Source organism: Muntiacus reevesi, chromosome 3, assembly GCF_963930625.1.
Source record: "Muntiacus reevesi chromosome 3, mMunRee1.1, whole genome shotgun sequence".
In the NCBI taxonomy this organism is placed as follows: domain Eukaryota; kingdom Metazoa; phylum Chordata; class Mammalia; order Artiodactyla; family Cervidae; genus Muntiacus; species Muntiacus reevesi.
The window spans coordinates 188,455,275-188,582,290 of record NC_089251.1 but is presented as its reverse complement, the minus strand read 5'-3'; the positions used below and the strand labels follow the sequence as shown (position 1 = coordinate 188,582,290).

At 39.4% G+C, this 127,016-nt stretch overlaps 1 protein-coding gene across 1 annotated transcript; it reads left to right on the top strand.

Moving 5' to 3' along the window:
- The first annotated feature begins 48,212 nt into the window (after positions 1–48,212).
- On the top strand, positions 48,213–117,459 carry ENPP1 (ectonucleotide pyrophosphatase/phosphodiesterase 1). Its single transcript, XM_065931334.1, has 25 exons — positions 48,213–48,452; positions 80,285–80,357; positions 82,983–83,099; positions 84,186–84,311; positions 85,191–85,251; positions 86,300–86,397; positions 88,224–88,303; positions 89,180–89,299; positions 90,082–90,191; positions 92,480–92,545; positions 92,850–92,922; positions 95,088–95,196; positions 96,403–96,534; positions 98,034–98,065; positions 98,825–98,952; positions 99,903–99,972; positions 100,922–101,009; positions 103,166–103,335; positions 104,170–104,221; positions 105,502–105,653; positions 107,480–107,609; positions 108,663–108,743; positions 109,576–109,708; positions 111,788–111,950; positions 114,147–117,459. Exons 1-25 carry the CDS (start codon positions 48,213–48,215, stop codon positions 114,315–114,317), a joined length of 2,775 nt encoding a protein of 924 aa, XP_065787406.1. The 3' UTR covers positions 114,318–117,459.
- The last annotated feature ends 9,557 nt before the right edge of the window (positions 117,460–127,016 follow it).

The window sequence follows — 127,016 nt, the reverse complement described above, 5'->3', positions numbered from 1 at the left end:
GGCAGGCAGTTTCTTAACCACCCGATCCTCCAGGGGAGCCGTTAGGGAATCCACATGTAATTTTGTTCAAAGTGTATCTTCTGTAAAAATTTCTAGAAGTTGGCAAGCATATATATGGCAGCTTTATTATTATTTTTTAAATAGAAGTACTATATTGGCACAACTTTAATTCCTAATTTGGTACATCAAAATCTGAATTTAGAGATGTAGTTTTCCTCCACCAGAAAAGCAAAGATTTATTTTTTCTAAATCATAAAAAGTACATACTCATTGTGACACGATCCAAACTACATGCACATATATGTACTATTTAACTACATATAAAACAGTTTTATATGTAAACTATATTTACATATAAACTATATTATAAATATATTAAAATCACATATAGTCACATCAACCAATGATTATAACAAACTCTATTAATTCATGACACCTGGGCATAGCTTTCCTTTGAATGTAATATTTGAACATGGCATTTGAGGAAATGTCAATCCACATTACTTTGGTTCAGAGTCAGATGCTTTTTTTCTCAGGGGAATTTCAAAGTTTTCAGGTAAACAGTTACATTTTAAGGATTTGAAAACCTTCTATAGAAAGTTTAACTTATTGGAGTAAGTCAGGAAATGGCCACTTCGTATTTCAATAAATGCCTTGACATTTTACAAATTGATACCCATGATGTGTAGCTGAGAATTAATGGAACCTTAGTGTAGTCAGGATCCATGTTAGTATTCATGACCAATCATCACCCCAAGTCTTCCAGAGTTATTTTTTGACTTTTGCACAATAGAACTATATCATCTCCCAGGTGATGCGATTGTCTTTCCTTTTTATGCTACTGACATGGAAACATGTGAACAACTAAATTTTTGACAAGTCCTTTGTATATAATTGATAACTTAATACTACAGAATTGCTTGCTTTTAAATAGAGGAACCTCATATTACTGCTATTTTGGTAGACAGGCGTATAAGAGGGACCTTTCTGTGAGTTCCAATGTTACTGAATCAAGGAATGCAATTAATTCTTGTTTGCAGAAGAGAACATTCTAACTCAAGTGGGGTCAGCTAAGGTCTTGGGAGCAGACTTGGAAAAAGGGAAATTTTAAAGTTTGGCTTATTTTCCAGATTTAGTTAAGATTTTGGAAATTTATTTTCTCAATGACTTTCTCTCCTCTTTTTCTTTCTTTCTTCCTTCCTCTCTCTCTTTCTTTCCTTCTTCTTAACCTTTCCTTCTTTTTAACCTTTTTAATGACACAGCTTGAATTAAGGGAGCTCAGGGTCTATTCTTCCGTAAAGCATTAGAACCCCATGAGTTTTCTGGGCAAGTAGAATCCGAAGGGTGGAGATAAACAGGATGAGGTGGTGCACCTATGTATGTGCCAAGAATTCATCGTTAGCCATTAATTTAGCTGGAGTTTAGTATAAGAATATCCAGTGTTTGATCATTTAGAATAAATACATGAAGTTTCTTGCAGCCTATATTTACACTTACAGATTTGACTGATCTTGATTTTATAAATCCCATCTGGTTTTGGCACTTGAGGTTATTTCCCAACTACATTTAAACTACATTCCCAGCTTCCTTTAAAATCTTCTTGCCCTAGGGAAATCTCTTTCCTTCCGCCACCTCCATCCCCACCCCTGCATCCCCACCAGGGCTTGTCATCTGTTTACTTTGAGAGGGCTGGGCCTGGGAATGGAGACAGGACATAAACTGAAACAGTTTTCAAAAATACAAACAAGGCTGTTAGAAGAAATGACTTCCTTTTTACACAGGACTCTTGGCAAACCACAATCACTCCCTCAATCAGTGGGCTCATGCTCGCACAAACTTCCAGACAGGAATAAACCTCAGCCTTGCAGTGACAGAGGATCCATGTAATTCTGAATTGTCCCAAATCCACATTGTAAACGTAGCTGAATAACAACTAGTAAATGAATGACCACACCAGACTTAGACTTAGGCTGGTTCTGTTTTTCTAAGATACTATGTTTCCCAATGTGTAAATTAAAGATGCATAGGTGGAGAAGAAATCTGAAGAGGCCAGCTAGTCCATCTTATTGGCTCAGTCCACCGAAGAATGTGTGTGCTTTGTTAGTGGTGTCTGACTCTTTGTGACTCCATGGACTATAACCCACCAGGCTCCTCTGTCCATGGGGTTCTCCAGGCAAGAATACTGGAGTGGGTAGCCATTCCCTTCTCCAGGGATTGAACTTGAGTCTCCGGCATTGCAGGCAGATTCCTTATTGTCTGAACCACCAGGGACCCAATAAAAAATAATTTCTATATCTCTAAGAGATAAACAAAGACCTTAAACAACGTTTCCTATTTCTTAAAATTAAGATATTTTCCCTAGTGATTTGCACAGTGTCTTCTCTATTTAATGTGTTATTGCAAAGTTTGTTTATAATAGTCTTCCAAGGAATAATCTCTTCTCCGTTGTGTTATGAGGTGGTATCAGGTTGATAGGACCATGCATTAATTTGCAGACATCAAGGTTTAAATGTTGGTTTCCCAGCCGTGTGACCTGGAGCTGCTTTCTTAAACCTACAGCTTTCTTAAACTTAGACGCTTTCTCAGTTTGCTCTTCTGTAAAAGGGGAGTTTTTAGTACCTACCTCATGGAGTCGTTGTGGGGATTTAACATGTTACCAGATCTAGGATACATGCAACCGAGGCTCTTCCATGGTAGCATCACCCTCTCTTTTAATGAACCAGGCAATTGCTTCTGCTTCACTTGGGTTTAGGCACAATTTCAGCGACTCAGATTTGTGCATTGGCGTCCAGGCTGACCTTTGCCCTGTGATTTGGGGGGCTGACGCCTATACTTCCTGCCAGAATGAGTCAGTCACATTCATAGCATCTCCATCATGGTTTGTGGCTGTCCTGATCTTTAAGTTTGGTCTGCCTCTATTACAGTCCTTATTCACTGGTTAGGTCCAAGAATATTTTTATAAGTTATGGCCACATTAGCAATTTAAGGGCAAAAGAAAAGGAAGATGGCATGGTTAATCCTGTTACTCTGGGATACAGAAAAAACCGGAAATATTGTCCACAGTGATTCCAGTCAACTGACTTTGGCAATAGATTCATATAATACCTCCTGATCTGTCTGGATCTCATCTCAGAAAATGAGCTTATTCTGATGATATTGTCATCAATTATCCCCTCAGATTGTGACTTCAGTGTCTCATAGCATGTAAGCAGAGTTTTCCACAAATTAAGAACAAACATTTAAAATCAAATCTTTATTCAATGACTTTGATACTAAATGTCTTCCTCTCTTGTTGCCCCTTGATTCTGGAAACAACTACTTCTTCTTAGTCATTCAACAACATGTCTTGCCTATGTCGGGTCTTCTCATCAAACCTATTTATTCAACGAATGTTTATTGAGCTCCTGCTAGGTTCCAGACATTGTTCTACGGCTTTGGATAATCAGTAAACAAAATCGACAAATTCCTACTCTTGAGAAGCTTATAGAGGGGAAGATAAACAATAAAAAATAGATATAACAAATAAAATTAAATTACATGCATTAGATAAATGCTATAGATAAAAAGAAAAAAATAAAACAGAATAAAAAAGGAGCAGGACAATGTGTTGTGAAAATGTGGAGGATAGTTTGCTAAAAGTAATAAATAGGGTGGTTAGGTAAGTCTCCTTGAGAAAGTGAGATCTGATAGAAACTTGGGGGAGATGAGGCATTAGGCAGGCAGATAGATGGGGGAAGCTGTGTATGTTCCAAACACTTTCATATATCTTCTCATGTAATTTTAAAGAGTTATGATTACTCCCAGTTCACATCTAACAAGCCTGATGGGAGCAGAAGTTAAATTGTTTCCTCAAGACCACAGTTACTAGAATGCTGAGCCAGACTGGACTCTGTGTCTTTTGATACTAAACACAGTGTTCATTCTGTTTACCATAATTACAATCTTTTGCTATCAATTAATCAAGAACTTGAAGGATATAAAAATTTAAAGACCCCCGTCTTGCCTTTAAGGAGTTGATAATCCAGCCAGGACAATGTTGTCTAAAGGGACTTCTGTGGAATCCTAATCTGCAAGTGTGACAGTTTTACGCATTAGCTTTCCCGGGTCTATTCTGGGTATTTCTGTGAAGGTGTTTTTGACCCATTTTAAATGTACGGACTTTGAGAAAAGCAGACTACTCTTCATAATGTGGTGGGCCTCATCCAATCAGTTGATGGACTGATTAGTACAAAAGTCTGATGTCCTCAAGCAAGAGGGAATTGAGAAAACTGCCTTAAGACTTCATCCACAATATCAGCTCTTCAGACTTGAACTGTATATTGGCTCTTCCAAAGGTGTTGGCTCATTCTGCAGATTTTGGACTTGCCAGCCTCTATAATTGTGTGACCTGATTCCTTAAAATCAATAAATCTTATTATATATGTTATATATATATTATAGATATTATTTATATCTGATTAGTTCTATTTCTCTAGAGAAAACTAATAGACCTGGGAAGCTCCAGTATAACATGGTTTATATGTTTAGAAAGCAGTAAACACCGCTATGTCCATTGGAAATATATACAGTTCATATTAGTACACCAAAGCTCCAAGGATTTGTTTTATTTAAAACAGAAACTTTAACTGTAATTAAAATAAAAAGTACCAGCAGCCTATGCACATAGTTCTAGTGTTCTAAAGAACACACTTTGGTAAATGTGGAACAACGAAGACAGTTTGTATTAACTGGTACTACATAGAAGGACCTGCCAAGTGCTTTAGGAAAAGAACAGGGAAGAAAAAGTGCAGAAGAGTCGTTAAAGGTGGACTCTTGTATTGTATTGAGAGAACTCTGTGTGCTTCATTTTTATTGATAACATGGGGTAATTTAATGCCTGTGGTAAGGATTAAATGATATAGTACATGAAATATGCTTAGAAAAGTGATACTTTTATAGGTTGATATTTGCTCTGAAAGTTATAGCAAGCCTATGGATCCCAACGTGAAAGAATTTAGTCTTAAAAATGAGACTGTAGGAAAAAATGCATTTTAATGACCATGAAAAATAATGGCGAATTTTAAAATATAATTCTTTTAACCACTATAGATAGTAGTATTAGACACATTATTAAGATTCAGTTACATTGTCAGCTAGAGTCTTGGCAAAAGACTGGCTGAAGGATCTTTGTTTCAGTTCTGATGGATCTTAACTTCAAAACTTCTGTTGGCATCATCTTTAAAGCAGTTTTAGTGCATATATTTATCACAATGATTTACTTATATGCTTGTTAGCAATTTAAGAAAATGAATCTTACTCATCTTTGTACCAGCAACAACCAATGTGTTTGATTGATAAGGGCTCAATCAATGCTAAATTAAACTTCTCTGGCCCTTTTAAGCTTGTGCTAGAAAAATGCTAAGAGCTTTGGCTACACTAAACTATGCTTAGACTTTAGAAGTAAGAGTGTAATAATATATTTGTCCTGCCATATATTTGAATCTGAGAGAGAACAGATTCTGCTCACTTTTAGTCTTTCTTCTTTTCTCTAGCTGCCCAGGTACCCTGTAAAGTGTCTGTAGTTTACAAGACACATGGACAGTAGACTAAAAAAATTTAACTCACAACTAACCATATTATATTCAGGTGTGCAGACAAGCCATCATATGCTGGCTGATGGGGGAAAATAACTAACCCAAAGTCTAATCCTGTTTAAACCTGTGTGCTCAGTAGTGTCCAGCTCTTTGCAGTCCCATGGACTGAAACCTGCCAGACTCCTCTGTGCATGAAATTTTCTGGACAAATAGAATACTGGAGCGGGTTGCCCTTTCCTCCTCCAGGGGATCTTCCTACCGAGAGATCGAACTTATGTCCCTTGTGTCTCCTGCATTAGCAGGTGCTTTTACCACTAGGCCCACCTGGGAAGCCCAGTGTTCAGACACTCTAGGATGAAAATATTTAGCTCTCATATAGCATCTTCCCTCTTTTTCTCTCTAGGTTGATGTCCAGGTTTAAAAGAAGAAGGGGGGTTTGTGACCTTGTGGGAAGAGATTCCTGACCTTCCATTTCTGAAAGAGTGTGTTGGCTGGCATCTTCTGGCCTTGGCAGTAATTCCTTTCTGCCTTTCATGGAACTGACTTATTGGTCTCCAAACATGAAATCTACCAGTGGTGAACTCAAGGTCCATTCATTTGGCTTAGCCACCTCAGCCTCTGAGTCTCTCACCACATCCTCCTTCTATCTGGCTGGCCCTGAAATCTTCTTCCACTCCATTGTGGGATTTCCTCTCCCACATGGTTGGCCCCAAGCTCGGGATTCAGGCCACAGGGAAGTTGAGTAGCTCAGAAAAGCTAACTTCAGGGGTTCCATCTGCCTACACCTCTGCCTAGTGTCTATACTGAGCCCTGCATTGGCTCAGGACAGCTTCCTCCCCAAGTTCAAAATGCAAGACCATGCTCCTTTACCCCATGTTATTTCCTCATGAACCTAATATGTTCTGGGCTGCCAGAGATATAAAAACAGATACATCTGCTCCTTCTACTCTGTCTTTTTCTCTTCCTTTCTGCATTCCACTGAGACCAAGAAGGAGCGTCTTTTCTCCTTCTGGAACTTCCCCACTGAAAACCTCTATGTTTTGACAGTCAAGCCAATCCCTGAATGTGTTAAAGGGGAGATCAGGGAATTTAGATAATTGTTTCCTCAAATAATAACCTGTGGTAAAAGTCTAGTTGTCTTTGTACAAAGCCCTATTTTTGAATATCAAAACACCAGTCTTTCTTTTGGTATTTGATAAAAGAATGCAAAACATTAATTTCTCCACTTCATCTATATCCACATTTGGGCAAGTCAGGATAATGGCTTGTGCTCAAAATAAGCGAAAGAGAAAAATCAGATTAATGCTTGTTAAAAAAATTTGGGGGGGGGATTAAAGATATTTCTTGCTAAATTAGTTTTATGGGGGAGGGAGGAAATGGCAACCCACTCCAGTACTCTTGCCTGGAAAATCCCATGGATGGAGAAGCCTGGGAGGCTGCAGTCCATGGGGTCACAAAGAGTCAGACACGACTGAGCGACTTCACTCACTCAGTTATTACTTTAAAATGACGCACACAGCGATTAGGGCCATGAAAGATACTACAAACGAGACAAGTAAAAGTTAAATATTTCTTGAATATACTGTACCTTTCTAGGAAGACTTTAAAATCCTTTCTCACTTTTTTCACACACACACAAACTAATTTTGAGATAATTATAGACTCACAAGAAGTTCAAAAAATAGTACAAGAGTCCAGTGTATTCTTTACCCAGCTTCCCCCACTGGTAACATCTTATATGACTAGGGTGAAATATTAAAACCAGGAAATGCCATTGTATGATACAGTTAACTAGCCCACTGATCTTATTCAGATTTCACCAGTTCTCACATGCACCCATAGAACATTACTTATTTATATTTACACAATCCCATTCTTCTATTGAACCCTGAGAGAAGGCGCAGATGAAGCAAGTGAGGTTCAGAGCATTTAGAGTGCTGCCCTCAGTCCAGTGTGACGTCCCCTCTGAAGAGCAGATGGGAGCCAACAGGATGACACCAGTTGGTTTTAAGGGCCCTGCCCGGAAATGTTTTCCTTCTGGAATCTGAACTAGTCCAATCAGAGATTTGCTAAACTCACCTGAAATCTTTTGTGCCCCTTTTGAATTGTATGTATTCCTAAGAGATTAGCTCACTCAGTTCTTTAGTTTTTTCCTAGGATCTCAAGAAATGATAGGTGATTGAGACGTGGGTAAAGTTTGGAGGATAAAATGTTGATGATAACAGGGATTGGGGATGCGGGGGGACAAGCAAAGTGGGAGTTGGGGGCTATCCAGGGCTAAGATACTCTCCTCCTTCATAGATCTGTTACAGGAAAGTTGTCTTCATTAGGTATGTCTAGAGTAACCATGGACTGTGGCCACCACAGACAGGGTGGGTAACACAGATTTTGAGACTCAGCAGCAGATGATAAAGTCAGCTATTAAAACCTAAAATTGTAATTGTCTTTATTTGAAAATAAGAATAACTTACATAATAGGTGAGTATAAAACTTGAAACCACCCAGAACAGCAAGGATGAAAGTGGAAGAATTACAAGCTTATGTTTCAAAAAGCAATTAGGGAAAAACAGCACAGCACACCATAAGGATGGAAACCAGTGGTCTGGAGGTTTTAGTATTGCCAACGAGTAGAAAAAGTTTCCATAGAATTTCATTAACCAAGTAGAGTCAGAGTGACTCAAGACGTGTCTGGAGTTTAGACTTTGATGGAAACTTTGTAGGCTGCGTTTTCCTCTTTCCCCACTCTGACTTTACAAGCCAGAGCCCACATACTTGGAAACAGTAACTGGGCGATTACTAAATGGTTGCTGAGTGATGGTGTAAATAGTTGGGAAAAGTTTGAATTTGAATTTATGACAGCTATCAAGGTAAGTGGGCCTAGCTTCATGTTATATATAGCTTATGCACTAATAGGACACGTGAATGTCGAAGGAAAGTCAAAGTTTGCTGTGTGTTTCCAATTAAAAATACATCTTGATTAGCCAAGTGTGTTATACAAGTATAGACGAAAAACTTTTTTAGGTTTCTAAAAAAGTTTTCTTACAAAACACTTCACACTGGGAGACTCCATGTGTTCTCAGAAACCAGTGAAATGTGCTTTGTAAGAGGGTACACATAAGGCTCTCACCTAGAGGTGAATTAAGTCAAGGGCCCCAGTCCTGTCACCAAGGGCTCTGGGGTTGGCTGGCTCTTTTCTTGTCAGAAGCCAAAGCTTGGGACAAGGACAGGCTGAGAGCAGAATTGACTTTCATATTGTTTATTTATTCATGAATGTTTATGAATATATGAAGATTTTGTCTATTTATCCATCTGGTAGAAATAGTCTCTTAGCTACAAAATTTCACTACCTTCACGACCACTACACATACATACCTATTTATTGGGTGAATATTTTGATAAACTGCCTGAGATGGAACATAAAACACTCACAACCGGATTTAACTGGTGCTAAGTAGTTATTGCTCTGCTTTTTTATTGCAGTGGAAAGGACTGTTGGTGGAGGGTATTGCTTGGAACAACCCAAAAGCTGGATTTAAGACAGTAGAGTGGATTTTTTTGATTGACAGACAACCGAAGGGAGTATTGGGGGCAAACAGTGAAAATAAAGTTTTGAAAGTTTTTCTGGATGTAATTTCCTTTCTTCATTTCCCCTAGAAATCTTCAGTAAAATTAACATTACTTATAATTGAAATTTTGGAGAAGGCAATGGCAACCCACTCCAGTACTCTTACCTGGAAAATCCCACGGGTGGAGGAGCCTGGTAGGCTGCAGTCCATGGGGTCTGGAAGAGTTGGACACGACTGAGCGACTTCACTTTCACTTTTCACTTTCATGCACTGGAGAAGGAAATGGCAACCCACTCCAGTGTTCTTGCCTGGAGAATCCCAGGGACAGGGAAGCCTGGTGTGCTGCCATCTATGGGGTCGCACAGAGTCAGACATGACTAAAGTGACTTAGCAGCAGCAGCAGCATAATTGATATTTAGTGTTGAATTTTGGGGGGAAAGTGGTAAAGAGTTGAGTTTAGTTTCAGAGTAGGCCCAGGGTGAGGACAGAAGCCACCACAGAATTTGAGGCATATCTGGGTTACTTAGACTTTCAGGCAATGATTCATCTCTTTAGTGAAAATGCTGTTATGACTATTAGGTTATCTTCTATTAATACTTTTCCTCCAACTTAGAGTGTTGAAGCAAAGAAGGACTACTTTCTTAGGTGAGAAAGTGTTCTCTTTCATGTATACTTTATGAATCTATCTGCATGTCAGTAATAAAAATTTAAACACTGTTAAACTCCAAATGGAAAAATAGGAGCCATTTTGTAAATGGGTATTTTGGACCATCCAGTTAACAGGGAAACTTCAGGTGTAAAGAGAGCTGAATTAATAAACACTTTCACTGAATTTAAAATATTATCTTAAACACTAAAAATGACTTTAATTTTACTTGTTATAAATCTATAAATGCTCACTGGAAACATAGAAATATAGACAAGCAAAAGAAATAATGCATGATACACACTGCTATATTTAAAATAGATAACCAACAAGACCTACGAATAGCACAGGGAACTCAGCTCAGGGTTATGTGGCAGCTTGGATGGGAGGGAAGTTTGGGGAGAATGGACCCATGTGTGTGTGTGTGGCTGAGCCCCTTTGCTGCTGACCTGAGACGATCCCAACATTGGTAATCAGCTCTGCTGCTGCTAAGTCGCTTCAGTCGTGTCTGACTCTGTGCGACCCCATAGACGGCAGCCCACCAGGCTCCTCTGTCCCTGGGATTCTCCAGGCAAGAACACTGGAGTGGGTTGCCATTTCCTTCTCCCAGCTATACTCCAATACAAAATAAATACTGTAAAAGAGATAATACATGCAATTTTACCAAGCAGAGCAAACGGCTTCTAATATCTGGTTGCATATCCTTCTAGTGGTGCCTGTATTAGGCTATATTCTGTGTATTTATTATTATTTGTCTCCTATTGTATGTAAGCTGAGTTCTCTACATACAATGTTTTATTACATTTCTTTCTATACTATGAAATAAATGTGATTTTACACAAGTGGAAACATTTGACTCTTCTAAGGGGTAGAAAGCAGCCCCTTTGGAAGTTTTCCAAAGAGCAGTCTAATTATTTATGGCCTATGGCACATTAAATAGGTAAGCTTACTTGTCACTGGTGCTGTAGTGCCCACCATCACCCTCGCTCTCCAGAAACTGGCCTAAGTCAAAGAATTCCACTAGGAGATTTCAGGAATACAAAGAAATTCAGACAAAGCCAAACCTCCTAATTCACTGAGAATTCAGGAGTAGTCAACATACAAAGAGTTTTCTCTTTGTTAATTGGGACTGCAGTATACAATAATATCCTCATACTTGATTAATTTTCAAATGAAAGTGTTAGAATTTCCAAAGTAGGAGCTTAGCCATCCTAAATACTCAAGCCGGTGTGTTTGAACCTTGTATATATTTTGAGATATTTGTTAAAACAGTTTGCCATAATTAATGCAATAGTTATGGCTGAGTAGTTATGGTCAAGAAATGAATATAGAGACAACATGATGATGAATATAGAGACAACATGATAATGGGAAAGTATCTCATGCTACAAAAGATGTAGAACACTTTTTAGCTTTAGCAAGCAATGCATTCTTTTACCATGTTTAAATTTCATAACAGACAGTCTGTACATTAGGGAAACATGAAAACTTTTTTCCAAATGAAATTGTTAAAGCAAACTCATTGAAATATGAGTCACCTGCCAGACTTCCAAGAAACTAGCACTCCTGGGTTTCTGTACATGTGGTGATTCACTCTTCCAGGATGTTCAAGCATTTGTCCTAGAAGGTGGGTGGCAAAGAAGAGAAGCTAAGAGCAAGAATAAGAATTAAAGAGTAGAGTGTGTCTTATTTTACACATACGGGTTTCTCCTCTAAATGTATATTCTTGGTATTTTCACCCATTTCTTGAATCTTTTGCTTTTTTTCACTTCTGCTGTATGATCTGTGGTTATTCGCTTTGAGATGGAGGTTATCAAAAAGTAATGGGATCACTGAGGGGCTGAATCTTTTTATGTAGTTAATTTTTTCAAGTGCCTGGAAGTTTGCCTTTAAGAAGCAATATTTAAAACCACTTAACCATATCTGAAGGGCTCCCCTGGGGGCTCAGACAGTTAAGAATCTGCCTGCGATGCAGGAGACCTGAATTTGATCCCTGGGTCAAGAAGATCCCCTGGAGAAGAAGGGAATGGCTACTCACTCCAGAATTATGGCCTGGGGAATTCCATGGACAGAGGAGCCTGGCAGACTACAACCCATGGTGTGGCAAAGAGAATTGGACATTGTGTGTGCAACTAACACACACAACCATAATTGAAGCGTTTTTTTTTTTTTTATAAAATGTACATGGGACACAGAATTCTATGGATAGGGAAGCCTGGCATGCTGCAGTCCATGGGGTTGCAAAGAGTCGGCCATGACCGACTAAACAAAAACAAAATTGGGTATAAAGATCTGGAACTCAAGAAGAGAATTCTGGGTTCCTGATTTGTGAGTCATCAGCCCATTGTTGTCAGTTTTATCTGTGGAAATGGTCACACATTAGAGTCATAAAGGGGTCAGAATGTTTAAGGGGAAGAGGAGCAGCGAGGAAGACATACAATAGAATGTGGAGAATCGAAGAAAAGGGAAGTTGAGAGAGAAAAGATGTGACTTCTCCTTTTAGGCAATAAGAAGGACAAGCTAACCAGACATCATCCCTAAGTAACACCTAGATATGTTGAATAAGTTACAACAAACAAGCTTTGCTTTAGTCTGTTTTTTTTTTTTTTTGGCCATGCCGTTAAGCTTGTGGGTTCTTAGTTCCTTGACCAGTGATTGATCCTTGGCTCTCAGCAGTGAAAGCGTGGAATCCTAGCCACTGGACTGCCAGGAAATTCCCTAAACATACTTTAAATATGTAGCCAAACTTGCAAAAATTAAGAGATGTATCCCTAGGGCCCAAGCATAAGTGCCAATTCAACACCTGAGTGGTGAGGGTGTGAGCTGGCGCTGCAGCAGCCCTGGGGGAGTTTTCCCATCTTGGGGTGAGGGGCTTAGCTTTCCTGAAGGAGCAGGAGATGAGACCTTGTCATTAAAAATTTTTTAAATGACATAGATATTCATAAAAAGGCAAGTATAAACAAATAGTAACATGTGTGTACAATGCAACAGTATACCACTAAAATGCAATTATGGTGAGTTATGACTACATGAATCAGCATAGAAAAATCTCAAAAGCAATGTTGAAAGAACCAAGAAAGTTTCCAAATAATACTCCAGAATTCCATTTAAAGGAAATTTTAAGAATACAAAAGATTAAAGAGCATTGATATATGTATAAGTAATAAAAGCAGTAATCCGCATTTAATGTAGTCCTTGTTAGGGGTTACTTCTACTGAGGGAGAGAGAAAGGGTCAAGGAGAAATATGTGAGAGCTTCCATGGTATTTTTAGTGTTGTATTTCTTTAATAAAGTGAAAAAAATACAGTAAAGTTGTTAAAACTTGTCAAAGCTAGGTGGTTAGGGTATGGGGCCTGGGGTATGCTTGAGAAGTCTTAATATAATGTGTTAGTGAATAAGAGAAAGAATTGAGATATCATCTGTAAGCTGGAGAAGCCAGAGGGAATGAAAAAGATCTCAGGGTGCAGGGGTGAGCATGCATGCACACGGGCACCCTTGTATATGTGTGTGTTTCTGCTGAGAGATGGAGGGTGTTTTGCTAAGTCATGTAGAAGGCATCAAGCAGGTTCGCTTACATAGGTGAATATGCGTATAAATGAATGAAAGGTGGCCTTAGCTTTTGCTGTCAGCTACAGAGAGAAGCCAGAAGATGTGTGATGTGGTGAAATTCAAGAAACAGATCTGAGTGTCAGAGACCAAATAGATGGACAGATAGACGCATAGGGAGGCAGGTTTTGAGTTTCAAAGGTGAGTTCACCAGACGGTTGAATTCAAAACACATTAAATATTATGGTATGTGCCTGTGTTTGCGTGTGTCTAAATGTTTATCTATCTATATAACAATCTGTAACTTTTAACGCAGCAGCACACTCCCTTACATCTTCCTTAGATTCAGTGTCTGCTGCCAGTGTCTGGGGGCACATGGCTAGGATGGAGGAGGAAAGTAGAAGCCATGCCCTATGCCCTGGCTCTGCTGTTTATCTAGCTGAGGACCCACAAAAAGCCACTTAGCCTTTCTAAGCCTCAGCACCTTCCTAAGCGGTTATCTTGGGACTGTGAAGTGTGAAAGTGTTAGTCGCTTAGTCACATCTGACTGCGACTCCATGGACTGTAGCTCACCAGGCTCCTCTGTCCATAGGATTCTCTAGGCAAGAATGCTAGAGTATTTCCTCCTCTGGGGATTCTTCCCAACCCAGCGATCAAACCCGTGTCTCCTGAGTCTCTTGCACTGGCAGGCGGATTCTTTACCCCTGAGCCACCTGGGAAGTCTATTCAACTATATGGAGGACAGTAAAATAAGAGAAATTTTAATTTTTATATGAAATGATCTATTGCTGAGTTAAAAGCAAGTTACAAAACCATGTGCAGAATTTGACTCATTTTTCTTAAAAAGTTAATTTATATATGTCTATATTGAATAGAAAAGGCTTAGAAGAATCAGCACAAAATTATTAATGATAATTATCTCTAGATAGTGGTATTTTGAGTGACTTTACTTATTTTATTTTTGTTGACCTATATATCTAAATTTTCTTCAGTGATCATGAATAGAATGCATAAGGGCAAAAAAGGATAAAAAATACTTCAAAGAGGCATTTTATCACTTTGATTTGCTTATATCATCAAATTATTTGGGGGGGGGGGAAGTTTCCATGCATTCCATGAGGGCTATAGGGGAAGAAAAGCTTTATTCTATCATCCTAGAGTCTGTGGGCTGAAACTGATAAAAGACAGGAGAAAAGCAGAAAAATTTTATCTAATATTTTCATGTGTTCATGAGTGTCTTCAAAAGGAAAATGACAGGGACCTCCCTGGCAGTCTGGCAGTTAAGACTCTTCACTTCTACCACAGGGGTGCAGGTTCAATCCCTGATCAGGAAAGTAAGATGTCTCATGCTTTGGGGTGTGACCGAAAAAATAAATAAATAATGATAAATTGTGGGAATGCGATAAGACAAAGGGATTTGGGGGAGGGCATCAAATTTCGAGACTGCTAGAAAATACGAAAGTGAAAGTGTTATTCACACAGTTGTGCCTGACTCTTTGTGACCCTATGAGCCCACTAGGCTCTTCTGTCCATGGGATTCTCACAGGCAATAATATTGGAGTAAACTTGCCATTTCCTTCTCCAGGGGACCTTCCCGACCCAGGGGTCATACCCCGGTCTCCTGCACTGCAGGCAGGTTCTTTGCTGTCTCAGCTACCAAGGAAGCCTGTGATAGAAAATACATGGGGGAACTAATGGAAACCAAAGGTTAATTCAGTAGGTTTGGCTGTATACCAGTCTCTGATGATGAGCGTGTTCTCTTCCTGGGGCAGGGTGGGCATCTTCATCACTGGAAATTTTATGCCATGCTTTTAGACAGAAAGAGATCAGAGGGCCTCATCTGTACCTGCTCCTTCTCAAGTACTTTCAACTCAAAATCATCAGTATGTCAAAGAGGCACATCTTGAGATGGCATATTCTGAACCCCTTCAAGGCCGTCATTGGCCTTAGAAAGGCCATGTCTTTCCCCTGATGCGACTGTTGAGGGCCACATGCCTGTGGGTTATGTGAAGGCCGATGGGGAAAACACGAGAGCCAAGAAGTGGTACAATGGACTCGTACTTCTCGCCACCTCCCTCTCATTCCTCCCACAGTATTCTCAATGGGAACGATGATCTCTATTGCACAAGGTCAGAAGTGTCTTACCATCCAAGGTCTCAGGGGGGAAAAAGGAGAGAACAATCTTTATCTCAACCTATAATCAATGCTGAGCTCTCCAAGCCACAATGCCTCCCTTTTGCTAAGCTAATTATCTTGGTTGAAAGAGTATCTTTGAGCTACTCCCAATGGACAGGTCTCACTGATGAGGAGCGGGTTTGGAAACTTTTGGCTAACAACTCCCTGGGGGACTGCAAACAGGTCTCCTAAGGCTGTTCACAGGCTTTTTCTGGCAGATTCCCAAAGCCTAGAAACCTAAAAAAATAAGAATAAAAATAAGCAGAAGAGGACTCGATTCTTTTTCTCAGGGCTCAGGCAGCCAGCCTGGAACTCTTCTCCCAAGCCAAGGCTGGGGGTGAACCCACTGGAATAACTGATCATACATGTGATGTTCTCTGGTCCTGTTGCCAAGGGGTTCTTTTCGATTCTAATGGCCAGAGACTCCAGGCTCAGAGACGAACTCACTGCCTGGCTGGGATTTACCTTTTCATTAGAACCCTGCTGATTAGATTCAGGCATCCAAAGACCCAGTGGACATGGAAGAAACTAGGCAAAAAGAGGCATCTTAGGGTAACAGTCAAGGACTAGTGCTCTGAGCCTGTTACCACTGACCAGCCAGTTGTTTAAAGAGTTTCTAAGCCTCATTCTCTGTGAAATGGGAGTTAAAACAGAACTTATTTCAAGAGGTCACTATGCTGTGCTAGTCACTCAGTTGTGTCTGACTCTTTTCGACCCCATGCACTGTCGAACCCTCCAGACTCCTCTGTCCACGGGTGTTCTCCAGGCAAGGATACTGGAGTGAGTTGCTATGCCCTTCTCCAGGGGATCTTCCCAACCCAGGGATCGAACCCAGGTCTTCCGCATTGCGGGCAAATTCTTTACCATCTGAACCACCAGGGAAGCCCAAGAATACTGGAGTGGGTAGCCTATCCCTTCTTCAGGGGATCTTCCTGATCCAGGAATCCTACCAGGGTCTCCTGCAATACAGACAGATTCTTTACCATCTGAGCTATCAGGGATGACCAAGAGGGTTAAATTCATTTGTGTCCTTAAATGCCTGGCATATAATGAGGATTTAAGAAAACTCAGCATTAGCAAAGATGGGAGGAAACTCCCTCAGCTGTGAGGGAGTTCAGGATTGGCCTGATTCTGGTTTGAGAGGTGATAGGAGGTCAGACTGGAGTGAGTTTATGACCAGAATCCTTCCCACTGGGGAACGTGACCACCTCGCCTCCTTCAGTGGAGCCTTCTAGGCAGTTATTTCTTCAGGTAAAAGTACTTCTTTCTATTCCCAAACCCCAAACCATCCTCTTCCAAACAGCACTACTGTTGACTGGAGGTGATGTTTTGGATGTCTTTTTCTTGAGTAGTTCTTAAAATTTATGCTTATAAATCTATGTTCTTTAACCACGGAACATCAGAGGTGCAGAAATCTGCTGGGAACATTACCAGGGGAAAAGAATATTTCTGCTAATGCTGTCAATTTCCTGCTAAAGGGAATACCAGAGAGCTCAGAATATTTAGGTTGTTTGAAATAGTAGGAAAAAGTGAACTATTAAATACTAAAAATAAAGAAAAACCATTGAATCTACTCAAACTGATCGCTGCAGCTGGCAGCAGTTCATTGCAAGTCAGTTTCAAAATGTGATAGCTTTCAAAGAACCTTTTCATATATTTTCTGAGCTTTCCTTGAAAGGATTCCTTTCTCTGTGAACATTGCTATTTAGCAAGGTTTCTATAAACAAAAATGAATTTGAAGGTAAGCAAGGTTTTTAAAGGAATAGAAGCCTGATTCAGAAATAAATGTTGATTGAACTGGAGAAATTCAGCTGACTTTCCCATCCAGGCGTACTGATTTTTCTCATTTTCAAAATAGATTCCATGTTTTAAAGTCCCATTTAGGAAATCTGCCAACAGTTCCTTGGGCACAGGCTCATGGTTACCTGTCTATAGTTTTCTGTGAGATTGGGCTGCTACCCAATGGACTGTTATGTTTTAGGCTGCACACAAAACCTCTGTCCTTTCAGATTCCAAAGTCACTTCTGATGGCTGGAGTGGTTTCTCTACCTTTGTTGTTTTTGTTTAATAGCTCAGTCATGTCCAATTCTTTGCTACCCTGTGGACTGTAGCCCACCAAGCTCCTCTGTCCATGGGATTTCCCAGGCGAAAATCCTGGAGTGGGTTGCCATTTCCTACTCCAGGGGATATTCCCCATCTGGGGATCACACCTAGGTCTCCTGCATCGGCAAGCAGATTTTTTACCACTGAGCCACCAGGGAAGCTCTTCTCTTCTTGATTAAGCATTTGCCCTTCAGGCTAAAATGCTTTTTTTTTTCTTTTTTGTTCCCTGTTTATTATCTTCACTGACTCTAGCTGCTTGGAACTTTTACAGACGGTGAGAATCTGTTACTACAAAAGCAGTAACTCAAAGCCCTGGAAGATGAGACTGGATGTACAGAAGTGATGACTTTCAGTATTCCCAAGATGCTTGGGAAGAGATGCTAGTTGCATATGTGCCTCAGGGATCAGGCACTTTAATGCTAAATATGAAGATTAAGTGAATAAGGCCCCAGGGAAATGCCTGGCTCAGAGATGGGCCACAGATGTTCCGCTTTTCCCCTCCAATTCCGTTCACCCTGCAGCACCCTTTCTAAGATAGAAGCAGCTATTATGTGTGCCTACACACTCTTTTCTCTCAGGGCAAACACCTGGAATTTTCTTTTCAATTGATTCTACAGATATGAGTCGCTGTGCCCTGGTAGCTCAGCTGGTAGAGAATCCGCCTGCAAAGCAGGAGACCCTGGTTGGATTCCTGGGTCAGGAAGTTCCCCTGGAGAAGGGATAGGCTATGCACTCCAGTATTTTGGGGCTTTCCTGGTGGCTCAGACAGTAAAGGATCCGCCTGAAATGCAGGAAACCTGGGTTAGATCCCTGGCTTTGGAAGATCCCCTGGAGGAGGGCATGGTATAAAGAATACAGTGGTGTTTTTTATGAGGGTGGGGATTTTTCTTTTTTTCATTCAAAAGACATTTATTGAGTGCCCAGACCATGGTAAACACTCAGTAAGTGACTTTAGAATGAATGAATGAATGAATTTGTACTTCGTGAATTATTTTGGCTTCTGTTACTCCTTCAGACTGATTTTTAACATATATGTTTTCAAGTCAAACTTATGGAATTTACTTATGCAATTTACTCCCAGGTGGCACAGTGGTAAAGAATCTGCCTGCCAGTGCAGGAGACACAGGTTCAATTCCTGGATTGGGAAGATCCCCTGGAGAAGGAAATGGCAACCCGCACCAGTATTCTTGCCTGGAGAATCCCATGGACAGAGGAACCTGGCAGACTATAGTCCAAGGGGTCACAAATTCAGACACAAGAGAGCAACTGAGCATGCAGACAACTAAAGCAGCTCTATTGTCCTCTTCTATCTCTCAGAAAATATATTTCAACTTGCTTCTCAAACGTAATTGGAAGTGGCTCAGAAGTCTTAAAAGCAGTTTCCCTGGAGAAACTTTACTTTGGGAATAAACTGGCTCAGAGCACCATTCCTTTTTGTCTCACAATCTCACATGTCTTAGGCATCTATGTCTTCTCACTATTCTACAACTTGATCTGAAGTTTATTCTTTCAAAAAAAAAAAAAGCCAAAAAACAAAATCAAACAAATTTTTGTTCCTGTTTTCTCTCTATAATTCGTTACCATTTCACTATATGCCATGAGAAATGGGCGTGTTTTCTCTAGTTTTTTAACTTTGAATACTATTCATGAGACAATTATATTGTCCTTAGGTGTCTGCCGGGGTCCAGCCTCGGCAGGATCCAGGGGGTACCCTCAGGATGAACGGCGTCGGCAAGAGAGAGAGAGAGAGACGTGAGACTAGCCTTGATAGGGCCAAGTCTGCGAGGGAGAGAGAGAGAAGGAGAGAGAGAGAGAGAGAGAGAGAGAGAGAGAGAGAGAGAGAGAGAGAGAATGACCAGACAGGGGTGCAGAGAGTCTGGCAGAGTCTGGCAAGGCTTTATTTTTTACTATAGCTTTTATACCCTAAGTTAGTACATTTCTAAGGGGAAGATAGTTTAACATTACGTCAGCTTGTCCTTCACGAAACTAGGGTGTTTTCTGCATACTTCTTTGTTTATGAGGGTCTTGTACATTATCTTCTGGCCTTGAGGCTATTAACATTTTATGCAGGTCAGGTGATTGTAAACCTATTTTCTGTTTTTATGGTGACCTTAACTGAAAGGTAACAGGGTCATAGGGAAGTAGTACAGAGTAGAATTATATTCTTGTTAATACAAAAATTAATCTTTCTGCAAAAGTTGTCAGTTGTGTTTATCTAAGAAGTTTACCCCATACAGACTCTGCGGCTTCAGTGAGGCAGTTTCTGCCTAGTACTCCTGGCTGACAATTAACAACCATCTCATTGTTACCACACTAGGGCTAAGTTCTTATTTCCCTAGATCTTTAACTATATTAACAATGGTTTTTATAACACAACCTTAGCACATTAAAGGCAAAAATACAGCAAGCAAAACACAGCAAGCAAAACATAGCAAGCAAATCACAACCCAATAAACACCTATAGAATAATTTTCTTATGTTTTCTAATAGGACTCCTTTACCCCTTAAAAGGGCTCTATATCTATTAGGGCTATTATATAATCAGGTTCTTTATGCTATTTTATGATTAGGATGTTATAAGCAATCATGCATATTAGTACCAAGGGCATAAAGGCATTTGGCTAACAAACTACCAGCAAAGGAGTTTAAATTAAAACACTCTTTTCACCCTAAATAATTTCATAAAATACCACCACCTGGGAAACTTATTGATTAAAATTCTAAATTGATTCTTATTTGGGAAGAGATCGGGGAAGGCCTTCCTGCCTGTGTCAGAGAAATTAGGGAGTAGTCCATTGAGGCAGGCATCAGAAAGACAGATATCATCTTTAAGGTGAGAGCCGGGGGCAGCTTTCGAAAAACCCCTGAAAACCTGATTCGCCTTGCCCGTCAGGTTTTCTCCCCTATGGCCTTTTTAGGGGTAGGGTCTCGTGTGTTGGCTCCCGGCAGGTGTCTATGGCTTAAGAAACCCTGTGTGTATTTCTGCTGTTGTTACCTAGATTGGGATGGAAAAAACTTTTCTCTACCCTTCTAGTTTCTTCTGGCTGTTCTAAGAATTAAATTGATATGAGACAGATTAACAGGAGAAAATCAAACAAAAGTTTAATAACATGCATATTGGGAGAGACCCCCCCCACAAAAAAAAAAACAAAAAACACCCCACCAAATTTGTTTGCCAGAATGGTAAAGCCCTATAATAAATGTGTGTGTGTTAGTCACTCAGTTGTGTCCAACTCTTTGTGACCCCATGAACTGCAGCCCATCAGGCCCCTCTGTCCATGGAATTATCCAGGTAAGAATACTGGAGTGGGTTGCCACTTCCTTCTCCAAGGGATCTTCCCGACCCAGGGATTGAACCCAGGTCTTCTGCATTATAGGTAGTTTCTTTACCATCTGAGCCACCAGGAAAGCCTTCAGTTAAGGACAAAAGAGGATACTGGGACAGTATTGGGGCCTTAATGCGGGAAGAAGGAAATTCACTTGGAGATAGAGAAGTAAATGTTTGGTAAACAAATGTTTGCTGAGCCTGCAGAGACAGTGAGCCGCAGAGAGAGATTTAACAAACAGGCTTTGCTACATCTGCCCTGGTTCAGACTACAGTATGTGTGGTGACAGCCCCCTTCCCGGAATAGGTCTTCTAGCTTCATTAGGCAGTTGGGGGAAAGTTGGAGTTTTTTCCTAAGTCTTTTGGGCCTTGATTGTTTTCAGCTAGAAATTATTTGCATTCCAAAGAGACGTTTCGCATACCTTCCACTAACTAACTGAACTGCTGAGATTTTCATAGAGAAACGCAGAAGAATTTACACTATTGATGAGCTTTGCGTTTTGAGTGGTACCTACAGTGCCAAAATAAGCAAGTATTTTTAAGTATTCAAAATATCTTTTTGACTTGTAGAACATGTTTGAAAAACAAATACAGCATTAAGTCTTTCATTTATTTTTATTTCGAACAAAAATATTGTAATCAGTCATTCAGTCAGTCAGTCAGTTCAGTCACTCAGTTGTGTCTGACTCTTTGTAACCCCGTGGACTGCAGCACACCAGGCCTCCCTGTTCATCACCAACTCCCAGAGATTACTCAAACTCATGTCCATCGAGTCGGTGATGCCATCCAACCATCTCATCCTCTGGCATCCCCTTCTCCTCCTGCCCTCAATCTTTCCCAGCATCAGGGTCTTTTCAGATGAGTCAACTCTTCACATCAGGTGGCCAAAGTATTGGAATTTCAGCTTCAACATCAGTCCTTCCAGTGAATATTCAGGACTGATTTCGTTTAGGTTGGATGTGCTTGCAGTCCAAGGGACTCTCAAGAGTCTTCTCCAACACCACAGTTCAAAAGTATCAATTCTTTGGTGCTCTGCTTTTTTTATAGGCCAACTCTCACATCCATACATGACCACTGGAAAAACCATAGCTTTGACTAGACAGACCTTTGTTGGCAAAGTAATGTCTCTGCTTTTTAATGTACTGTCTAGGTTGATCATAAATTTTCTCCCAAGGAGCAAGTGTCTTTTAATTTTATGGCTGCAGTCACCATCTGCGGTGATTTTGAAGCCCCCCAAAATAAAGTCTGTCACTGTTTCCACTGTTTCCCCATCTATTTGCCATGAAGTGATGGGACTAGATGCCATGATCTTAGTTTTCTGAATGTTTAGTTTTAAGCCAACTTTTTCACTCTCCTCTTTCACTTTCATCAAGAGGCTCTCTAGTTCTTCTTCACTTTCTGCCATAAGGGTGGTGTCATCTGCATATCTGAGGTTATCGATATTTCTCCCAGCATTCTTGATTCCAGCTTGTGCTTCATCCATCTCAGTGTCCTCATGATGTACTCTGATAATAAGTTAAATAAGCAGGGTGACAATATACAGCCTTGACACACTCCTTTTCCTATTTGGAACCAGTCTGTTGTTCCATGTCCAGTTCTAACTGTTGCTTCCTGACCTGCATACAGGTTTCTCAAGAGGCAGGTCAGGTGGTCTGAAATTCTCATCTCTTTAAGAATTTTCCACAGTTTATTGTGATCCACACAGTCAAAGGCTTTGGCATAGTCAATAAAGCAGAAATATATTTTTTTCTGGAACTCTCTTGCTTTTTAGATGATCCAACAGATGTTGGAAATTTGATCTCTGGTTCCTCTGCCTTTTCCAAATCCAGCTTGAACATCTGGGTCATTACTACACCGGTAAAACCATGCCACACTGAGTGCTTCATGCATAATTTTTATATTGACACAATTTTTACATTACTATAGTAAGAGGAACTGAAACTTCAGAGTAAGTAGTAACTCATCTAACCAGGAAATGCAGTCAGCATTAGAACTCAGATTTGCTTCCTCAGTGCCTCCACTCTTCAACTACATGACCCTGCCTACTGACTTCCATTTATCTATTTGGAAAATATTTATTGAGTGTGTGTACCAGATGGCAGCACAGTGCTAAATGCTTAGGATATGTGTGCTCAGTCAGGAGCATCCAACTCTTTGCGACCCTTATGGACTGTAGCCCGCCAGGGTCCTCCGTCCATGGGATTCTCCAGGCAAGAATACTGGAGTGAGTTGCCATGCCCTCCTCCAGGGGATCTTCCTGACCCAGGATTGAACCCATGTCTCTTAAGTCTTTTTCATTGGAGGGTTCTTTACCACTGAGCTACCTGGGAAGCCCCACTCAGGATGTATCAGTAAATAAAGATAAAACTTCCTTCCCTTCTGAGTTTTAGATTCCAATGGGAGAGAGAGACAAAAGAAACAGTATAATTTCAAATAAAACTGTATACGTGTTAACAAGCGCTAAGTTCTGGGACAAAAAAAGGAAGCAGAGTCAGGGGAATCAGGAATTCCAGGCAGTGTGGGCCAGGGCAGATTGCCATGTGAAATAGAGAGTGAATAGAGAGTGAATCTCACTGGAAAGGTGGCATCTGAGCCAAGACTGAAAGGTGAGGGATGAGGGAGCCATGCAGCTCTCCAAGGAGAGGATTTCCAGGCAGGGGGAGTGGTGAGAGAAGAGGGGTGTGTCTGGCCATCTGAGGACTGGCGAGAGGGTCAGGATGTTCAAGTGCAGGGCGTGAGGAGCAGAGCTGCAAGAGGGTAGAGCAGAGGAAGACAAGGGTCCATATAGGGCTTGAATTTAATGGGTGAGGAGGAGGCACTGGAATGTTTTAAGCAGAAGCAGGGTACATTCTGCCTTAACTTAGATCAGGGTCATTACATCATCCATATTGAGAATAGACTGTTTATGGGGAAAATGTAGAAGGTAGGCCATTTAGGAGGTATTGCTGGATTTACTATCACTCGTATTCTGACAGTCCGGATGTCAGTGGGATCAGTTGAGGGAATAAGTGGCTGGATTCTGCATGTATTAATATTCTGAAAATAGAGGCACAGATCTGTTAAAGGGTTAGATACAAGGACTAAAGTAGAAAGAAAAGTCAAGACGACACCAAAGTATTTGTCCCAAGCAAATGAAAGGGTAAAGTTGACATTAACTAAAACAGAAAAGGTTAGAGAGAAGACAAGGAGCCTAGTTTTGACCTTGAGTTTCAGCTGTTGATCAGACAGTTAAATGCTGTAGTCGAGTAACCTGTTGGGTACTTTCAGTTACTTTATACCATCATAGCACAGTTCATTGATAAAAGTTATTTACCATATAAATGATTTGAATTGTTGGTGAACTCTGGACATCTTTCCCTTATAATCTTCATGTGTTTTTACTTATGCCATTGGTGTGATTAATTGATAATTAATTGATTAATTTTATTAGACTCTAAACTCCAGGAGGGCAGGGGTCACCTTTGTTGGTGCTCATTTAGTCATGCTATTTCCATAGCTTAGCCTAGTTCTTGGCAAGTGATATGTTTTGAGGCAAATTTCAACCACCCAGTAAGTATTTGAATTGATATTTGTTAAAAGAATGAATTTAGGAGAGGGATTTTGATCTGCAAATATTTGGAAATAAGAGAAAAAAAATTTTCAAAATTTTTCAAATCTTACTACTGTGCTATTTTACCAGCTGTATCCACAACTTTCACTCAAGGTTAAAAAAATAATCTTATCAGAAAATGTGCATGTCCTAAATGTGAGATTTCAAACGGTTTGAGGCATTAGGCTATGGGACTATTTGTATAGCTTATAAAATAATGCATGTATATTAAATGCTTACATATCTAAATATATAATTAAACAAATACATGTATATGATCAAGTTGTTCTCTTCAAGTGAGGTGACATGTCTGAAATGACAGAGTATTCCAAGGGAAAACATTAACAAGATTCACAGAAATTGCAAATAAGTAATCAGAACTAGTCTAGAATGTAAAAGCTTATAAAGATTCACTTTATGTAAATATGATGGATTCAAGTAGTTGGCAATGAAATAAGAAAATACATAGGGAAAGAGTGGGGGAGAAGTAGGTGGAGAATCTTTATGCAAAAACCATGGGAGTTTGGATACTTGGCCCTCTGGGTGCTCCTGAGGGACCAGCCGGGAGGAGAGTAAACAATGTGTCCTTGGATGCACCAGGGTCCTCAGGGGAGCTTTTTCGGGAACCTCAGAGCCACTCTTCTCTCTGTTGAGGTTGCAGAAAGGAATTTCTCCTAGTTGTTCCATCTCTTGGAGACCTTTCTGGATTTCTCATCCTGAGATGAGGAAGATGCAGTTTAATCCCAGGGGAGTCGGGTTGCATGAGCTCCGGCAGGACAACGGGGTACCTGGGAGTGTCCCAGTTCATTTTGTTTATTTCCATGATTTTTCCTGGAGCACACCATTCTGACATTCTTGGTTGAAACTGGACTCAGATATGGAAAAAGTGAGATAGCCTGTCTGTATCTATTTTTACAAGGGTTTCAGGCCAATCCGTGGGGCTGTAAAATCTGAACAGGCCAAGATTTTCTACAGTGTTCCTGACCTACACCCAGCTCTTAAAGGAGTATATCCCTCATCCATCAGAGATATCTATCAGTGAATAAACTAGATTATATGTCACAGATAGATCTAATGACACTAGTCTACTTATTGCTTCCTAAGATTTGAGTATATTTTACTAGTTCTCCATACTTTCCTCTGCAGTGAGTGAAAATGTGTGCCTTTGGCAGTGACACATAGCAACACAATGAGACTTTCTTAAACTTTCTGAGGATCAATTTTTTCATCTATAAAATGGCATAATACTAGATTATATCAGAAATTTTTAATAGAATAGCACATATAAGGAATAATACTTGTCACAGCATCTCATAAAGAATAAATATTCTAAATAGTTGCTTTTAACACAGAGAAATTGTATGAAATATTATTGTCATGTGATTCAGACACTGGGACACCTAGCAGAGGATGTGAGCCAACTGTGTCCTTTTAGAATTCACCATTGCCTTTCCCATATTCTGTGGGTCATTATCTCACTTCAGAATTCTTAGTGACATGGTGGAAAAATGCCTCTGCCTCTGATTGTGAGCCCTCCAGTATACTTCCTCTGATCTTGAATTAATTGACTAAAAACTCCACAGCAAACAAATCCCCACCAACTTCTGCAGCCGTGTTGTTTCCTGCAACAATCATCCTCAAGTATTCTTCCTCTCCTCCTTCAAGTCTTAACTCAATCGTCACCGTCTCTGTGAGGACCTTCCTGGCCACTATGGTTAAAACTGCAGCCACATCTCTCTCCTTGCTCATCTTTATCTATAGTTCTGACCACTTACTAATATACTAGATATTGTGTTTATTTTCTGCTGCCTGCCTCCCCCGTGAAACTGTAAGTGACAGGAAGGCAGGGATCTGTCTTCTTTCAGTCACTGTGACATCCCCAGTGCCAGCCATGTAGCAGGCCCCTAACATCTCTTTGTCTGATACATGGATCAGTGTCCATAAAAAAGGGTCTTGATGGTGGTGGTGGTGGTAAAAGTAGAGATTCGAAGGGATTCAAATAGGTAGCAAAGTAGGAAGATTGGCCATGAGGTGGGAAGCATAAGGGACTGAGATGGTCTGATGGGCCTGGTGAGATTAAACACATTTCTGATCTCCGAATTCTACATTAGAAGTAGATTAGATGTCCAGTGACAACTCCTGGGCCACCTTGTCACTGATACTAAGTAAGAGGACAGTTTTTGGAAAACAATCCAGGAACCCAAGGGTCATGGGGTTGGAGAATGTGACAGGCTGTCAGAGTGTGGACGTGGCAACCTAGGATGGTAGGAGCCCTGAGAGAACATTAAAAGGCAGCAGAAACCAGGGCAACCTTCTCACTCTGGCACTGTGATCGTCATTTTAAGCCAAGGCTGTGTGTGTTCCTCGAGCTTCTCCACGTGTGCACTCGCTAACACCTTCTCCAGATGCACCCGGCTACCTACACTGGAGTCTTTTGTTCCTGTTGACCAAGGGATGTTTGAAATTGCTCCACTTGCCTCATCAGATGCAGGAATTTGGTTTATCTAACTCACTAGTCTCTGGCTTTTCTTTTTAGCCAGAGAATATCTGGATATCTAGGATAACGCTATCCTGAAGGGAGAATGCTGGCAGGGATAGGTTCAATAGAATGAGGCTTGGAAATAAATATACAAACTGATTTCAGGGTCCACAGCGCCCTCTGCGTGCACCCTCATTTGCCACAGTCAAGTCATTGTGGATGCTCAGGGCCCTCATCTTCTTTTGCTTCCTTTTCTATCAGAACCAGTTCCTGAAGTGTCATAGATCTGTCTCCATTAAGATATAAAAGCTAGATAAAACATATTCTGTTATCCTTCTCAATCATATTTTCATTTTGATAAATGAAGTATAGGTATAGGTAAATAAGGACTTCCCTGGTGGCTCAGGGTAAAGAATCCGCCTGGAATGCAGCAGACACAGGAGGTGCAAGTTCGATCCCTGGGTCAGTAAGATCCCCTGGAGGAGGACATGGCAACACATTCCAGTATTCTTGCTTGGAAAATTCCATGGACAGAGGAGCTTGACAGGTTACCATTCATAGGGCCGCAAAGAGTTGGATATGACTTAAGCAACTATGCATGCATGCATGCACACACATAGGTAAATAAAAGCCAATCACAGGCATTCCTAACACAGTATGTAATTTCAGCATTTCTGGTTGGCAGTGGATACTGGCACCTGGGGGCTTTGGTTTCTGAAATCAGAGTCTTTGTCAGTGAACACAAAGATGAGATGCAGTCAGCCTTGCTTACACCTCCGGATCTTTGCTTCCTAGGGCTCAGGACCCTGAGGGTCCTGGAAAGATTGATCCATGTACAGTAAGTATTTTCCTTTTAATTAGAGAATATAGAGACCATACGATCTTGAGATTTCACTCTTCTGGAATCACCAATGATCAAGAAGAAATGTAAATATTCAGTAAATCTTAGGTATAGAAAGCTAGGCAATTCATCATTTTGGGGGCCAATTCCCATTGGTTACTCTGTATGGTAAACTGACTTTCATCTTTATTTCTCCATTTCTCCATAAGAAAAGGTCGAAAAAAAAAAAAAAGGAAAAGAAAAGATCAGCATCACAACTTGTATATGTTAACATTTCTTGATTGTTCCAGCACATGTGATTTCAACTTTGCTCATGAGTTTTCTGAGAACTACTAGTGCACTCTCCCCAGCAGAGCTGTATTCCAAGAGTTGGAGACCAACAGGCATTAATCATGAAAAATACTTTCCAGTTGTAGTAATGAAGTCTGGTTTCTTTGGTTACTTAGCGAAAAGCAATAAGCAAGCTTATACTGATAAATGTGGGCCAGGCTTCCCCTTCTCCTCTTACACCCTACTTCTCTCCAAAGAGATCGGTGTGGAGAAAATTGCTCTACCTGGGATAGCAACCTTCCCTGTGTTCAAACTCTCACCCAGAGCTCCATCAGCTCCCTCTCCAGGCATAGGACTCAAGCTTCATGTGTGATCCTTGGATATTGGGTTTACACTTTCTACAGGAACGCTGACTGAGGAAGGGGAGGCTGGGAACAGACACAGGCATTTGTGCCTTGGGCTAGGGCAGTGATGGAGGCTGGATTTCTCTTTTTTGCCCTCTGGGAAGCTAGTGGTCTCCTTGACACCTACTGTCATTACAAATCTTAGCTCTGGCATGAGAGGCAGGCAAATTTTCACAAAAAGCAGAAAAGAGGAAAATGTCTGGATAGCGTTCCAACATTTTAAAATTTGTGTTCCCCTTGAAAAACAAATGAACAAAGTTGTTGTTTAGTCGCTAAGTGGTCTGACTCTTTTGTGACCCCCATGGACTGTAGCCTGCCAGGTTTCTCTATCCATGGGATTTCCCAGTCAAGTATACTGGGGTGCATTGCCATTTCCTACTCCAGGGATCGAACCTGCGTCTCTTGCATTTAGTGGTAGGCAGATTCTTTACCACTGAAACACGAGGGAAACCCCTAAGTAAACAATTCTTATTGTTGTTCAGTCACTCAGTCATGTCTGACTCTTTGAGACCCCATGGACTATAGCACACCAGGCTTCCCTGTCCATCACCATCTTCTGGAATTTGCTCAAATTCATGTCCATTGAGTCAGTGATGCCATCCAACCAACTCATCCTCTATCATCCCCTTCTCCTCCTACCTTCAATCTTTCCCAGGGTCTTTTCCAATGAGTCTGTTCACATCATGTGGCCAAATTACTGGAGCTTCAGCTTCAGCATCAGTCCTTCCATTGAATAAAATGAACAAAACATAACTTAAAATTTCAGAATAATCATTTTTATTTGATTTTCCAAGTGTAAAATTATATCTAAGTAGTCTTATATAATCCAAGGAAGATTTCTGGTCTAAAGTATGGGTGATCTTGGCAGGGGTTAACCTGAGGCTTGGAGGTGGGGACTGGTGGGTAGAGACTTACTGGAATTATCCACTTTCCTGCTTTACAGAGGGTTCAACTTTATAAAACCTCCTGACATTTTGATTCTATTAGGAGTGTGGGATCCATCCAAGGGAATGAATTTGGCAGTTATCCCAATGAATTGATTAAGGGGAACAGTCAACTGGAATAATTCCATTTGATAAGCATATTTTCTCTCTTCCATTCTAGTTTGCCTGCTATTTATGGAATAAAGTGGGTGGTTTCCAAGTTTGAAGCTTGTGCATAGATCGGTTCTAAGACTGGTGGAAAATTTAGAAACACAGAACACTCTGCAAGCCACGTGATTATTTTTTAATGCGCTTTATTATTTCCCGTTGTAAGCTGATTATACATGTAGGAGAATCATTTCAAAATGCTGTTTCTTTAACTGGATGATAGCTTTCAGAGACTTCTTTCTACTACTTCTTTCAGCCAAAGAATAACTGAAAGTCAGCAAAATCTTTAGGTATTCATGATAAAAATATCTTTGTATTATTATGTCTAATTATATATATATCATAAAATAATAAAACATCCTTGGAAAGAAGGCAACAGGGGATTAAGTTAGGGGAAAGAGGATCAGGGAATATCCACAGTCTTCCTTATGAAAAGATATTTGCATGTTCCTTATTACCTGAAAACTGCTGTCATCTTGGAATCACAGGCTCAAGGGAGTAAGAATAGTCCACGATGGGTCAAAGAGAAGTAATACTAAGCAGCAAACAAGTCTTATGTGATTTCTTTAGAAGTGAAGGTCTTTATAGTTGGGGGAGAGCAGAGGAAAGGCAGGTCTATTTATCTCACCACAGACCTTTTTTTTTTTTTTTTTTCAAAAATCACAGTGACTTTTACATTTAAAATCAAATTTTACTTTGAAATAAAAGGACATTTTTCTTGCACAGAGTTCTATATATTTAGAAATTTACTTTGGATCCTCAAACATGTCTACAAATTTACACTTTATCACCTTGGGATAGAATGTCCTTTGAAACAATTAAGAAAAACCAGTTTGCCTTCTCTGGGGTTACAACCTATAGATACGTTTTCAGAATAAAAAAACCTGTTTTCAAACAGTCATGGTATGAAATTAGAAATGAATGTTAATTTAAAACATACAATATTTACAAGTTATGTTTCCCAATACTAATTTAGTTTGAAACTAAAAAAGTAAAATCCTAGGAATTTTAGAGGATACAAACTGCCAACCCCAAAGAGTCAAATTCACCCTTTAGGGATAAATAGTTCACCTTTGGTTTGTAACTACGCCATAGTAATTACAATAGGAACAGTATCACCAGCCCTAGAGGTCCCTTAAAATTTACAAAGTGTTTCAGGTTCAGAATCTTAATTAATATTTCAAACAGCATTTTTTGAGATTATCAGATAGTATTATTACCCTCATTCTTAAAATGTGGAAGCCAGAACAGATAGAAGTTAAACAACTTCGCTCAGGTCATTCAGTCATTAACTGGAGAAATGAGGACTTCAACAAAGGTATTCTGATTCCAAAGCCTTTTCTCACCACGAAATGATGTTAACCACCTTTAAAAACAGCTACAGACCCTTCAAAACTACCATATTTGAGTGCAGTCTGCTTGGGATCCATGGATACTGGGCACAACATATTCATACATGTCCCCTTCCCTCTCTCCAGACAAAAATCTTCTAATAAAATATCTGCAACTAACAGAGGAAGTTGTATGAGTAAATGTATTTAGGAAGCAGATTTTCCAAACAGGTTAAATCCTGAGAAACAACCATTTTTAATAACTTTTGTGACTACTCTGGGTCCCACATAAACAGATGGACACCTAAGTACTTAGCATGTCTTTAGCACATTGTAGAAATAGTATCGTGAAAAAGTATGTGAAATACTGAAGCAATAATACAGGCATGGGCTTCCCCGGGGACTCAGTGGTAAAGAATCTGCCTGCCAATGCAGGAGACCCGTGTTCAATCTCTGGGTCAGGAAGATCCCCTGGAGAAGGAAATGGCAACCCACTCCAGTATTCTTGCCTGGAAAACTCCATGGACAGAGGAGCCTGGTGGGCTGTCCATGGGGTTGCAAAATAGTTAGACAACAGCTAAGGAGACTTACCAATTAGACAACAGTACAAGCATCCTGACTCAGCAATGACTTTTCCTTCTGTCTCTTCAAAATGTGATAAGTGTAGCTTCATGCTCTTCCCAGAGATGATCAGAATGATTAAATAACAATTATTGGACATGCTATGTCTACATTCTGCTTTGGGTCCATGCCTGGCACTCCAAAAGAATTTATCTTTCTACCTTTCAAAACTACCTGTTCTCTGATGGATAAAAGGACTACGGAATGATCTCACTCTTCCTTTTTTTTTTTTTTTGCAAACCTTGGACTTTTTATTTTGTATTGGGGTATAGCCAGTTAACAAAGTTGTGATAGTTTCAGGTGAATAGGGAAGGGACTCAGCCATACATGTACATGAATCCATTCTCCCCCAAACATTACGTCCATCCAGGCCGGCACAAAACATTGAGTAGAGTTCCATGTGCTATCCAGTAGGTTCTCGTTAGTTATCCATTTTAAATATAGCAGTGTGCACATGACCTTCCCAAACTCCCTATCACTTTTGCCTTACTCTTCCTTTTTAAAGGCTAGTACTCCCTTGAGGATGATGCTGAAGCCATAAGAGAAAACACAAGTCCACCCCAGGAAGTCACTTCCTCTGCTATCCGCCTGCCAGATCAATAACTAGTCATGACTTGGAGACATGATATCCAGCTGGGGAGGTGCTGGACCTGCTAGGGAAGGACAGGGACTGAACAGATGAGATATAGAATCTAGTCAATGCATGCAGGCCGTCTCTAGGACAGAACTGTTGGGAGTGTGCCAGATCAAGTGGAATGGAATATAATGCATGATATTTGATATAATAAAATATAAGTTTATCGATACAGGGATCCCCCTCTCTTGACACAGGGTTTAACGCTGGTAGAGTCCACTGAGGATGATGCTAATATATTGCTGGATTGACTTCAGAAACTTTGGGGAAATAATGGCTCACTCTTATTGAAGTAGAAACTCCAAAACTCCCTGGTAAGTGGTTGAGCAGGGGGTCAAGAGGCTCACAGAAGAGGGGATCCCAGAATGGATATGCTACATAAGGCCAGAAAGCCTACCAGCTGTGGGAGAGCCCAGAAGAATGCAGTTTACCAAGCCCACAATAGGTGCATGAATGAGGGGGCACCAGTGTTATTGGGGGGCTCGGTGATGTCTTCTGGAGGCCAGGGCTGGAGGTTAGGAGTAGCTCTACAGAACTAGGCTCCCTGAAAGTCATGGAGATAACAGAAGCCAGGTGATGGAATTTAACCTTCCAAAGCGAAGGAGATGTGATTATCATAATAAAGAGCATTGTAGGAGTAGCAAGTAGAAGAGCCTGAACCACCAAGAGCTATGCAGAAGGTTAATGGAGCATGATGTTCCTAGGGCAAAATAGCTGGGCAGACAACAAGGGCATTGTCCGGTGTAACCTACAAAAAAAAATCAGGATAGATAATTAGGAGGGTGAGGGCCAACAGCCCAGTAAACGTCACAATCCTTAGCCTCATTTCCAGAACTGAGCCAGTTTTCAGACCTGTACCATACTGAGTCAAGGGCAGCTGTGTCCCCATGAGGATGGACCACTGCCATGCCACAGCAGGTGGAGGCATTGATGACTCTTCCCAGTTCTTTTCCAAAAGGGGTCTACGGCCATTTACTAGGTAATTATACTCTGGGAGAAAAGGATACACCCAGACTTTCTGAGAACTGTGGAATCTAATACCTGACTTGATATTGAAGTAAAAGACCTGTGGCCTCATGCTGATCTCTCTAGTTAGATTAGGGGCACGTGTTGGCCCGGCAGTAAACAGAGTTCTGGCTCATGTCTGGCTCGTGTGGGGCCCATGGATTGACAAAGTGCTTAGTTCCTCAGGCCCTGAAAGTATAACTGGAGTGGACAGATTTGGCATTTGTCCGAATGCTCCTTTGGATTCCTTGGCCGGCTGGTAAGAGCTATCACATAGTGGGAAGGCCAAGTTCAAGCCTCTAAAAGTGCCTCTGCTGGCCAAAACAGTGAACCTAAAACAATTTCACATTGCTAGAGAAATGGCAGAAATTTGTGTGACCCTTAAAGATGTAAAGGATTCCTAGGCAGTGGTCTCTATCCTGCCTACATTTAATTTACTGACCAATTAAAAGGATGGCTCCTACATAAGCCAGAAAGAGCCTGGCAGATGACATTGGGCAACTGCAAACATAAACAAGTCATAACTACATAACTGCAAATGTAGCTGCTGTTTATATATGGTAGTGAGCAGTGGGGGCTGCTTTAGGAGGTCGGCAGGGAGTTGATACACCAGAGATGTCTTCAAGTACATTGACTGATGTTAAGGATCCAGCTAAAGTTGAAGGTGGTGAATGAATGATTGCATCTATTCTCTGATATTGTGAGCTTTAATGCTCAGAAACCTAGATATAGGGTCTAAACGGCTGTGTTTGTTTCCTGGGCTGCCGTAAGAAAGTTCCATACATTAGATGGCTTGGGAGACTTCCCAGGTGGCACTGGTGGTAAAGAACACCACCTGCCAATGCTGGAGACATAAGAGATGTGGGTTCAATCCCTGGGTTGGAAGATCTGGAGAAGGGAATGGCAACCCACTCCAGTATTCTTTGCCTGGAGAATCCAATGGACAGAGGAGCCGGACAGGTTACAGTCCACGGGGTTTCAAAGAGTCGGACATGACTACTGAAGCTACTTGGCATGTAAAACCATAAGAATGTGCTCCCTTGCGGTTCTGGGAGGCTAGAAGTCTGCAATCAGTATCCATAAATCTATGCGCTCTTTGAAAGCTCTAGAGGAGGATGCTCCTTACCTCTTCCAAGTTTCTGGTGGCTCCTGGCAATCGTTTATATGTGTTATAGGTGTTATATGTGTTATAGGTATTTCCTGGCTTCCAGTTGTATAACCCCAACCTCCATCTTTACATGATGGTCTCCCCTCTCTGTCTTCTTCTCTGTTGTACGTTCATGTAGGAAAAGCCTACACTCATCCTCCTCGGTTTTTCCACTACACTCACACTACTACCGCACTCACAAGGCTTACGACACCAGTTGTATATGGGGTTTTCTTATATCATACAATTCTGTGACACCAGTTGGGTCTCCTACAATTTAACTCACTTTTGACATTATCTATTTGGAGACCATGTCAGGTCCCATAGGTTAAGGACTCAGTCCCACAAGACTCAATGCACCCCACTTTTGATGTCAATTGCAAGTGATAGGTCCCCAGGTTATCCACAAACTCTGTCTGACTTAGCCATGAACTGGAGATTCCACGGTCCCCTCCTCGGGTTAGATTAATTTGCTACATCAGTTCACAGAACTTGGGAAAACATTTATTTAGGTTTTTCAGTTAATCAAAAATAGGATAAAAGATACAGATAGCCAACCAGATGAAGTGATATATAAGGTGAGGTCTGAGAGGATCCTGAGCGCTTCTGTCCCCGTAGAGGTGGGGTGCCATCTGAAAAATGATGAGTTCACTAACCTAGAAGCTCCCTAAACTTTGTGGCAGCTTCCTCACATTAGGTATGATCAATTATTAACTTCATTTCTAGCTCTTCTCCCTTCTGAAGAAGTGAGGAGGGCAGGGCTGAAAATTTCAAGCTTCTAATCACTGTTTGGTCCTTCTGATGATAAGCCCCCATCCAGGAGCCCACTCAGAGTTAACTGTTTAGAATAAAAGATGCTCCTAGTATTCTTATCTCTTTGGAATTTACTAGGGTTTTAGGAACACTGTCTCTGGCCCAGGGTCAAAGACCAAATATTAGAACAAGAGATACTCTTAGTGTTCTTATCACTAGGAACTGGGAACAGTTATGTGTGTGTGTGTGTGTGTGTGTGTGTGTGTGTGTGTGTATAATGTGATTTTGACACCTTACTTCTGAGGTGGAGTCTGTGTTTCTGTTCCTTGAAACTATTTTTTCTTTTATTATTCATTAGATTTCATTCATTCTGCTTTTGAACACTGACAGTCTTACAAAGGTCTGTTTTTGCCACTCCCTGTTTCATTTGGGGGTTATTTCCTCTAGGAATACACCTTTTGTATTAGACAGAGGGGCAAGTTTGTATTGACTTCTTAGGCAGTACATGGAGTAGCCTTTGTGACTAATGTGGAAGTGACAGTACATGATTTAGAAGCCAGGTCATAAAATTCAGTAACTGCCGCCTAGCTTTTCCGGCAAGTTTGTTCTCAGAATTCAGCCACAAAATTCTGAAGAAGCCCAGGTCCACACATGGAGAGAGTACAAACAGGCATTTTGGCCAGTGGTTCAGCTGATGTCCCAGCTAATAGCCAGCTAATAACTGATATGTGAAAGTACTTTCAGATGATTCCAGGCCCCAGCTGTCTAGTTACCCCAGCTTTCCAGTCACCCTAGTCTTTCCAGCTGAGGCCCCAAACATTATGGAGCAAAGATTAGCCTTTCCTGCTCTGACATTTCTGAATTCCTAACTTAAAGAACCTGTGAGTACAATAAAGCAGCTTTTTAGTTAACGTTACTAATTTGGGGGTGGTTTATTAAGCAGCAATGGTACCTAGAATAGGCAGGGGGAAAATAGAGTATTCAATAAATGGTTCTGGAAAAAAAGTCGGTAGGCATTTGAAAAAATAGAATCCATATCTCATACCAAAATAAATTTCAGATGGGTCAAAAAGTGAAATGCAAAACCTTAAATGAAAACATTACTAGAACACCATTGGAGAATTTAAAAAAGAAAGCTTAGAAGGAAGATTTGTTGAAGTGTGATATAAAATTCTGAAATTATGAAAGATCAATAAATATAACTACATAAAATAACACATTGCTTGGGGAAAAAATCATAATCAAGAGTCATAAGTAAAGTCAAAAGATCTTGACTATATGATGGGTCAGTAAGAAAAATACCAACAACCCAGTAGAGAAGGGGACTAATGAAAAGAACAGTCAATTCTCAGAAAAAAAGAACTGCAAACTCTTATATAAAGAATGTCAATCTTACTCATTATCTGAGAAATGCAAACAAACAGTACAATGAGGTACCCTTTTTCACTCAACAGACAGGCATAAGTAAACCTGAATCATGAAACGTGGGAATTAAAAGTGTGGGTCCTGGAAATCAAAGCTGACTGACTGACCTTGGGCATATTTGTTAATTTTTGCCTGCCTCAGTTTCCTTATCTGTAAAATGGTGATGATAACAATCATATTTATCACTTATGGTTTTTGAGGATTAAGTGATTTAATGTATGTAAGCCATTTATAACAGTGTTCATAATTATAGTAGGCTATTTTAACTGTTAAATTGAGAAGTTAGGGTTGGGAACTGGAACACTTATGCACTGCTTAAGTCAGAGCAAATTCATTTACTCCAGGTAAAGGGCCATTTGCCAGGATCTTTAAAAACTAAAGAGCTTCCCTGGTGTCTGAGATGGTAAAGAATCTGCCTGCAATGCAGGAGACCTGGGTTTGATCCCTGGATTGGGAAGATCCTCTGGAGAAGGGGATGGCTACCCACTCTGGTATTCTTGCCTGGAGAATTCCATGGATAGAGGAACCTAGTGGGCTACAGTCCATGAGATCGCAAAGAGTCGGACACAACACTGAACTTGTATCAATGTCTATTAGAGATATCAGTGGCTTGAAGCTTTTGCTCAAAAAAAGCATCTCTCGATTCTTTGCCAGACAGGTCTGTTACCAGCAGCTGTTTCCCATCCAGTCCCAGTCATGGCTTACTGCCAGGGAGTGGGAGAGCATGCTTGAGTGAATCCTTAAAGTTCTTTTCATCTCTGCTCGCGAGTACTATCCCGTGTTTCCAGGACAACACCTGCTAGAGGGCAGGGCCACCCATTCTGCTCACACGGCAGCCTCTGCTCCAAGCTCCCCTGCGGACAGACAGACCACGGCTAACCTCGTGACCCACAGAGGCCCCGTACCCCATCTTGAAAGACACAACATTTATGGGCATAAAATTATGATACATTTTATAATTTGTGACTTACAAGGTTCAAATATCTCTACTCTGAAGAAAGTGTAAAAATAACCAGGATGAATTTTTTATGCAGTATTTTTTCATTTTGTCAACTTGCATTCTGACGAAATGTCTTTGCAAGTGTAACTGTATATGACTGAGGAGAAAAGACGTGAAATTCATAATCTATTATAGATCACTTGCTATTTACAGTGTCTCAGAAGTTAAAGCAAAAAATATCTTTACTGATTTCCTTCCTCAGCATCATTCTGCAATTTGCTTTCTTCTTGGCTCTCCTTTCAGATGTATTCCTTCATATATACTGGGATGTCCCTTATTTTCAAAAAATACATTTGAATCTATTTCCTAATTTACCATTTCCTATGTTCAAAATGTACATACCTGAATTACATTTCAAATGTATATTGTTGTTATTATCCCTTTTAAGCTTTTTTTTAAAAAAATCTTGTCAATTCCAATGCTTCCCAAAAAGTTTCTGGCAATATTGGGGGATTTTGGCTTATTCTCATGTATAGAAGGGAATCCACAAAACTGAATGTCCAAATAGTTTCCAGTTTATGACTCATAGTCAATCTATCTCATTTTTTCCTATGCACAGATCTTACACAACCAACAAAAGTCATGTTTCAGAGTCATCTGGATCTGTGGTATCCTTTCTATTAATACCTCTTCCTTATCATTCAAACCTTGGTGCAAGCATTTTTTCCTCAGGGAATCCTTTGCTGACCACATGCTACTACAGATTGATCCACTCCTACTACAGACTGAGTCAGCCATTCCAGTTATATATTCTGCTCTCTTATACTATTTTTCTTTACCGTAGTGTTTATTATCACTTTTTTCTTCCAGTTCTCAGTACTAACTTGATTAATATCTATCTCCCTTCTCTAGACTCAAATTCTTTGAGAAGACTGATAGTCTCTTCCCCATATACCCTGAGCCTAGAATAACTCTTGGCTCAAAGAGATTCAACAAATATTCTGTGAGCAAATAAATAAATAAAGAGGTAAAAAAGTGAATGAATGACTAAAGTCCCCAGAACCCTGACCAGTATATGACAGTATTTAATAAAATGATGGTTAACATTATTATTGCTGGTTTCTATTCCAGAGCAGATCTATTTGCTGATTATTTCCAGTTTGTTGAAAACTTGATTGTGACTTCAGAAACTAAAAGTTATGTGCTCCTTCAAATATGTTCCTTCTTATAGTTGAATTCTTGCCTATTGTGGTGCAATATACAAATATGTAGAGATATAAAGATACATGTATGTATGTATACATGTGAATGTGTATAAAGAAAGAATAAGTCAACAAATTTTCAGATGCAAAAATATATTAATAATCTTTCTAGTTAGTATTCATGCATATTAAACATATATTCACTTTGATTTCATTTCATTAATAAAATTTTAGTATAAATTTTACAAATTCTTATCAGGATTTCCAAAATCAAGAATATATGACTAGAAGTAAGCAAAGTTAATTATTCATAGATTTTTTGGGAAAAGTTTGATTTGTTCTTTTTAATTTGAGCACTTTAATAGAAATTACAAGTTCAAGGCTTTCATTTTTCTTTAGAATAAAGTATGATAATCTCAATAATATGGGGATCTCTGGATAATTAATTATTTTTCTGCTAGAGTAAAGTTGACTTCCATTTTGAGTCTCAATTTGGTAACAGCAAGGACTCAGAATTACTTGATATTAGATTCACATAGAAGGTTTGAGATTTGTGATTGAATACCATTCCATTGTTACATTTAATTTCTTAAAATGAATTTAGACAATGAAGATTTTGAAAGCACCTTTTCCCTGTTGAAATAATTTTCTAAACAGAATACTTACACACAGCAATACTTTTATAAATTTTTCTATTGGAACCATAACGTCACAGCTCATTCTGTCTTTTAATTGGCTTGCTGAACTTTTCAGTAAACTTATCTAGCTTTCTTTGAGTTGCAGAAATACGACTTGAAGATATGGCTGGACTCTTATTTCACCCCATCACTGTGTCTATTCAGCTCCTGGAAGCCAGTTGTAAATCCCTGGTCTCTCTCTCGCTGCCTTGGGCTTCACTGCAGACTCCAGAGCGTGCATCACAAGAACACTGCTTGTGCCTGTGGGTTTCATGTGGACGGACCCTTAATCCTGAAATATCATCCTTCTCATTCTCTGTCTGACTCTTTCCTTGGATGTTATAGACTAATAAAAGAAGTTTCCATGATCCCTGTTCTAGTCTTTACGTATGAAAGTAGAGGAACCCACTAAAATCAAATTATGGCCCAAATGAGGGGCATTCTTGAGAACAGAGCCACAGGGAAGATCCAAAGACAGCATGTAAAGTAAAGCTGGGTCACGGAGGTTGTGGGAGGGGGTGCTGAATGTAAGGAAGTCACGTCACCGTTTTCCCTGACTCTGCTTCTTTCCAAGTGCACACTCCATGCTTCCTTTTCTGTCCCTACCACAGGCCTCTGCTGACTCACCTTGCACAGTGTTCAGTGTGGTCACTGTCAGCATCATGACTTTTCAGCTCTGATTGCAAAATTCTGAAGTGATAACAAACCTCAGCGCTCAAGACAGAGAAAACCCCAGTCATGGCTGAGTGAATGGACAGGCTGGATTTCTGTGAGGCATCTGATCAAATCAGTTGTGACCACAAGAGCAAGGCCATGTTCCAGGATGTGTGGGGCTGTATTTTCTAGTGGCTTTCAAGTGAACAGGTTTTCTAAAGTGGACTCCAGGAGGTGTAAGTGATAAGAATCATTAGGACTATAACCTTCCAGTTTGGGATTGGCACCTTTCTATGGGCTCCCAACACATTGTGCCAGCCTTTGGTAGCTTTCAACATACCATATTACAGTTACAGTTAGTGAATATTTCTGGCTTCCACACTTGGCTAGGAGCTTCTCATGAGGATGAACCATTCTTGTTTTTCTTCTTTATCCAATGCTTCTAGTACAGTCCTTAGTATACAGTAAGTAATCAATAAATGTGTGTTCCAGGGGGTTGATGGATTAGCATTCAGTATGCACAGCTACTCCAGTATTTTGGCCACCTGATGGGAACAGCTGACTTACTGGAAAAGACCCTGATGCTGGGAAAGATTGAGAACAGGAGAAGGACACAACAGAGGATGAGATGGTTGGATGGCACCAACTGACTCAATGAAAATGAGTTTGAGCAAACTCCGGGAGATGGTGAAGGACAGGGAGGCCTGGGATGCTGCATTCCATGGGGTCGCAAAGAGTTGGACACGACTAAGCAAGTGAACAACAACAGCGATGCACAGTGGCGGTCTATCTTTCATACTAAATATATTTTTTGTGATTAGTAATTAACCAAATATGTTAATATGGTAATTTCATGCCTTTTTGCTCTGGAGTCCTAAAGTCCAAAGGCTGTGTTTTATTTTCTCCACAGAATAAACCTCCGGGTTTCTGCTGACAAAGTGGAAAGAGATAGTCACAATTGCCTGAACTGGGAAGAGGATCTGGCCCTCTAACTACTCCTCAAACAGACTTTGAACCAATTTGTCTGTTTTTTAGTCCTGACTTCACATTCTCTAACAGAAGTACCTGGTGTAGCCCATTTTACGTATATATCTGGTTACGTCTTGCTTTTCTTTACTTCTGGTTTAAATTTTCTTTGGTCTGTTAAAGCATTTATCAAGTGTCCATCTGTTTTTCCATCCAATTATTGTGTAATTATAGTCATGTCTTGCCAATTTTCTTTGCCCCTGAGGATTTATGCCTTAAAAACAAACAAACAAACAAAAATGCTCTTTTGGCTTAGTGTGGTTTTAGGAGAAAAGTGGAAGTAAATGTATATGTTTGACCAGTCATCTTTTTCCAGATGTCCCTGTTTGCATTATTTATTTTTTTAAAAAAATTTTAAATATCAGCTTTATTGAGGTACACTTCATACAGCAGAACTCTTTGATTTTAGGTCTGTTATTCCAAGAGTTTTGATAGATATTTGCAGTCATGTAGCCACAAAAATCACGATGCAGAGCACTTCTATCACTCCAGAGGGTCCCTGTGTGCCTGCTTACAGTCAGTTTCCTCCTCCCATCCTGGCAGACACAGGCCTGCTTTCTGTCACTACAGTTTAGCCCTTCTAGAATTTCCATAATACTGTTTATAATATTCTGTCATCATTTTGATGCTTGTAGAATCTGCAGTATTCGTGTCATCTGCTTCACAATATTGGGAATTTGTGACTTCTCTCTTTTTCTTTCTGAGAAGTCTAACTAGAGGCTTGTCAATTTTATTAAGCTTTTCAAAGAGACATCTTCTTGGTAACGATAACCCTATATGCAAAACAGAAAAAGAGACACAGAAGTACAGAACAGACTTTTGAACTCTGTGGGAGAAGGTGAGGGTGGGATGTTTCGAAAGAACAGCATGTATATTATCTATAATGAAACAGATCACCAGCCCAGGTGAGATGCATGAGACAAGTGCTCGGGCCTGGTGCACTGGGAAGACCCAGAGGAGTCGGGTGGAGAGGGAGGTGGGAGGGGGGATCGGGATGGGGAATACGTGTAACTCTATGGCTGATTCATATCAATGTATGACAAAACCCACTGAAATGTTGTGAAGTGATTAGCCTCCAACTAATAAAAAAAAAAAAAAGACATCTTCTGCTATCATTGAGATTCTTCATTTATTTCTGTTTTTGATTTCATTAATTTCTATTCTTCACTTTGTTTCTCTTACATATAACAGTTCTTAGCTGCCTGTTATTAATATGATGAAGAAACACTTTTAATATGTTTTGTCTAATATTATTATACTGGTAATATAAGATTCCTTTGATTGCCAATTCTCCTATTATTAGTTAGGGCATTGCTTTGAATGTTTTCTTGGTCATATGCTTTTCCGTTTCTGGTAAGTAGTTGGTAATTTTTTTTTTAATAGAATTGAGTTGTCATTTTTTTAACTGTCTGCTGTTTCAAAATATCATTAACTTTAAATGATTATAAAGTTTCTTACAAATTAAGAAAGATCATACTTATCTCTCATTTATTCAACCTTCTAAAAAATGTTTGTTTGAAAGACCAGGAGCTATGAGGTAATTTTCTACAATCACCTATATTTTTTCATATGCATTTATGAGGGTTTTTATACATGTGTGTATATTTACATTTTTATCTTTTAGAAATTTATACTGGAATAAAATTAATGCCCCCTTTTTATATAGTCTTTCCAATACTTTGGTTTCAGGTATCTTAAGGTGTAAAGAGGAAAAGATTTTCCCTCTCACTATTCTCCATGCTATGAGAGTTAACAGATCTTTCCTACATCGGGCCAGACCTAAGCATCTGACAAACTGGTTGATGTCACTGGCACAGTGAGGACGAGGACATTCTTATTCTTTGGGGCCCACAGTACAACATTCCTCCTGTCTCCCAGATTTTAGCCTATCCTGCAATGGTTGTATCTTTGTAGCAAATGTTCTCTCAGATGAAAGAGAAAGAAGGTTGAGTATTTGTCTCAGACTTAGTCCTCTGTTTTCCACGATCACACTTAAATAAGCAGCTTTGTTGACCACATCAACAGAAAAAATGAGACGCCCTATATTAATAAATCAAAAAAAAAAAGTCAGGATCTTTTCTATATACATGTTATATGTGATTACATGACTTGTAGGGGTTAAAATGGATAATAACTTTGAAAAGAATGGTGAATTAAGTGATTTTTTTTTCCTCTGTGAAGGATCGAATACCTGGCCACTAAAATTGTCCATCTGCCTCAGAGATGGCAGAGGAAGATACGGCAGGCAGCCTTGGCTTTATTATGCCTAATATACAAATATATACATATTTTATACAAGTAATATACAAATATAAAGGATTTTTTAATCAGTTTTCAACTGCAAAAATATAGTTATAATACCTACTTCAAAGATATATATTGTAAAACCTATTTTAAAGACAGATACTCTTAAGAAAGAAAACAATTTCTAAATTTCTTAAGCTCCCACAAACAAATTAAGAATGAGGCCTGAAAGAATTGAAAGTTCAGTGTACTGTAAACCAGGGGAATATAGAACTCAGGAGATGATGCATAAGAAGTCCCTGATACACTGTAATGAGAGAAAGTTGACTCAGATTCTGTGAAGTGTGGGAACAGAAGGGGGAGACTGAAGTGCGCGGGTAGACACCTTCATGACATTTTGACCTTTTGTGAGCTGAAATCCTGGATGGGAAGATAAGTATTAGGTAGGCTGAGTAGAATGCCTGAAGCAGAAATGCTCCCACCCTACTTTCTGATTGGGCCTCTGCTGGCAGAATGTTCCCCTCATCCACACGGAAAGGGCTTCTTCCAAATGAAAACCAGTTACACATTGTGGCCAGTCAGAATCTGAGGTAGCCCTGAGCAGGCACTGGCTCTCCTGTGGAAAAGGAGCAATACTGAACTTCCCACATGCCTTCTGGGGACGCCGAAGTTACCTCAGTGGAGAGCCAGGAGAGTTACCCAGCGGGTGATATAGTCAGAGATACTTACTAGTCACTTGTGATCAGACGTTCAGTTGTATCTGACTCTTTGCAACCTCATGGACTTTAGTCCACCAGGCTCCTCTGTTCATGAGATTTTTCAGGCAAGAATACTCCAGTGGGGTGCCATTTTCTTCTCTAGGGGATCTTCCCGACCCAGGGATTGAACCCGTGTCTTCTGTGTTGGCAGGTGGATTCATTACCACTGAGCCACCTGGGAAGCCCTAGTCAGAGATACGATGACCCTAACTCAGAGGGCCAACTGTTTAGGCCATGTTTCGATGGAAGATGTGGCTGTACTCAGAAGTGGTTGCAGCCCTACCATGAGCTGGGGTAGAATTTAATCAACTCTGAAGGATTCCTGGGCCTTGTTGGAGCAAGAAGAGGGGTCAGGCATTTACCAACCGCACTCTGAAGCAGCGCTCTATTATAACCACTAGAGCAACTGCGCATGCCTGCCTGCTCAGCCGCTTCAGTCAGTCATGGCCGACTCTGTGCGACCCCACGGACTGTAGCCCCCCAGGCCCCTCTGTCCATGGGATTCCCCAGGCAAGAAGACTGGAGTGGGTTGCCATGCCCTCCTCCAGGGGATCGAACCTGCGTCTCCTGCATTGCAGGCAGATTCTTTACCCACTGAGCCACCTGGGAAGCCCCCCTAGAGCAACTACCAAGAAAATAACTTTAGAAAAGCTAAAATTCAACAGATGGAATACCATGATACAAGAAAGCACATTTAAAACAGAAGTTTAAAGAAGTGAAGAAGAAACAGAAAGACAAAAAAAAGATACGGGGCATAGAGAAAACAAGTAGCAGAGTGGCAGGCGTGAATTCAGATGATTTGGCAACCCCAGGTTTTGTTCAAAATGAGGTACAAAAGAGACAGTGGGGTGGGGGACAGGGGTAGCAGAGATAGCAGACAACCAGAAAGTGAAGCCTGTACTGCCGTTCCCTTTAGGTGGGGTCTGCACTGGCCATTTTCCCACAGCTTCTATGATTTAATTGCATTCACTTTCAGATTTTGTTACATGACTGATGATGTGTTTTTCCTCCATCCCAGACGAGTCAGTATCTCTTCCCGATACCCTGGGTTCTCCCTTCGTATATGCAAATCCAAATATCCAGTGGGGGCTCTCAAATCTTCCCAGAAATTATGCTTAGATTATATTTAAATCATTTGTACTTAAGTAGTATTTAAATATTTTAACCATGCACAATTTATGTAAAAATTAAAGCATTTAGTTCTCTTATAGGAGTAGGGATTGGGTGATTTAAATATGGAAAGGATCCATTTAAATTTTTGTGTAAAATTAGAGAAATGTAAAAAATTTTATTGACATTTAGAGATAGTGTAATTTTATGTATTATTTGTAGCTCCAGTTTATAAATGAGGAAACCAAGGCACAGAGAGTTCTTATACTCTGTACAAGGTCATGTTGTTATCCAAGCTTCTTCCAGAGGGAATATTTTCACATTTACAAAAAAAGGAAGACAAACCAGGATGTCATACAAAGCTTTAAAAATGAATTAATGTCATGGAAAAAAATTCTTTCTACATCTCATAAAGATGAAAGAGACTTGTGGTTTTTTTTTCATTTTCGACTGGCCTAGATGTCTTCCGTGTTTCACTGGGGAACTGGAGGGATTTCAGCTGGAGAAGCTTTGGAGCAGCTGCTAAAATAATTACTCTATTGTATATTTCATTTTTTAAAAACTGAGAAAAGTTGTTTCTCAACTTTGAGAAGCCTTAGTTCCAAACACAGCAAGTTGGTTGCACTTGGTGTTCTGGTCTTAATCACATCCCAGAGTTCCAGGTACCCAGGGGAGTGTTCACATATTTTTGTACAATACAACCTAAGGAATCATCAGATCTTACCCTCTCATCCTTACTGCCATCCTAGATTACAGTCTTCATTCAAGGCAGAACGGTTTAGGACTAAGGATGACATATCGCTTGATCACTTTTACACTAACTGGAGACGTTTTGTTGCAGTTTTATGTCTCTTGACCTATTGCATTTTGGTGTGTGAGGCTATCCCTCAGATTATGTTGAATATAAACAAGATGGAGGCTAGACTTGTCTATCGCTCAGTTTGTGGCTAAACAACATGAGTGGCCTTCTCAATCCAGTTTTATTCTGATTTTAGAGCTTCAATTGGATTTTTTATAGTTACCCATAAAAGTCCCAGTTAGCATTAGGCGAGGCCTGAGCATAAGGCAAAGGCCACATCCTGGTGGCCTGTGTGCCAGGCCCACCCTGCAGATGTGTTACGTTTTGTTTGGCCTTGAAAGTGGTTTAAAGAAATTGTTTTTCTGAATTTCATAGACAAAATTTTGCAATCTGGAGAATTCACATAAACATCTAAATTTCCTGTTTCTCCTGAAAAATCTGACTATCTGGCCACAGAGGGCACAGCAGCCTGCTGAGTAAATGCCACCACCTTTGACAGGGCACAAACTCACATTCATTGTCTGCCTCACTCTTTTATGTTCCTGCTGGCCCTGGATGTTTGAGTCCATGACCATGCAGTCCCCTCCACCAATGGGCCGAATCTTTAAAATGATCTGTTGACTTGGGATGCAGACAATACACCTACTTCATTTGCTTTCCCAAGTTCAAAGCCATTGGGAATGTTTCTGTTGTGGTGCTTTTAGAAGATCTGACACTCATTTGACCAGTCTCCATGGCGTAAATCTTTGTCCTTGCATCTGACTTTTGGGAACACTCAAAGGAAAATTTAGAGCCAAGTTTGGGGTGAAAAATATGTGTGACCATGTAATAGTGAAACCTGTTTCTCTTGGGTGGTTTGGTTTGTAAGCTGACTCAAAGGTAATGAAGGGAAAAAAGGGCTCAATCATGCTCTGAGGCCTTTACTTCTTCCAGATGTCCATTACCCTTTCCACTGTCATAATATCCTATGTGTGTTTCTATTATGCATCTATGATTAGGGCTTTAGTTTTTTGTTTAGTGCCCTCTCTCCTCTTTGATCAGACTGGGAGCCGCTTGGGAAAGATCTTCTTTTGTTCATCTTTGATCTTGTTGGAGGCCATCAGCACTGTTGAAAGCCAAGAGACTGAATTGAAGGATTCATTATTGAATGAGTGAATGAATCAAAGGACCTAAATGGAAAGAGTCCCAAGATAATTATTTTAAAGGGGACAACAAACACTTTATATCATAGGCATACATTCTTAATAAAAATATATTTGTATATATTCCTGAAATCAAAATGAATTGAAAAATTAATCGATATTGGATTGTATAACTTTCCCTGTTCACTAACGTCAGCTCCGGTATTGAAAGTCACTCGTGACTGCACACGTGTGGTTTTGCTAACTGATGAGCAAGGAAGTATAAAAGCTGTAGAATCAAAGGTGAATAAAAATCCACCAAGAATTATAGCCTACAGCTCATGTCCTAGTTTGAAGCAAAGTATCAAAGTATTTCAGATGTTAAATTTTTCCGTAGCAGTAACCTCAGGATAGCTCAGCGCCGACACGTCGAAGCTTTCGATGTAGAAAGTCACTAATAAATATTTCACAAGAGCAGCAGCCCCACCCCCAACACTGAAAATCGCAGAAAATTAAACCTCATATATGTTGCTGCATTTGTAAAATCAGGTGTTTTAAGGTTGGGTAGTTCTAGCAGCGTGAAGTATTCAGGAAACTCTTGTCTGTTTCTACGTAGGAGAAAAACAAGGGTCGCTTCCCACCCCCGCGCTGTACCCTATAGCCTCTCTGCTCGTCCGTCCAGAAACAGAGAGGTCCATCCCGACTCCACTCTCCCGCCTTTGAGAAGCCGCACAGGCGGGCCGCATCCTCCCCGTCCACCCGCTCTATTTTGGGGCCCCATGATCTCATGCCCTCTGCAGACCACACGCTGCAGTTCCAGACCAGCCCGCGCCGCGAGGCCACGCAGGGCGATTCCTGCAAGTGTTCGGACGGTGCCCGAGGCGCGAGGTAGGCAAGGCTTGGAGGGGGAGGTTAAAGACACGCCCACGTGAAGGACCCAAAATAACCGACACGCTGAGTGCCCGAAATCAGACAGGAAGCCAAATAATCCGGGGCGTTGGGTTGCTTTCCCCTCACTCGCAGCGCCGGGCGGCGGGCGCCCAGCCAAGGGTCTGGCGGCGAGGGGCGGGCGCGGCGGCGGGCGGGCCGGGGCGGGGCCGGCGCGGAGCCTATTAAAGGCGCGGCGGGGCGGCGGGGCCCGAGCGCCCGGGGCCACGATGGAGCGGGACGGCTGCGCGGGGGGCGGGAGCCGCGGCGGCGAGGGCGGGCGCGGCCCCCGGGAGGGCCTGGCGGGGAACGGCCGCGACCCGGGCTCCGGCCGCGCCGCCGAAGCGTCCGGGGAGCCGCAGGCGGCCGCGTCGCTGCTGGCCCCCATGGACCTGGGGGAGGAGCCGCTGGAGAAGGCGGCGCGCGCCCGGCCGGCCAAGGACCCCAACACCTATAAAGTGCTCTCGCTGGTAGGTCCCCGTGGCCCGGCGCGCGGGAGGGCGGGGAGGGCGGCGCCCGCTCCTGCGCTGCGAGCGTGCGGTCAGCACCCGGGGCCCGGAGAGAGACAGCTGTGTGCCGCTCTTCGTCGCCTTTTGGCTCTCCTCTGCGGGTTTTTATCCGTGCTCATCACCACCGAGCCTTCTCTTCCTCTCGGGGAAATAGCTCACTCTCGCTGGTATTACTGATGCTCCGAAGGAACCTGTTTATGAAACCAGGCTGTTAAAGATCCTGATCTTTAGAAATCCCACCGCTTTCCCCCAGAGAGTACAAGGTCGTTCGTGGGGAAAAATGACCAACCTGAAAGTTGTCGGTTTTAGGATGATCGACAAGGTTTTTAAAAATTTTTTTTTATTTAAAATTTTAATGTAATTTTTTACCTCTTTGGGGATATCCCTTCTTTATATTAACCGATTCCACTTGAAAGATGTAATAGAACTCTTTAAGTTGTATCAGGAACTTTAGAAAGTACTTTTTCTCTTGACTCTGCTTAGGCATTTCCTTGCAGCTGTTCAGAAACTCCATCAATATTCATGTTACGTGAATGTGAAGAAGTGTTTATGATTCGTCGTCCATTCTTCCAAAAGTACCCACTGGTCCTCTGCCATTTCGGTGGTACAGTTGCAGGATCCACAATCAATTTCAGGAAATGTGGGGGTGGTTTTCCCTTCCACATCTATGGCAGGAAGTACTGGACCCAGAATCCTGGGTTCTTGCTTTCATGGCCTTTATTAATTGCTGGGGCCTCCTATAACTTTCCCCAAACCTCAGTTTCTTCAATGTTAAAATGAGGACATCATCTCCGTGTGCATCACATTGGGCTATTGTGAGGGTCTGGTGGAATAATTAATGTATGTAGGGAAGTAAATTTGAAAACCACAAGGAGATGTAATCATTTTATTGTATTATGTGGAAGTGACATTTCCATGTAAAGTGCACCTTAAACTATATTGTCACTTAAGGTTTTATGATTGGACAATGCAGTGTGGAGGACATCTTTTCTGATATTTGAAATCTTTCCTTTCATAAACTTTCCTTTTTCACTGTGTTTTGGGTGTCATGGAAATGATACAGTGCTTTGAGGAACCAACTTTCCTAAAGAGATGGTGTCATATAATTAGTACTTCAAAATAAGCCTAAGATTCAAAGAGTAAGTGTCTCAAACCACATAAATGTTTGTATCTCAAGATATATTTTGCATCATATCTCACTGTTTAAGAACACCTGATACTTAGGAGAACTTAGTCTTTTGAGTCACCATTTTTGTTTTTTTCAGAGGGAAACCTTAGCTTTTGCAACACTGTTACTTAATATTTTTCAATTTGGCTCAGGCATTCAATAATTGTACATTGAATCTGTATGTAACTCCCATGTGAAATCACTTCTACCTGCAGTCTTAAAAGTTTGCTAAATTTGCCAGTTGCTAAATTCAGTTTTAAAATCTTTCCTATTCATTTACCTATAAATCCACAGTAGGTATCAGCAGAGATCTACCTTTGGAGCATGAATTTCAGTCTTTGACACCTGCCATCAGCTGGTCAAATAGCATTTTGTTTTACTCTGTTGATACAACTCTGGGCTTTGACATGGAAATTTCTTTAATATTGCTACAAGTAGGACAGTCATGAGAATGTTTAACACCTTTAGGTGGGGTCTTTTGCTGTAACACATGTTGAATTGAAAAGAATTCTTACTTCATGTCTTTTGAGGAAATACAATGGGCCATTAATATATACCCAAACTCACTGCTGTGTTTTTGAAACTCTTAATTAATGGTTTCAGGTGAAAATGAAACCCTGTGACTGAGTGGTAAAGAATCCCCCTGCCAGTGCAGGAGATGGGTATTTGATTGCTGGGTCGGGAAGATCCCCTGGAGGAGGAAATGGCAACCCACTCCAGTATTCTTGCCTGGGAAATCCCACAGACAGAAGAGCCTGGAGGGCTACAGTTCTTAGAGTCGCAAAGAGTCAGACACGACTGAAGTGACTTGGCAGACGCGGATGCACGCATCCATTCTTTCCCTTCCGTGCTTCCGTATCCTTCTTCCTCTAGACTTTCCCAGGTGATGCACTTCTAACGGGAAAAGTCTCCAAAAGGAGCTTGACAGTTGTCACCCAAGAGCTCTGGGGCATGTCTTCTAGAGAGAAGCTGCAATTACAGCAAGTGGAACATCTGCACTGTTTTCATAAAGCTGAAGAAATAGGTTGACTAATTGCATCTGAAGTTGGGATTACGAGAGCCCAACCACTGAGGGTGTCTTCGGTTTTCATCTAGCAGGATTAACACAAGAGTTACCTTCCGGAGAGATAAGCAGGGGCCACGGGACTGTCTCATTTCTTCTGAAAGTGCTTCAGATACACTTGAATGCTGGAGGGAAGGGGGAGTGCACGCAGAAGGCACAGTCCTGCCCTGGCTTTTCCACGTATGACCCCTAAGCAGACCATAGGCTCTGCTCTGGAGACGTTGGCCCTGGTCTGTGGATGTACCCATGCCTAGGCACTGAGCCAGGCTGGGGGAAACTCCAGGAGGTCAAACAAATATATGCTTCAGTAGATACGTTAGATCGGAGTGCTTTTTCAGGTCCCACATTAAGTTCTGAACTGAAATGTCTGCTTCCACTAAGGTTGTGCCTGGACATTAATTTGAAATAGCTTTCCTGTTCCCTGGCAGGGTTTTCAACCACATTGCAATACCCTTTTCCATTCTTCAGTTCGCTCTTCAACAGCATCATCTTGTGTTTGTGACCTCTTGCTGTCCTTATGAATACATATACCTGTGTGTGCGCGTAGGTGGCCTTGTGTGTGGGTGGTGGTGAGTGAAGACAACTTTCACCTTTTGATGAAAGAGTTCTTTGTAAGTGGCACAAGTTGCCACTTGTTGATCAGAAATTTTAGTGTGAAAGTTATTAATTCTGTTAGCTTCTCTCTCCCTTCTTGTAACACAGCATCTTATTTCCAGACTACCACCTGGAGAATACTCAAGATAGAGCTCTGCTGGTAATCCAACTTGAAATTGACATTGCTTTTTGGTTTGTAAAATTTTATATCTGCCCAGCCATAGTTGAGCATTTTATTTCAAAAATGACCAGCACATCTTAGGGTCTAGAAATGTGTCCTGTTTCCCCTTTATGGTGTTTTGTTTCACATGTTCTAATAAAATGTACTCAAGGTTTCTAGGAACTCAGCAAGACTGTTGTGTTTACTGCTGGGCCTACGGTACCTCACTGTCAGTGTCAGCTTTTGGTTGAATGAATGTAGTACGTTTTTACTTAGACTGAGTAACACTTTGACTTGGAAGAGGGTAAGCTAGGAAGACTGAATACACAGCTGTGTACTCATATAGTCGATTGAAAGTCAGGAATCCAAATATAAATGCACTGATTGGGCTTCCCTGGTGGCTCAGATGGTGAACAGTCTGCCTGCAATACCGGAGACCTGGGTTTGATCTCTGGGTTGGAAACATCCCCTGGAGAAGGAAATAACTACCCACTCCAGTATTCTTGCCTGGAGAATCTCATGGACAGAGGAGCCTGGCGGGCTGCAGTCTGTGGGGTTACAAAGAGTTGGACACAACTGAGAGACTGCTGCTGTTGCTAAGTCACTTCAGTCGTGTCCGGCCCTGTGCGACCCCATAGACGGCAGCCCACCAGGCTCCTCCGTCCCTGGGATTCTCCAGGCAAGAACACTGGAGTGGGTTGCCATTTCCTTCTCCAATGCGTGAAAGTGAAAAGTGAAAGTGAAGTCGCTCAGTCGTGTCCGACTCTTAGCGACCCCATGGACTGCAGCCCACCAGGCTCCTCCATCCATGGGATTTTCCAGGCAAGAGTACTGGAGTGGGGTGCCATTGCCTTCTCCAGACTGAGTGACTAAGCGTGCAATAGAGATGACACTTGTATCAATTCAGGGATAGGATCAAAATGGGAATGTCATTTACTTAGCGCTTAGTGAGATAAAAGAGGCAGTGAATGAACGACAAACAAAAGTTCCCAACTAAGGTCAGCATACCTAAGAGGCCAGAGGGCCTTCATGATAACTTGGATTCAGCATCAAGATCTAGCCACTGGCCATGCCGTTAGAAAGAAACAGCCCAGGTATGGTGCTCCCGCGGGCACGAGTAAGGTCATCCCTCAGGTACAAATGAATCTCCTTTGCTTATGCCAAGGCCTCTTCTGTGACTTTGATGTCACATCCCAGCTTCCATTTGTATGTGGTTCTTTTAGGGATCTGTTATCTTCAGCGTTGCTTTCTATGACTTCCTTTCCTTCTGGTTTGAATCAGGTTCTAGTCTTCCTCTCTCTCACCATTGATATTTCAGCTGTTGCTACTTCATGTGGCCTCCTAGGAACACACAGGTGCCCTTTCAGCCTTTCTGTGTTTTTCCAGTCTATTCCCTCCGCTTTTTCGCTACCTCTAGGCTCTCAGTTTTGCCATCTCCTGCCACATCGCATCCTAATCATGACTCTGAAGAGACTCTCTGGAACCATATTGAGAGACCTCATACATTTTCTATAATAAAGAACTGGGACCAATAACCTTTTTATAACATTTATGGATTTTTTAAATCAGCTTCTTATCTTCCTCCAGGTAGTCCTTTTTTTTTTTCTTCTCAGATTTAAGTATTAAAGGCAAGTGAAAGTAGTTTTAAATTCAGTTTTGTTTTTGAGTCTGATAAATTTCATTGCCAACTATCTGTGTCACTGTTAAGACATAGAAAATGTATTTCATCTTTATAATGGACATTTTAGAGAAGCCAAAGAACTTAATCATGATTCATGGCTTTTTGGAGTGGAGGGAAGGGGGAAAGCCACTTCAACATTCAAACAACTTCGGGACAAAAACCTTTTGAAATACAACTTGTAATTAGAGATCTGCTTGTGGTTAACATAAACATGCCTCCATCAACCATGAAATACACCCCAAACAACAAAAAATAAACAAGAAACCTTTTAGCAAATGACACCAAGCAGAACATAGATTACCCTTGTTAGTCTAAGCTCTGTGCAACAATAACTGATATTCAGAAGGCTGACCCAGTATGAAAACCCTTTGACATCAAACAAGAGGTAAGTTATGTATTTACCAAGGGAAGAAAGTATCAGTTCAGTTCATTTGTTCAGTCGGGTCTGACTCTGCAACCCAATGGACTGCAGCACCCCATGCCTCCCTGTCCATCATCAACTCCCGGGGTTTACTCAAACTCATGTCCATTGAGTCAGTGATGCCATCCAACTATCTCATCCTCTGTCGTCCCCTTCTCCTCCTGCCCTCAATCTTTCCCAGTATCAGGGTCTTTTCCAATGAGTCAGTTCTTCGCATCAGGTAGCCGAAGTATTGGAGTTTCAGCTTGAACATCAGTCCTCCCAATGAATATTCAGGACTGATCTCCTTTAGGAAGGACTGGTTGGATCGCCTTGGAGTGCAAGGAACTCTCAAGAGTCTTCTCCAACACCACAGCTCAAAAGCATCCATTCTTATGCACTCAGCTTTCTTTAAAGTCCAACTCTCACATCCATACATGACTACTGGAAAAACCATAGCTTTGACTAGATGGATCTTTGTTGGCGAAGTAATATCTTTCCTTTTTAATATGCTGTCTAGGTTGGTCATAACTTTTCTTCCAAAGAGTAAGCGTCTTTTAATTTCATTGCTGCAATCACCATCTGCAGTGATTTTGGAGCCCAGAAAAATAAAGTCAGCCACTGTTTCCACTGTTTCCCCATCTATTTGCCATGAAGTGATGGGACCGGATGCCATGATCTTAGTTTTCTGAATGTTGAGTTTTAGGCCAACTTTTTCACTCTCCTCTTTCACTTTCATCACGAACCTATTTAGTTCTTCTTCTCTTCTGCCATAAGGGTGGTGTCATCTGCTTATCTGAGGTTATTGATATTTTTCCCAGCAATTTTGATTCCAGCTTGTGCTTCATCCAGCCCAATGTTTCTCATGATGTACTCTGCATTTAAGTTAAGTAAGCAGGGTGACAATATACAGCCTTGACATACTCCTTTTTCTATTTGGAACCAGTCTGTTGTTCCATGTCCATTTACAACCTGCTTCCTGACCTGCATCCAGATGTCTCAAGAGGCAGGTCAGGTGGTCTGGTATTCCCATCTCTTGAAGAATTTTCCACACTTTATTGTGATCCCCACAGTCAAAGACTTTGGCATAGTCAATAAAGCAGAAATAGATGTTTTTCTGGAACTCTCTTGCTTTTTAGATGATCCAACGGATGTTGGCAATTTGATCTCTGGTTCCTCTGCCTTTTCTAAATCCATATTTAACATCGGGATGTTCACGGTTCATGTACTGTTGAAGCCTGGCTTGAAGAATTTTGAGCATTACTTTACTAGCATGTGAGATGAGTGCAATTGTGTGGTAGTTTGAGCATTCTTTGACATTGCCTTCCTTTGGGACTGGAATGAAAACTGACCTTTTCCAGTTCTGTGGCCACTGCTGGGTTTTCCAATTTGCTGGCATGTTGAGTGCAGCACTTTCACAGCATCATCTTTTAGGATTTTAAATAGCTCAACTGGAATTCCATCACCTCCACTAGCTTTGTTTGTAATGATGCTTCCTAAGGCCCACTTGACTTTGCATTCCAGGATATCTGGCTGTAGGTGAGTGATCATACCATCGTGATTATCTGGGTCGTGAAGATCTTTTTTGTATAGTTCTTCTGTGTATTCTTGCCACCTCTTCTTAATATCTTCTGCTTCTGTTAGGTCCATACCATTTCTGTCCTTTATTGAGCCCATCTTTGCAGGAAATGTTCCCTTGGTATCTCTAATTTTCTTGAAGAGATCTTTCCGATTCTATTGTTTTCCTCTATTTCTTTGCACTGATCACTGCGGAATGCTTTCTTATCTCTCCTTGCTATTCTTTGGAACTCTGCATTCAAATGGGTGTATCTTTCCTTTTCTCCTTTGTCTTTCGCTTCTCTTCTTCTCACAGTTATTTGTAAGGCCTCCTTAGACAACCATTTTGCTTTTTTTCCTTTTTTTTCCTTGGGGATGGTCTTGATCTCTGCTTCCTGTACAATGTCATGAACCTCCACCCATAGTTCTTCAGGCACTCCATCAGATCTACCTCTTGATTCTATTTGTCACTTCCACTGTATAATCATAAGGAATTTGACTTAGGTCATGCCTGAATGGTCTAATGGTTTTCCCTAGTTTCTTCAATTTAAGTCTGAATTTGGCAATAAGGAGTTCATGATCTGAGCCACCATCAGCTCCCAGTCTTGTTTTTGCTGACTGTATAAATCTTCTCCATATTTTATAATAATATATTTAAAAGAGCTTTTCAAAAGAATGACCAGAATGTTCTGATAAATTTTAACTAGAACATTCTGGTTCCTGGGTATTTTAGTTATTTCAGATTTGATGACAAGAATTCAGATAGCATCAGTAGTACTTTTCATTTTATCTTCCCACTTTGGGAATAATGTTTGGTGGAAGAGTAGGTGGTAAAAGTTCAGATGATTATGTTCATATAGCACCTTGCACTTTCAGAAGCATTTTCTCATTTCTTTTTAATTGACCCTTGTCATATCAGCCCCTCTGAAATAGGAAAGTATGGTTACAGAAAAGGGAAACTGAGGCTTGCAGAAGTGAATGAGTTCTTCATTAGGGTGCATAGGTTCCAGCCGGGAGGTGTTAAGACCATAGACTCCTGGGCTCCAATCCCAGACATTATGATTTAGAAGATATGAAATTGTTGTGGAGTGGAGGTTTTTGTCTCATCCAGATTCATATGTTGAAGTGCCCACCCAGCCACGTGTGTTTATGGAAGTGGGGCCTTTCAGAGGGAATTAGATTTACATGAGGTCATGAGGATGAATCTCTGATGATGGGATTCATGTCCTTGTTAAAAGAGGGAGAGAGAGAGGAGATCTGAGCAAACATGCCCATCTGTAGAGGAAAGACGGTGTGAAGACAGTGAGAAGGCAGCCATCTGCAAGCCAGGAACGTAGCCCCACCAGGAAACACATCTGTCAGTTCCTTAATCGTGGACTTCTGAGCCTCTACAGCTGCGAGAAGTACATTTCTGTTACTTAAGGCACCCAATCAGTGGTACTTTGTTTTAGCAATTTGAGCAGGTTAAGATAGGAAGGGACCCAAGAAATCTTTTATACAAGTACCTCAATTTATTCAGATATAGTTGGTTCATTTACTCCACTTATAGAAACAGTGGGTTAAATTTACAGGCAAAAGTCACATCATTTGTGAGTAGAGGACTATGATAACTCAAAGGACGTTTAACTACAGATTTTTATTCTGGACTAATGACACACCCCCTCTCCCCCATTCATTTTCCTCTTATCAGTGGGAAGTCAATAATCATGTGAGCTTCCAATGTATACCAATTTTGGGGAAAGTGACTTTCCTCTTCTTAATTTGAATTTCCTTCTTGGTACATCTTTAGATGCACTGGAACAGGAAAATAGAGTCGTGGTAGTCATTTTGGGGTGAGTCAATTTTCGCTAGCATATCTCATTTGTGGGTCAGTCATTTCTCACCATTTCTTAGGACTTGACATAGATTTAGGTGCAAATATCCTACCGCCATGGTTTGAGTCCTTTAAAGATCTTTCTGTCTTGGTTTTCAGGAAGTAGTCCTCAGAAAGTAGCTTGTTCTCAGAGCCGGTATCTTCCTTTGATACACTTCTCGGCATTAACAAGCATCTGGAGCCTTTTGTCTCTCTGAAGAGAGAGGGAGAACTGAAAAAACTCAACAGTTTTTTAAATGATGCTGTGATACAATAAAATAAATTTAACCATTATTATGAGACTTTTTTTTCCAAATAGTTTCTTATTATTCCAGGTTACCTGTAAGTGATTTTGGATAAATATATTTCAAGGCAAAAGGCAACACAGGTAGCAGAGTTTCAGCCAAAATATTTCAAGCAACAGTTCTCAAACTGTGGTCTGTAGATCTCTGACGGGTCCCTGAGAGCCTTTCAGAGGGACTATGTGTCTAAACCATTGGAACAATGATAGACATTATTTGGGCTTCCCCGGTGGCTCAAATGGTAAGAAATCCGCTTGCGATGTGGGAGACCTGGGTTTGATCCCTGGGTCGGGAAGATCCTCTGGAGGAGGGCTTGGCAACCCAAGTACTATTGTCCGGAGAATTCCCATGGACAGAGGAGCCTGGCAGGCTACAGTCCATGGGGTTGCAGAGAGTCGGAGGCGACTGAGCGACCAAGCGTGAAAACTGCTTGCACCTCAGTGGGAATGGGGGCAGTGGTACCAACTGTACATGTCCTCCTGCATTTGCAACTGAAACCAGAAAAGCCAGTTTCATGTACTGAAGCAGTAAAAATGTCCTCGATAGAGCAGATTTCATTATATCAACCTAAATTACCTGCCTTGTTGGTATTCTGTGTGACACAATTGGAAGTCTGCCATTAGCACATCTGCTGCAGACTGAAGTATTGTTGTTTCTGGAGGAAAAGCAGTCGTGTTGTTATTTGAGTTGTGAGCTGAACCAGCTGCCTTTTTTTGGCGGGAGGGAAATATCATTTTTATTTGAAAGAGCAGTTGACAAACTGCTTATTCAGACTTGGGTGTTTGGCCCACATTTTCTCAAAAATGAATAGTGTCAGCTTGTCACTTCCAGGGAAACAAAGTAAGGTACCTGCTACCTGTAATAAAATCCAACCTTTTAGGTAAAAATTAAAATTTTGGAGAATTTGATTCTGCCATTGTAAGTTTGATAGCATCCCAATCCTTAAAGATTTTTTGATGAACTCGATGGAGATAATAAGGGATATGACTTTTTCATAGGCTGTAATGATATGTGTCAATGTTTGGAAGAATACATAGCTCAGTGGACCAATATTTTCCAAAGGACCAATGAATAGATTTACAAAAATATGTATGGGTATAAGTTCTAATCAATGTACAAGAAAGAATAATGGGTTTTAATGTAACAATTAATATTGTTTCAAGTTTGAGGTTGCATTTTTCCTTTAAGAAATTACAGCCCATCAATAGATGAACGGATACAGAAATTGTCTTACGTATATAAAATGGAATATTACTCAGCTATAAAAAAGAACACATTTGAGTCAGTCCTAATGAGGTGAATGAACCTAGAGCCTATTATACCGAGTGTAGTAAGTCAGAAAGAGAAAGACAAATATTGTATATTAATACATGCATATGGAATCTAGAAGCTAGAAAGATGGTACTAATGAACCTGTTTTAGGGCCGTAGTGGAGACACAAACATGTAGGATAGACTGTGGACACTGTGGGGGTAGGGGGGTGAGACGAGCTGAGAGAATAGCATGGAAATGCGCATTACCACGTGTAAAGTAGACAGGAGGTGGGGTTTGATGTGTGACTTGGGGTGCTCAGCTCAGCGCTCTGTGACAGCCTCGATGGGAAAGGGGCTCAGGAGGGAGGGGGCATATGTGTGTCTGTGGCTGATTCATGCCAATGTGTGCCAGCAACAAACACTGTATTGTAAAGCAGTTATCCTCCAATAAAAACAAGTACATTCAAGAACGAGAAATTACAGCACATAAAATTTTGGTGTCATTTTAAAGAAGAATGTGCACAATTATCTGAGAAGGGTTTTTAGGGTCCTCAGTAATTTGTAAGAGTATAAAGTGATTCTGAGATCAAAAGTTTTGAGAATATGTACTTTAAGGAAAGGTGTACGTTCAGTACTATTTTAAGAACTAGGGAAAGAGGGAAAGGAAATTAAGACATATAAAAAGGATCAGCTATTTACAACAATTTTATCTTTATTTAGGTAAGGTCCTTTATTGATTTCAAAATATTGATACTTTTCATCTACTACCCGGTTTGGTCCAAACCACAGCTCTGTCATTATCTTCATATTAGAGATGAAAAAGAACATACTTAGAGAAAGTTGGGGAGCTTTCCAAGATCACTAAACTAATAATTCTGTTAATGTCATTGCTGTAGCTTATTGACAAATGAAGTTAGACAAAATTGGATTTAAAGTATTGTTATCAGCTGTTTGAAGGTAGGGAAATAACTTAAATTTCCTGAATATCAGCTTCAATAATAATTCATAAAACTCTGTTAGGTGTTAGAATTAAGTTAGATACAGTTTACAAAGTGGCACATAGTATGACTTGAATAAATAGTCATTTTTCTTGTTATTACTGAAAGCTGCAGTAGTACTGAATTTTTTATTTTATTTTTTCTTACTCAGAAGATACTTACATCTTTGCAACCCAAAGTGTGGTCTGCAGACTAGCATATCAGAGTCATCTCCTTGGAACTTGTACAAAATGCAGAATCTTGGGCCCCACCCTAGACCTACCATACCAGAATCTGCATTTTCTCAACCCCCAGGGGTCTCTCTGCATCCTGAAGTCTGAGGGGCTGCACTCCATAGGTATACCAACCTGAATTTCTTTAGCTGGGGGTTCCAATCAACCCTTGTCCTGCCACTGACTTCACACATAATGTTCTGATTAAAAAACAACAAAATGTTCCTTAGTGACCTCAACTGTGTTGGCATTGGGTGGAAGGGGTGCTGCTGCTGGTCCCGTTTGTCACTCTCCTTTTAGAAGTTAAGAGGCACGCTGGTTAGCGGTGCCCCGGCGCCTGTCACGCTTATAGAAAGCTGCACGCACAGCCTCTTACTCCTTCCTGTCCGTTTTCCCTCTCCTAGGAGTCTGCCTTTGCTCCCTCGGCTTTCTTCAATTGACTTGCCTTACTATACCCCGGGCTTGTCCTTTAATTGTTCCTTTTTTTCCATTTATTTTTATTAGTTGGAGGCTAATGACTTTACAATATTGTAGTGGGTTTTGCCATACAACTACCAGTCTTCTGTCTTTGCTATGATCTGATAACATGCCCATGTTCTTTCCAGTTCAGCCATTCCATCTATCAGAATATCAAGTGGATTTCACTTTACATTGCTCCATCAATAGAACTTTTCAACTCAAAGTTTCCACTGCAGCGCCTTCTCAACAATTCACCATATACTTGACACAATACCCAAACAAAGGGATCTTAGATCAGGGCTTTTTCAGGTGGTGTTGAGTCAGGTTCAACATCCTTGGCACAGAGTTTATTCCATAATACTTCATCTTTCAAACACATATGCTTTTTGTAAACTGCCACCCAACACCATTTAGATTAGAATCTTTTGGAGACCAGGAGAAACATGTGAATGAAGTGTATTCAGGTGGGAAGGTGGAAAGGGTGTGGTTTAGGAGCATTGTAAATAGACAATGTTGGTCTTATCTGTTTTTGGATTAACTAGAGAAATAAGTACAGAACAACTCTGCTTGTACGGTATGTATTTAAATACCTTCCTGATTGGCTCACAGGAAGTAAATGTGAAGAATGTTGAGAGAGGAAAGTGTAATTGTGCCTGAAAGTTTCAAAGAAACTTTCAAAGTTAAGAGAACATTGATTTTTGTGGGAAGACAGTCAAAGATCTTGAGAGACAGGGGTCATGTAAAGAGTCCTAGACTTGGAGTCACAAGAATAATTTGCTCTGTGACCTTTGAGCAGTTTTTTTTTTTTGCTTTCTCTGACCATAGCCTGAGTGTTTTGGATTAGGTGGGTTTCTTCTAGGTCTAAAAATCTTTGTATGGACAGCTTATAATATTTTTCCTTTGCTATAAGGATACTACATATTGCAGAAAGTACAAAAAAATATAAAGGAGAAAATAAGAATTGTGTATGTGCTATTATCTGGTGTTAATATTTTTTTTCCCTCGGAACTTTTCCGTGTAGGTATTATTTTTTTTAAAGAAAAAATGGAATCATGCTGCTGCATATACTGTTCTGTACGCTTTTTAAGCTTGTATTTCCCTTATGAGATTTTCCCATTGCTAGACAGCTTTTTACTGCACCTTTCATGAATGGAATTTTGAGAATTTTATCAACTTTAGTTCATGGGGTAATCTTTGAAAGCATCTCTGCTCATACCTCAGACATAATCATTCCACAAGAATTTAAATATTTTTTAGGACACAGTTTTTTCTTTTTAATTGGAGGCTAATTACTTTACAATATTGTGGTCATTTTTGCCATACATGGACATGAATCAGCCACGGGTGTACATGTGTTCCCCATCCCGAACCCCCCTCCCACCTCCCTCCCCATCCCATCCCTCTGGGTTGTCCCAGTGCGCTGGCTTTGAGTGCCCTGTTTCATGCATCGAACTTGGACTGGTCATCTGTTTCACATATGGTAATATACATGTTTCAATGCTATTCTCTCAAATCATCCTACCCTTGCTTTCTCCCGCAGAGTCCAAAAGTCTGTTCTTTATATCTGTGTCTCTTTTGCTGTCTCGCATATAGGGTTATTGTTACCATCCTTCTAAATTTCATATATATGCATTAATATACTGTATTGGTGTTTTTTTTCTGACTTACTTTGCTCTGTATAATAGGCTCCAGTTTCATCCACATTAGAACTGATTCAAATGCATTCCTTTTAATAGTTGAGTAATATTCCATGGTGTATATGTACCACAGCTTTCTTACCCATTCGTCTGCTGGTGGACATCTAGGTTGCTTCCATGTCCTGGCTATTATAAACAGTGCTGCGATGAACACTGGAGTACACGAGGACACAGTTGTTTAATTTATCCCTCAACTCCATCTCCATTGTCTTTGTTTCTTCTTACAGTTTGATTATTAGTTTTCTGAAAATAACGACTTCCTTGAATTGTATTTCCACTCTGAATTTCCCAGGTACCGCCACAGCACATGTGGGAAAATGTGTGCTCCTAGATGCAGTGGTCTTTTTAGCCTTATTTTTCATTATTCCAGTGTTACCACTCGAGGGTTTAGCACTTATACCTTCATGCATTCAGAGCAGTCCTACAGACCTGGGACAAATGTATGTAGCCATTTATCAGTCAGTATTTGTCAAGCATGCAGATCAGACTCATGACATGGTAAGTGGTATGTGCTTGTTGAATTCCTGCATGACTTTCTTGAGTTTACTCTTTGTCCGACCCTAGGTTCAGTCCTTTATTTCCTTACTTGGCATAGTTATGTAAGGCGGGAGGGAGCAAATGTGTTGGCTGGTGAGTGAGCCTAGTCTGGGATCCACATCTCAAGGGACTCTGTGTCCCATATGTTTTAGGGGACTCGCACATCTTATATGCATAACTTGGATTTAGAGGTTCAAAGGGTTCAGGTTATTTTTCAGCTTCTGCTCTGGTGGTATTTTACCAATTTTAAAGAATCATAAAGGGCCTCAAGATGCCTATCTCACAAATGTCCAGCTCTGTTGAAAAAAAACAACAACAACAAAACCCAGAAACCTACATTACAGCTCAGACTTGTACTGTTCTCCAGATACACTTTGTAGAGATCATTTCTGTTTTTCACACGAGGAGTGGCCTTTCAACCTGTTTTTTCTCATCCAATACCAGGCACCCCCCGGAATCCAACTCAATTCACCTTCCCAAAGGAAACACTCCTTTACTGCTCTTCGGCCTGCGTCCCTTGTCCCTGAATGACTCAGTTTCCACTTAATCGTTCAGAGGGGAGACAGCTTGGTGGTTAAGGCCCCGACTGCTGGAGTTGGATTGTTTCTCTGTCCATAACTGCTGTTTCCTTTTGGGCAGAGGGCTTCCCAGGTGGCGCTAGTGGTAAAGAACCTGCCTGACAGTGCAGGAGACGTAAGAAACACGGGTTCAGTCTCTGGGTTGGGAAGGTCCCCTGGAGGAGGAAATGGCACCCCACTCCACTCTTCTTGCCTGGAGAATCCCATGGTTAGAGGATCCTGGAGGGCCACAGTCCTTAGGGTCGCAAAGAGTCAGACGTGATTGAAATGACTTAGCACAGACACACGCATCCTTGGGCACAGTCCCTTAACTTCTCTGTGCTTAAGTCACCTCACCTGTAAACTGGGGATACTAGAAGGAAATGGCAGCCCACTCCAGTGTTCTTGCCTGGAGAATCCCAGGGACAGGGGAGCCTGGTGGGCTGCCGTCTATGGGGTCTCACAGAGTCAGACACGACTGAAGCGACTTAGCAGCAGTAGCAATGGTAGTTACCTTGCAGATTTGTCTTGAGGATGAAATGAATTAACCTATGTAAACTAGTTAGAAAATTGCCTGAAAGGTAGTAGATGCTAGATTAGGGGTTATGATTATTATGGTGATAGCTAGTAACTTACTCAACAAATATTTAGAGTTCCTGTTGTGTGAGCAGTAATGGTTAAGAGGCGAGGAGCTAGTTGGCAGTGAGGGGAGAGGAGAGAGACTTGTGCTCATGGTCCATCCCCGTAGGGCTGGATGTTTACCGAAGAATCCTCCAGGACTGTTTCTCACCGCACCTGTGACTGGTGCTGCCTAGAATATGCAGGCCTGTGCGAAGAGCTAGTGAGAGGGAGTCAGTGTAGTCGGAGAGATGTAAGAAGGTGTCCAGGAGGAAGTGATGGGCAAACAGCAAAGGATTCTGAGGGGCAGCGGCAGCATGTACAGAGGGCCTGGGGTAGCAAGGATGTGGTGTGACCCAGAAGCAGGAGCTGACCAGGTTGCTGGTGGGCAGAAAGATATGTGGTGGGTAGAGACAGGAAGGGTAGTCCGGGGCCAGGTCCAGGCAGGGCCTTGCAAACCATCCCAGGGCTTTGGAGTTTTGCTTTTAGGAGCAATTGGGAATCACCAAAATGTTTTTTTCTGTTTAGTTTTGTTTCTATTTTTGCTCATAGTAACAAAGTTTCACTTACCTTTTGGAAAGGTCATTTTAGCTTTAGTGGCAGGAACAAATGAGAGTGTGTTGTAGGTAGAAAGAGCACTATCTTCTTTTTTTACTTGGCTATTTCATAACTATTTACTTTCTCTTTCCTACTGGATTTTTAAGTTTTACATGTGGCTATGCAAGTTAAAATTTGCACTAATTAAAGTTAAGTAGCATAAAAAAATAATTCAATTCCTCATCACACTGGCCACTTTTCAAGTGCTGGCAGTGATGTGCGGGCACCACCCTGAAGGTCAGCACAGACAAAGGGAACACTGTATCATCTTTAAAAACTGTGCATAATGCTGACGATTGTAATATCATAAGGTGGTTTTTTTTTTTTTCACTTTTATGGTCTTTTCCCAGAAAGTAATAGTGAAAATGTACATAGAACAAATGTTCTTTGCTGAAGAAATAGTTGCTAGAACAAAATTAATTGCTTAAGAGGGGTAAGTTGTCAGTGTTCTTACAAGTATAATTTTAAGATTCCTTATCCAATGAATGTGTGTAATTGAGTTGACTTAAGCCAGGATATACATATTAAAAGGTGACCTTTCTGAAATTATGGTTGCCTCCTAAATTATAAGCCTGTGTATCCATTATCATATTTTAAGTTCTGTGTTTAATTTGTCACTGTAATTGTGATTGAGAATAATTGTGATAGAGTGTTATTGTGATTTTATTGGGTCTTTACAGAAAGTAAGGGGTCACTTTTAAGCTCCCTGTTAATCCCATTCTCTGTCTTCAGGAAGAATGACCAAAAATCTTCTGGAAGTTATCATTTTGTTGTCTGTTTCCACTGCTCATTTTTCAAGAATGAATGCAGGGAATGCTAGTCATTATGTTCCAAAAAATAGTTCTGAAAAAAAAAAAAAAAAAACTAGAAATAAATCACATAAACTGAACATGATGTTCTGTCTGCTTTTTTTTGGTTTCTTTGTCTCTGACCCACCACCTGAATAGGCAGGTTCCTGCGGAGGCAAGAAAAGCTGTGTCATTTGTGTAAAGCCCACAGCACTTCACCTTAGCCCGTCTGTTCCATCCTCTACCTGAGGGCGGGAGGGGCTGTCCTGTACCATTAATAAGCGAGTTTGCTCTCTCTCCTGTCTCATGAACTTAACAACACTGAAATCACTTAATACTACTCTTATTTAGTGACTCATGTCTTTCTTGATTGTAGGTTCTAAAGAAACAAATCATTTTCAGGATTATTTTGACAATGCTTTCCCCCACCCCCCACCTCCTTGAATCCAGCTGAAGCAAGATCTAATTAAAATATGTTCTGCATCTAGGAGACTGAGAATTAAAAACAAGTGAACTCTCAAAATGGAAAGTTCTTTGCCTGTATTAACTGTAACTTCATTTATGCCTTGGGGTGTGTGTATGTGTGTAACTGTTGTCTAATTATTTGCTATGCAGCCAGGGTCCAATTAGAAAAATAAAATCTATTCCTGGTAAATGAATCTAGAGAATTTAGTATAAGAAACCAGTTACAGAGGTTTTGGAAGAGCTGAAAGTCAAATGTTGGAAGAACTGAAAGCCAAGCGGGATGGTGTGGCAATGAGGCGACCCATGGAAGAGTAACAGAAGGAAGCTTATACTACCTTGAAGGCAGGAAAGACAAAGGGAAAATCTGAAGAACGTGGAGCTGGCAGCCAGGAGAGAAGCTGAAACCCTGGAGAGGTGAAGCCTCTGCCGAGGGGTCCTGTCTGAGGCAAGGAGGACAGGGAAGATGTATGCTGACTGTTTTTCCAGCCATCCCCTCTCCCCACATCCCACATCTTCTGCAGCCTTTCCCTGGGGTGATGCTGGCGTCAGGGAGCCCCGGTAATGTAATTAGTTAAGAGGTCCTTTCTCTGGGCTAGAAGCACAGGAAAAAGGCAGTGTCGGAGCTTGGGTTTCTCAGGAAACAGACTCAGAGATGGAGGCTGGCACGCCAGGGGTTTCATCAGGTTCGCTCTTGAGATCGGCTCCCGGGGAAGGGACTGTGGGGAAGGTGAGGTGAGCTGTGATGCGGTCTGTCCATGGAGACAGTTCTTTCTGGCCTGAACCCTTAGAGCCTTTGAAGAGGGCCAGTCTTTCCTGGGCCAGGAGTGTGGCCTTGGGTAAATGCTCTCTTTAGCGGGGACAGTTCTTGTCCAGTGGCGCCCCCAGCACCCGGAGGAGTAATTCCTTCTGTTTTGGAGGGGAATCCACGCAGCTTATTGCAGTGTCCGCTACTGATGGGGCAGCTACAAAACCATGTCTGCACATGGTTTATTTTTGTTAATCATATGGTACTGAAATCATATGAAGTGTAAGTCCAGCTTTCTCACTTAACAATATCATTTATTGTTAAAATATTTCCATGTCCCAACCTATCACTCTGTTAAAAAATATATACTTTAAAGATTTATTGATAAAATAAGAAGTGCTTATCAAATAGTATTACATGTGAAAAGAAACAAAATTGTATATAAAGTAATTTTTTAATTGAAAAAATTATAGAATAATTTCTCAAGTATGTAAATATATACATTTGTGTGTGTGTATATATATAATATATGCATATATATACATGCATATGTAAAAATGAATGTATATATATGTGCATTTTTTAAGAAGTAAAGGAAAATAGACCAACATTTTTAAGTAGTGGAAATTGTGTAGTGGAATAATATGGATTCTTGCCTATTTCTTTTTTCAATAAACTTTATTTTTAGAATACTTTTGGATTTACCGAAAAGTTGCAAAGCTAGTACAGAGTTTTCATATGTCACACACCAGTTTCCCTGTCTTTAATATCTTATATTAGTATAGTACATTTGTCACAATTACTGAACTAGTGTAGATATGACCCTGTTAACTAAAGTACAAGCTTTGTTCATATGTTGTTAGTTTTTTTGTGATGTCCTTGTTTGTCGTTCCGGTGTCCTATCCAGGAATACCAGGTTATGTTTTGATGTTATGTCTAGTTGGGTTCCTTCTGGCTAGGTTTCTCAGACATTCTCAGACTTTCTTTGTTTTTGATGACCTGGACAGTTTCAAGGAGAACTGGTTGTGTTTTGTGGAATGTCTGATGTTTTTCTCATGATGAGACTGGGATTATGTGCTTTTGGGAGGCAGACCACAGGGATGAAGTGTCATTCTCAACACATCATATCAAGATTCTGTGCTGTTAATATGACCTCATCGTTGATGATGTTAACTTTGATTACCTGGCTGAGGTAGTGTCTATGAGGGCTCCCACCTCAAAAATACTCTCTTCTGCCTTTCCATTTTGTACTCTTTGGAAGGAAGTCACTGTGTCCAGCCCACACTTAAAGAGTAGAGTTAGATTTCACTCTCAGGGTGGAGTATATGCATAAATTGTTTGGAATTCTTCTGTACTGGAGATTTGTTTTTTCTTCACCACTTATTTATCTATTCAATCATTTATTTGCATCAGTATGAACTCATTAATGTTTAGTTTATACTTTGTATCGTAACCTGATAATACAGTGTTTATAGTTTTGCTCAAATTGTTGCAGCTTTGGCCTTTGAGAACTGGCTTCCTGTTCCTTTGACACACCCACATGGTTGTGTGTGTGTGTCTTTAGTATGCTCTTACTTTCTGGTGCTAAAAGATGAGTCTAAAAGTCTGTAACTTCATCACACATAGTTGCAGTTCTTTTTCTTATGATGAGAATTTTCAGGACTGACTCTCTTAGCAACTTTCAAATATACATTTTAGGATTATCAGTTATGGTCATGATACTGTCCTTTCCAGCACTTATTACTTATTTTGGAAGTGGAAGTTTGTACCTTTTGTCATAGCCAGTGATTGTGTGTTTGTGTGTATGTATGTAGCCTTCCCTTACTTTCTGGTACAAGATTCTCAGAGTTTTAGGCTCCTCTCTTCCTGTTTTTTCCCCCTAAATGTTTACTAGTCTCTTGATACTCTAAAACTAGTGAATATAACCAATGAGTCCACTTCTTCACCTGAAACTTAGAAGTGGACTTGTGTAAATGTGCATACCTGAGCTCTCTGTGCATTTACCAAAGGAAGAAAAGTATATGTCACACTACTCACATCTTATCACTCTGGGGAGTAGTTTTTAGACATTTCTCTTCCTCTGCAAAATGATGAAGACCCAGGTCATTACTTCTGAATGAAGCTGGCCAGTTGTGTACTTTTGGCAGAGTCAGATTTTAGATTGCTTCACTGGCCATTTTATTGTGGGAATTTAGGCATAAAACCTGGGAGGAAGAAAAGCAAGCATGTTCCTTCATATGGTCAGGAAACCGTATTGGTTATACTACCAACTTTGATTAATTTGTCTCTGTTAAGATGTCTCTGGTCATCAGCTATGATAGACTCAAAAGCACCTCATGGTTTTTGATGGGTCAAGGATTCAGGAAAGGCTTGACTCGGGTGGTGTGGCTCATGGGCATGCATTTGCTGTCAGTTGCAACAGTAAGGAATGGAGCTCCTTGATGTTGACCAGGCATCTGTCTCCCACTTCAGGTAGTTTCAGAACCTCCCAACTGGTCTCTGCTGAGATAGTCTGGGCTTACTGCGTGATAATCTCAGAGTAGAATGCTTGCATTGGGGCTGATGGCTTTAAGAGTAAGTATTTCAGAAATAAATTTACATAATTTTAAAGTAATTGGATAGTGTTTTATATTGTTTGGATTTCAGTTCAGTTCAGTTGCTCAGTTGTGTCCGACTCTTGTGACCCCATGGACTGCAGCACGTCAGGCTTCCCTGTCCATCACCAACTCCTGGAGCTTGCTCAAACTCCTGTCCATCAAGTCGGTGATGCCATCCAACCATCTCATCCTCTGTCGTCCCCTTCTCCTCCTGCCTTCAATCTTCATCAGGGTCTTTTCAAATGAGTCAGTTCTTCGCATGAGGTGGCCAAAGTATTGAAGTTTCAGCTAATGTACTTATATTAACTCAATTGTTTATTAACAGAAATTTATGTTGTTTGCATATCTTTGCTGTTACAAATAATGCTACAGTCAATAAATATCTATGCATATCCTTATCTGCTAATGTGCACCTTTCTATCAGATAAATTAAGAGATTTGGAATTGCAGGAGTCAGTCAGTCAGTTCAGTTGTTTAGTGGTGTCTGACTCTTTGCGATCCCATGGAATGTATAGTCCATGGAATTCTCTAGGCCAGGATACTGGAGTGGGTAGCCTTTCCCTTCTCCAGGGATCTTCCCTACCCAGGGATCAAACCCAGGATTCCTGCATAGCAGGTGGATTCTTTACTAGTTGAACCACAAGGGAAGCCGAAGAGTACTGGAGTGGGTAACCTATCCCTTTTCCAGCAGATCTTCCCGACCCAAGAATCGAACTGGGGTCTCCTGCATTGCAAGCAGATTCTTTACCAGCTGAGCTATCAGGGAAGCCACTTTTCTTAAGAAGCTGCAGTAATTCTGAAGATTAAAGAGAGGCCACAAAAGTGTATTTTTCAATATTGAAAGCAGAAGACAGTTAAATAAGCCATAGACCAAAATCAGTGTTGATATTTAATAGTTTTGTGATTCCATGTGGGCATTACCCACTCTTGGATGTAAATAGAAACTCTGGTTACCTGCCAGGTTTTAAGAGGATCCTGCTTTGTGTTGAGGTGTTTCCTGTTACTAATCTTCTTGGTTAGGTGTGTCTCAGGATTCAGTGAGGGTATAGCAGTCATGGAGCAAAGGTGGCCACCAAAGCTGAATCTCTGCTGAGACCGTTATTTTATACACCAGATGGACATTTTACGCTTTGACCTTTAACTTCAGAGGGAAATAGTCTGTGAAAACTCTCCCTGAAATCTGGGAGAAGTGATTTGCTCACTCAGGCAGAAGTTTAAAAAGTAGGGGATGTTGTTTTCCTTCGAAAATGCTTGGTACTTTTGGAAACAAAAATAAATAATCATGTTTTTCTTTGTATTATATCTATATGAAAGAATGGATGTTAGCTGAGCCTATCGTGGTAACCATTTCACTGTGTATGTCAATCAAACCATCATACTGTATGCCTGAAACATATATAGTGATGTATGTCAATTATTTGTTAATAAAACTGGGGAAAGAAACCAGTGAACATGATAGGAAAGGAGAATTACCAGCCTAGATAAATCGGTTCTCTGGAGACCTTGCAGGGTCCCAGGAAAAATTTCCAAAATGAAGAATATGGCTCAGGTGAGTGTCTGACTTGTCTTCTGCTTCACCTGGGGAAGTAAGGCTTCAGGGCTGCTGTTTCAGGTTCTTCTCATGACAGGCCTAGGAGTTTATCCCAATGGTCTGCATTCAGGAAGAAATCTTATATATGTATGGATTTGGAGTAGCAGTCCATAAGAGAGGAGGGTGCAGGATGGGGTTGGGGTGATCCAAATAAAAATAAGATCAAATGTCAAGGGAAAGTAGACTCATAGATATTATATATTTATTAGGGAGCATAGAAAATATCCAATCCATACCAGTAAAGGGACTGTAGATGACGTGGTTTTCTCAATGTCACAAAACTCCCAAAGTAATACACAACTTAATTTGAATATAAAGGCATGAGAGTTACTGATCTCTTTGAGATTAGGGCTGCAGCTTTCTTATAGTTATATAGTTAATTGAAAATGGATAGTTTTAAAAATAATTTCCCTACAGTTTATGGTATGGTAATATTCTAACCTTGTTTCTGTTTCTTTAAGCTAGGATTCTCATTTGATAGTTCTTCTTAACATGTTCTCCTAAAAAAATTTTTTTTTTCAATTATCATGACTAGCTCTTGTGGGCTACTGATTTGAACTTTCCTTGAAACATTTCTTCAAATGCTTATTTTACAGGCATAATTTGTTGAAAATTAGAAAAATGATTAAATTTGTTTAAATAGCAAAGGTATAAAACCCTTTTTTAGACTATTATAATTTAGACAAGACTCTCACATTTTTATCTGCCCAAGAGACTAGTGAAACCAACTGTATGCTGTGCTTATTTAAAAATAATTGTTTTGAAGTGTGCTTTCTGTTATCAGTAACTCCTAACAGACTGTGGGTATCATCTTCTCTTTCATGTATATAGTGTCATATCTGAATGTTAAAACATATTTGTCTGCTATTATCTTTCTTTCTCACTTAAGAAAACAGTTAAAAGCTCAGGGTAAACATGGAGGGGGTAGCCATTGAGTCGGTATTTCATAATAATATAAATATTACATAAATATTTAATTATTAATTTAATATTTAATTAAATAAATATCTAATATTTAATTAAATATCTATCACCTTCTGACTTTATTTTTCCTTTATTATTTTTTAAAGGGGTATGAGAAAAAAGAATCCCAAAGAAGAGTGTGTAGTTTTTTAATGTGAATACTATTTCTTTTTACTCGTGACTAGAATTCACTTTGGTAAAATCTGTTATACTCAGCATGCTACTGATTTCCCTTATTCACTAAATATTAAAAGTAGTTGGTATTTTAAGAAATGTACCAGATTTCATGGTAATATTTCTGAATAAATTAGAAGTGAGTGCTGTTGGGAATCATGGTATACATCCAGCGATTCTATTAAGCATTATTGTAAAAAAAAAGTGCATTGATGGTAGATTCTTGGAAAGTCAACCAAAAATCTCTGTGATATGTCATTGAAGCTTGTTTTTGTGAACTCCTATCTTAGCATCTCTCATTTTAAAGGCAATATTTTCCCTTCTATGTTTGTGGAAACTGCTGGTATCCACAGAGCAGAGATTCTTTCTGTCCATAAAAGTAAGAGTCTCTGTGAGGGAGGTGCTATGGCTGGTGATCTTAGATCGCTTGTAACTCATACAGAGGTCTTACTGTGCTTTAGCAGCTGGGTTTGGGAAGGTAATGACGTATCCTATCCACATTCTGGGCTTGAGCAGGTGGTTACCCCACATGCAAGGATCTGTGCAGAGTCAAAGGAGCCTACCGTGGTGTTCCTTTCTGTTATACTCCCATTAGCCTTCTGATTTGTCCTTCTGGTTATTCTTATAAGCAGTTGTTTGGTCGCCTTGATCACCAAGATATGTTTGGGGTTTTGCTGTCATTTTTGTGTGTGTGTGTATTATAGTTTAAGAAATTGCATGTTATTGCTTGAAACGTCATTAAATGAGTCTTCATTATACTTTTATTTTAGCACCTCTTCTCTGCCATTGTAATCTTCAACCTATGCTAGTCATAAGCTGATAGATTTGTGATAATGACTTCCGTGACTTCTGATTGAGACTCGTCAATGAGAGAGTAAATACTGTCCTTGTTTCCATAATTGTCAATGCTGGCATAATCGTGAGGGTAAAGGACATTCAGTTTAATACAGTTATCATATGAGATGTTCCCTTGTATAGTACTGGCAGACACTAATATTTCTTAAATTGATTTTGATTAGGTTGAACATGGGTCAGAGAGACAGAGATAAAAAAGATATGTTTCTGGAAGCTATCAGAAATTGAAATACAATTTTGAAGTCATGAACTTAGTTTTATAAAGAAATTCTGCCTGCTTATATATCTTATATGCTGTGTATTATATTATAAATATATTATGTTGTATTAAAGTTAGAACATCCTCTGAAGGACCATAGCTATTGTGTAATTTGTGGTGTATTTCCCATATGTAAAGATACATACAAGTTAATCTCACTTGGGCTTCCCTTGTGGCTCAGCTGGTGAAGAATCCGCCTGCAATGAGGGTGACCTGGGTTCAATCCCTGGGTTGGGAAGATCCCCTTGAGAAGGGAATAGCTACCCACTCCAGTATTTTGGCCTGGAGAATTCCATGGACTGTATAGTCCATGGGGTCACAAAGAGTCGGATTTGACTGAGTAACTTTCACTTCACTTAATCTCACTTTATCCACCTTAAGTTGTGAAGATGATCTCAAACTTGATGATTCTCCGATGTTTTTGGCAGAAGCAAACATAAGTGCTTTCTTGAGGGAAACACCTTCATCCTAGGCTTCAAAGAATCCTGGAAATTTTTAGCATAAGTGAACAGAATACATTTAGAAACGATCAAGCACACACTGGGAGCAAAAACCAGCAGAAACATCCCACAGCAGAAGAAGACGAGCAACAACTTCAGATGATGGTATTATCAGACTCGGATTAAAAATTCTTGACCATTTTTTAAAGAAAATACGGGAAAAATAATAAGGAATTGATTTAGGAGAAGAATTTCTTGTGATCTTTCTTTGAGATACATACTAGTTAATGTCTTCTGAACTGCCTTTCGGCTCACAAATTCTGTCTTCCACCACTCTTCCTCTCTTCTAATGTGAAGCCTAAGCCCTTAATTTTGTTCATTTTATTTTTCATTTTATTCCTAGAAATTTTATTTGGTTCTTTAAAAAAACTTTGTAGGTTTATTGATTTCTGATAATATTATCCATTTTCCTTTCAGTTTGGACACTATTTGAAGAAATGATAATTTTCTCAAACTAATGAAAGACCCAATCCATAAAAGAGCTATATACCAAAAAAAAAAAAAGAATAACATGGCAGAATATAATGGTAAAAATTAAAATCACTGAAGGTATAGAAGAAAAATATCACATTTTTTTCAGTGTGACAGGCAACTGAACTCTCAATAGCAATGATTAAAAGCATGAAATAATACAAAGAGATGAGCTCTTCACTGTGCCAAAAGAAAACAGTTGCCAGGCTAGAATTGTATACCTGTCCAGAAATATCTTTTAAGAATCAGAACAAAATAAAAACATGCTTATGCAAAAATTACTGAGAGGCTGTGCCATCAGGAAAATTTTAAAAGATTTTTTTAAGCAGAAGGTAACTGATTTCCCAGATGGAAGGTGTAAAGGAAAAAAATGTATTAAAATGCATGAAGTTGTAAATATTTGGGTATGCCTGAATGAACTTATAAAATAACAAGGTCTTAGGGGCTTAAAAGTTAGAATAAAAGTTATATTAAAAGAGAAGGAAGTCTAAAAAGCTATAACCTAAACATCCATATCAACAACTTAGTAAAAGAAAATCCACTAATACATAAGAAAAGAAAACTCCAGAAAATTAGACCTGGGATATGGAAGAAAAAAAATAAGGATAAGACCAGAAGTCAGTAAAATAAAAAAATAAACATAGTAAAGAGACCAACAAAGTGAAAGACAAGAACCTGCTTAAGCAAAAAGAAGGCAGCACAAATTATATCAGGAATGAAAAGAACACAAATCCAATGCTAGATACTGAAAAGATAAAAGTTTGTTATTGTAAATCATTTATATCAATATATTTGAAAATGTAGATGAAATGAAAAATTCCAAGAAAAAAAGGCACCTTATCAAAACTGAGTCAAGAAAAATTAGAAAATCTAAATAATTCTGTAACCCATGGAGAGATTGAACTAGAAATCAATAAACTTACACAGATCTTTCTAGGTGCAGACCTCTCCATTAGTTCTATCCTCCAAGGAAGAACTAACTCTGATCTTACACATCTTTACTGCTTATTTTACGAAGTTGGCATGGCCTTTTACTTTAGGATCTTTTTATTGTTATTGTCCTGGTATCTTACAGTGATGTGATTAAATACGAGCCTTCGATTTATTATTCTGGATGCTTGATATTAGGACGTTTTGATTTCAGGATTTGTTCATATCTTCTTAAATGCCATTAACAATACTGTTTAGATGGGTTTGTTTAAAATATATTTTTCCTCTCCCTTTTTTTCCTTTGTTGTTTATCTTAGATCTTTTCTTTTTGTTCATTTTGTATTCTAAGTTTACCTCAAATGATGGGTGAATCATGGTGGTTCATTGATGTTTAGCATTGAGGGATTAGGTAGGTTGAATGGAGGCAGAATTTGTTGATTAGAGTTTACTTAGAGTAAGTCCGCAGGGAGGAGCTTCCTGTTATGCTGAAAATCCCTAAAATGCCAGAATGAGGTAAACTTTACTGTGGATCACTAATATCCATGCTAGCTTCTGGGTTCTCCAGTATACTGATCCTAAACGTATACGGGCTTGTTGTGGAAGCTTTGAGCCCTTGCCATTTTGAAACCAAACCCCTTTCTGCCAGGCAGATGTCAGCTTCTTCAGAGCTTTAGGTTTCACTGAGAGGTCGGGTGTGAGGCTTGCCCCTAAGTGATGTGCTTGCCCAGGGTTACGGTCTTCTTTCCCCATTTTCATCTGACCCGTTCTGAAGATCTCATTGCCATTTGGGGGAATCTTCATTGAGGTCAAATGTAACTAAGATGATGCTGTGTGTAAGAGGCTGTACAAGAGTTAGAACTGTGTCTTTAGAAAGCTCCTCCATCCACTCAAGCAGTTGTTCTAACTTTTGTACTGAACTTTGTAACACTCCAGAGTTCTTCAAGAACAAGACGTTATCTTTGGGCCTCTCATATCTTTGCGTCTCCAGTGGATATCTCTCGGCACCAGACTTTTTGCATTAAGATCTAATCCTCGTCCTCTAGGAAAGGAAATCCCTGAAGACTCCAGCAGTGTCTTGGTCTGAGTTCTTTCAGAGTGGTTTCCAGAAGTATGCAGCTTTGGTCAAAGGTCAGAAGACTGATAGTCAATGTGGTCAGATAATTAATTCATCTTCAAGTTGGAGGCGGGGTCTGTCACATTTGAATACCAAATCCAGCCATCTTCCATCTCCTTAAAAAAATTGCTTTTTGCCTTTATTCATTATAGGCGCCCTTTATATAAAGCAGACACAAAGGCACTTAACAAACTGATTGACTTTGTCAACTCACATGAAGAAAAGGGGGGAGGTTTATAGTTTTCCTCCAAGTTGTGTTTAATTAGTTTACTGATTTTTCAGGTCAGCAGTTACTGAACGCCTGTGTGTTAGGCCCTGTGCTTGGCCCGGAAAATACCAAGATGAGTAAATAAATCCATGCCTCCCTGGAGCTCACAGTCCAGTCAGAGGCAGACAAATAAACAGATCTCTCAGAGCACGGTCAGGCTGCAGGAACTGGGAGTGAGGAAGGAACCGGAGGAGGACTCCTGAGAGTCCTGAGAGAAAGCAGGAGTGACTTACCGCAGACTTCCACAGTGTCGCCAGAAGATCTTTCTAGAATTTATAAATCCAGTCCATGTTCAGACACCTCAACAGCTTCTCAGTGACTGCCCTGAAGGCCACCTTTCAGCCACTCCACTGGTCCCCCCCCCACCACCGGCGGCCCACTCCCTTCACAGCCTGACCGCTTAAGTCCCAATCTCGCCCCGTCACTTATGAACTGTGATCCTTGGCAAGTTGCTAACCTCCCTGCAGCTATTTCTTTAAACTCGGTAAACACAATCATCTGTGATTCAGTGTTAGTGTCAGGATTAAGTGATTTGATATAAAACTCATAGAATAGTGCCTAGCACGTGGTAAGTACCACCGAAGGGATGTTTACTACTGTTCTGTACAAGTGATGGCTCTTACTGCCATCATTGTTGTTTTCCTCTTTCCCAGACCGGTATGATTTCCTTCCCTGGCATCGCACAAAGCGCCCTTGCGTAGATCTGTTCCCGAGTTAGACACCAGGCCCCTCTGTTGGGGCCCTAGCTGAACCAAAGCTCGCCCCAACCCCCGACTGCTTGAGGAGCTCTTTCCCACTCAGGTGTGTGCTGCTAATAACGAATCTGAGTTTGGTGCAGGCAAGTCAGGCTTCTACTCAATGACCAGAGAATGGAGAAGGGTTGTTCATGCTCCCAAGGTACATTCTCCCCGAAGGGAGGGGAGTGAGGGAATTTTAAGGGTCAGGAGGCAGACAGGACATCAGGGCTCTAGGAAAGGGGTGGAGACTTCTGGGGAGCAGGGGCATACACAGCCCTCCCTGCCCCTTTGCACGTGGCAGCAGTTGTGCCTAGCAGAGTACAAACCCCCCTCTTCCCCCAGGTAGAGGTGAAGCATGGTGATGAAGCAAAGGTAACTCTTGGACATCTCTGGGTTTCATCTGCACAGGCGAGATCCTGTGGTCAAGTCAGGGCCAGTTCAGAGCGGTTGACCGCTGTGTGTCTGTCAAAGCACATATCTCTCTCAGTAAAACCTCAATCATCTGCCCAACACCAGGTGCTTTTGAAACATGGAGATGAGTCAGGGCCAGTGTCCAGCTCTTAAGGGTTGGTATGGAAACACAAAGAGAAATCAAGGCATGGAAAGTGGTGACATTTATCCTACTTTATCTGCAGTCTTGGAGCTGGCTGGTTCAGTCTAGTTTTGCTGCAGACTTTGTGGCATCATGTTTATGAGTCACAATTAGCCTGTGCAGTTAAAAAACCGTTTCTGCACCTTTGCATGGGTGACACATTGGCACTATCTATGTTAATTCTTAGGTTGCTTCTCACTATCTCATATCTTTATCATCAACAAATTCTAGAGTTGTTGTCCTGAGTAGATTATCAACTCAGATTAGAGATTTCACCACAAATTCTTTTTTGCTTTAATTTTGTACTTCTCCACAGAATTGAAATCCCATGCATATTGCAGGCACTCAGACCTTGTTTATTGATTGAAGGGGAAATCCTTTTTTGTCCAGCTGTGTCATTGTGGTGTCTTTTTATAACCGTTCTCTCCCTTTCTTTCTCCACTGTACTGTTAGCATGTTAAGACGTTTTTACATATTTCTACTGTAGCTCTCGTCCAGTTCTGTTGTAATCATTCATTTTAATGTCCACATGCTTTGTTTCTCTGGCAGGATAGGAATTGCCTTCATTTGCATCTCTGGCCTTTAGCAAAAGGGTTTCACACAATAGCCACATATTTAGATGAGTACTTGATAAAGAGAATAATATGCATTATGTTAGTGAAGTGAAGTCGCTCAGTCATGTCTGACTCTTTGCGACCCCACGGACTGTAGCCTACCAGGCTCCTCCGTCCATGGGATTTTCCAGGCAAGAGTACTGGAGTGGGTTGCCATTTCCTTTTGAGGGAATTGGTGAGAACAAAAAAAAAGATTGAGTGATTTCTTTGTACCTATTTTGTTTCAATAAATATCCAAGAAATAATTCAGATCATCTAAACAAGCAGGAAACTCCAAGTAAATGTTCTTCTAACATAGAGGCAAAACATGCCAACAACTTTTCTTATATGCCTCCAAGCTTCATGATTTTTAGGGTAAAATGTAGATAGAGCATTGTTCAAACTATTCTTGACAGGTTTATTACAAAGAAAAAAACTTTAATTTTCATGGTTTAAGTTGCTGTTATTGTTTAGTCGCTAAGTTATGTCTGACTCTTTTGCAACCCCGTGAACTATAGCCCTCCAGGCTCTTCTGTCCATGGGATTTTATTACAGAATGCTAAATACAGATTAGTTTGACTATTTTTTCATTTCCCTATATATTTACAGTTGACAATAAGAGAGTTTTTGTTGTTTTTATTAGATCCTTTAGAATCACCCTTCTATAAGTTTATGTCACTTTATACCATCAAGGCTTAAGAAAACTTGCTAGTATTCTCTTTTGATACCTTGTTCTGCTTGCTATTCTTTACTTGTTTGTTCAGGCTCTTCTGATGGCTGTTTATTTTAATGGACATATATACATGTAGGTTTTTGATTTCCCAAAAAGGAAACTGACCTAGACCCTGTTGCATTTTAGGCCTGCTATTCTTTTACTCTTCTTTCCTTTCCCCTCATTTTCCTTTGAGATGAGCTAGACCTGCTTCCTTAGTTTTCTTGCCCCTCCGTTTCTCTTTAGTTCTGCAGGCCCTTGACAGTAGGCATCCTGAGGACAGAGGTCATGTCTCCTTTTTACCAAGTACCCAGTACTTAGTCCGCAGACCAGCATATGGTCAATACGCAATATATTTTATTTGAGGGAATGAGTTCAGAAAACATAAAAGCCTACCCACCGTCCACCCTGCGCCATTCACCCAATCCTCCTGGCTCTGTTAATCTCTTCATTTTGGTTTTCAGGAAATGCCACACCACCTTCCTATACTACATCTCTTCCCCTTTTCATATTCTTGTTCCTGCAAAAGGAGGCTACTCATTACTCATCTGCTGCCTCCCATATCCCTTCCATCCTGAAGGCCTTGCTTTATGCTGGGTTTCCTCTACTCTGCCCTCTCTTCCCTTCCGTCAGCTCTGCCTGGCAGTAACACACCATCATGTCTCCCTTTCAGAGCCCAGCTGAGAGGCTTCTTTGGTGAAACCTTTTCTGATCTTCTCACTAAACACTTTAACCTTTCTTCTTTAAACACTAGAATTCTGCAACCAAATATGCGCCATTTGTGACTTTGCTTTTTCCCAAAAATCAAAGCTCCCTGGGGTATCTCTTACTGTCTGTTTCAGTGCATGATGTAATCTTTACACGTAGTTGATGCTCAGTGCAGATTTTGCTGGATTGTCCGGAAATGTGACATTCCAGAGAACTGCCGTGGGAGCTCCATTCCACTGAGAAATATTGAAGACAATTTTGTAGATTTTTCTGCTCATTTTTTTCTAACTCACAAGCTTCTGTCATTGTTCTTGGGAGTTATATGGTGTAACCACTTATATTAGAATGTCAAAGTCCAGCGTATTGGAGAATGAGAAGGTGGCAAAATATTAGAACTGGAAAGATTTTTAGGGATCCCGGGAGTCCAGCCCTTTAATTTTATAAGAGAATAAATTGGTGTCTGGAATGTTAAAGTGACCTGCCCCAAATCTATACATAGTTAGTTTATGGTAAGGTTTGGGTCTTGGGTGTAATCTTTCAGCCCTGTCTGTTGCTCATTCCCACAAGCTGTCACAGTATACATGAGGACACTGTTTAGGTTTGTGTAACAAAACTGTTAAAAGAGGCCTCTGGTATTATCATATTACCTTTTATGGACTAAAAAGTAGAAAATTGAGTCTCTTATTAGGTTTTCCTTTCCTCTTCTTTAATTATAAGTTTTTGGACTGGATTCACTCGCATCAACTGGGAAATTTCTGACTATATTAACCTAGGAGGGCATTGATTTGTTTGCTAATCAGTAAGTTAGATCTTCAGTCTTTTGGTTGAAGTCGAACATATATACAGATAAGTACATGAAACGTAAATGTGCAGTTTCAGTTTTTACAAAATGTACATGTCGTGTGACCAGCACCCAGATCAGGAAACAGAGCACCACGGACGTGTTTGGGAGCATTCAAAGAAATAAAACATTTGAAGAAATAAAAGGGCTTTGAAACGACATCATTTTCTTTTTTCTCCTGGCAGGTATTGTCAGTCTGTGTGTTAACAACAATCCTTGGTTGTATATTTGGGTTGAAACCAAGCTGCGCCAAAGAAAGTAAGTAGTATACGAATTCATGTGTGCTTGGGTGTGCGTGTGCGCCCCGCGAGGGTGCGGGTGATAGCCTTCTTGAGAATGTGATTGAGACAGTAGTTATGTCCTCATCCCTTGAGTACTCCATGCATATGTGTGCATACTCAGTTGTGTCCAACTCTTTGGTGATCCCATGGACTGTAGCCCACCAGGCTCCTCTGTCCGTGGGATTTTCCTGGCGAGAATACTAGAGTGGGTTGCCATTTCCACCTCTAGAGGTGAGTACTCTATAGATACTGCAAATTTGATGCTAGTTTGAGCATTCTTCTTGAAGATCTTTTATTATTTTAGCTGTATGCTATTTACTTGCAAAACTTCATCCCAAAACAACAAAGAGGGGTTATGACCACCCGCCTCCCCTGCAAAAAAAAAACAGTGAAAGGCCTCAAAACAACAACAAAGAACAAAGATAGAAACAAGCAGACATGGATGACAGGTTCTCTTGCAGGGCTCTGTGAGCCTCTCTCCCTGACTTCCTCCAGGGACTCCCACTTTTACTCTCTAAGGGTTAGGTGTTGGAGCAGCCCTGAGTTTACTAGGTAAACAGCATGCCTGGGCAGCTGGAAGCATCCTCACATGCTTGTAAGTCTTTCAGAAGTGCAGTCATTTCAAAACAATAGTGATATTTTTAAGCTGTTACTTACATTTTTCTTTTTATGAAGTTTGGTAATCATGCCAACATGAAAAGATCACTATAAATAATAAAACTTTGAATCACAGTACACTGTAGCAGTCATTATTTTAGATTTGAAGTAGTTTTTTATTTTTACTCCTTTTAAATCATTGATGAATTCCTAAGGAATTCAGTTTTGAAAACTGAACAAATCCTTCTATTCAACTATTCCATAATTGTACTATTAGTCATTAAAAAAAAAATAGTGATTGTTAAGGTGTCATTTATTTTTGAAATGAATGAAATGTAGTAGTTTTACATATTTAGTCAGCAACAATTCAGAGCAAACATATCAACATTTAGTAAAATTAAGAAACTATATATTTTAGTGTTCACCTATGTAGCCTTTAAGCACTAAGTAATTCACCTTGAGTTTAGTTGAGCACATAAAAATAGAACTGAGTGATTGAAATCACAAATTTTAGTCTAAACTCAAGGTGAAATACATATTATTTTTTAAGTTAATGGAAGCATACTGATGATCTGCAAGTAATAGCTATTATTATGATAGTTTTCCCCCTTGGATCAGGAAAGTTAGTATTTTTGACCCTAGAAATTATTATTGTCTTTTCATGTCCTCAAAATTGCCTCATTTCCTGGTATCAAATGAGAGTTAAATTCCGTGACCGTGTCTTCTTGGGTCAGAGGACCATGACAACCATGAGCAAGGATTTTTCCTTTTTTTTCCTTTTGGACTTCCATTATTCTACAAGTGGGTTGTTTTTCTTACCACCCTGATTTATTTTTCATTAAATCTAGATCGTTGCTGATACCTAGTAAAGAGTCACAGTGTGGATGTTTTAGATTAGTTGTTATTGGAGTGCAGTTGCTTTGCAGCGCTGTGTTAGTTTCACCCGTAGAGCAAAGCGAGTCAGCTCTGCACACGCCCCCTCTTGTTTGGATTTCCTTTCCACTGAGTCACCCCAGAGCACTCAGCAGCGTTCTCTGGGCTGTGCAGTGGGTTCTCATTAGTTATCTCTTTTATTCATGGCGTCAATCGTGTATATATGTCCATCCCAATCTTCCAGTTCACCTCACCCCTCCTCCCATCTTGGTGTCCATCCATTTGTTCTCCTTGTCTTGTAAAGTTGTTTTTAATGCAAAGTGTTTTCCTTCCACGTCTGGCATTTGTCCAATTAACAACAACTCACTATTACCAACTGTAGTCACGGCTCTTGCTGGATTCCCCGGGTACAGTGAGCTGGGCAGCGTCCAGATGTGGTCCTCGTCCCTAAGAAGTTTGTGGTCCAGGTTGAGACGGGGTTATTCACCAAATGATCTAGTTACAAATGAAATTCAGTGACTGAAAGGGAGGATAAGGTTTCATATAAACTTGAAAAATTGGAAAAAGCATCTAGACAGGGGAGTTTGGGAAAGCTTCTCAGAGGGAGCCAGGCTGGATCTGAAGGTGCATTGGACGCATCAGGTGTGGTGGGAGATGAGTCCAACAGAACATGGTCTGCACAAACACATTACTTCTTTACACCAGACTGAGGGTGTCGTAAGTCAGGTACTCTTTGTCTTCATGAAGTTTTCAGAGATTATCAGTTTTTAGAGAACCCTACATAAAATATTCAGAACAAGCTCTTCTTATTTTTCCTTTATTTAATATTCTATATGTATTTAAGTTTCATTAGCCCCTTAGGGTTTATACTATATAAAACAAAATAATTATCTTTTGTTTCTATGGCAAGAGATAAAATTGCAAACTTGATACATAAGGTTATTGCCTTCTGTCTGTGTCCCTTTCTATAGGTATTTGTGAAAAGATTCTTGGTTAGCTTTTTGCCCATCCCATCTGTGTTTTCTAAAAGAGTATTTAAACCAACTCAATACCGAACTTAGGGTACATTAGTTGATATTTGCTTTGTATCTATGTAATGATTAGAAACATCTAACTCATTCGATATTTTCAGTTAAGAGTTGCAAGGGTCGCTGTTTTGAGAGAACGTTTGGAAACTGCCGCTGTGACGTTGCTTGTGTTGACCTTGGAAACTGCTGTCTAGATTACCAGGAGACATGTATAGAACCAGGTAAGAATGTGCAGGGGAAAAGATGGGGTAAAAGAGCAAAGGAGAGTTCTGCATCTTTTAAGTATGTGATTTACCTAAGCCATTTGAGATTTTAAAAAATTTGTCCTTATATTTCCTGACACAAACAAAATTTGCATATCTTGCCTTTGTTAGAAATTTTATGGATGGCAGCACTGTGCTGGTTTTCGGTGTTTGCTGACAGCCTATATAGTCTAATTGGCATTTTACCTAAGTTCAAAAAAGCTGATTAAAAATATATGACTCTTTCTGTTATGGGCTTATTAAAGCAAGAGTTCTTAAGACATCCACCTAAACTTTAAAATAAAGCTATCAGACTGTGAAAAGTTTGATTTGATCTTCTTTACCTATGAAAGTAAAAGTATTCATCACTCAGTCATGTCCAATTCTTTGCGACCCCGTGGACTTTAACCTGCCAGGCTTCTCAGTTCATGGAATTTTCCAGGCAAGAATACTGGAGTGGGTTGCCATTCCCTTCTCCAGGGGATCTTCCTGACCCAGGGGTTGAACCCAGGTTTCCTGCATTGCAGGCAGATTCTTTACTGTCTGAACCACCAGGGAAGCCCATAGAATAATAACATTTAAATGATAGCTAGATTTAGAGAAATTTGGAGAACTCTGGCAATGACTGGTGGAATAAGCCAAGATTGACATGGGAGTTGTATAATAAAAGTTACATCTGTTTACATTTTATTTTTTATTTTCTTAATTAATTTTTATTGGAGTATAGTTGCTTTACAATGTTTTGTTAGTTCCTACCTTACAGCAGAATGATCAGCCATACGTATATTAATGCGTATATTCCCTCTCTTTTGGACTTGCTTCTCATTCAGCGTTTGCATTTTAAAATGATGAGATTCTGGATTTTTAGTGAAATGATAATATTGTTGCCTGCGTATTTTCTGTTGGTTCAGATTGACCACTGTGGTGAAAAGTTCTGTGAGTCACTGAGGGTGGAGAAATGGTCCATCATCTCTCATAGATCACGTTCTAGAAGACAGTTCTGTGCTCATTTTGGACATGTTGAATTTGGACCATAAAATGTGTTGTGTTGACATTTGTTTCTAGAGCGGATATGGACTTGCAGCAAATTCAGGTGTGGTGAGAAAAGGTTGTCCCGAAGCCTCTGCTCCTGTTCAGACGACTGCAGGGACAAGGGAGACTGTTGTGTCAACCATGGATCCGTGTGCCGAGGTCAGGAGGCTGTACCTCACCAGGCTCAGACACAGGCTGACACCTTCCTAGGTCTCAGAGGGGGTTGGCATGGGTGTGCTGTTTACAGTCGAAGTCTTAGTTATTGACGAACCATATTGGCTGAAAAAATATCTTAAAAGCATTTTTTGAAAGAAAGTTTCAAACATATATACCTGAATAGAGAGAATATGTAACAAAGCTTGCATCACCCAGCCTAATAATCATGATTGTCTACACACGGCTAGTCTTTTTTATCTATAGTCATACACTCTGCTGCTGCTCCACCCTCAGGCTATTTTGATATTAGCTGCATGTTTAATGCTGTATTTGTGGAACAATCACTTCACCGTCTTGGCTGACTATGTAACAGGTTCTTTCATCGTAAACGAGGACAGTGTCTGCCTGACGTTGAGAGAAGGTAGTGCCTAAGATTCTGTGTAAGCTGGTGTTACTCTGATATCTTGCTTAGGTGTTGCAGGGTTCCTTGAAATTCTTTGACAGAACTTGACTCTGTATTAGAGGAACTAAGGGAGAACATTCTGTTGGGTGGATAGAAGTAGGGTTATAAATTTTGGCTGAAAATATTATTAATGACAATTTGAAAATGGAAAAGGTGCCTTCAAGTTCTCACAAATACAGCAATATGGTTTAGTCTTGCAATTATAAATTTATTCTTTAATTCCTGATATCAACTAACTCTTACTTTGAAATAGAATAACTCTCTATTTGTCCTATTCCCTGAGAATCACACCCCACATGATCTATGTATCTCTTAATTTTTCTTTTTTTTGGAATGTGTCCTAATGTGTCTCACAAACATCACGACCATTGTTTCTCTTGAATGTGTTCCACTCACTGTACTTCTTGAAAATATTTTAGGGGAGAAAAGCTGGGCAGAAGAAGAATGTGACAGCATTGAGGAGCCACAGTGTCCAGCAGGGTAAGATTATACTCTGAGATACTAATGTTTTCTTTTATAGAAGTACCATTCTTTCTCTTTCCAAGTTGAAAACATAAAAATAATAATGATTATTCATTGGGTCAATAAATATTATTTTTAGTTAGGCCTTCTTTTGGCATTGGTGGTATAGATGTGATTATGGCATGACCCTCTCCCCCATCCCCCCAACCCTCATCCCCCACTTCCCACTCCTGGTCTGGAAACTGGAGAAAAAAAAAGAGAGGTTATGAATATTTAATGTTCATGAGTGCTGGGTGGAAGAATTTGTGTCTTCCTTCTTAGGAAAAAAGGATCTTTACTTTCATTTGAAGTTTTTCAAGTTGAACTTATAACAAATTACTTTATAACTTTAAAAAAAAAACTTTTGATTCACTTATATATTTTCAGGATAACATGTCTATGAGAAGATGTTACATAATTTTTATAATTTGTATTTTCCATTTTTTGTCTCAAGTATTTTATACAATACCTTATGTTTATAAGGTCATCAGGAAAGGTTGTGTTAAAATTTGAAAAGTGGAAATTTGGTGACAGTGTTAAACATGTTTATCTTTGTTCCACTTGAGATCTATATAATTTGAATTATTAATCTTCAGAAATATATTATGTGTTTAAAATAATGATTTTTCCAAACTGTTAAACATTATAAAGCTGCCCTAATAGAAACAAGAACACAATTTAGAATATGCTGTTTGTTAATATTTATTCTCCTGCAAATTGGAGAAATATTATTGCATTTTGGTTGCATTTCGTCTGTCTTTTAGAATAGCAGGAACCATAAATGATGGTCTCTGTATGGTGCCTCAATATGGGATGAGTGCTCAATCAGTAATATTTGATAATGTACATGATGAAATACAAAATCATATATATGAATATAGACACTTCTAAAATATTCTTTATAAAGATGCTTGTTGAGCTTGTTAGTTTACCTTAGATTACATCCCGACCTCAGTGGAAAATGTTCACTGGATCTGTGTCTTCTTTCTTCTTTACACATTTTTTTTCTTTCTTTCTCATTACCCAGGTTTGAAACACCTCCAACCCTCTTATTTTCTTTGGATGGTTTCAGGGCAGAATATTTACACACTTGGGGCGGACTTCTTCCTGTTATTAGCAAGCTGAGTGAGTAACAGAGTATACTATTGGAGTGCCACAGTGTCAGTAGAATGAGGAGGCAGTCTTTTTGGAAAAATACGGCAGAATCTGTGTTACTAAACTTCTCCGTTGTAAAAGAGTTAAACCCTAGTGATAAGGACCTAGTCTTTAATATTATAATTGTTCTAAAACTGCCTTTTAAACAACTCTAAGATAATAATGATTATCTCGGGGTTTTTATTCCTTGGTTACAGATGTTAAGGATAAGACATGCTTTTTTTTTTCCTTAGACTTTTGGATTCATTTTGTGGGCCAACTATTTATATATTTATTTATCTAATATGACTACATCTTAAAGTAGAATTTCAAAAACTGAAGGTATTTCTTATATGAATCTAGTAGTGCAGACATAGAATATTTACTTATTTATCCTTTAGTATCATGAGGCATCCTTCCAGTTTCTTAATTAAATGGTTATTATATAAGTTAGTAATGCAGTAGTAGAATAGTCTTTTCTTAGTATGAATGCAAAAGTTTTAAATCACATTAGCCACCAGTAATATGGATATCACTCGTATCATTGTTATTGAAAAAATAAAAAATTAAATATGGGTATAAAAGCTGAAGAACATTACTTGTTATCAGTGATCAGTATTTAAATAGCCACAGTGTAATACTGGACTGAAATGGAAGTAAGTAAATTCACTATTTTGGTGTTCTTCTGGAGTTCTGAGACATTATTTACTGGACTTGAATATTTAAATGTCAAAATCACTCTCCATAGTCACATAGGTGTATTTATTGTACTTCTTTTGTAAGAAACTAATATTTGGAGAACTAAAAATTTCAGTTTTTAATTTCTACTGGGAAGAAAGTAGTTTTTATAAATAATCATTTGACATAAAAGTCTTTAGGAAAGAGCTTACATGGACGAGAAAGACTGTTTTATCAGCCAGGCTCACGGGCTTTGAGGCTTGCATCTGGCCCTTTGTTATCATCGGGAGGAAAGTTTGTTTCCATAGCATCAAATACAATATCCTGAGTTCAGAAGTGAGGAGCCATAGGTACCTATATGTGAAGTTGGAAGGAACTCAATACATAGTTAACTAAAGTCCTTGCTTTGGGTAATTAGGAAGTGTAGCCTATAATTCTGAACTGTTTGGAATGCAAGGAGATAGATAGACATGTACCAGCCTGAGGAACATTTTGAGGAATGAGGTATTGAAATGCTATAATCATTAGTGATGTGTTCCCTGCTCAGTGGTAGAGGCAGAAGAGGAATGTGACTCTAGGGCTAAATCAGGAACAGTTTGACTTCTGTCCTTCCCGTATTAATACTTGAAGCCAGAAGATGCCTTTTATCATTAAAGCAGTGTTGAATTTGTCTAGAGTTAACTGGTTTGGACTTTGGGGTGGGACACTGTCCTCCTAGCTACTGCTTCATTCCTGTTTTCATTTTGCTAAGTTAGCAACTAGGGAAGTTTGTAGTTTTGTTTTGGCTGTTTTTTTTAAAACTACATCTTGTATTTAGATCTGTTACCACCAAGTAATAGCAAAGATCTAGCAAGCATCATTATGGTCCATCTGGAATTTAATGTTATTAGTAAGTATGGGATAAATATTTCATTGGCTTAATTATTTTAATTTTTTTTTTAACTAAGAGGAAAAACTAACTCTCAACATCGAGTTTGAATCCACAGTGTTGCTTTGTAATTCACCCTGAATTTTTAAATGGTTGTTAATCTCTTCTGGATTCATGTTTTAGTACTACTCAGAAGTCTGTGGTACCAACGCTAAATGAAGAAAGCAGATTGTCAGTTGTATTTAATAACAATCTTTTTTTCCCCTTGTAGAAACCTGTGGGACATATACTAAAAACATGAGACCAGTATATCCAACAAAAACTTTCCCCAATCACTACAGCATTGTCACAGTAAGCTCTGGATTTCAATTTTTATATGTTCACAAAAGTGAGATGTAAATATAACATTTTGCAAGAGAATAATCAGATTTCAGATCAGAAAAAAATAACTTCTTTTTCATTGTGTAGTTAAGCAGGGAAACTGAGGTTCTGGTCCTTGCTCTTCTACTAACCTGTTGTGACCTTGGGAAAGTCACTTTACCTTCTGGGTCTCCATTTCCCATCTGTGAAAAGAGGTGATTGAAGACCCCAAGAAATGATTTCTTAATTCCCTTTCAGTTTAAGGTTCTTAGGTTCTGTTCTTTCTGATTAGCTTTTAGCTTACTTTATTTGAGCCCCAGATTGTCTGCACTCACAGGTCCTCAGCCGTCTTTCCAATCATTTCAATGTGTGAGTCTAAGCAAACCACTTTGCTTGACTCTAGATGTGATTACAGCCCTCTTTTCGTTTCACTTTCAGATTTAATTTGGATCCAGAAAAAAAAATGTAGAATTCATTAGGCCTCAGGGTTGAAGCCAGAGAATTAATACTTTGACTTATATTGGTACAAGCTATTCTTGGACCCCAATCGAAAAGGATTTTGTTATGCAGAAATTTTTAACTCAGCAATCCAAAAGGACATCTCAGTAATTGTTTCAAAATTAAGAGGCTGCTACCATTCCTAATTTATTTTCTCCTATTACATAAATTAAAACACAAGTACTACATAAAACCTTAAGCGGTTGGTTGTATTTTGATAATACGCAGTGTTTTGTTCTTCTCTCCTTAATTAAGCTAGGTTAAGTTCCTTGTAGCTTCAGTTGTGTATTTCTCTCTGATGATTTTGTTCTGTAACCTTAACATTAAAAACTCATAATGTGCATAAAACTTGTATTTTATGTTTTTTAGGGACTTTATCCAGAATCCCATGGCATCATTGACAATAAAATGTATGATCCCCAAATGAATGCTCACTTTGCACTTAAAAGCAAAGAGAAATTTAACCCTGAGTGGTACAAAGGAGAACCAGTGAGTGATTTATTTAATTTAGCTATTAAAATTATTTTTTATTATTCTCATCTGTTTCTAGCAGAGTAAAATAACAGATCCCCTGGAGTTTTTAAGAACCTACTTAATCTGCTGTGTTTGTGCAATCCTTATGCAAATAGAGATAAATGCAGATAACTCTAAATATAGCTTATATCTTTGTATATTTTATTTCAGAGTAGGGTTCAGGTTATTCTGAGCCAGTTTTCTTTTCTGCTTAATGCTACCTTTTTGTCCTAGTAGCAAGAGCAGTAATCTGGCGGTAATATTTTGATTTACACAAAGCTAATTGTTTCTACAGGAGTAAACTATGACTTTGTTTGCATTTGCTGACTTAGAAGATTCTCTCTGACTGTGATTTACATGTGTTCTCTTTTTTAATTTTTAAAAATTGCCACAACAATTCTATAAGGTCTATTTGAATAGTCTTGATATCCCTCTTAGAAGGAAAAGAGCATGATGTTAATTTGCAAATTATAATTTCAGATTTTTAGCTCTGATATTTAAAACTGTGATTTTTGGGCAAATTTTTCTTTCTGTGCCCCAGTTTTCTGTACTGTAAATAATTCTGTTAACTACCTCATAGAGTTATTGTGATGATTATTTAAATTAATAATCTAAGTTGCTTATAGTCTAACTGCTGGAGCTTATTGACATCAAAAGTTTCTAGCATTTGAGAGGAAAACATTGGCAGTTGCATGAACAGTTTCCCAAGAAATCGATGCTTCCATAATTTCCTAATTTTCCTTCCCCGTCTTCTCCAGATTTGGCTCACAGCTAAACATCAAGGCCTGAAGACAGGCACATTTTTTTGGCCAGGATCAGATGTGAAAATTAATGGAATTTTCCCAGACATCTATAAAATCTATAATGGGTATGTATAACTGTACTTTTTCTAGGACCTATAACATAGAACAGTTTATTTTCTTATCACAGCCTGAGTTCTAGCATTTGAATGATATGTTATCTGAAAAATGAGACCAAAATAAGAACTCTATTTCAAAGAGTTTTAAATGGATGGTAAATAGATAGTAAAACTAGGTGAGTTTTTTTTTTTTTTTTTTCTCCTGGAGGTTTTCTAGAAAGCACAGGTGGTAACATGTTGGAGTTTGCGTTCAGATCTTTGGATAGGATTAAGAATTGAAGTCCTGGTGAAAGTAGGGGTCCTGAACATTTTCACTCCAGGAAGAAAGAACTAGGAGAAGGAGATGAAAGTGTTAAAGGGACACAGGTAGGAGTGACCCTCTGGTGTCCAAAAATACTATTTGAAAGAAGATGTTAATGGCACCTCTAGATTTGCATTTTCAAATTACTTTTTAAAATATTCCATCTATAGTGGAACTGATTAGAGTAACCTCCCTTTGATATTCAAAATCCATGAGGTATTATGGGAAAAAAAAACAAAAACAAAAACACGCAGCTTTTTTTCTGGAAGACTCCCTTTGGATCATTTTAGTGAGACTAGCAAAATAATTTGGCTTATACTTGGGGAATTTATGTCATAAAACCAATACAATAGTGTATTTGAGGGACGAAGGGAAATTTCATAAATTCCAAATAAGAAATGCATATTTTCTTTGGTAACCTTATGCTCCTGTTTATTCTTTGTGGTTCATGTAAGCACCTTGTTATTTGCCATTAATTTCATTCCGAGGATGGTAATTGAGATTCTATGCACCAAGCACTGTCTTAGACTTGGAGAATTTTGCAGAGTAGTGATACATGTTGTCTGGCCTCTCGAGTTCTGATAGAGACCTTCTCAAGGAACAGCCTAGTGTACTTGGGGTTGGGCAAGCACTCTGATGGAGATCTAGAAACAAAATTCTTTGCCCAGAGGGAGATGTCATTCATTCTGCCCAGAAACTGTTGCCTGGAGAACTGTCTGCCCACCAAGTGTCCGTTTCCCAATTTTACTGAGAGTCATCAGTGAGTGGGTTCATCTTCATGAAGTCTTCATGAGCAAAGAGTGTGTTGACACATGGGTTATTCATGACATGGCAGTTCCTACTCTCAGATACAGGAATAAAATGCGAAGCAAATTTTTAGACCCGACTACAACTTTCATTTTTTTACTTTCTGTTTGTTTAACCTATAGTCCGAGCATATCATGAGAAATGCAAGGCTAGATGAGTTACAAGCCGGAATCAAGATATGTGGGGAAAACAACAACATCAGATATGCAGTGGCAGAAAGTGAACAGGAACTGAAGAGCCTCATGATGAGGGTGAAGGAGAAGAGTGAAAGAGTCAGCTTAAAACTAAATATTAAAAAAAAAAAACAACTAACATCATGGCATCAAGCCCCATTACTTCATGGCAAATAGAAGGAGTGATGGGGGGGAAATAGTGACAAATTTCCTCTTCTTGGGCTCTAAAAATCACTGCAGATGGTGACTGCAGCCATGAAATCAGAACATGATTGCTTCTTGGCAGGAAAGCTGTGACAAATCTAGACAGTGTGTTAAAAAGCAGAGACATCACTCTGCTGAAAGAAGGTCCAATATAGTCAAGGCTATGGTCTTCCCAGTGGTCATGTATGGTTGTGAGACCGTAAAGAAGGCAGAATGCCAAAGAATTGATGCCTTCAAACTGTGGTACTGGAAAAGACTCCTGAGAGTCCCTTGAACTGCAAGGAGATCAAACCAGTCAATCTTAAGAGAAATCAACCCTAAATACTCATTGGAAGGATTGATGCTGAAGCTGAAGCTCCAGTATTTTGGTCATCTGATGCAAACAGCTGACTTATTGAAGTCCTTGATGCTGGGGAAAATTGAGGGCAGAAGGAGAAGAGGACATCAGAGGATGAGGTGGCTGGATGGCATCACTGATGCAGTGGACATGAACTTGGGCAAATTTTGGGAGATGGTGAGGGGCAGGGAGGCTTGGCGTGCTGTAGTCCACGGTGTTGCAAAGAGTCAGAAATGACTGGGTAACTGAATAATAATGAACAACAACAACTTTCAAATGTGTAAAAGCTTAATGTTTGTTCCTAGGTCGGGAAAACAATTTTAAGTTTTCAGATGAAACTCTTACATTGCTTCAAACACATTTGATGTCTTGAATTGTTTTAATCTCTCTGAATGCAGTTTTCAGTAAGACACGCATTGATATTTTAAACCCTAACACTTGTCACATATTTGTTTCATTTTATCTTTCATTTTAGTTCAGTACCATTTGAAGAAAGAATTTTAGCCGTTCTTAAGTGGCTACAGCTTCCTAAAGATGAAAGGTATGTAGATGATTAATTTCCACTATAAAATACTGCTTTGTTTTATAAAAATGTCTGAATATTTTAAATAGATGACAGAAAACTTTGCTATTGGCTATGATGTTTTATATCCAAATGAACTTTTTAGTGACTATTACAGCCGCATTTCGAAGAATTCTAAACATGTAAATTATTTCTCAACACTTTTAGAAATGTTACTCCAGTGCTGTATAGCTTTTATTCACTATCATTTGTTGAATTATTCTTTCTATTCTGTTTTACAATGTGTTCGTAAAATATTACATTTTGATACTGTTTGATTTAGACCACACTTTTACACTCTGTATTTAGAAGAACCAGATTCTTCGGGTCACTCTTATGGACCAGTCAGCAGTGAAGTAAGTACATTTTTATCCCTGGTTATTTCATTAAACTGGTGGCATCTCACTGAACCTTCCTTTGAAGCAGATTTCTTGATCATTCTATAAAAATCCATGATTTCTAGAAAGAGTATTAAGGACATTTCTGTTAAACTAAAAAGATGCACTTTAATCAAAAGGAACTGGGAGCATTGTTTGATTTTACACTATCTACAGTGCTGAACTGAACAAATGATGAGTTAAATTCTGTATTTTTAATTTCAAATGAGACCTGTCACTCTCCACCCTCTGTCCTCTTCCTAGCAAAACCTATCTCCACTGATTTCAGTGTGGTTAATGACCCTATGTGCTCTTGCTCTGATTCTGTCCATCAGCTCAGCAGAGATGCTCTTTCTTAGAGGTGGGAGACGCGTGGCTGACAGCGCGGTCATGTCATCACTAGACTGAGGAAGGTTTCCCGTACCTCTTACGTTAGTTTAAACAATTGGCCAGATGCTAATATAATTTTTATTCTTTCACTATCAAGATCCATCTCTAGGTCAGTTTTGGCTACAAGTAAGTCTAAGGGTCATTTTGTAAAGGATTATCAGATCATATAAATTTTAAGACCAAAAAAAAATTTTTTTTTAAGACCAATATTACTTTTGTGTTCACTAAAGATTTCCCTCTTGAGAAACCTGTATGCAGGTCAGGAAGCAACAGTTAGAACTGGATGTGGAACAACAGGCTGGTTCCAAATAGGAAAAGGAGTACGTCAAGGCTGTATATTGTCACCCTGCTTATTTAACTCATATGCAGAGTACATCATGAGAAATGCTGGGCTGGAAGAAGCACAAGCTGGAATCAAGATTGCCAGGAGAATATCAATAACCTCAGATATGCAGGTGACACCACCCATATGGCAGAAAGTGAAGAAGAACTAATGATGAAAGTGATGAAAGTGAAAGAGGAGAGTGAAAAAGTTGGCTTAAAGCTCCACATTCAGAAAACTAAGATCATGGCATCCAGTCCCATCATTCATGGCAAATAGATGGCGAAACAGTGGCAACAGTGGCTGACTTTATTTTTTGCGGCTCCAAAACCACTGCAGATGGTGATTGCATCCATAAAATTAAAAGATGCTTACTCCTTGGAAGAAAAGTTATGACCAACCTAGACATCATATTAAAAAGTAGAGATATTACTTTGCCAACAAAGGTCCATCTAGTCAAGGCTATGGTTTTTCCAGTAGTCATGTATGGATGTGAGATTTGGACTATAAAGAAAGCTGAGCGCAGACGAATTGATGCTTTTGAACTGTGGTGTTGGAGGAGACTCTTGAGAGTCTCTTGGACTGCAAGGAGATCCAAACCAGTCCATCCTAAAGGAAATTAGTCCCAGGTGTTCATTGGAAGGACTAATGTTGAAGCTGAAACTCCAATAACTTTGGCCACCTGATGCGAAGAGCTGACTCATTGGAAAAGACCCTGATGCTGGGAAAGATTGAGGACAGGAGGAGAAGGGGATGACAGAGGATGAGATGTTTGGATGGCATCACCAACTCAATGGACATGAGTTTGGATGAACTGCTGGAGTTGGTGATGGACAGGGAGGCCTGGCATGCTCCAATTCATGGGGTCGCATGGAGTCGGATACGACTGAACGACTAAACTGAACTGAATAGAAAGATTTCCCAACATAACTGCTTTTCTGATTCATCTTCATTCAGTGTCCAGTTCATTGCTTTTCAAATCACATTCATCAATTTATAAACTCGGTTAAATGTTAGTATTATTGTCTCATCAAAACCTACTTTATCTTAATACTTAAAAATTCCAGTCCATGTTACTTGGTTATCTTTCAGTCAATGAGAGATCATGTTGAAAGAGCGTGTTTCATAATACAGTAAAATACACAGACTATAAGTAAAGATTAGACTGGTTTGCTATAGGCAAAGATGCACAAGAATTTCCCTTGGGGGATTTTGCTGCAAGAGAGGAGCTGAGCAATACCAAAGGCAGTTTGCCAAAACTATATGCCATTCTGCGTCCTTGTGATAGTCATGCAAAATAACGCAGTTTGTTTGGAAATAATGGGTTTTGTTCCTAGAAGTTCTAGTTTTTAAAAATTAAGTACACAGAACTCTAAGAAACATTCCTTGAACACTTTTAACTGCATGACATGAGATTGTCTCCCTTTCTTAGGTCATCAGAGCTTTGCAGAGGGTTGACAACATGGTTGGCATGCTGATGGACGGTCTGAAGGAGCTGAACTTGCATAGATGCTTGAACCTCATCCTCATTTCAGATCATGGTAACCTGAGTTTACATTATTTATCCTTCAGGTTAAATGGAGCTTCCAGAAGTTTACTTGATTGATTACTGTTTTATTATTTCCTCTGACTTTTATAGCCAATGATTTCTTGAGGAGAAGCTTTAGAAAATACTACATTAAATATAACGTACAAGTGAAACAGAGAACTCACAGACACCTAAGAGCTTATTAACCATGATGCATTCATCTCCTGATTTGGGGAAGGCTTATGTCAGGAACTTGGAGAGTTAAAACAATTTTTTTTTCAATATTAAATTTTGGTAAATCTACTCTAAACATTTTAGGCATACTTTGAACAGATTATTATGTGCTTCTTCTATTTTCTCTAGAATGATAAATCTGACTTTTAAAAGGAGTACGTGTTAATTTTGGCAGTATTTTGATCTAACTCTTACTTACTGTGACCTTTGGAACATGTTTGTATGCAGACTTGGGACTGTAAAAGTGATGTGTGTACAGGAAAATCAGAAAAATCTTCTTTTTGTTTGTTCTTGTTGTTATTATTGTTTGCTTCAGAAATAATTATTGAAAACTATATTCTAGAAACAGTCCTAAGAAGATGTATTCTAAAGAAGCCTCCAGTCTGAAAATGAGATGAGTGTTTTATACTCCTAGTTAATATGCTAGTTGATTCTGAGAAAATAACTGTGCTTTCATATTCAGGCTAAAACTGTGATATTCTTCCCCATTCACATAAAAATATTGTAATACATAAATAAGAAACACTGAACTAATTTTGGATGAAGAGAAGGGAAAATATTTTTTTTTAAGTGAAGTGGTAAATGTATGGGAAACTCTGTCTTACCTGTTAGATGGTCAACTATCACAAGTGCTGCATGCGTGTGTGCTAAGTCACTTTGGTCGTGTCTGCTCTTTGTGACCCTGTGGACTGTAGCCCACCAGGCTCCTCTGTCCATGGGATTCTCCAAGCAGGAATACTAGAGCGACTTGCCATGCCCTCCTCCAGGGAATCTTCCTGACCCAGGGATCGAACCCTCATCTTTTAAGTCTTCTGTACTGGCAGGCAGGTTCTTTACCATTAGCGCCACCTAGGAAGCCCATCGTGAATGCTGACCTCATGTTTATTGATTTTAATTCTGGAAGTGAAAGAAATTCTGTCCTACATGTTAACGGTTTTTTATTAAAGTTGCAACATGTGTGGGGATTTTTTTTTTTTGCTCCTAGGCATGGAACAAGGCAGTTGTAAGAAATATGTGTATTTGAATAAATACTTGGGAGATATTAAAGATGTTAAAGTTGTATATGGACCTGCAGCTCGACTGAGACCCTCTGATGTTCCAGATAAATACTATTCATGTAAGTGTATCTCTGTGCTAATTTTGAATATGATTATATTTACAATTAATGTGCATGTGCACAGTCGTGTCTGACTCTTTGTAGCCCCATGGACTGTAGCCTGCCAGGCTGCTCTGTCCATAGGATTCTTCAGGCAGGAATACTGGAGTGGGTTGCCATTTCTTACTGTAGGGGATCTTCCTGCAGGTGATCCCCAGTGGGGGATCCCTGGCCCAGGTATCGAACCTGGATCTCTTAGTCTCCTGCATTAGCAGATGAATTCTTTACCACTGCACCACCTGGGAAGGCTCTATGTTTACAATACACTCCTCTGAATTGTATCTTTAAATTAAAGGTGATCAATTAATTTCTTTTTCATGATTAAATATCCAGGACTGGCCTTCTGCACCCAAAGGGATTTTATGGGACTGGATGTGAGGGTACAAGTCTAACCGCTAATCTGTTATTCATGACTAAGAATGTTATTTGATGAGCTTGGTACAGTTTTATGTTATCATGTGTATTTTTCTGGGGCTTCCCTGGTGGCTCAGATGGTAAAGCATCTGCCTGCAATGCAGGAGACCTGAGTTCGATTCCTGGGTTGGGAAGATCTCCTGCAGAAGGGAATGGCAACTCACTCCAGTATTCTTGCCTGGAAAATTCCATGGACAGAGGAGCCTGGCGGGCTACAGTCCATGGATGGTATCGCAAAGAGTCTCAGAGACACGACTGAGCAAGTAACACTTTCATTTTCATATTTTGCTTGTGTTGGATTCAAGATTATTTATAGGGAGAAAAGCTCAAAATTTCAGCTACATTTATTCAACTTTAATTAACATTATTTCATTAAAATTACTTACAGATGTTATAGGATAATATTCCATTATGAGGAAGAATCCTGTCTGAAATGATTAATTCTATAAGCAATTAATTTCTCTTCCCAGAAATGACTTTCTTAAACTATTCCGAAAAGCAATGAGAATGTGTTTTGTGAGCAGAGAAGAAGAAATTTCACATTCTCTCTTGACCACATGTTATACCCAAACTGCCAGGAAATTTTAAACATTCATTCTTTTGAAAATCAAGCCTGTTTAAGAACTGATTGTTATACCCTTCTTTTCTATTACCATTCTTGGTAATTGTAAAATACTAAGAGTAGTTTTGTTTATCATTCTGTTACAATTACCTTTGAAATGGAAAGAGACAAGAGATTTTTCTGACAGTCATCAGCATTGGATTAGGTTTGGGTATATGCAGTGCTATATGTTTCAGTAGATATGGTTGAATATTCATGAGATGTGGATTTCCCTCCAGGAAAATTGTTATGCAAGTATATTGACATAGTAACCCAAAGCATAGACTCTAACTTGTACAATAACAAGTTTTAATTAGTACTTAAGAAAAATTATTAAAGTAGTATGTGATTGTTTTAAATGGATTTGTGTCTGACGTGCTGTATTTTTGTATTATTTTTAATGGTAGCATACCATTCAACTATTCTTGCCTTTATCTCTCTTCAGTTGATTACGAAGGCATTGCCAAAAATCTTTCTGTGAGTATCTTTTTTCGCCCCATTACCATTTTGTTGCTAGTTTTGTATAAAATATATTTAGAAGAAAGTTTTGGTATTTGATTGGGAGATTGTAGGACTTTAACCTTAATCTATTTTTTGTTTTTTTGAGTATCTGGGCCAACATTTAAATGCCCTGTAGTTTTTAAAGGCCTTTAGGGACATATCTCAATAATGTAGGTTTTTAAAATTTTAAGAATTTATTTATTGACATTATTAAATTTATATGACAGTACAAGAAATAATTGAAAACAATAGGAGGGGAAACCCTGTAGCCATACTACCATAAACACTTAGCATTATGATATATTTCCTACAAGTTTTTCTTGTGTTGATTTCTTAAACTTTTGTCCTAGTGCTAATTTACCTATATTCCATTTTTTTACTTGATGAAAATTCTTACAATTTTAAAGAAAGTTCTTAAAATTACTATAAGAGTATTTGAAAATAGATTATCAGTAGTAGCACAAATATAAACTGGTGGCTCAATCTAAACATCCTAGGGCTCTTATGCAATAATTAGAATTTCCTATAAAATAATATATGATAGTTGGGAATATGCAACTTGTACATTATATAAGTAGTGAAAACTCAGTTATTTTTGCATCTATGACTTATTGGGCATACTGATTAAACGTTTGGGAGAAAAAAATTCATATGGACTTAGGAAGCAATTTCAAGAGCAGTTTACATTAAGAAAATATGGAAATAATGGTTTTTCTTTGCCTCTTACAATTTCAGTGCCAGGAACCAAACCAGCACTTCAAACCTTACCTGAAACAATTCTTACCCAAGCGTTTGCATTTTGCCAAAAGTGACAGAATTGAGCCCTTGACATTCTATTTGGATCCTCAGTGGCAACTTGCATTGTAAGTTCTGACAGTCTCCCAGGCAAACCTAGTCATCCAAGGTAACCATTGGGTCCTTTCCAATGATGTTGTAATATGAAGACTTCAAATATGATTCTCTTTTTGTCCCAGTTTCTCTCAGCCTTGGACTATTGACATTTGGGATCAGATAATTCTTTGTGGTGGGGAGCTGTCCTGTGTGTTGTGGGATATTTGAAAACATCCCTGGCTTCTACTCACTGGATAAAAAAGTACTTTCGATAGTTGTGACAACAAAAAAATATCTGCAGACATTGCTGCAAATTCCCTGGTGAGAGGGGTCGCTTCCACCTGCTCTGTCCCCTCACATCCATCTTGATTATTTCTTACGTTCCACTTGCCATTGTATCTCTTCTATATGTTATAGTTATGCCTAATAATACCTTCAAAGTTTAACAAATGATTGGCAAAAGCTCTTTACTTTATAATAATGAGCAATTACCATCTTCATTAGATAGAGATTTTTTTTCATTCTTGTTACACTAAATCTATCAATAAACCTCAGTTTATTGGTATGTTCAGCAAATTATTTGTATCGTGCTTATTGTTAATATCTCAAACTTGATCATTAACTTTTGGAAACCAGGAAGCCAGAGATGATAAATACATACCCTGTCCAGCAAAACCTAAGCAGTAAACCAGAATTCAGTGAACAGAATTACACTGTCTCTCCCTTATTAGAGAACTGTGTTTTCAGTGTTTAGAAAAAGAATATGAAGGAAGAGAAGGTCCTTATTCTCATGACAGAACTAATACTTAGTGAACATCTATTATTTCCAAGCATTTCTTTAGGCTAAATGGTATAATTTTTACAAATAAATTGTTAAATATCAAAGAATAGTTACTCTTTATTAATGGCAATAATGTCATGAGTGTCGATTTTGCTTTATGAGTGGACTTTGCATTATTAATTTGTATTATGTGACAATTAGGAATCCTTCAGAAAGGAAATATTGTGGAAGTGGATTCCATGGCTCTGATAATGCATTTTCAAATATGCAAGTGAGTAAACCTATTCTACTTTAAAAATTATAGTTTATATCTAAAGAAAAAACTGATATATAAATTTTTAGACTTAGAGACATAGACTGTCATTATGTGTCTTTAAAGAGAATTAATGAGGCACATACTTTCATATAGCTGTTTTACTTTGAACATTAATAGAATTTAAAAAAAATTATGTTTCATGAATGTGTGACTTACACGTTGTGTGTGTGTATATGTGTGTGTGCGCGCGTGCGCACGCTCAGTTGTGTCCAACTCTTTGTGACCCTATGGACTGTAGCCCACTAGGCTCCTCTCTCCATGGGATTTTCCAGGCAAGAACTCTGGAGTGGGCTGCCATTTCCTGCTCCAGGAGATCTTCCCAACCCAGGGATCAAACCTGTGTCTGCTGCATTGGCAAGCAAATTCTTTCCCACTGAGCCACCTGGAAATATGGAAGCCCATATTTCATACTATATTTCTAATAATTATTTTTTCATCTATTTGTACTTCATTGAGAATGTTGCTTCACAGTAAATGAAAGGCAGTAATTAATAGGTGGAAAGATAACATACTTATGTTTTAAATAAAGATAATCCCCTCCATTTGCCTAGAACTTTAAGAATTTCAAAATACACTCATATCATTATCTAATTTGATCCTACAGCATGGTGTATGATGGGCAGAGTAAGATTTAGATCCCATTTCACAGTTGAAAAAAGATTTCATCATCATTTTGTTCTGGTTGTCAGGTTAGGAATTGTAATAAAGTTAAGAAAGATATCCTAGATGTCTTTAGATTAAATGTGCAACAGGGATTAAAATAATATCCTAGAAGGTCCACTGGGCACAGTATTTTTCCACTTATCTTAATATAACCAGTTTGTGTATGTACAATGGGCAAAGATATAAAATACCTTTTAGTGACCAACTCTTTAGTGACCAGTTTCTTTTCTGGCCAGCGTAGGCTCTCTTTATTGGCTACGGACCTGGATTCAAGCGCAGCACTGAAGTTGACTCCTTTGAAAATATTGAAGTCTATAACTTAATGTGTGGTAAGTGTGAACGGGTAGCTTTTCTCCTTTCTGAACACAGAGCTGGAATAGATAATCGAAAGTAGGTCACATGCCGGGCACCTTTCAGGAAATGATAAGGCAAGATCCTCATATTTCCACCTTTCTTCCTCGTGACCCAGAGTCATTGAAAAAATATGCAAAACATAGCTATCTGTTTCCACGAGGCTGCACAGTGGTGAGATATAACAGTCAGAGCAGACGATCTATAAATGCCAAGTGCCTGGGACTTTGCTAGGCCCTAGACTTAATGAGATGACAGCTGAACCAGATCAGGTGGAAGCCAGAGAAAAGAGTTTGGAGGTTGTGAAAGGTAGAAAAAACAGGTGGATCCTCTAGTAGCAATAATAGTTGAATAGATGGCAGTGTCAAGGTTGCAGAAATGGAGGAGAACACTCTGGCTATATTCTTAGTTTACTCCATACCTTCTCAGCTAGAGCTTTTATGGTTGAGTATTGCATTTAAAATATTGCTTCCTTTTTCTGATAACAGTACTGGAATTTATAAAACCTTAAATGTGTCCTAAGTGTTGACATAATTCTTTTAGTGGGAGCCTGAATACTTAAGTGAGTTAATATATCCTAAAGCATCTAAACAGTGCCTGGCATATAATAAGTGCTTTACTGTGTCAGTGTTTGCTGTTGTTATTATTAACAGCATGAGTCGTAGACTTGGACTGAGCTGATTTTGAATCCTAGGTCTACTATATTAGTAGCTTGAGGCCTTTAGCTAAGTAAGCATGCTGATTCCTGGCGTACGTGTGTACCAAGTCGCTTCAGTCAAGTCCAGCTCTTTGCGACACTGCAGACTGAAGCCCAACAGGCCCCTCTGTCCATGGGATTTTCCAGGCAAGAATACTGGAGTGGGTTGCCATTTCCTCCTCCAGGAGATCTTCCTGACCCAGGGATCGAACCCACATCTCCTAATTCTCCTGCATTGGCAGGTAGGTTCTTTACCATTAGCGCCACCTGGGAAGCCCACCTTGGAGAAATTGAAATTCAGTTCTAGACTATTGCAATAAAGTGAATAATAAAGCAAGTACATGAGTTTTTTTTTTTATTTTCAGTGCATATGAAAGCTATTTTTACACAATGGCATAGTCTACTAAGTGTGCAATAGCTTATGTTTAGAAAAATGTACAGACTTTAATTAAAAAGTACTTTATCGCTAAACATGCTAAGCTTCATCTCACAATGTGGGACTGTCACACACCTTCAACTATAAAGAAATCTCTGGAGTGTAAGAAAATGAAGTACAATGAAATGCTTGCTCCTCAGATGAAAAGCTATGGCAAACCTAGACAGCGTATTGAAAAGCAGAGACATCACTTTGCCAACAAAGTTCCGTCAAGTCAAAGCTATGGTTTTTCCAGTAGTCATGTACAGATGTGAGAGTTAGACCATAAAGAAGGTTGAGTGCTGAACAATTGATTCTTTCAAACTGTGGTGTTATAGAAGACTCTTGAGAATCCCTTGGATAGCAAGCAGATCAAACTAGTCAATCCTAAAGGAAATCAACCCTGAATATTCACTGGAAGGACTGATGCTAAAGCTCCAATACTTTGGCCACCTGATGCAAAGAGCTAACTCGTTGGAAAAGATCCTGATGCTGGGAAAGATTGAGGGCAAGAGGAGAAGGGATGACAGGATGAAATGGTTGGATGGCATCATCGACTCAATGGACATGAGTTTGAGCAAACTGGGAGATAGTGAAGGGTAGGGAAGCCTGGCGTTTTGCAGTCCATGGGGTTGTGAAGAGTCAGACATGACTTGATGACTGAATAACAATGAAATGATGTCTGCCTATATTCACCTACCAAATATTGACAACTTAAATATATTTAGCACAATTGGCATATAATAAGCATTCAATAGGGGATAACTATAGTTATTGTTTACACTAAAATTTGGAAATTTTTATAGAGAAGCACAGCATGCATATCAATATTTCCATCAAGAATAGCCTGATCATAAATATTCTACAACATGAGAGAGAGAGATTTTTAGTTTTATTTTAGGTAAAGAGTTAAGGACTCATATAGATTTGGATTTAAAAAATAAAATTCATAGTGCAAAACTACTATTTAGTTTTGAAATTTCTTAAGTAAATCTTTATTTGCCATTCTTGGAATTGTGCAGATTTACTGAATTTGACCCCAGCTCCTAATAATGGGACTCATGGAAGCCTTAATCACCTTCTAAGCAATCCTGTCTACACTCCAAAGCATCCCAAAGAAGTCCGCTCCCTGGTCCAGTGCCCCTTTGCAAGAGCGCCCAGGGAGAGCCTTGACTGCTCGTGTGATCCCTCAGTAAGTATTCCGAAGATATTTAGCCCAGTGGCTACGGCTTTATAGCACCTTCTGCATAGCGTACGCTGCAGAAATATATGATGATTGAATTAAAATCTGTGAGTGGGAGCAAATGTACATATTTTCAACTCTAGTGACATATGCCGACCTTTTTATTTTTTATTTTTCTCCCTCTTAGTTTTTACACTCTTGCTGTATTTTTAATCCCCTGGTATTGAGACTTGATTTGGCTGCAGGCTGCAAGGAGGATAGCTGAATTCTGAAATATACTCAATCCCAGAATCCAGGCTGCCTTCCTAAGTAGTGAGGTCTTTTATGAACCAATCTCAGTATTCCCTCTCTAAAAATACATCCCAACCTATTTTAAATTTAGAAGGAAAATATTTTGGGGGATGAAATGAATTTATGACACTTCATTTTTACTCCTATCTTAATATGTAATTGTTGTAAGGAGATGACAACATATGACAAATTTAAACAAAATTGATCGTGTCCATAAAAGCAGACATTTGAGTAGCTCATCTTATGCTCTGTCTTTTGTTTTAGGCTTAATTTATGCTTGTAAAAGACCATAAGAGTAGAGATAAGAATTATAAACAGTAGTTATATTCTTATTTTTAATGACTTGTGTTCTGCTGTGCTAATAATTTTGTCTTTTTGCAACTATTATCCCTATGTTTTTATCCTCTTCTTCAAAAAAATAATTTCACTTGTACAGAATGGTTATAATTTTATCTTTGGTTCTATGGTGGAATACTTAAGTTGTAAAAGTCATTTGTTACAAAATTAAAGCACATTTTTCAATCCTCAAAAATTGTATCATTAATTTTTTAGATTTTGCCAATTGTGGATTTTCAGACACAGTTGAATCTGACCATGGCAGAAGGTAAGCAGGCTTTTCCTCAACAATGTGAAGCTCAGAATTAGTTTGGGGTCATTGTTTGAGAATAACCAATAAAATAAGGTAGTAGTGGAGAAACAGCTGATGAACTGGGTGAACTTCTTAGCTTGACAATCTGAACTGTTAGTCATAAGGAAGGAAGGGGTGTTTACAGTGGAAGCGGTATGTAATGTAATTAGTGGAAGCTGAATCACTCTGTATGGACTCAGTGGAGTATTTTGAGATTTTGAAGATATTTATAGGTTTATATTATAATAATAGGTCCTCAGATTCCATTTAAAATACCTAAATTTCTGTTTCACTTAGTTCTTAATTATAAGGGAGTATATATTGATTTATCTAAAGTTACTTTTTCGTAACTCTCGAACTAAAATTAAGCATATGCAGACAACTGACGAAGTGTGGATATTTAGTATCCCTTTGATATTCCTTGACACAGTCTCAGATCCTTAAGTTACTTGGCTAACAGTTTTTTCTTGCTGGAATACAAAAGTGAATTCTACATGCTCTTGACTTGGACTTCTCTCTATGAAATCTCTATAAATGTGCAGATTAGAGAAATTTTAGATGACCCCAAGGTGGTAAAGTGTCATGGTGAAACATGACACCTTTGGAACTGAGTAGATATGGGTTTGAATATGAGCTTAGAAACCGTATGTCCATTGAAAAAGTATTTGTTCCCTATAAGTTGCTCTTTTCTCATCTATAAAGTAAGTATATAGCCTCAATTTATAGGAGTCCATATGAATTAAATTCAGTGATATATACAGAGAATTCTATAAAGCATCTGATGCTTGAGAAAAGGGCAATAAATGGTATATGTACTATTATTCCATTGGTGTAGTCTCATAATTTCAGTTTAAAATTTTTGGTTTCTGAGTATACACATCATCCAGAAAACTTTCTTTTGATATTATGTCTTGGAAAATAAGTAATAAAGATAATATTAAAGAATTTTAGTAATATAAGTCCTAATTACTGAAATTCCCAGCAATCTCATGTAGTATCTTCTTGTGATATCTTAATATCACATTGATATTTCAGGATCTACATAGGTACACACTGTTGTGAACCCCTTTTGTTTTTTTTTTTTAATTTTTTATGGTTCTGTTATTTGTAAGTAGTTTTGTTTTACAGTTACAAATAATTTTTCGATAGGATTAAGTAGAGAAAAGAATCAGATGAGTGTGTATCATTGTATCTTACCATGGAAAGCATACTAAGGGTGTTTGAACAGTGGTTTCACGTTCCCCCTATGACCCAAGAGAAGACCATTAGGCGTGGCGCTCTGCCCTATGGGAGACCCAGAGTTCTCCGGAACAGCTCTGTCTGTCTGCTTTACCAGCACCAGTTTGTGAGTGGTTACAGCCACGACATCCTGATGCCCCTCTGGACATCCTACACCATCGACAGAAATGCAAGTATTTGTCACCTCTTTGCCTCTGTGTGGTTATTTTATATTATCACTAAGCGAAACTTTGACAGCATCATTTATCACTGTCAATCTCGGCTCTGTAACCAGCTGCCAAATTAGAAGATCACTGAACCGAGAGTCAGAAAAATCAGGTCCCGGTTCTAGCTTGGCCACTGACTAGCCACGTGGTTTTGACATTCAGAGCAAACCTTTGTGAAATGAGGGTATGCAGTGAAGGTTTCTCCCAGGCTTTGGTTTTTATTTTTTTCTTGGTTTTAATATTTGATGATGTTAATTTCTAATTTCATGCAATCACTTTTACAATCAATTACAGTTATTATTTCTAAGTACACAGCTGTGTAAGTACAAGGATTTCCCTCAGCTGCCCAAATCTTGGACCCTCAGGGATAGAGGAGGACATGGAAGCTCAGTAACCTCACTGCATCTCCCACCTACAGGGAGACCTCCCAGAGCAAATCAGGGAGAGGCCTGGGGTCCTGTCCCCCACCCAGCTAGGGGAGCTCAGCCTCGAAAGGAGCCGAGATGTTCCAGAATAAGACCACCATCCTCCCTCACCCTCACCCCCTGGATGCTGTGCTAGCAAGATAAATGAGGAAAGAAATAGAGCTTGAGAGAGAGAATGGGGGCAGGAGATGAGGTTTACATCTTACCTGGAAGTAAAGTTTTAAACTAGTTCTTCACTCCCTAAGTCATGTCCAACTCTCTGCGACCCCATGGACTGCAGCACGCCAGGCTTGCCTGTTCTTCACTGTCTTTGGAGTTTGTTCACACTCAACTCCATTGAGTCAGTGATGCCATCCAACCATCTCATCCTCTGTCGCCCTCTTCTCCTCCTGCCCTCATTCTTTCCCAGCATCAGGGTCTAAACCAGACTGACCAGATTTTCAGAAACTGAAAATGTCTGGTAAGATATAGGCTGCCCTTAAGGGACAGAAAGGGGATTTGAGAGAGTTTAGTTGACTATAGCAGTTAGATTTTAAAAACACAGTTATTGTTACTACTCACTAAGATTGTTCATGTATATGTCATTTTTGTATCTGTGTGTAGAGAGAATACACATACACATTCACATATGTATGAAAAGTTTCTACCTTAATTTGATGTTTAATTTTTGAAGAACATCTTCAAACATTTCAAACACTTTTTAATTGACTTTGTAGTATTGAGTTCGCCAAAAACTTGATTTGTGTTTTTCCATAACATCTTCAAAAAACCCAAACGAACTTTTTGGACAACTCAGTATATAGCAGTTTACCCAGTGTTTTGTAGGTCCCCATCCTATTTATTATAGTTTAATGCCTTAATTATAATGTCCTTGGACTCTGTTTGAATTTTCAGTTTTCTTAAATAATGAAAGCTGCAAAAATTGAGTCATCACTACTCATGAGGCTTTCATATCAAATTACTGTTCAGTGACTTCCCCCCAAAAGTTGGCCTCCCCCCCCAACTTTTGGCTGTGTTGTACTATTAAAGAGTCTGATCTCTAAAAATCAGCAATTCACTACACAAAAGTTAGAAACTATTCAGACAAAAATATTATAAACAAAAGTAGCACAACATGGTAGGAAAAATTTGCACATATATGACAACTGATTAATATCTTTAATATTATAAAGAGTTTTTACACTTTGTTTAGAAACCAGATGAATACACTAATAAAAAACTGAATAGTGGAGCAGGGCGTGAACGGACAACCAGAACTCCATGATTTTATGATGTGGTTTACCTTTGATTTATTATAAAGCTCTAGCGTTTTGTTCTGTTCTGTATGCCTCCTCCCTGATGGTCCTTTTCATTTTGTTCTTCAGGACAGTTTCTTCACAGAAGACTTTTCCAACTGTCTCTACCAGGATCTCCGAATTCCTCTTAGTCCTGTCCATAAGTGTTCATTTTATAAAAATAACGCTAAACTGAGCTATGGGTTTCTCTCCCCACCGCGTAAGTGTCTTCCTCTCTGCTGTTCCCTTTCCCTTATGTTTTTTCTTTCTTCCATTTCCTTTTCTTTCTTATGGGGAAGTGTACATCTTGTTTATTTACTGGTGAAAACTGTGAATGGGGAGTAGAACTATGAGGGACATTGTTCAAGTATCTGAAACTTGAGTTTTGGAAACCTGTTTACTTTTGTCTGGAGGGTGATGGATTTAGGGTAACCACTGTAGATAGAACATTCTTCACTTTTCTACATTTCTTTTAAACAGAATTTGAGAAACTCAGGTCAAAAGGATGCATCAGGGTTCTTAGGAAGGAGATAACCATTTTGTTGCTTAAAAAGAAAACTCTGATTTGTCAAAGAATGAGGTTGGGAGAACCTGAGTTTCCTTGCTCTTTCACTGATACAGGCCCCTGGGGAATGGCTTTTTTTTTTTTTTTTTAATCGTGTTCTATTTTTTCAAGTGGCAGATCTGTATGTTAAATAGAAGACATTTTGAGGCCAGCCTAAAAAGGAAAAAGTCAGAGGACTCCAGTCAATACACTCAATATCCAGTCCAGTCCCCAGAGCAAGCTTCTGAAGTCAGAACTTGGCTTTTGCGTTATAAAAATAGGTCCAAGCCAGAAGTCCATACAAAGAAGCCTTGTACAGCATTTCAAGGCAGACATCCCTTGTGATGTTTTTTTCTGGTTAGTAGGTGTTCTGAAGCCAGATGTTCTCTTTTTTTCTTTTTTCTGTGAAAGAGTTCAAGGAAAGATTTTTGACACAATATACTTTAGTTGAAAATAAGGCAAATGAGGTAAAATTTGAATATGTTTCATTTGGGCCCTTCATATTCAAGATTTCGTTTCTTTGATAAATTCATTTTGAAGAAGAAAAGATCCAATTTTTTTTTTTTAAGGGACCTGATCACATTGCATTTCTCGCCTTGATCTAGTACCTGGGAAAGTTTTATGAGTTTAAGATGATAGCCCATTTTTTTAAATACCTCCATGAGAAAGTATAGTTCTTACTGTGATTTGTAAAGAATGAAATAGTTGTTTTTGTTTTTTTCTTTATAGAATTACATAAAGGTTCAAGTCAAGTATATTCTGAAGCATTACTTACTACTAATATAGTGCCTATGTACCAGAGTTTTCAAGGTAAAATTTTTAATCTTATATCTCATAGTTTCAAATGAATTTCCCAAAATTATAGGTATGATTTATATGTAAATGACTGATCCTACAAATTAAGTGACTAAACATCAAATATGTTCTTATAGGTTTGTTTAACTTAGAAAATACCAGTACACAAAAAAATCCTACGAGTATTGAATTATGATATAGTCCCATATTTATTATTATCCTTTATATTTAAGTGTCTACAAACACTTTTGTGGGAAAAGAATGTAATGTTCTTCCTAACTTATCTAGCTAATGTAATCTACTAATATATATTAAATTTCAGTCTGTTGCCTTATTTAACTATTTAGAAGTTCTTGATAATTATTTTTAATTTAAAATGAATGGATTTTACATCATTATTAATTATTGCAGCTATTGGCTTTTTTAAGAATAAATACACATTTATACTTTAAGTAACTTACAGAGCATACAAGGAAAATTTTATTGTAGTTTACCTCTGGAATGCTTTTGAATAGTTCAAAATTCTCTAGAATATTTCCAAAAAAATTCAGATGTTAACAATAAATTTGAATAGCTTGCCTTGTTTGTGTTCTTATATTTTTTATGCCTAGAGATATGTGATCTCAGCTTCGTGATAATACATATGTTTAGGGATTAGCCTGAAGTAGAATTGAATTCAGCGTTTGCTGGTCAGTCTTCCCAAGAGCGAAAGCTGAACAATGGAGTTTTGGCCAGACTTCACTTTATCCCTACCTATGACATGCTAATTTTGATTCATAATTTGACTCATGGTAGATTGAAGTCATCTTGTTCTTTTGACACTGTAGCGTCTTCCTTCTTGTTTCAGTTATATGGAACTTCTTGCATGGCACCTTACTCCAGAGGTATGCTGAAGAAAGAAATGGTCTCAATGTTGTCAGCGGTCCTGTGTTCGATTCTGATTATGACGGACGTTATGATTCCTCAGAGACTCTGAAGCAGTAAGAACATATTTCATTTACTCTTAAATGCAGCTCTCAAATGGGACTACCATCCAGTTGAGTCAGCAGAACCTCTTCTATCTGACTATTCATATTTGTGTAGCTGACATTTCTGATTATGCAGGAAGCCCCTTGAAGTAGCTGATTAATTTCGATGTTTTGATTTTCAGTAAAATATTTTTTAGATGAAAGTAATGTTTATCCACCACTCAGCTTGGATGAATAATTCTATAGCTCATATTAAATACTGAAATCTGCCTTTTGTTAAGAAGATAACAACAGTGTTTAAAATCTCTTTCTGTGGCTATTGTGAAGATGCCGTTTTAACTAGCAAACTGCCAGTTTCAAGATAAAGAATTAAGACATAAAGCCATAGTGCCGCGGTGTTGCTGTAGGTTGAATGTCGCAGCTTTCAGTTTTATCCAAGTCTGCTGCAAGGGGAATTTGTTGCAGGAACGAAAGTGGGGTGGAAGACGATGGCCATGTTCCAGATCACTTCTGAGTCCCTGGGATGGCCACCAAGTGTGGGTTGCTGGCTCCGCACAGGAAGGACTTCAAGAGCGAGCCATAGTAAAGAGAAATGAGGTTTATTCAGGGAGATACACACTCCATAGATAGAAGGTGTGCCATCTCAGAAGGCAAGAGGCCCCAGGGTGTGGAGTGTCAGTTTTTACAGGGGTGGGTAATTTCACAGGCTAATGAGTGGGAGGGGTATCCCAGCTCTTTTGAGGAAGGGGTGGGTATTTCCAGAAACTGGGCTTTGCCCACTTTCTCGTCTTTAGAGTCAGCCTTGGGACTGTCATGGCGCCTGTGGGCATGCCATTTGGGATGCCGATGTGTTGCAGCAAGTGTATACTGACCCCCAAGGTCTAGTGGAATTTGAATCGCCCGCCACCTTGGACCTAGTTTGTTCTCACCAGTTTATGTCACGTCCTTGGACTGTGTTATGTTTTTAAAGGTTGTGTCCTGCCCCCTTCCGGTCTCAGAATGATACAGTGACCTTGAGAAACCATCAGTGGTGCATTCATAAAGGAAAGGGGAAGAACATTTTAGAGATCGGTTGATCCTCATTAAAACAATTGCAAAATTTTTGGAAGCAATTTTGGTTCTTCAGTCTATGAGAAAAGTGGAGTGAAACATCCACTGGGATTCAGCCCCCTTCTGAGAACCACTCCCTCCGGCTGACTTAGAGGTTACTGTTTATACATGTACACCTGTGACCACATCATTTGTAAAATTATATTTTTAATATATTCTTTAAGGCATAAGGATCCTATGTAAATGCCTCAGAGGTAGCAGCAGGAGAATGGGTGGAGAAGAGAACTTATTCCTTTCCCATTCACAGCTTCAACTGGAACACATTTTAATCTGCTTCGTGTATAGTGGCTCCACATAAGATTGTGTTTGTTTGTTTTTTTAATGATACCACCACTACCTTAAATTTTGAAAGATAACTAAAAAACCAAATGAATCTACTTTTTTTTTCCCCCAAACAAATCTAGTCTTGAGATCTAAGGAAATAGAATTCAGATGAGGTAAAGGTGTCACTTGGGACATCTTTGAGAATATGCTTTAATTAAAAACAAAAAGTAAAAACAAAGTTATGGGATAGGAAAGAAGATCCAGTTAAAACAAGAGCTTCTCTGAAGGAGCTGGAATGAAAAAATCTCAAATCAGGTCTCTCTCTTTCACTCTCTGTTCGTAACTGCCTGGAGTTTAAAAGATTCTCAGTAATGGTTTAGAGTCTTGATTGTACATTTTCAAAATTGATGATTTTTTTTCCCTTAGTGTCTCAGTTCCAATATGTTAAGGTGAAATTACCAGAAAAATACAAAGTTTTAATAAATTTCTATAAAAAGTAACATTATTTGGATTGTGTTTCTATGTCTTCTAATTCTTCTTTCATCATCTGGCAGAAAATGTTGAGGTATTATGATGACTAACTTCTTACAGTATGTTTAATTATTTGACTGAATTTTATTGGGGGATATATTGTATTAAAAATATACTTGAGTGAGATAGTCATTAAAGGGCAGATAGTTATTTTTTTCTTAAAGTGCATATTACCATATTTTACAGAAACAGCAAAATCATCCGTAATCAGGAAGTTCTGATTCCAACTCACTTCTTCATTGTGCTAACAAGTTGTAAAAACACATCCCAGACTCCCTTACAGTGTGAAAATTTAGATCCCTTGGCTTTCATTTTGCCTCACAGGACTGATAATAGTGAAAGCTGTGCGGTAAGTGGCCTTTGTAATTTATCTTTAAGCATTGATATATAAATATATTTGTGCATGTCTTACATCTGGCATTACTGTGGGAAAAGAAGACATAACTAGAACATACATGTTTGAGATTATAGAATGCTTTTAAACTTGATCCTCTTAGTTTATTCAAAGGAGATCATTCTTGTCTGTTAAAAGCACTAACAGTAAGATCAAAATGTAAAAACTTGGTTGACGTCATATGGCTTAGCCACTAAATCCATGTATAAATTCTGGGCCCTTCCCTGGAAAAAAAGGGGCTGCAATAGATTTATGCTTACATTTCACTAACCAAATTGATGTTAAGTGCCTTGAATTAGGTGTTAAGTTCCTTTTCCATCTGTACCATTCCAAAAGCTATTACACCGATAACTTAAATATAAGCATTTAACAAATTCTATAATGGCAGTATAACTAGAAGACACTGAATATTGGACTTGAATCAGAAAGTGAATCCGTTGAAGGTGTATCACATATACTTGGTCTTCCATGGTGGCTCAGATGGTAACAAATCCACCTTCAATGCGAGAGAGCTGGGTTCGGTCCCTGGGTTGGGAAGATCCCCTGGAGAAGGGCATGGCAGCCCACTCCAGTGTCCTTGCCTGGAGAATCCCATGGACAGAGGAGCCTGGCGGGCTGCAGTCCATGGGGTCACAGAGAGTCGGACACGGCTGACCGACAAGCACATCTCATGTACTTACTGACCCCTTCTGTTTCATGTCTGATACAGTAACCAAGGATTAGCTGGATGTTGGCCGGAGAGGACAGATGTCTTTTATTTATTCATGTAAATGCTGGAACAGATGGCCAATATCTACTGGCCGAGTAGTCTACTGAGTCAGGCTCTGCCCTCGAAAGCCAGGGTGAGGGTCGCTGGAGTGGAGGAGACTGATTGAAGCAGCTTCTGGGTGGCGGATGATTGGAAGCTGATGGGAAAATGGAAATGATTGATCTGTTCCCTTTTATGTGAAAAGTCAGCATTTATTATTTGCAACTAATAATGTCATCAGGGCACATGACCCTTTACTGAAGTATGTCTTTAAAGTATAATCATAGCACACCAGCCAGTGGATATGTTCTTCATCTGACTTTCTCCAGTAGCCATTTTCAGAAAAATTTACACCAACATATGGATGTATGATTTCCATCTCTGCTTCCATGTGCCAGAGCATAAGCCTTTAATTCTTTTTTGGTCTCATATTATCTAGAACTTCACTACTTCACCAGAAGTGAAAGTGTGTTTTTCCACTTCCCCTAACCCTTTCTTCATTGGAACTGTGTAGATAACTGACTCTGATAAGAACTAGCATTTGTATAGCTCATTTGCACACATCGTTGTGTTTGATCTTCAGAACAACCCTGTGAGGAGGGCGCAGGTAAGAGAATTAGTATTCAGATGTTAATAACTTGCCTCAGTTTACCTGGTAGGATAATGGTAGAAGCAGAACTTGAGTCCAAGTTGTCAGTCATTCTGACTGTTTGCAGCTCCATGGACTGCAGTATGCCAGGCCTCTCTGTCCCTCACCATCTCCCAAAGTTTGCCCAAGTTCATATCCATTGCATCAGTGATGCCATCCAGCCATCTCATCCTCTGATGCCCTCTTCTTTTTCTGCCCTCAATCTTTCCCAGCATCAGGGACTTTTCCAACGAGTTTGCTGTTCGCATCAGATGACCAAAATACTGGAGTTTCAACTTCAGCATCAGAGCTTCTAACCAGTATTCAGGGTTTATTTCCCTTAAGATTGACTGATTTGATCTTGCTGTCCAAGGGGCTCTCAGGAGTCTTTTCCAGCACCATCATTTGAAGGCATACGTTCTTCGGCATCAATCCAAGTTCCTTTATGCTAATTCCCATATTCTTTGCACCATGGCATGTCGCTTCTGTTTTCCAACATTTTTAACCCCATAGTGTTTCTTGCACCAAGGCAATGTAGGTACATCTGTTCCACATACACTTTCCTCAGATTTAATACATCTATTAAACACACATGCATGGTATGTACTGGATGGTGAACTGCTCAAGAGCAGGGATTATGGCTAACAATTCTCATGGCATCTGCCATTTAAGAGACAGGGTGTCATGGCTGATTACAATGAGGGAGATGCAGAGTGTGTAGGGAAGGTGGACTGAATATTGTCCAGTGACTTTTCTTCCTTTCCCACCCTCATAGCACGGGAAGCATGAATCTTTATGGGTTGAAGAGTTGTTGAAGCTACACAGAGCTCGGATCACAGATGTTGAACACATCACCGGACTCAGCTTCTATCAAGAAAGAAAAGAGCCAATTTCAGACATTTTAAAGTTGAAAACACATTTGCCAACCTTTAACCAAGAAGACTGATACTTTTTTTAATTCCAAAAACAGGACAGTAAATCTTTGTGAAAGAGCCTTCTGTTTTATACATCCTCTATTTACACTGTTGCATTGTTTGGAGACTGTTGACCAGAGTTAGAACTGGGAATCCTCTGTGATCCACGACCTTCTCAGGGAAACTTGTGGCCTCCGCGTAACAGTAGGAAAGCGTTCCTACTGTCTCACACATGTTTGAATGTGTAAGAATTGTTCAGATTTGGGAATAAAGACAGATCATACCTAAAACTGCTCTTCTACTTCTCTTAAGGGCAGAAGGAGCTGTGAACATTCTCTGGACACCAGATATTTGAACCATATTATCATTAATAAATTTCTATGATGCTGACAAACACTAGACTAATGAATAGGGTTGGAGTAGACCATGTTTCATTAGTTAATTCACAGGAATTTAAAAGTGATTCTGGATTCTTTTTAACTAGGATATTCATTTATTTTCATTTTAATCAGAAAAGTACATGGGAGCAGAAATATTTGAAGCCCTATTTTTATCTCTTCTATACACCCCCTCAAAAGCTTACTATTTTTTAATTGTGACTGGGTTTCTTCAGATTTAGTGATTCTTTCAGGTTAAACTTTAGGGGACCATCTGTATTGAGTGTATCTACCCTTTATAAAATTTTATTCTACATTTGTACCAAAAAAGAAAAATATTCCAATCCGATCACTGATAATATAGGTTGAAGATAACTCCAATAATTGTTACTTTATACTGTTAAAAGTGTGTCTTGTCTTAGTTAAACTTCATGGGGATTGTCAGTTCATGCAAGATAGCATTTTTCATCCAAATAATAGGAATGTTTTCCTCTATAGACAAAAATCACCCTACTAGCAACAGAGCTGTCCTGTTCTGAGATGTTCATTCTGAAGTTCCATTGATTTGAAGAGAATGTATTACCATCATTTATTATCTTCTTAATACTCATGATAAATGAACTTGATTTTTTCACTTTGTAGACTATATATACCGTTCAGTACCAACCTGTGAATGTTCAAAAGCTACATTCATTTTTTAGGCTACTTGAATCTGATTTAAGTGTTATATTAATACACCAAAAGTCTGTATTTGTCCTTCACATTCCACTTGTTCTTCAATAGCATAGGGGCCCCAAACCTTCCGATAATACAGCTTGAATCTGAAAATTATATACTAATTTAGAAAGTTTCATTGATTTTATTTTAGTCCCACAGATCCCTGAGGTTATATACATTTTTCCCCCCAGACTCTTTTTTCTGTTTTTCAGATTGAGCAATTTCTATTCTGTCTTCAATTTCACAGATTCTTTCCTCTAATTCATTTTGCTGTTGAGCCCATTCATTGATTTTTATATTTCAGTTTTTGCAGATTTTTTGTTTCTAAAATTTCCATTTGATTTTTCTTTGTAGCTTTTATTTCCTTGCTGGGAATTTTTATGTCTTCGCTGAGACTTTCCAGTTTTGCATTTGTTTCAAACATGTTCATAATTGCTTATTGAAGCATTATGTTGGATGTTGTAAAATCCTTGTCAGATAATTCCTACATGTGTTGTCTTTATGTTGGCATCTGTCATCTTTTTTCATTCAAAAATATTTTTCTGGTTCTTGTTGTAATGAATGATTTTCAACTGAAACCTGGATATTTTAGGGATTATGTTTGAGACTGTGGATCTCATTTACACTTTCTGCTTTAGCTGACTTTAGCAGGGGAATTGGGGGCACTATCCTATTAATGCCAGTTGTGTTAGAGTCCAGCTTTTTTCACCCTCTATTGACACTTGGAGTGAGGAGAAACCCTTGTTGCTGGACAGAGCGGGAATTCAGTATCCTCGTCTGTCTCCATTGATGTCTCCCTGCCTGGGATGTGCCAGGCTCCTAATTAGTGCTTCCACGGGGTCTCTACTGATGGTGTGGACAGGGGTGGCAAGGAAGGTTTTTTTTTTTTTAATCACTAGTGGGAATAAAATTACCAGTTTCCTACTCAGCCGTCTCTGATGCTCTTCTGGCAGAGAACTTGGGGCAACTCTTCACAGCCTGGCAAGCCCCTGTCTTTCCTGGCATGGTGATGTTTTTAGTTGGAGTGGAGAGGTTATTGTTTTGTTTCTTGCTAGGCCACTCCTCTTCTGGTCCTTTGGCTGGAGAGATAGCAGGCCTTTCTTGGGGTTTCTTTTTGTCCTTACTTGTTGGAATATCCAGGTTGCTGACTTTTCCGGCAGCAGGTCTGGGATATATGAACTAAAAGGAAGCCCAGGGGGGCTCATTGCATGTTGCTGCTTGGGTCTGGAGGTCCCTAGCCTGTCTGCCTTCTCCTCTCCACCTTTTAGAATCTTCCTATCTTTCTTTTATATATAGTAACAAAGCTTTTTATCTGCACTTCGCAGAAGGATATCTACTTCTTTATAGAAGTATCTTACTGATTTTTATATATTCTTCAAGACATATGCAGACACAGTTGCCTCTACATAGAACATCTTAGCAGATCTTCATTAAGTGGATAGACGCCTTTCCCCTTACAGAAAAAAACAAGTTACAGTCTTTTCAATCTTGAAGAAAGGGAGGAGACATAAGAAATGTAAATGATCCCAAGAGTGTGGTAAATGTTCTAAAGGAACCATGGAGCATGAAGGAGGCCCCGGTGCTCCTGGGCAGTGAGGGTGGGGGCTTACTAGAGGAGGTGACAGCTGGGCTCGGACTTGAAGGGTGAGTTAGAGCTCTTCAGGGGAATGCGTGCGGGAAGGGCATTTTAGCCTCCCTTGGATGCATACATTTTGGGCATTTTTCCATTTACTGCTACTGCAGATATTTTCTACAAGTCACTGTGACCAGTTTACAATAAGCAACTATTTCATTTTTTTGTTGTTGACCTCCTTTTCTTAAAGGAAATGTCAGAATATAAATTCTGTGCTAACTCTTTAAAGGGAAAAAGGCATGCACATCTGTTCCTACTGTGTTTTCAGTTGCTCTTATACAGCATTCTTTTTTTTTTCCCCTCTTGTCTGGACAGAGACCCTTTCTTTTACTCTTTAATCAACTTAAAACATACGATTAGTCTCCAGTTTGAATGCTAAATTCACATGATCATGTATGGAAATGTTTTTATCTTACTTTTCTCAATAAAGGCTATTCTTACCTTTCAGTTGAACAGCAAAACTTTTATTTATGCCTAATTTCACTGCCCTATCTCTAGTCAGTACTTCTTAAATGAGGTAAGTAACTCTCATGCAAAATTTTCTACTTGGTTAGTCTAGTGTGGCAGAGCAGAAAATCAGGTGAAACCTAAAAATATTTCCAGGAATCAGAGCAAAGAGGGCAAGCCTTAGGGAGAATAGGTGAATGTTCAGGTTCCAGCGGGATAAGGAGATCCATAGCACAGCTGGGCTGATCGGTCCTGTTTAAGGAGATAAGACAAACCAAACGGAGAGAGCCAAACCACCGGGTCCTGCAGGAGGCTCTGACCCCCTCGTGACTGTTTTCTGCCGTTAGCTGCAATAACTGTCCTGCCCGGATCTGTGGGTACTTGTTTATCTATGATTGAAACTGTTGAACTTTGAAACTTAAGTGTGATCACACTTCCTACTGAAGCCTAGCACAGGAATTAGGCATGTGGGTGCTTTCACAAGCACCAAGTAAATTTTTTTATGACTACAGTTCAAGGACATTTTCCCTGATTTTTTGGCCAGTCTAAATATTGTAAGATAGAAAAAACTTCTATAGACTAAGTGTCTCTAAGCTAAGAAATGTGGATTTACAAATAAAAGTTGTGTATCCAGAAGACTGGCTGCTTTCCTGCGAGGATTGTGTGTGTGTGTGTGTGTGTGTGTGTGTGTGTGTGTGTGTGTGTGTGTGTGTGTAGAGGGAGGGGCAGGGAATGGGTGGGACTGCATCTCTGGGGACTGCTGTGAGTACAAGGGTTGTAGACAATTATCCACAGCTGTGTTGTCCGAAGGCGAGACAAGATCCAAAGTTCATTTCAGGTTCACGAAGTGAACAGCCATTTCTGATGTGTGACTGACTATTCTTGTTTTTTGGTATTTTAATTACATTTAGCTATATTTCAAAGTAAAAACAAGTAACATATATAAATGCAAGGCATATAGAAATATCTTTCCAGTATTTAAAATGATCTGAAACCAGAAGGAAAGACTCCCAACTTATAACTTATATAAATTTTTTCAACATGAAATTTTCCTATTTATCTTCTCCATAATATATAGTGACTGGAAAAAAAAAAAAGATGTTTACTAGAAATCATGTATACCAGGAACCATAGATGTATAAAATACAGTTAGTCTACTAGGAATGAGCATTACACCTATGGGATGGTAAAAGTAAGCAATATAATCCTATCCCATGCAATTGTTTTAAATTTAACTTCATACTTGCCCCCAAGCACTCAATTCAAGGGACAATCTGAGGGTTTTAATAAAAATATCTAACATATTATTTTTAAAACATATCCAATTTCACTATAAATCAGAAATTCAGAACTCAGAGTAAACTTCAGCTTTCACAGAACAGAGATACAAAACAATTTAATGAATATACAGGAAATGAGTTTTCTATATGTTTTGATAATTTTGTCCAATGATGTCCAGGTATTTTTCACTATCAAATATCATTTCTGCCGACACTTAAATGCAGTGGTTTGGGGTTTAAACAAAGGAAGAAAAACAGGGGTCTCAGTGGAAAGTTTACAAGCTAATGAAAGCTTGAAATGATTTTAAATGAGAACAAAACATTCTCAGTCCAATGAATAGATCTCATTGCTCCAATTTTCACAATTAAAAAAAATCTCAGACAAAACCTACAATTCTGAGTTCTCGCTCATAAACTATTATATACTTTGACACAGTTTCACTGTCTTGAGTTACTCAGTTTTGTTAAGGTCCAAACAGAAACAAGCTGGTAAATCTATGAGGCTTTTATTTGTGTACTATCTTGTTTTTAAGGTAACACCACTGATTAACTCAGTAGCATGCTTTAAGACCGCAACTAGATTAGATTCAATTAGAACAGAACTGACAGTAAGTTTCAGAGCTGGGCTCCCTCTGTTAAGGAGTTAGGCATTAGGGATGAACTGGGGAACAGGGCAGATGGGATCCCTGTCCTCTTCCCTGGTACTTACTAAGTTCTAGCCCAAGGCACATTGGGGCTTCCGCTCTGCAATGCAGGAGACCTGGGTTCGATCCCTAGGTCAGGAAGATCCTCTGGAGAAAGGAATGGCTACCCACACTCCTGGTATTCTTGCCTGGATAATTCCATGGACAGAGGCTACAATCCATGGGGTCACAAAGAGTCAGACACGACTGAGCTACTAACCCTTCACTTCCAAGGCAGATGTCCTTAGGAGTCCTCTTCTCTGTTCCCCTAAGGGACTGGTCATGTGCTCATACCCTCCTAGACCTTGGAGACTGTAGACAGCACCTCCCCTCAAGACTAGACATTCTTGTGCAGTTGTCCCGACTGCCTGTGTTCCTTGACCTGGGCACAGTTGCTAGATGGCGTTGAGGCCTAAGAGATTGTCCCCAAACTCCTTAACCCACTCCCATGCTAGGTCTAAGTACCTGGCTTGCTAAAGGCAGCCTTCAACCATAGAAGATAATAAAGTAGTTTGAGGATAATGTGGTTATAGGTATAAGAGGATTTTTAGCTTCCAGCTGGGGTTTCCAGGGAAAGACCTGGCAAGATCATCTCCTTACCATAACCTGTGTAAGGAAAATGGGAAGTCCTAAGAAGCTGCATCATCTATACTTCTGTCAGCCTGTGATCTTCTGTTAACTTTGCTGACTGTATCCTTTGAGCTTATTTCAGAATACTGTAACTTTGATAAGATGTGTGTTGAGTGCAGTTGAGTTTGCTCTTTCACCAGGGGTACAACTCAATACTGTGGGATATTACCCCCTCTCCCCCCTCCCCCGCCCCTGTGGTTTGAATTGTCAACAAAAAATTAATCATTAATCAATCAATCAAAGAAAGAATTGGGAAATTTTAACTGAGTCAAATTTGAGGATTATAACCTGGGAAGAGCATCTCAGAAAGCTCTAAGAACCCTCCTGCCCATTAGAAGTCAAGGCACAGTTTGCATAAGTTTTTTGAGGCAGAGTGCAAGTTGCTCAGTCATGTCTGACTCTTTGCAACCCCATTGACTATGGAATTCTCCAGGCCAGAATACTGGAGTGGATAGCTTTTCCCTTCTCCAGGGGATCTTCCCAATGCAGGGGTCGAACCCATGTCCCCCACATTGCAGGTGGATTCTTTACCAGCTGAGCCACAAGGGAAGCCCTTGAGGCAGAAGGCTATATATTAAATGAAGCATTATTGATTATATAAACCAGATTTCAGCACCATGATGGTGGGTCATGTGGTCCTTTACAAAATCAAAATACTATCTTCTAAGGAGTTATCTTGGTACTAGGAGAATGTTGCTGTTTATGGTTGAATAGGTATTCCTGCTGATGGGGGAAGTTTGGTCCATTCGTAATGCAGCTACACAATGCACAGTACAGGGAGCGGGAGGCCAAAGAAGACTTTTTTATGTTTATAATTTTCTTATCTTGCCATAAATATGAATTCCATTTCACATAACTCTCATTTGGTATTTAGCATGTATTTCGTAAATTGATAGATAGTTTTCATGTATTTATTGTCTTCTCTCCAAAGTTATTTCTCACTGAGGACAGAAATAATCTTTATATTCTCCGTTTTTAGCACAGCACCTTGCATGCAGTAGCTGTTCAATTTGAAAAATGACCAAGTGAATAAAAACCAGTGAGATGATCCTAGCTAAGCATCCATTTAAGATTGCCAAGTCATCACAGGTTACAGAAATGCAGCTGAAGGACAAATACACTGAAATGAATAATTCTTTGCATCCCTATTTTTAAGTTCCAGATGGAATTTTCAATAGAATATCTTTTTAAAAGAGTTCATTTATAGATGTATTTCTAGTGCACAAAGCAGAGTTTTTAAAATAATAGATCAAGAATGCCTTTCAAGGGCCATTCACAGTTGTTTCATTGACTGTATCCTGTGGAAAGTATGATGCCTGATGAACTGAAAGCACAAGAGGGAATTTTTAGAGCTTTGACATGTCAAGTGAAAACCCCTCCACAAAGCACGTAGTATTTCCCCAGTAACAAGCTGTCATCATAAATATTCACGGGCAAAGGTGGCTCTGCATCGCAGGGCCATCCAAGCGATGTAACCCACGCCCCAGGAGCGAAAACTTCTTTTTTTTTTTTTTTTTAAGCATACAAGCTACTTGTGTTTTATCACCAGGATACCACAAAGGCCTGGAGCAAAATCAAACTGAACTGGTTTAACCCAAGACAGTGGACAAAGAAAGCTAAAGGTCACTACTTTCCATGCCTTGATTTCTCTGTTTCCATGCCAACCCCTCAAGGACAGACACTGGCCCTGACCCATTCCTGCGTTTGTTTCAAAAGTACCTGGTGTTGAGCAGAGATGCTTTGCAGCCGTGCTGGGAGAGATGCCTGCTTTGAGAGAGACACAGCAATCAGCTGCCCCCAGCTGGGCTCTGACTTGACCGCAGATCCGTGCCTGCACAGGTGAAACCTGGGGGAGGGTATAGTTCCTTCTGCTTTATCACCATGCTGAGATCTCCCCGCAGGGAGGGATTTGCACTATGCTTGGCACAATTGGTGCTGTATGCAAAGGAGCTTGGAAGACTGCACGTGCCTGGGCTGCCCCTTGAAATCCCCACCCCTTTCCTGGAGCCCTGCCGACCTGTCTGCCTCTTGATCCTTAAAATTCCCTTCCTCCCTTCCCCTGGGGAAAAGTTGCTTTTGGTGCTCAAGCACCTCTTCTCTAGTCTCTGGCCATCATTCAATGGCTTGGTGTCAGTCTATCTAGCTTGCTCCAACTCTTTCATTATTGACAGTGCAAACCTGAGCAAGAAAGAACCTCCTGAGCTCAGGATGGGGATGGGGGTGAAGGGAGTTCAGTTCAGGTAGGGCCGCAAGAGGGACCCTCACATCTGATCTAGTTCTCACGTTCATCCACTCCAGTAACACCTTCTGCAGTAGGGGAAAACAGATCAGCCTGGAAGGAAATAAGTAGGTGGTAAAAACCACCCCAGAGCACCTGGAACAAAGAGATTTCAGGCGACTTCCATTTACCAAAGAGGAGAGATTTTCCTCTTTCCTAACTCTTCCTCCTATTTTTGAAATTTAGGGCAATGGAATCTAGCATTGCCTGTGATGGTAGTGAAGTAAGAAGAGTTAGAGGTAGGTTAAGTCACCCCATCCCTCTCTGATGGAAGGTTAACAAATGACTAAATTTAAATTTTCAAATAACCAGTGCATCAGTAATATTATTATGACAACAAAAGTCTTTGAAGTGAGATCAAATATGATGATAATTATAATAACTACCCATTACTGGATGCTTATCTTGTTCCAGACATTGCATTAAATGGTTTACATATATTTTCTGAACAATCCTGTAATGTGAAAATACTATCTAACTGTGGCTAGTGGGTTATCCCTGGCAGAGACTTGAACTCAGATCCTGGCAAAGTTCATATGTTTAAGGAGTATATTATGTTGCCTTCTTAATAAACACATGGAAAATGTTCAAGTCATCAAGTTCTACTCCATCAGTAATTGAACTCTAAAACAGTTTTTGAAATACATTTATTAATAGTGTAAATATTAATAGTAGGACATATAACCAATTTTTCAAAAAGCTTTTTAAAAACATAACCAAGATACATTAACCCTCTATTGAAAAATGAGCAAAAGTTTGGATTAAGGCATTTATAGGAAAAAAAATGCAAAGAGCAAACCTAAGTGCATAAAAATGTTTTACTTCATTAGTTAACATTTTTGTACTTACCCCATGGTGAAAAAATTAAAAAGATACACATCTCCACTGTTTCAAAGTTAATAGGCAGTGAGACCTTGAGAACGGCATCACAAGACAAGATACTCTGACATCTCTGACAGCAATTTGATGACTGTGTTCTGAAATCTAAAAATTGTCCATAAACACTTCAGTCTGAAGTGTTCAAATCTGAAGTCTTCAAATTTGTTCTAAAGAAACCATTATCCAACTGTCAGAAGATACAAAGTAACATTCAATCTAAATGGTTGGCTATTATTAGAGAAACAGTAATAGTATAGTATATTCATAGAATATGCTCTTAAAACGTGATGCTTATTTAAATTTATTAAAGTAGAAACTTCACTTTCAATTTCAATAGGAATTGAAAATGACAGCTTCTAAAATAGCATATGAAAATGTATCCATTTTCATGAAAGGAAAAAGAAAATCCCTTTTCTTCCTCTTTCCCCTTTTTCTCCTCTTTCTCTCTGTTGTTCATTCTGGAGGTAAGCACCTTAAAATATTTACAGTAATTGTATCTGAGTGGTGGGATTTGGAATAATTTTCATTTTCTTGTTCCTCTAGAATGCATTAATTTCATAATCTGAAAGGAAACAGCATAATTCATTTAGGAAAAAATATTTTAAAAATTCATAAAGTATCTGATGGAATTTCAGTTGAGCTATTTCAAATCCTAAAAGATGATGCTGTGAAAGTGCTGTACTCAATATGCCAACAAATTTGGAAAACTCAGCAGTGGCCACAGGACTGGAAAAGGTCAGTTTTCATTCCAATCCCTAAGAAAGGCAATGCCAAAGAATGCTCAAACTACCACACAATTGCACTCATCTCACATACTAGTAAAGTAATGCTCAAAATTCTCCAAGCCAGGCTTCAACAGTACATGAACTGTGAAAACCCCGATGTTCAAGCCGGATTTAGAAAAGGCAGAGGAACCAGAGATCAAATTGCCAACATCCGTTGGATCATTGAAAAAGCAAGAGTTCCAGAAAAACATCTATTTCTGCTCTGTTGACTATGCCAAAGCCTTTGATTGTGTGGATCACAATAAACTGTGGAAAATTCTGAAAGAGATGGGAATACCAGAACTCCTGACCTGCCTCTTGAGAAACCTGTATGCAGGTCAGGAAGCAACAGTTAGAACTGGACGTGGAACAACAGACTGGTTCCAAATAGGAAAAGGAGTACATCAAGGCTGTATATTGTCACCCTGCTTATTTAACTTATATGCAGAGAACATCGTGAGAAACGCTGGGCTGGAAGAAGCACAAGCTGGAATCAAGATTGCCAGAAGAAATATCAATAACCTCAGATATGCAGATGACACCACCCATATGGCAGAAAGTGAAGAACTAAAGAGCCTCTTGATGAAAGAGAAAAAGGAGAGTGAAAAAGTTGTCTTAAAGATCAACGTTCAGAAAACTAAGATCATGGCATCTGGTCCCATTACTTCATGGGAAATAGATGGGGAAACAGTGGAAACAGTGTCAGACTTTATTTTCCTGGGCTCCAAAATCACTGCAGATGGTGACTGCAGCCATGAAATTAAAAGACGCTTACTCCTTGGAAGGAAAGTTATGACCAACCTAGACAGCATATTAAAAAGCAGAGACATTACTTTGTCAACAAAGGTCTGTCTGGTCAAGGCTATGATTTTTCCAGTGGTCATGTATGGATGTGAGAGTTGGACTGTGAAGAATGCTGAGTGCTGAAGAATTGATGCTTTTGAACTGTAGTGCTGGAGAAGACTCTTGAGAGGCCCTTGGACTGCAAGGAGATCCAACCAGTTCATCCTAAAGAAATTAGTCCTGAGTGTGCACTGGAAGGACTAATGCTGAAGCTGAAACTCCAATACTTTGGCCACCTCATGCGAAGGGCTAACTCATTGGAAAAGACCCTGATGCTGGGAATGATTGAGGGCAGGAGGAGAAGGGGACGACAGAGGATGAGATAGCCGGATGGCATCACCGACTCGATGGGCATGAGTTTGAGTAAACTCCGGGAGTTGGAGATGGACAGGGAGGCCAGGTGTGCTGCGATTCATGGGGTCACAAAGAGTCAGACACGACTGAGCGACTGAACTGAACTGAAAACTGAAACTGGCAGCATCTGAAGTGTCTGTCCCCACGTCTATATAGGTGGTAAAAAGTCCAAAGAGCAGAAAGTACGCAGGACCGAGGGATATTGACTAGATACAGATTAAGAGTTTATGTGTGCCATGCACTCACACTGCTGGTTGCCATGGCAATGCTAACACAATTCCAAAAGGCACGTTCTGGCCTGAATTCTGCCATGCTGCACAAGACATGTCTTTTATCATCTTCCTTTCCATCGTCTGCGTGCACACGCACCTGATCCTACTTCCTTCTGATCTTCCTTCCTTCTGATACATCAGAGAGGAAGTGTGGTCCTTTTCTCCCCCAGACCTGTCTCCTCACTGCCTGGAGGACTTTGTTTTCTTAATGATTAACCCTTCTTTCTCACACACATGTCTCTGATTCCTACCTCTGAATGATCCCATGCCTCTGCTTTGACTACGCGTGTGTCCTTCTATTTACGTAAAGTATTTACCCTGTTGTGTTTGCCCCCTCTAACCCCCTCACAATCTTCTATCACTATGGGAGAGAACAAAAAAGTGACTGGTTTTTATTTCCTGACTTTATTTCTTACCCAACCTCCCCCTTTGTTTGGAGCTCCGGTTTCAGATCACCTCCCCAAACATCCTTACTTCCTGTAACCTCTCTTAAAAATGTCATAATTCCTGGGACTCTCTGGTGGGCCAGTAGTTAACACGTCACCTTCCAATGCAGGGGGTGTGGGTTCAGTCCCTGATGGGGGAGTTAAGATACCTCACATGTCATGGCCAAAAAACCAAAACATAAAGCAGAACCAATATTGTAACAAATTCAATAAAGAATTTTAAAATGGTCTGTATCAAAAAAATTTTTTTAATAAATTTTCCTAATTGATAGATTTTATTTTTATCTTGGAAATTTAAAAATATATTGTAAAATATAAGGAAGAAAATAGCACTCATCAACGCAGGCTCCCAGTGATAACATTCTTTCTAGTTTATTAACTTCATGATTGTTGCATTAATCTTTTTGTTTCATATTTTGAAACATTATGAGTATTTCAAGCATCTTTACATGATACTGATTCCATTTTTCAGCAATATTTTTCTTCTTTATTTGTAATTTATTTTTTCTATATTATTACTTCTTTGAGCCTGTTATCCCCTCTTTTAAAAATCCTTCTGTTGTTCTATGTCTTCCTTAAGTTTATTTTATTTTTTGGATTCATATTTCTATTAACCTGTTCTGTAATGTGAAGCATTTCTTCCCACTTTTTTGACCTATGTGTTTTTCTTCTAGATGAAATAGATGAAATGAACCCTCCCTTCCTCCTTTTCTACAATCCTTCCTTCCTAGCCCTAATCCACCCTCCCTTCCTTCATACTTCTTTTTTATCCTGCAATAATTTGCTGAGTTTAATGCCATTTCTTTTTATATTACGCATTGCATATTATTCTGAGATGAAGCAATCATCTCAGAAATGTTTGTGTTTTCCTTTAAACTACTGTGTCAGGGAGGAATAATTTTGTCTGCTATTCAATTGTCTGAAGCTCAAGGGCAGGGTAGGGATGGATTGAAGTTGTCTTAGACTTTCTATGATATTTGGGATCTTTCCTTCTGCAGAGATTGTGTCTCAGAGAACTGTACACTTCCTCGTTGGTTAAAAAATCCTATGTTGGATAATTTTGGACTTTGACTTATTTCCCCAATTTAGTGCAGACCAAGGAGATTTCACGTATCTGTCAACTGTATT

Bases quoted from the DNA above. Each gene is read 5' to 3' on its own strand.
- ENPP1 (XM_065931334.1), top strand. From the start codon at position 48,213: ATGGAGCGGGACGGCTGCGCGGGGGGCGGGAGCCGCGGCGGCGAGGGC. The intron at 96,535-98,033 runs GTAAGTGTATCT...ATCTCTCTTCAG, and splicing joins TCCAGATAAATACTATTCAT to TTGATTACGAAGGCATTGCC. The intron at 109,709-111,787 runs GTAAGAACATAT...CATATTTTACAG, and splicing joins TCCTCAGAGACTCTGAAGCA to AAACAGCAAAATCATCCGTA.